Source organism: Primulina tabacum, chromosome 11 (assembly GCF_025594145.1).
Source record: "Primulina tabacum isolate GXHZ01 chromosome 11, ASM2559414v2, whole genome shotgun sequence".
NCBI classification, from domain to species: Eukaryota; Viridiplantae; Streptophyta; class Magnoliopsida; order Lamiales; family Gesneriaceae; genus Primulina; species Primulina tabacum.
In genome coordinates this window covers 6,255,031-6,388,058 of record NC_134560.1, presented here as the reverse complement: position 1 = coordinate 6,388,058, position 133,028 = coordinate 6,255,031, and the positions used below count along the sequence as shown (strand labels likewise).

The following is a 133,028-nucleotide window of genomic DNA, read 5'->3' as shown; positions in this document are numbered from 1 at the left end:
CACATATAAGCCCATATAAATAAATTGATCCAACAATCTCCCACTTGGGCTATATGTGCAACTTTATAATTATGTTTGTGAAAATAACCTTATGAGCTCAAAATTGTTGTCATTTCGAAATGTATCTATAACCAATTCGGTCCATCAATCACATCAACATATGATCAAAGCAGTCTTCGCTACACTCAAGGTAACTAGACCCATCAATGGTCACATATGCCAACACAACTGAATGACATGGATCATGAAGTGGATGTGTAGCATGGAAATTTCATGCAATGTGACCGTAACATGCTTATTTCCAACTGGTCCTCCCTTTAACCTTATTGAGATCAAACTTTAAATCATAATCAGAGTGTGACTTAACTTGAAATTTATCTCTGCAGAAAATAAATTTACATAAATGTAACTGCAATGTCTACAACTGAAAAGCATTTAAATTAACAAACTCCCACTAAAACTGAATTTCCTCAATTGACATAACACTCATACTAGCAGTGTGCTCATGAAACTGTTTGGGTAGAAGTCCCTTAGTAAGCGGATCCGCAACCATGGAGTTTGTACCGATATGCTCAATAGACAACTTTCCACTCTGAATTCTTTCTTTAACAACCAGAAACTTGATGTCAATGTGTTTTGACTTCGTCGAGCTCCTGTTGTTATTGGAATACATAACTGCTGATTTATTGTCACAATGTAATCTTAGTGGCCTTTCAATGCCATCAACAATACGCAGTCCTGTGACAAAATTTTGCAGCCATATTCCATGATTGGATGCCTCATAACACGCTACAAATTCAGCTGCCATGGTGGAAGAAGCTATAAGAGACTGTTTAGCACTCTTCCAGGAAATGGCACCTCCAGCAAGAAGATAGATGTAGCCCGACGTAGATTGCATACTATCTTGGCATCCAGTAAAATCGGAGTCAGTATACCCAATGATCTCTAGCTGATCCATCCTCCGATATATGAGCATGTAATCTTTTGTTCTCTGTAGGTACCGTAAAACTCTTTTGACTGCTTTCCAATGTTCCACTCCTGGATTACTTAAATATCGTCCCAACATTCCTGTCACGTACGCAATATCTGGACGTGTACAAACCTGAGCATACATCAGACTCCCCACTGCAGATGCATAGGGAACCTTCTGCATTTCTTTTTCCTCAAAATCATTCTTTGGGCATTGTTTGAGACTAAATTTGTCTCCCTTAGCTACAGGGGTATCTGTTGGTTTACAATCTTGCATCCCGTATCGCTTGAGAACTTTCTCGATATAGTCTTTCTGAGATAATCCAAGAATACCCCGATAACGATCCCGATGTATCTGAATACCCAGTACAAAAATGCATCACCAAGATCCTTCATCTCAAAATTCTTAGCTAGAAATCTCTTGGTTTCATGCAACAACTCTATATCGTTGCTAGCGAGCAGAATTTCATCAACATATAAAACCAGAAAAATATGCTTACTCCCACTGAACTTATGGTACACACAATCATCGACCAAATTCATCTCAAAACCAAACGAGATGATCACTTGATGAAATTTGAAATACCATTGTCGAGATGCTTGCTTGAGCCCATAGATGGATTTCTTTAATTTGCAAACCATATTATTTGTGTCTTTGGACACAAAATTTTCTGGCAGCACCATATAAATTGTTTCATCAATGTCACCATTTAGAAACGCAGTCTTTACATCCATCTGATGAAGCTCAAGATCGAAATGCGCCACCAAAGCCATTATAATCCTTAAAGAGTCTTTCGAAGAAACCGGAGAGAAAGTCTCTTTATAATCAATGTCTTCTTTCTGTGTAAAGCCTTTAGCGACAAGACGAGCCTTATATCTTTCCACATTGTCTTTCGAATCCCTCTTGGTTTTAAATATCCATTTGCAACCAATGGGCTTCGTACCTTTAGGCAATGGGACAAGATCTCATACGTCATTGTCCTTCATGGACTTTATCTCCTCATTCATGGCATCATTCTACTTTTGAGAGTTAGAACTTTCCATGGCTTGACGGAAGTTAATAGGATCATCCTCCATCAATCCAATGTCTGCCTCATGTTCTTGAAGAAATACAATGTAATCATCTGGCACTGCATTTCTCCGCTCTCTAGTGGATCTCCTTAATGGCATAGGTTCTGGAGTTGCTTGAGTTTGTTCATCTGGAATGAGAGGATCTCTAATATTGTCTTCCTGTATTGTGTCTTGGTCAAAGTGAGGAATATGATCCTGACCAATGTCCAAGGCACCTGTGGGAATATTTACATATTCCTCTTCAAAGACAATATCCCTTACTTTATCTCCCCCCGCAAACTCAACATCCTCAAAGAACCTGGCATTTCCTGACTCAAAAATCGACTTACTCGTGGGATCATAAAACTTGTATCCCCTGGATCTTTCAGAGTATCCAATAAAATAACAACTAACCGTCCTTGAGTCCAGTTTCTTTTCATTAGGCTTGTAAGGCCTTGCCTCAGCTGGACATCCCCAAACGTGCAGATGCTTAAGACTGGGCTTTTTACCCGTCCAAAGTTCATAAGGGGTTTTGGTCGCTGCCTTAGTTGGAACCCTGTTAAGGATATATGCTGCGGTCTTTAGTGCTTCTCCCCAGAGTGATTCTGGTAAGGTAGAATGACTGATCATACTCCTCACCATGTCTTTAAGCGTTCTGTTTCGTCTTTCAGCAACACCATTCATAGTGGGCGAACCCGGCATAGTGTACTGTGGGACGATACCGCATTCCTCCAGGAATCTAGCAAAAGGTCCTGGACGTTGTTCACCTGAACCGTCATATCTACCATAGTATTCACCACCACGGTCAGATCTAACGCTTTTAATCTTTAAGCCAATTTGATTTTCAACTTCAGCTTTATAGTTTTTGAACACATCCAATGACTGTGCCTTTTCATGAATGAGATAAATGAAGTCATATCTTGAAAAATCGTCTGTAAACGTTATAAAATACTGTTGACCATTCCAAGAAGCCGAAGGGAATGATCCACAAATATCAATATGTATAAGTTCTAAGACGCCTGAACACCTGTTGGCTTCAAATCTCCTTTTGTTGGTTTGTTTTCCCTTTATACAATGAACACAATTATTAAAATCTGTGTAATCTAAAGGTTCGAGAATTTCGTCTTACACGAGTCTCCTTATTCTCTTTTCAGAGATATGACCCAATCTTTTGTGCCATAACGCAGCAGAATTCTCACTGATTAATTTTCTTTTAGTGTCTCTACTTGTTTGCAGGGATTCATTAAATGAAGCAATAACATCCAAAGAATAGAGATTATCGTATCCTGATAAAAACCAGAACCAACCAATTTTGAATCGAGAAACAAACTGAATATTCCATTTCCAAAAGAACAAGAATAACCAAATTTGTCCAATGCAGAAATGGAAATCAAATTCCGTCTAAAAGACGGCACAACAAATGTTTCATAAAGATCCAAATATATTCCAGTCTTTAACAATAATCTAAATTTTTCTATTGCCTCAACTTCAACTTTGTTGCTGTCACCAACATAGATGAATCTTTCAGCATCACTTGGTTTTCGGCAATCCAGGCAACCCTGCATAGACACACTGATGTGAGTTGTTGCACCAGAATCTATCCACCACGTGTGTCTAGGCACTGAAGTTAAATTAACCTCAGAACAAACCATATTCAGAAGCATACCTTTCTTAGCACGCCAAGCGTGATAATTACTGCACTGCTTCTTCATATGCCCATCACTGCCACAGAAAAAACAACCAGAACTTTGAGAATCACTAGGATTCTTCTGTTGTTTCTTCGGAGGCTGTGTATCCGCAGCTTCCTTATACTTTCGTTTCTTTCCTTTATCCTTCGAGGTAGAGGCATAATGAGCACTTTCTGTCTTGTCTTCTTTCCTCTTCCTGGACACAGTGCGAGATGAGCTCATTCAGAGACCAAGTCTCTTTCTAACAGTTATAGCTCACCTTGAACTGGTTAAACTGACGAGGAAGAGATATCAAAACCAGATGCACCAGCAAGTCCTCAGAGAGGTCAAGCTTTAGTGCTTTCAACCTTGAAGCAAGATGAGACATTTCCATAATGTACTCCCTGATGTTGCCCTTACCCCTGTACCTCATTGAAACGAGGCTTGCCAAAAGTGTACCAATTTCAGACTTTTCACTTTTAGCAAACCTCTTTTCGAGGTCTTGAAGGAAAGCCTTAGCCGTAGCAATGTCGCTAGACATTGTGCCCCTGAATGTTTCTGGAATGATCCTCTTCATGATCATCATACACATGCGATTTGATCTCTCCCACCTTTCAAACTTCCTATTTTCATCAGAGGTACTCTTATCCGTAATGACGGGATGAGAGTCAATCCTTATCGCAAGGTCTAAATCCATGACTCCGAGAACTATCAACAAATTCTCTTGCCACGATTTAAAATTCGAGCCATTTAACTTAGGAATAGAATTTATGTTGGAGTGAATATTTGCAGGAGTCAAATCTGAATAGAGAACAAAAAACCAAATATACATGCTCAACCAAATATCCAAATAAAATAATCAATAAATTCAAATAATGTAAACCCCCATAAAAAGAATATCGAGCACTCCATTAATGTTTCATCTTTGGACAAAGATTAACTTGTAAGTGATTTCGTGGCGCAGCAGTCAAACACTGATAGTAACTATCATGTCAAATAACAACCTTCCTTTGGGCCGATTTATTATTCACATGAAAAAACCGAAAAACTATCACATGTTTACCACCACAATTGCATATGTGATTATATTAAATATTAACCTTCCTTTGGGCCGATCAATATTCATATAAATCACATATACCCAAAATCCTTTTGTATTAAAATAAAATTAATTTCAATAAAAGAGGTCACTTTGACGACATTTTATTTCAATTAATCAATTTTAAAAATACATATAACCTTGTCATTATTTGAATTAATGAATATTTAACCTCAACCGAATAAACCTGAACTGAATTTTTTTTTTTTTAAAAAAAATTTCGGAAATTCCGTACGGGTCGGGTCGACCCGGTTCCGTACGACCCGACCCGGATCCGTACGATTCGGGTCGACCCGGGTCCGTACGACCCGACCCGAACCCGTACCTTTTTTTTTTTAAAAAAAAATTTAATCCGAATTTTCGATTTTCCTCTAAAATATTTTGTTGAACAAAAACCGGAAGGAAAATCGAAATCTTATACCAAATCTTTAAAATTTTACAACCAAATCTTTTTACCAAAACTGAAACTTTAAAAGATTTGGTTTTCAACCAAAATATTTTCCAGATCTGAAACCTTATCAAAAATAATTTTCAGATCTAAACCAAAATAATTTTCAGATCTGAAACCGTATCAAAATATTTTCAGATCTGAAAACATATCAATATATTTTTCAGATCTGAAGCCATATCAAAAAAATTTTAAACAAAATTTAATTTTTTCAGATCTGGATCCAAAAAGTATCCAAAAACTTTAAACAAATCTCAATTATTCAAACATGAATGTCTCTGATACCACTTGTTGGGAAAAACCCATAAACCGCAGAATCCATCATGATAAATCATCAAGAATTTGACTGAAAACTTAAGCGGAAGCGTACCTGAAGCCATAATCCTGAATTCTTTAGAACGTGTCTTGATCTTCCAGATCTACGCGCTCTTTTCTTGAGAGAATCCTTTAGTTTCTCTCAGAACTATTTTCTTAATGGGGGAGAGAATAGTGAAAGTGATAACGCGAGATCTGGTGACCATGACCCATATTTATAGATAATATTTATCAATATCTTCTGATATTTCTGTTTTAGCCCATCATAAAAACAGAAATTACACTTATGTCTCTACACATTAAAGGCCCACAACCCATTAGATACATTAAAGCCCAATAACCCGAAACATTAATTGATCACTTTATTTTGGGCTTAACTTAATAGACAACCTGCAATACATAATTATTCACATATAAGCCCATATAAATAAATTGATCCAACATCCAAGTCTTGTGACTCCCCCCGGCCAGCCCCTATCACAGTCCGTGTTTCATGAGCTTTGTCGCGACGGGCCATTTGATTATGAAATCTATGGTGTCAAATTAGGTGCAATGAACCAAAATCTTTTCGCGTGAGTGGTGGTCGGTGTGTATGGAATATGTAAACTTTTTGTTTGTGCAGCGAAAATGAATTCGACGCGCTTTTTCAGTAATTGGTTAAAAAAAAGAAAGAAAAAAATGGTGTTGGTGCTCGCCTGAAGCTAGCTTCCCTAAAGTGCATACTTGTTGATATGTTTTTCTCAAAATATGAAGGGCCATCACGTGTTTTCGGATATGCTTCCTTGCGTATTCTGCCTATACGAATGAGATTTGAACTCAAAACTTTGTAAGTCTTGATGTCTCACTTTTATCGTTAAACCAAGAGATCTTTGACATTTAAAATGCGCGATATTTGTCCTTGAAAGTATTTTGTTTAACATGAACTGTAATAATTGTGTGTATAATATATAAATGTTATATCAGATGTTGTAACATATTATGACATAATGCAGCGTAATAATTAATCACACAAATAATTTAACTTGATTAAAATAACTCAAAAATAATTATGCATAAGTATAAATATTTGCGCAATTGCTCAGAGTAAAATAATCACTAGAAAATGTAAGTCAGTTTACAAAATCAACACTACCTATTCAATGAAAAACTAATTTTCTCAATAAGTTGAGAAAATAAATTGCATCGTAAAACAAATAACCATACTTAAAATGAAACCATGGAATGCAAATCTAATCAAATGAAAACTTAAGCAACAAAATGAAATCTTCAATCAAAAATTTCACAAATGTTAACAATACAGTATAATTACGATGCTTCGTCTTTGCGAGTTCTTTTGAAAATTCTCGTGTATATTGCTTTTCTCGCTTTTCTGACACCTTCGACCGACCATCTATGTGTATAAATTATTCTTTAATAGATATAGACTTATGTTGATCTTGATAAGCTTAGATAGATTCCTACAAAGTAAGGAAAATAGTATTTCATTATGAAACAAATTTTTCTAAATAATAAAAATTTAATCTAGAGTTTATGAAACTCAATATTATAAAAAGATAAAATTATTACGCAAAATCTTATTAAAAAAAATTGGAGAAAATTTATGTCTGGTAAGACAAGACATGTTTCTTTTCGGTTCTTGTTACTAAGGTTGAGATAATGGGTAGTTAAAGGGTGTTGAAAGGACATATGTGAAGAATAAAGAAGAATGTGGGTGTGCTATTCTTTAAGGAAACATACCCGTATAGATCCCTTGACTTCTATCCTCAATTGTAATTTATACATATAGCTTGAATATTAAAACCTCCATTTTTCATGGATGCAATTGGTTCTCATTACAAACTTTAAAGTGACTCGATGCAAAAGAATACTCGGAGTAAATCGTATGTGATGATGATCGAGTGAATTGGGTGTGAGCTTAGTAGACAACTACACTGGGTCGGGTTGATGAATTTGAGGTGATTGCTTGGTAACCTGGACCTGCACTTTTGAAGAAGAAAGACGTTAATGGACACCAGAAGATTCTCCTGCGTGACCACTCCGACGCTCAAGTCAGTTGATGCGATCCTGGTGAAATGAGTGAGCCGGATCGGGTGCTCCATCGGATCTGCTATCAAGATAATAAAGAAACTGAGCAAGTACTATATCTGTGATGAAGATATATCTCTGCAGTATGGCTTCAGCTGTAACCTGTAAACATGGAAAGAACTCGTGAATGGGCGTCGGAGGTGTGTCCGGCGTAGCCACTCCGATGCTTAAGTCAGCAGGTGAAGATGATAACCAGTGTAGCTTAGATAAAAGTAAAGGCTACTGGTGTAAATATGTGTGTTAACATGTGTTGGTGAATGAATCATTCTCCAGAACTAGAGAAGAAGAGGAAGCCAAAGTCCCTGATATGAATTACATACCTGTTATTTATAGGAGAAAAGATAGTATGTACCTTGTTTTCAGTGCCTACTTGCCACTTCCTGTCACGCCACCCTACTTTTCCATCAAGTCACATCAATATGATTCTGTCAGATGCGCTTCTCGAGACAAGATCTTATCTTCTGAACCACTCGAATGCGGCACTGTTATCGAGGTGCCCGGGTAGAATGCCTCCCGGGAGATTTATACAAGAGCCCGGGCCTATGACTGCCCGGGGAGTAGAGCAATAGCTTGCTCCTGCCCGGCTCCAGAAGAATCCAACTGCAGACTCACTCGGATTTGGGAATCCATTTGATATTCCGGGTCATCCATGACCCGGGCTCATATGGGGTATCATCACCCATCCCTAAAATAGTCGGGCTAGTAGTCATACTCGATGTCCCGATCAGTCATACTTATTATTTTGTTGAAACATAATTCAGAGTGAATAAGAGCATCGGGGGCTTCAAATATCTCATAGATGGGATGAGGTGCCGAGAACTTCAATCTCCTGGTCTTTAAATAAGATGTCGGGGCCTCGTGTCTCCCGGACTTAAGAAAAAGTTCCAGGGCCTCATACCTCCCGGACTTTGAATAATGTGCCGGTGCCTCGTGTCTCCCGGACTTTGAATAATGTGCCAGGACCTCCTATCTCCCGGACTTAGAAATGGTCGAGGTGCGGAGCCCCGAGCCAGGTTTGAGAACCCTGGGCTTATAAATAACCAAGGTGCGGAGCCTTGGGCCGGGGATCATGTCCCGGGACTTGGAAATGGTCGAGGTGCGGAGCCCCGAGCCAGGTTTGAGAACCCTGGGCTTATAAATAACAAAGGTACGGAGCCTTGGGCCGGGGAGCATGTCCCGGGACTTGGGAATGGTCGAGGTGCGGAGCCCCGAGCCAGGTTTGAGAACCATGTGCTTATAAATAACCAAGGTGCGGAGCCTTGGGTCGGAGAGCATGTCCCAGGACTTGAGAATGGTCGAGATGCGGAGGCCCGAGCCAGGTTTGAGAACCCTGGGCTTATAAATAACCAAGATGCGGAGCCTTGGGCCGGGGAGCATGTCCCGGGACTTGGGAATAGTCGAGGTGCGGAGCCCCGAACCAGGTTTGAGAACCCTGGGCTTATAAATAACTAAGGTGCGGAGCCTTGGGCCGGGAAGCATGTCCCGGGACTTGGGAATGGTCGAGGTGCGGAGCCCCGAGCCAGGTTTGAGAACCATGGGCATAAAAATAACCAAGGTGCGGAACCTTGGGCCGGGGAGCATGTCCCGGGACTTGGGAATGGTCAAGGTGTGGAGCCCGGAGCCAGGTTTTAAACCCTGGGCTTATAAATAACCAAGGTGCGGAGCCTTGGGCCGGAGAGCATGTCCCGGGACTTGGGAATGGTCGAGGTGCGGAGCCCCGAGCCAGGTTTGAGGACCCTGGGCTTATAAATAACCAAGTTGCGGAGCCTTGGGCCGGGGAACATGTCCCGGGACTTGCGAATGGTCGAGGTGCGGAGCCCCGAGCCAGGTTTGAGGACCCTGGGCTTATAAATAACCAAGGTGCGGAGCCTTGGGCCGGGGAGCATATTCCGGGACTTTGGAATGGTCGAGGGGCGGAGCCCCGAGCCAGGTTTGAGAATCCTGGGCTTATAAATAACCAAGGTGTGGAGCCTTGGGCCGGGGAGCATGTCCCGGGACTTGGGAATGGTCGAGGTGCGGAGCCGGAGCCAGGTTTGAGAACCCTGGGCTTATAAATAACCAAGGTGCGGAGCTTTGGGCCGGGGAGCATGTCTTGGGACTTGGGAATGGTCGAGGTGCGGAGTCCCGAGCCAGATTTTAAAACCTTGGGCTTATAAATAACCAAGGTGCGGAGCCTTAGGTCGGGGAGCATTCGAGGTGCGGAGCCTCGAGTCAGGTTTGAGAACCCTGGGCTTATAAATAACCAAGGTGCGGAGCCTTGGACTTAGATAATGTGCCGGGGCCTCGTGTCTCCCGGACTTAAGATAATGTGCCGGGGCCTCGTACCTCCCGGGCTTTAGATAATGTGTCGGGGCCTCATACCTCCCGGACTTTCAAGAATGTAACTGGGCCTCGTACCTCTCGGACTTTAGATAATGTGCCGGGGCCTCATATCTCTCCGGACTAAAGATAATGTGACGGAGCCTCATACATCCCGGACTTTCAAGAATGTGTCGGGGCCTCGTACCTCCCGGACTTTAGATAATGTGTCGGGGCCTCATACCTCCCGAACTTTAAAGAATGTGCCAGGGCCTCGTACCTGCCGGACTTTAAATAATGTGCCGAGGCCTCATACCTCCGAGGCTTAAGAGAATGTGCCAGGACCTCATACCTCACGAACTTTAAATAAGAATGTCGGGGCCTCATGTCTCCCGGACTTTCAAGAAGGTGCCAGGGTGGTCTAGCCTGTCTGCCCGGGTTCTGGCATGTCTTGCCCGGGCTCAAGCATGGTATGCCGGGGATCTTGCATGTCTGCCCGGGTTTTGGCATGGTATGCCCGGGCTCTCTGGATGTCTGCCCGAGTTCTGGCATGTCTGCCCGGGCTCTGGCATGGTATGTCCGGGTTCTGGCATGTCTCTCTGAATGTCTGCCCGGGTTCTGGTATGGTATGCCAGAGCTCTGGCATGTCTGCCCAGGCTTTCAAGAATGTGCCGGGACCTCATGTCTCCCGGACTTTTAACTTTTCTGCTTCTCCTGCTATATTAGTTTTATTAAAAACCAAATCACTAACCTGGAAATACTGAATTATAATTCATTTTCGGTAGAGTGAAACTTCTCTGGTTGAGATAAATTATGTGACTAATATAGCTGTATGCTACTGAGTGCATAGCTGCTGAGCTTTGAGCCCATATAAAATCCACATAAGATCTGAGTGCCGAGCTGGTCGGACTTGTATGTTTGCCAAGCAGAGTTGGGCATACTGAGGTGCCGAGCAAGGTCGGATTTACTTTTGAATGGAAACCATATCTACGTCTTGAGCTCAAGTTTCCCACAGACGGCGCCAATGATGCGATCCTGGTGAAATGAGTGAGCTGGGTCGGGTGCTCCACTGGATCTGCTATCAAGATAATAAAGGAAACTGAGCAAGGACTATATCTGTGATGAAGATATATCTCTGCAGTATGGCTTCAGCTGTAACCTGTAAACAAGGAAAGAACTCGTGAATGGGCGCCGGAGGGGTGTCCGGCGTGGCCACTCCGATGCTTAAGTCAGCAGGTGAAGATGATAACCAGTGTAGCTTAGATAAAAGTAAATGCTACTGGTGTAAATATGTGTGTTAACATGTGTTGGTGAATGAATCATTCTCCAGAACTAGAGAAGAAGAGGAAGCCAAAGTCCTCTCAAATGAATTACATACCTGCTATTTATAGGAGAAAAGATAGTAGGTACCTTGTTTTCAGTGCTTACTTGCCACTTCCTGTCACGCCACCCTACTTTTCCATCAAGTCACATCAATAAGATTCTGTCAGGTGCGTTTCTCGAGACAAGATCTTATCTTCTGAATCACTCGAATGCGACACTGTTATCGAGGTACCCGTGCAGAATGCCTCCCGGGAGATTTATACAAGAGCTCGGACCTATGACTGCCCGGGGAGTAGAGCATGGGCTTGCACCTGCCCGGCTCCAGAAGAATCCATCTGCAGACTCACTCGAATTTGGGAATCCATTTGATATTTCGGGTCATCCATGACCCGGGCTCTTATGGGGGTATCATCATCAGTGAAGTTTTTTTTTAGAGAATCTGGTAATAAATATTGTAGGCAATATATGAGAGTGAATCCCTTTAATACAAAGCAAATCTGCTATTTATAGGAAGAAAATATCATGATTAACTTGTTTTCAGTGCCCACTTACTAATTAGGGTAAGATGACAGCTCATACCCTACTTTCTGAGAATTTTTCTGACATGTCAAACTCTTGTAATTCTGAAAGTAATGATTGCCAAACATAAGGTATCTCATACTGGTACACTCGAGTGGGGTGCTATTTTTGAGGTAACCCGAGTAGAAAACCACTGCCCGAGAACTTATATGAAAGCCTGGGATTCTGGTAGCTCGGGGTACTGATATCTCGAGCATTCACCTACCCAGTTGCTTACAAGCTCTTGCAACCAATTTATCATGATTCGGGTTATCCATTTAATGTCATGGGTCATCCGTGACCCGGGCTCTTCCGAGGATATCACCACCCCGAAGCCCGGGGTACTGATGTCTCGGACATTCATCTACCCGGCTGCTTACAAGCTATTGCTACCAACTTACCATAATTTGGGTTATCCATTTAATGTCCAGAGTCATCCAAGGATCGGGCTCTTCCGAAGGTATCAATATGAACAATTGATCAGTATCGGCATTCATGAGTGGTACGTAGTCGTAACTATATTATAAAAATGTTAAAACATACGAGGGGTGAAATTGCTACACTAGTAAAAGAGATTTCAGAATTTTAAATATTTTTACACTCGAGAATTTTAATGATGGCATAGAAATTAATTGTGATGATTTTCTCTCTGTATATTCAATGTCATTACGGATAATGTCTTTAGGATTTTCGGAAAACAACATTTTGGTCTGTTGTGATCCCCCTAATGTACACATTTTCATTTCAATTCATGATTTTAATTCAGTAACTTACATTATTTTTTTTTCAATTTTAATATTTTTCACTGGAATCATGTCCAATGTCATGTCAACATTCCGATGTCAAATGATTAAAAAATAAAAATAAAAAGCAAGATAGTGGACTAAGACCGTAAATTAACCGATAACACGATCACAAATAAATAATGTTCAAATTACATTTCTAATAATGTTGTTATCCCTTAGGATTTCAGTATTTCGATTATTATATATATGAAAAATTATAATTCGAAAATGGATGCATGTCAAAACGATTTCCACAGTAACGTAACTTAAAATATTTATAATCTAATTCACATGTAACACATTTCAAATAAACAAACATTTAGGAAACAGTCACTTTCTCTCGTTTCTAATGTTCTATGTATTGGAAATAAGTGGAGAGAACATCGATTTGGATTCTAAATTATGATCAGATCTCTTGTGAGACGATCTCACGAATCTTTATCTGTGAGACAGATCAACCCTATCGATATTCACAATAAAAAGTAATACTCTCAACATAAAAAGTAATATTTTTTCACTGGATGACCCAAATAAGATATATGTCTCATAAAATACGATCCGTGAGATCGTCTCACATAAGTTTTTGGTCTAAAGTATTTGTGGGTTTGAACAAATAAGTTAATTGACAACATAAGGAAAACAATTCTCAAAAATAAGTTAATTGACAACAGAAGGAAAACAATTCTCAAAGTCATTGCATTCAAATTTAATATAATAACATAAGATTATTTACATTAATATAACAAATTTAAGACACGATATCGTGTTCGAAACTTCAACATAACAAAAACTCCTGCTCGACATTCTTTTAATAAAAAATAAAAAAGAACATCGATAAATTCATTTTTATGAAATAAATTTATTTTTATTAATAAATAAATGGATGGCCCCATTGATGAAAATAAAAAACTAAAGTCATTGGGTCCCATTTTGTGCTTATCGCTTCTGCGTAATCTTAATATGTTGTATTACAGTGAAGATTTGATCATGTACAACTGGATTCAAACTAAGCCACTTTTTTTTTTTTTTTTTTAATCAACAAACAAATAAATAAAAGCAAATTGCAAAAGGTCAACATCGAAAAATCCCATGAATGGAATCATTTAGCATTTTGTTTAATCAAAACAACATTCCATATATGTTAATTAATCTCCTCGTCTTAATGTCAGCTTTTTTATCTTTAATTTTAAATAATTCCTAATAATCTAGTCTCTCCGAGAAACCTTTGGCTTTTACGACAATAAAATATATCGGAGTTTGAACTAACTAATCTCATGTTTGGGAAAATTTCAAGCTACCACGACAGCAATGTCCAGTGACGGAGTCAGAAATTCAATACTAAAATCTCAATTTTAATGAACTTTAATTTTTTTTTTCTACTTGAATTACCTGGAATAAGTACAAAAAGTTTTTAACTTTTTTCTCTTCTGTCTTTCTTTTTAAATACAAAGTTGACCGTGATTTTTCTCAACTTTAAAATAATTCCTTTCTATATTTTAAATTAATGGCACATGTCTGTCATTTTTTTTTTTTTTTGAAAAAAAATGGAATGCACTCTCTATGATATGCACTTAATTAAGTGGTGTTATTCGATTTACATCTTTGAAAAAACAATATTATTGGTCTTGTAAATTACATATTTATTTTTTAGTATTTCCCACACACAATGATAAAATGACAATGGAAAAATAGTGACGTATTCGTTGTTACGTCAGCATTCTGATAAAAAATGATCAATGTTACAAGTTAATAGATTAAAACTGAAAATTGACCGATAACAGAACCAAAAATGAAAAATATGTAATTTACATAATCAAAGATGTTGTTTTCCATGATTTCTTCTAACAGTTATGTTTTTAAATTTATAACTTAGCATGTTTTCTATTTTTAGTCATATTGATGGATAATCGACGTCAAATTTTTTTGGTGAAACGTAATTATTTACTAGTGTCATTTTATCACTGAAATGAAATATATATATATATATATATATTTAAAATTATTATTATTTTTAAAACCTGAATTAAATGAGTATCCAGTACATGTGCTCTGGTCAGGAATAAATAATTGAATGCCATCTTTTTGACAATGAAAGAAACAACTTGTGCCTCACGCGACAAACTTTCTGTCTCACAAAAAGGAAAAAAATTAAATTAAAGGAAGGCATGGAGGAAATGGGAATGAAGCAAACCGGGGGACAAATTTGTCCTTTCCTTTTGTCTCCAACTGGTCTATCCCCATCGAAAACACCTACGTAAACATTCTGTGTAATTCAACAGATGCCGCGTCTGATTAATCTTCTTTCTAAACTTATTTATCAAATATATATTAACTAACAACTCATGAAAAATGACCATCTTATCCAATTCATGAAAAATGATTTTTTTATATTAATAATTATAGATCAGATCGACCTTGTCTGTCTTCATCATTTGTCACTGGAAAAAACTTTTGTGAGACGATCTCACAGGTCGTATTTTGTGAGACAGATCTCTTATTTGAGCCATCAATGAAAAAAATATTACCTTTTATGCTAAGAGTATTACTTTTATTGTGAATATCGGTAGAATTGACTCATCTCATAGATAAAGATTCGTGAGAGCATCTCACGATATATTTACTATTATCATTTCTGGCAGAAGGAAATAGATTCTCTTTCTTTTATCTTTACATGTACTTTTTCGAAAAGAAATATTTATACCGAAATATTAATCGACAGTATGAAAGAATTTTCTTATTTAGGTCGGTACGATATATAATATTTCCACATAAAGAGCCAACTCCGTATTTTATGTGGGAATTTAGTGTGACTATTAATATCAGCGAGACTCACCCCGACTAAAAGACCACGTATATTACAAATAATTAATTTCTTCTTCCTCCTCCTCTCTCTCTCTCTCTCTCTCTCTCTCTATCTCTATATATATATATATATATTATAATCACACTACGTGTGACATGAACTAATTTCTTCGACGATATATCGCTGACAAGAAGGAAAAAAAGAAAAAGAAAAATGGTGGATCTCCAGACTGTGTGCTGTATGTGTGGCGACGTCGGATTCCAGGACAAGCTCTTCCGCTGCTCAGGCTGTCGCAACCGCTTCCAACACTCGTACGCCTCCTCCTTCTCCTCCATCTCTCTCTCACTCTATATATATATAAACACACATCATACGTGTTTCTCTCTGTGTGTGTTTGTATGTGTGTGCCATTCTATGATTTTGCATTCTTATATTTTTTTTTTATGATGGTCGATCATGCTCTGATTGGATTTTAGAGACTGCCCAAATTGCGCGATCGATCCCAGAATTATGCACTGTGATTTAAAATTTACAGTCTTTAAATTATTCAGTCTTGCTGTTTTTTTTTTCTTCTTCTTCATTTTTTTTAATGTTGTCTGGAGCAATCCTTTCACTTTTGGTAAACTTGAACGATTCATCAAAATATGATGATACTCGCTAATGATGTTTGAGGTCCTTTTTTTTTTTGGAATAATTTTATATTTATTTTGATTGTTTTTTCCCCATTTGCCTGCCATATTTTCTTATAATCCATTTAGAAACATTTACTTACACCATGGTTTTCTGATAGGAAAAGGGACTATTTTGTATATCATTGCTGGCTTATCAACATCATCATTCTTGATCACACACACACAAAATTAATTAATTAATTAAAGGAAACCCGCGTGGTTGTGTCGCCTAATGCATATTCTAATCGAGTTCTTACAACTCTTGACTGCTTGAAAATATATTTTTTTATATGTTTGGTGGATATTGGATCGATATGTGATAGGTACTGCAGCAACTTCTACGGTGAATTTACGGGCCCTGTCGAAGTATGCGATTGGTGCCAATATGAGCAAAAGAATTCATCACCAAGGAATGCAAACTCTTCGTCTTCAAGAAATAGATCTGGCCATGTCAATGAAGTGCGGTCACCGTACTCGGGCGAAAAAATCAAGCAACAAGTGCGCCACGACGGCGGCAGCGCCCCAACTTATAAGGCCGCCGGAAAAATCCCGTCGCCTCGTCCCGCCACCCGTAGGTACAAGCTTCTCAAGGATGTCATGTGCTGATTAATAAATCAAGGAAAGCACACCAGTTTAATTAATTAAGAAATGCCGCTTATGTATGTATCATGTAAATACATAATTAAGATATTAATTAGCAGGAAAGCTTGAATTTTTTTATTTGAGAGTTAAATAAGTTTTACTTGCCCGTGTAATACACGAGAATAGAAGTTCATGTATGCCAGTAGGGTGTTGGATATAATAATGATCTTTGTTGGAAGAGTATTTGAAACATAATATCTGTGCTTCCCTGCTATTTTAAATTATCTGAGTTGTATCATTACATTAGCTATAACTTTTGGTAAATGTCAAGCGCTCGGTTTTACAAAGTCAAGGTCGCAGATTAAATTCTCATTGATTGCAAGGAGCGTAATTAGTACTTGTGTTGCTGTACACTTTAAAAAGATATATATATATTAGGAGAACTTTACGCAGCATTGAGTGTTTGTCGTTTTAACAAAATCTATAGTTCATGATAATAAGACAACTCAAATGTTGGGAGTTTTATAAATATTGTGTATTAATTTAGATTTTGAAAATTTTAATTTCGGGAAGTGTCGTAGATGATATATTTCCCATATATACACTAGAGAATAATATAATTTAATGCATGCATGTTAAAATAATTTATCACTAAAAACAATTAAAATATAACTATGGTGCATTTTTTCACATTTACATTTAAAATATAAATTTATCCGGATAAATTAAATTTCAATTGTTCATCCAATGATAATGTTATTGTTTATACATTATACTTTGTTTAATTAATGTGTTAATTTAAGATTTGATCAATTGTTTGATTGTAAACTATAAAACTATAGTCGAAATCTATGGATTTCAAATCCATCTTCTCAAGTTGGTAGATTATCTTAAAGATCGAATTCGTTCTTAATCCAAATATTAATGTCTTCTAATTAATTACAACCTTTGATACTTATAGTTACACAAGATTAGAAAAAAATTAGTAATTAGTAATCGATGTTTTATAAATCGTTTAATTTTAGAAGGGGTTTTTTTTTGTCTTTGTCCCATTACAGTGGCTTTGGCTTGTTTGGTCGAATCTATTAACTAAGGAGAAGTTAATGCTCTTGACTTTTTTCTTCAAAAGAATGTGAAATATTCATAATACCTAATGCTGATAACTTTACCAGATTCATTGAAAGTATTTATGAATCAATCCCAGTTATAGTTTTTTTCGCTTTCGAAAAAGATTATATGTAGATTTCTCGCATGTATATATCATCGTTCTAACATCATATTATTCCAAAATTATACAAAATTTAAATATAAATTTAAAAAAACAAAATCGGTCCATCCGGTCTTGCAGGTGGCTCCGCCACTGGTTCCACTTTTGTAAGCACTTCCTATAATATAATTATACACATCAGAAATACAAAAACTCATGTTAAATCATCTCATATAACAATTTTTAAAGTAGATTTTTGACTCGACTCAACTCAACTCGTAAAAAAAATATTGATTACCCCTGCTTCCTTTAAGAGGCTAGTACACAAGCTAGTAAGCTAGTATACACGCATTTGCCCGATTGCTATGTCACTATAAATATAAACGGTCTCATTCCAAAAACATCAATTTATGTCTTTATCAATAAAAAACGAATACTTCTAGGTAAAGAATGAAGATAAGAGAACGAGAATATATTGGTACAATGACCATTTAATAAATTATATTTCATAAGATGTAACTTCCAAGATATTTGTCTCTTACCTTTATGGCAACTTACACAACATGGTAAAATTAATATACTTTTTCGCCACGTACAATTATATTGCTTTCCTTCTTTTTCTTTTTTTTTTTTTAAAAAAAAAGATTAGTCAAGGTCTTGTCCATATATTTATTTTGTCTATTTATTTATGATTCAACCTATATTAGAATTTGAACCGTCAATCAAGCAATGAATTATATAACATCCATAATTTCGTTTCTATTTCCTTCTCGTTGAGGTTAAATCTTGGCTTGATTTGGATTTGCTCTTGCTATCCTTAGGGTAGTACGCAATCACGTTTAGAGATGATAATTTTTCTCACTGGTTTAAGTCTCAGTGGAAAAAACTCGAGAAAGAGACGGGGATCCTCAATTTTTTCGAGTTTGGATTCGGATTCGAGGATTTTTTAAAATCTCCGAAATATAATTCATGGGAGATATGAGATTAATATCTTCGTCTTCGAATCCGCCTAGAAAATAATATTAACAATAAAATAATAATATTATTAGTGTTTATAATATAATAATAATATTATTAATTGTTAAAATATTAATAGTTTATTATTATTAGTATTTATAATATAATAATAATAATAATAATATTAATTTTTAAAATATTAATAATTTATTAATTGATTTGAATATTAATATTATCACTAATAATAATAGATAATAATAAGTTTGGTTTGAGAAAACTTCCGAACCCGTCTTCGTCTTGTTTCATTAATATTTTTTTGAAACGAGGATGATGGTGGGTGATGCAAATTTAATCCCCGCAATCCCAAACCCGAAAAAACAAGGATGAAATTCAGGGACGCGGATATTGGGGTGAGGATGAAAGGACAATGATGGGGATTTCAAACCCGCCCCATCTAGCTCCATTGCTATCTCTAATCACACTTGTTTTTCATCGCATGAAAAAATACATCGGACTCTCTTACAATTATTATATAAAGTGTTCGCATACGTACTATCCAAATGCTAGGATCGAACTGACTTTATCGAGTAAAGGGTAACCACTATTAAAATTAAAATTCATGAAATTATTATATCTAATCTAATTTATAAAAATATATAAAAAGATTCATCTCCTCCCTCGTTTAAATTTGTTGGTTGAGGTATTTAATTCACACAATTAAGGTTTTGTGGTGGAAAATGGTGGATGTTGACCCACGGCCTACGCATACGTGGCACGGATAATGGAATGACACGTGGTTTGTAGACATAGCCCTAATTGTCAATTTAGACTAGAAGAGCATTATTAGGTTTTTTATGTAGTGGTGTTCTCTGCGGTGATTGCGATGTTTGGGGTGCAAAAACATCATGGCCAGTAATTAAGATTTCACAAAGATTTGAAGTCTTTTTCTTTCTTAAAATTAATAAAATATGAATAAAAAAATATAAAAATTGAGTATGTTCCAATATAATTTAAATCAAATAAAATCCTATATATATATATATGTATGTATATTTATATTTAAGTGCAAAAATTAAATATAATTTGGGAATGTACAGTGAGATTTTTAAGATAAAAGAATAAATTTGAATCTTACCATGATATATTTTGTACATGATTTTGTGTTGATTAGATAAAAGGATATTTTGTAGAGTAGGTCTATTATGAGACGGTCTCACGAATCTTTATCTGTGAGACATGTCAATCCTACCGATATTCACAATAAAAAGTAATACTCTTAGCATAAAAAATAATATTTTTTATTGACGACTCAAATAAGAGATATACGACCCGTGAGATCGTCTCACACAAATTTTTATCCACACGAATAGCATGATGACGCCAGTTTTATTTTATTCCATTTATATGTGTATCATGTATATCCGCTTATAACATATTAAAAGAGTATTATGATGTGCATGAAAATTATATAAAATTAATAAAAAATAAATGTAAATTTTTTTATAAATTCCCAAAACATGTTTAAATTTTTTTATGGAAATGAAAATTATATAAAAATGCATTATATATTTTTATAAAATTAATGTTTGTAATAAAATATGATTTAAATTTTTTGAATTTCATTCGAAACTCTTGAGAACTCATATATAAGTAAATTTTAACATTTTGAAAATCTCCAAAAATATTTATAAAAATTGAGAGTAATCGTAAAATATGATAAATTTTTTATGAATACAAATATCAAATTATAATTTTAAACTATTAACAAAAAATAGAAGGAAAAAAAAAACATCTCAATTTTGTTTGTAGCTTTTGGTTAAATATCATAAAAGTTGAAGCAAAAGTTTTTATTCACAAATACCTCAAAGCAGTTTCAGCTAACTATAGAAGTCAAGAAATGCTTCTTGAAAACTCTTCCAAACACTCCCTAATTATTATTGTTGAACCAAAATCCTTGGAGTAATTTAGAACGTAATTTAAACATATATCAGATATTTAGTAGTAAGATATTGGCAGGTATCCGATAAACATTTTTAAAAAAAAAAAACTTACGCCGTTTGAAAACAAAGTATTATTATTGGCTATTTTGGATAAGTATTTATAATAAGATCTAATAGATTATAAGTTATTTAACACATCTTAGTTATAAGCTTTGAAAACATATAAAATATTTCATATAAAATGGGCCAAACTTCTTTTAACTTTTATATTACAAAATAGGTAAAAACTTGTGTGAGACGGTCTCAGAGGTCGTATTTTGTGAGACAGATATCTTATTTGGGTCATCCATGAAAAATATTACTTTTTATGCTAAGAATATTTTTTTTTTATTGTGAATATCGGTAGGGTTGACCCGTCTCACAGATAAAAATTCGTGAGACCGTCTCATAATAGACCTACTCTACAAAATATCCTTTTATCTAATCAACACAAAATCATGTACAAAATATATCATGGTAAGATTCAAATTTATTCTTTTATCTTAAAAATCTCACTGTACATTCCCAAATTATATTTAATTTTTGCACTTAAATATAAATATTTATAATCTTATTCAAATTTCATTTCATATCATGTCTAACATAAATTTTCAAATTGACAATTTTACTTTTAATAATATAATAAAAAGATTTTCGAGTTTTCACCTCCATATTAAGCCGTTCCACGGTTTATCCCAATTCCACGTCAATTACGCCACAAAGGCTCGCCAAAAATTACGGAAAATGCAAATACTACTATCAACTATGTCTATGAGCTATTTTTTGTTATTTTATCTGATAATCGTCATACAACATAAGTTTCTATTTTAGTTATCATCGTCAACAAAAAGAAAAAAAAAAGAGAAGAAGTCTGCACAGAGCATATTATTAAAGAGAATAAAAATAAATAAATGGAGGGAGGGCATCATATCTAAGGGTAGAAAAAAATATCGAATTTTCGATATATCGAGATTACAGTATCGAAAAATACCGAATTTACCGAAAATTTTGGTATACTGAAATTTTCGGTACGATATGATACCGATACCGAAATATACGATATGAAATTTGAAATTTTCGGTATATATCGAAATATTGAATAATATTTATATATATATATAAATATAAATTAAAAAATATATAGTATTTTTAAATAATTAATTATTTTTAAAAAAATATAAATGTATTTTTTTGGTTTAAAACGATATATATCGATACCGTATCAAAATAAAGAATTTAACTTATGTTTGAATTCATCATGTTGGAATAGTCCAAATCAAAGTTCAGTGAAGCAACTCGACCATAGTTGAGAATTTAAACTTTATCTCTGTCGCCTAAATTTACCGCTAGCTAAATGATTGGATGTTAGGCCTCGACTTGTTAGAAAGCTGACAAAAGCTAGTACGATGATTTACATGCCATATTTGTTGAGGAGTAGGAGGACTACGACACCTAAGCCAGACAAGAACAAGAAAGTTGCGGAGAAACAAACTTCCTTCGACCCTAGTTGGAGAATTGAGGTGTATGAGTGGAATGTGGGAAAGTTGGCCACAACACATAATATTCATGTAGAAAGAAGTCCACTGGTTTGATTAAGAAACACAACACCAGACAACTCAGAAGTAACATAGATCTTGCCACACACGATGAGCATGCAATAACATATTGCTGAGTAATAAGAAAAAGAAACTGGATCCTAATACGATTAGATATAGACGATTAGGAATCAGAGGTCAAATATGAGTGTGTACTGTGTAATGGTCTATATATGAGATGAGATAACACTGGAAACATTCAAATGTTAAAATATATTCTCTAAAATGTCCCTAGGGGTCAGATTTGAGCTTACTCGATTTCCTTGGTTCAGTAATAAACAACAGAAGAAGAAGGGGCAGATCAACGTTTAGATTTGATCGACATACCCTGTCATGAAAATTCAAGTCCCCAGAACAACTTCAGTGGATCAATCTTTCTCTACGATCCTGGATCAAAACCAAAAGAGCAACTATGATTTGTTCAATACATAATGATGAAGACCGGACGAATTGGGCTTGAGAAAGGTGGACAATTACATCGGATCTCACTGCTTCCTATCTTGATATGTCAGATCCTGGATGGGTGATATCCGGGTTCTAGTATATATGCACACCGAAGATAACATAGATCGTTAGTGGGTCGCCGGAAAATTTTCCGACGTAACCACTCCGACGCTCAAGTCAACCAAGTGATTTATGGTAAGAGAATGTATGTTTGTTGCACAAGAATATATCTCTGAATGAATTAATATTCAGCAAACCTGATATCTATAGGAAAGAGGTCAATGATAACTTTATTTTCAATGTCCAGCTGATACTGATGGCGAGAGGGTTGCCATGCTCTATTCAATGACACTGTCAAGTCAGATAACTCATACTTACTTCGATCTAGTCACATGACCCTTACATGCGCCGAAAGACCTCCTAATAATGATCAAGTCATACGCCCCATATCTGTGAACTCGGAGATGACACTTGTATTAGAGTGTTTGGATGAATATCCTTGATTAAGAGCACTGTTTCTTTGTTGTACTACTCGAATTCCCACTACCCGCGCTCTTTCCAAGCACTAGGTGGGCTGCTCCACTTTCTTGGCTACCTGAAACTCGAACTAGAGATGACACAAGTACCGGATATATCCCGAGGTATCACATAAAAAAAACATTTTATATATTGAACAAATGAAATGTTAGTTAAAATAAAAAAAATAAAAAAAAAGAATGTTTTGAACACCACCCCTGTTTAATTTTCAGGAGAGTGTTTTGAACACCGCCCCCGTTTAATTTTCAGGGGGCCGCGGTCTTGGAGCTCGCACTATTATTTAAATCATTTATTTATTTTCTGATATTTCCATAATTTTTTAATAAAAAAACCCCAAATAGACAATTCATTTTTTATAATCTTTCTAATGTAAATTGATTCAGCCATTTAGAACGGAAGAATGCCTTATTTTGGTAAAGCCCAACAAATACATTATTTTGTAAACATAAATTGCTTCTAAAACTTTATAATCTTTGATTAGAAAAACCCAAAACTTACACCATAAGTCAGTACTTGAAAACATAATTCCAATAATGAAAAACAAGGAAAGCAGGGGAGGGGGTTAAAGATTTTTATTAAATAACTTTAAGACAATATTCTTTAACCCCCTCCCTCCACTAAATGCAGGTTGAATCAGAAACTCGGCATGACAAAGGAATAGAGGAGGAAGGATGGTTACGCTTTAGCGCATCCGTTTTTCTTGCTAGGTATCTTAACTTAAAATTGTTATATATAGAATACAATCCTCTCCCAAAGTGACATGCGCATCAAAACCCATTAGCATGCAACTCATAAGCCGAAAACTTCTCAACTCGAGGAAGCAAATAAAGAAAATCAATCAGCCTCCATTGGGTTGCCGTCTTTTTGGATGATCTGCCATGAAAATGCCATTGTTTTTTCAGAACATAAACATGAAAAGTGAGATAGAGAAAAAATTCAAATGCCAAGAAAGAATCAATGTAACAGCAGGCAACAAAGATTCAGAGAGGAAACAGATTAGTTGGTTTTCTTCTCTTGGTCCGGTGAAAGGTTAGGATCGCATAAACAAACACCGGAGCATAATAGTAATGAATGGTCGGTAAGCAAAAGTTACATGCTTTGGTTCAAAACTATGTTATATAACAAATATGCATTGTAGATTTTAGGGAACGGGGGGGGGGGGGGGGGGGGGGGGTGGTGTGGAGACCTAGAGGAGCAAGAGGAGGAGGAGGAGATAACGACATGAGAACAATGTAGACAAAAAAGAATAACATCAAACAGAACCCGAGGTAAGTATTCTTTCATTTTGTCATTAATTGATGCGTCGAAATTAGGAGGAAATAATGATATGATAGCACCATGTAGACAAAAAAGAATAACATCAAACACAACCTGAGATATGTATTCTTTGATTTTGTCATTAGTTGATGCGTCAAGAGCTCTCTCTGCAAGCTCATAGTAAACAGTATTGCCTTCAGGGCCATTCACTTTTTCTTTCTGCAAATATCTGATAGATAAGGCACACTAAGATCAGATATTATAACATTAGGCCAATCAAAGCCCCAAATAAATACAGTAAGAAACACCTTTGTTGGACGAGCGCTTCTAGTGCCTGTTTGGTATTTCCAAAGTTTGGATGATTCTCCTGATTTTCTTGCAACCCCATTCGTCTCAGATGATGCCAGAGATTTTCTTGGAGAATTAGAGACAACACAATAGTTTTATACATTAAAGCAATCTTAGATTGAAAAAAATCTATAATATCTAAACTTGCACGATACAAAATCATAACCCCATCGGTCATTCACAAAATCATAATCCCATCGGTCATTCATTCTCAATTTCACCATTTTAATAATGTGACTTCACAAAAATTTATTGATATGCACAAGCGAGAATTAACTTGAGTTTGATGTGCACTTTTTTCTTGAAATTGAAGACAAGGCAATATATTAACAAATAAAGCATACAGCAATTTATTGTGGAATCTAAAGCTGATAATCAAGAAAACAAGCATACCTTCTTCCACTCGGCCACCTGCTAAATGAATGATACCAACGACGACAAAAGTGAAACCTGCCAAGTGTGTTGAGTTTGTATCCTCTACAAATTTTCTGTAGACATCAGGGGGTATTTGACTTACGATTATGTATGATTTTGCATCAGATATCGCTGCATTGAAGAAACTATTAGAACATAGCATTTGGAAGAGCACTAAGAATTGAAAAGAGGAGGGTGCAATTGGTTGATTCAGCTATCCCAGACATATTTTCAATCCAGACAAACAAAACCAAACATTACCCTCTCATTCTTATCGTCTTTTCAAAAATTTATTTTCACCAATTTTTAAACCTATAACATATCATAACTTTAATTCATCTTTCATCATTTCCCAAAAATACTACGTTATTATATTATATTTTAACACAATTCAATGTATTTTAAATCTACAGTACCCCACTCCTAAACATTGTTCACACAAATATGAATACAAAAATATATTATAATACTTATAGAAAGCATTTTACATGATTTGACCCTTATCGTAAAAGCTTTTCACTAAAAAACAATTTAAAACACAAAAGTTTATTCCTCGTGTCATTTCTTCAAAACTTTTCAAGTACAATGGCTAACTGTATAGCTTTGTTGGTAGAGGTTGTTTTCTAAATGGATTTTGCACGTGTACAACATGGTCAGTTAATAGTTCTAGTGTATTGTAGTGCCAATAAATACTGAAATAAATTCAGAAAATGGCAGTGGAATTTGACAAAAAAATGAGTCTGATATAACTCCAGTCGATGATTGTGGACCATCTATGTCGACCTTTGGAAGTTCATCTTTGCTATATTTAGAATGGCAGTGCATTAAGCCAAGTGCAAGATGCTAAGAAGCTCAGCTGAGAACCATTTGTTATCCAATTGAATAGCTAAGTCCATGATATTGTCCACGAAAGCAATGTGGGCCAATTTAAGGGGGAAGAGTTGGAATGCATTGATTTGATTGAAGCCCAAGAGCACAAAAAAAACTTAAAATAGGTGTGATTCACTTAAAAATTTATTGATGAAAGCCTAATTAGTGATAGTTCACCTTAGGTTTAGGTTTATTTATAATTTTTAGATTATTAATCTGATAATTTTTATCTAGCCTACACATTATTCTAGGCACATACATGTTTCATTTTAATTTATGTGTGCACATGTAGGGGAATGGGTTTTTGACATAATTATTGAATATTATCCAGGGCAAATTCTTGAGTATTGTGAATTAAATGAACTTATCAAGATCTAGATACAGTAGTGTCCAACCAGATTCAGCATCTTTGATTTGTTGGAAAGGTTGAGTCCGAAATCATTTCAAATCTTGGTGAAATTTGGTTTATGCTTGGTAAATAATTGTTCTGCCTATTTCCAAGTCAAATTGAGATAATGCTTTTGCATTCTTAGTTTGGTACCGTGTTGTTTATGACTGAAGACATTGAAGACACCTTTGGAAAGAAACTATACAAGTATTGATTAGGGACATTATCGTTGGGGTTCTGATTACTCATTCTCTCTTTCTGTAAAGGCACTGGTCATCCTCAAAAGTGCCTTAATTCTTCACAATTCAGTTTAAGTCCAACACATAAAAAAAATGCTGATCCAACCAACAAAAATGTTAACACGACTATTAAGTTCCTTGAATGTAAGCCCAAAATTGACAAAATCTTATTCATACAAAATTCAGGTTTACATAAAACACAATAACATTAATTAATACAGACAACTGCATTCACCAAAACCAACACAGAAACATATGTCATAAAAAACTTACCCTGTTGCAATTGTGAAGCACGACCTGGATTAGCTGCAACTGAAGGCCGTGACCGCTGAAGCTCTCGCATTTCATAGCCGAAAATCGAGAAGAGTTTAGCTTTTGCCTCATTTATCACGAAAGCAGGCAAATTTCTCTGCCTATAGTTTTTACCAGTAATCAATTGGGTCAATTCATCCCTTTTTATAGGACAACCTGAATTTTGCTCAGATTTGAATAGGATATAACGGATGACTTCCCCAACCAATTTATCCTTTTCCTATAGCATAGATGCAAACAAAAACATGAATACATACATATTGAAAAAGAATTATTCACATGGATACATACTATTTGAATGAGAAAAAACTCACATGCTCTGAAATGTCAAAATCGGAGAAGATTTCAGAAGACATTGTATAATGTTTTGGAAACTGAGGAGACCTTGCTTTACCCGCTTCTAGCAAACTGCCAGTGTCCAAAATTACCTTGCAAACTATCAAACAATACCAGATAAATACTATTAGTTCACAAGCAATCGTAAGGGACGAGCTCTTGCATTTCACTTCAAATTAAACTGCAATTCCTGCATTTAAGGCACTGTCAGACCTGCATTTCACTAAAAAGCAATGCCTTGTTGAATGCCTTCCTTCTAACAGCTATAACAAAAAACAAACATAAAATCTTTCATCTGTAACCGCAAGTACACTTTTTTATTAGAAAAAAAAGAAAAATATCAAATGAGTCATTGACACCGCGGAGAGTTCTTTAAAAAATGAATCGGCGGAGGGGAAATTCAAGCTTTCAGGGAGGAATCAAACTTGACTGGACAGACACTCAAGATTTGGAAGGAACAATTGTTAAAACAAAAAGGGATTTTACTCTTACTTTTCTCTTCAATAGTTTCAGTGACTTGATAACCTATAGGGTTTTTGAAACAGGATTATAGTAAAAATTTAGATTTATAAGGAAAAAAAACATGGGAGCAAAATAAATAAATTTGAAGCCAGCTGGTGAAATAGAAATGGTGAACGAAAGAGGGATTTGATAGGGAACAATAACAAATATGAGGGAGAGGGTGGAAATGAAAAAATTATGTGGACAAATTTGGTCCCTATATTTTAGGGGTTCATCAATCAAAATAGTCCTAAATATTTCTAATAGGACACCATTTTAATCCGCCGTCAACAGCCGAGCAATCGATCAAATGTATAAATCGACAGATTAGAAACCCATCTTTTCCTACACGACCTGGACGAAATCCATCGAACCACACAGTCTTGATAAACCAAAACACATTCTTTGAACTTAAAACAAAACCCATTATAAAATGCAAAACCTATGGAGTTAGCTTTGAACGAAGCAAAGGGCAATCCTTTATCATCAAAAGATATAAACTTATCGCCGTTTCACGAATTATTGCTTCCATTCTCACCAAAATCAGATCATAATTTCCACTCTCAAAATCAAAAGCCCATAATAAAATGAGAAACCCACGAATTAAAAATTAACCCTAAACTTATCCGACCCCCAAAAGGCAGAAACAATTAATTAAACGTAGTTAAGTGCCGTATGCGAAAATCAATCAGCAAGCAAAGTTTAATCATCAGTAGAAGCAGGTAACTTAGGTCGAAGGTTGGTTGGCAAAGCTTACCAGAAAAGAGGAACACACCAGAAGCAGAAGGAAGGAAGTTGGGAGACCGATCAGACTAACTTTCGGAAGAAGGGAAATTGAAGAGACACATCAAACTTATATCAAAAGTAAATTTTTTTCTAATTATTAATTCAAAAATGGCGGAATACTGTACGAATGAGGATTGCGCTCAGTTTGCTGCGCTAATTAGATGCTTGGCGCGAAAATAGGAAATTTTTTTATTTATAGCATACATATATATATTTATTTGATAATCTTTATTCTCTTCCAATTTTTTTATTTTTATGATATTTATATGAGTAGGTCTCTTGTAAGACGGTATCACGAATCTTTATCTATGAGACATGTCAATCCTACCGATATTCACAATAAAAAGTAATACTCTTGACATAAAAAATAATATTTTTTCGTGGATGACCCAAATAAGACATATGTATCACAAAATACGACCCGTGAGACCATTTCACCTAAATTTTTGCTTATTTATATTATGCAAATATTTTAAAACATTTTTTTAATACATAAGAGCTCACAAGCTCATGTTAATTATCTACGAATTATTCGAAATTGTTTTGGATCCATGAATTTCAAATATATTCAAATGTATTTTGTAATTTAGAAAAACAAGACCATAAACTTCAAATTCACTCCATCCATGTATATATAGTGTTTCATTTAGTTACGATGAATTTCAAGTTCACCCAATAACAAATGCATTTGAAATTCATTCTACTTTGCGTATAAATTATGTGAATAAATAAATAAATATGTATTCAAGATTTTATCTATTGTTTTGTTGTTTTATCCAAATACAACCTATACAAGTATAACGATTCATTGACAATTAAATACTCCATTTTTCTTATATATTTCAAATGATTTAATTTCGATCCTCCATTCCATGTATATATTAGGTGATTGTATATGTAGATAGCTGCATCATATTATTATTATTAATATATATTAATATAAAATCTTAGAATATATAAAACAAGAACTTTGAATATTATAATTTGGAACACGAAATTTGAACCGCGAGTAATTATCACATAGAGAACACAAAGCACAAAGAAGAATTCCAAATAATTTAACATTCACACTCCCAACCCAATCCCACGACTTGGTGAAAAAGCATTCTTATTAGAGAAAGAACATTCTTAATTACTCATGCCAGTGTTCCTTTGTCACCAACTTCTCTCCAATACCACACTAAAATCCCATTTAAATTCTCCCAAATCCCATGCAACTTTACACAAATTCACACCAAAACTTTGGAATATCTTAGCCATGTCGCAGATCAACGGCAATGGTGAATCCAAGAAATGTGCTAATTCGCTGCCTGAACGCACACGGACACCAGGGAAGGCAACCGTTCTTGCTATCGGGAAAGCGTTCCCGAGTCAAGTTGTTCCTCAAGATTGCTTGGTTGAGGGATACATTCGTGACACTAAGTGCGATGATTTAGCCATCAAGGAGAAACTAGAGCGTTTGTGTAAGTGATTATTTTACTTAGCTCTTCAATAGCAACAAGTCATAATGTTCATATTTTCCCCTTGAATTTGCTTTGATCACAAATGACTATCTGCTCGAAAGATATGTTTAAAATTGAATGGCTTTTCATTTGTTGAAAAAACGACAACAATATGTGATGTACTGTATAAGTTACTGTTAAAAAAATTATATAAGAACAACTAAAACAAAAAAATTACGTTAAGATTAATGTCAAATTAGAAATCTAGAGGCAAAATAATAACAACAAATTAAATAAAATATTCATGAAAAGCATATATTATATCTATGATTTATGCTGTGTTATTCCCTCATATATATTTCAGGCAAAACGACTACTGTGAAGACCAGATACACAGTCATGTCGAAAGAAATCCTCGACAAATACCCCGAACTCACCACCGAAGGCTCTCCGACGATTAAGCAACGCCTTGACATAGCGAACCCAGCCGTCGTCCAAATGGCTGCACAAGCAAGCCTAGCATGCATAAAACAATGGAACCGACCCGTATCGCACATCACGCACCTTGTTTATGTTTCATCCAGCGAGATACGCCTCCCAGGCGGCGACCTCTACCTCGCTGCTGAATTAGGCCTGAAAAATGACGTTAACCGAGTCATGCTTTACTTTCTAGGCTGCTACGGTGGGGTGACAGGCCTGAGGGTGGCCAAAGACATAGCGGAGAATAATCCCGGCAGCCGAGTTTTACTCACCACCTCCGAAACAACCATTCTTGGCTTCCGGCCGCCGAATAAAACCCGCCCTTACGACCTTGTTGGGGCAGCACTATTTGGAGATGGCGCAGCTGCGGCGATCATAGGGACAGACCCGTTACTTGGGACTGAATCGCCATTCTTCGAACTGAACCACGCGGTGCAGCAGTTCTTGCCGGGGACACAGAATGTGATCGATGGGTACCTTTCGGAAGAAGGGATAAACTTCAAACTTGGACGGGATCTTCCTCAGAAAATCGACGAAAACATCGAAGAGTTCTGCCAGAAACTCGTCGCGAAAACGGGTTTGAAGGATTATAACGAGTTGTTCTGGGCGGTTCATCCTGGTGGGCCGGCGATCCTCAACCGATTGGAGAGTACGCTCGGGTTGAAAAGAGAGAAGTTGGAGTGTAGCAGAAGGGCTTTAATGGATTTCGGAAATGTTAGCAGCAACACTGTGTTTTATGTGATGGAATACATGAGGGAGGAATTAAAGAAGGGGATTGATGGAGAAGAATGGGGGCTGGCACTGGCTTTTGGACCTGGAATCACGTTTGAAGGAGTTCTTCTGCGAAGCTTGTGATGGAATATATATTCAGAGTGTTGGAAGGTTGAGCAAAAAGTAACTTGCATGAGAAATTAATTAATATAATGCTGCAATAAATACTAAATTAGGCATGTGAGTTATCAATGCTTTATTTTTATATATATTTCATTCTAGATTTCATTTTTATATAATGAAATAGTTGAATTTAAATTTAAGTCATATTATTACCGCAAAAAAATATCACGTACCGAATTATATTAACCATCGATTGTCACACATGTAATTTTTTTTACGGGTGTTACAAGTACTTTTTGAAATACGACAAAGTTAAAAAATAGTTGCAATTTGATATACGTGATAACTAATTATAATTATTAATGTAAGAAACGTTAATGATGTGATTTTTCTTATTTATTACACTCGAGCTCAACCTTGGTTTCGCATGATGTATTTGAAGAATTAAGTAAGAGCATGCCCATAAATGATTAGCTTGGACTAAGTGAAATAACTGAAAGAACCTGTATTTGTTGTAACATATTAGAACAAGACACCTATTAATGTACTAATATAAATGAATTGAGAGCAAAATAAATCATGGTAATGCATGTACAAATTAAATAATTTAATTTATTTATTCATTCGCGGTACTTGATTATATATCAAATTAATTAATAAAACAAATATACGCAAATCACATATCAATTTTTTTTCCAAAAATATTAGTGATGAATTTTGGTGGAATAATATGAAATAGTATATGACTGATCGGTCTCACGAGTCTATTATATGAGACAAATATCTTATTTAGATCACTCATGAGAAAATATTATTTTTTATATCAAACGCATTGCTTATTATGACAAAAACTTGTGTGAGACGGTCACAGAGGTCGTATTTTGTGAGACAGATCTCTTATTTGGGTCATCTATGAAAAAGTATTAATTTTATGCTAAGAATATTAATTTTTATTGTGAATATCGATAGGGTTTACCCATCTCACAGATAAAGATTCTGTGAGATCGTCTCACAAGAGACATACTTGCTTATTATTATAAACATGAGCAAAGTTGACCTGTGAGACCATCTCATTATAAACCTACTAGCATCCTTATTACCATAACTAAACTCGCAACCATTGTTATTTGATATATATTAGATAAACCCACAAATTAGTACAATAATTTACAAATCACGTTGCTCAGATAAATCTCACTTAACAAATCTCATAAAAAAAATTTAGTAAAAAAAAATGGAAACCTCGATCATTGATGTAATGTTAATCTTCTCCAACATTTCGTGGAAATAAACCTTGGAGTTTTTAAAAGAAGTAAAAATCATTTTTACCGAAGCTAAAGCATCTATATGATTTGACCCCTTTCTAAGAAACACATCGATTATTATCTGAACACAGTCGTTCGCACGTAATTTAAAATCGAATGACTCAACTGCCCTCGACAATTTTTGAATTTCCCGAATGCTCCTCCGTCGTATTCAGGGAAAACGGGGAAAGAAAACCACCCCCCCCTCTCTCTCTCTCTTCTCCCACAGTTGTTTTGTTTTCAGAGCTTTCAGTGCGAGTGGTGATTTTTCAAACATTCTTCTTCCCCTTTTATTTTATTTTATTTTACACCTTCTGTAATTCTGTTTGACCCAAACCAGTCTCTTTTATCGCTCGATTTTGTCTTTAAATCGAAGTGAAGTGATTGTTTTTTCCTTTCTGTTGGTGTCTTCGGAATTCAATCCATGGAGGGTGAAAAGGATCAGTCTTTACGTTTTGGCACTTCTTTTTAGCGCGCGTTCTGTTAGATTTCCGTGCTTTGTGTACGAATTGAGTTTTTCGTTCATGTGGGGGAATGTGAAATTGATGATTCTAGGGTTTTGAGGGGGCGGGTTTCGAATGGGGAGCACGGGTGAAGCTGACAGGAAACGACGTCACTTTAGCTCCATATCACCCACTGCGGCTTCCGCTAAGAAGCACACATTTGTGCCCTTATCCGAGGAAAAAAAGGTGCAAAATTGTCTTTATCTTTTCTTCATTGTTCAAAACCACGATCTTTTGAATTGGGTTTTGCAGACTGTTGTTTGATCTTGAGTGGTAAGTTACTGACCTGAATGCTATATGGTGGTTGGCCAGGTTTTTTTTGTATGCATATACTTTCTTTTGGGATAGGTATGGGTTCATGTTTGTCAATAATTTGCAAATTTCAGAAATGGTGAAATTTTGATCAGTTTTATGAGCTTCTGTATATGAATTCTGATTTCATGAGTGTGATTTATGGTTTTGACATGTTGTGGACTTGTTTGTTGCAGTGGACCAACTTAGTTCTAACTTATTTTGTTATTCGTTGCCTCTGAATTTTTACCCATTCTTGATGGATACATGATTATTAAGTCATTGTAGCTAGATTTCTTGACTTCCATTGTAACTGGATTTTCTTGATTTATGGGGCATGATTAACTTTCTCAGCTAACAATTCTGCTTAATGGAAGGAGAAACTTAGCAGGAACATATCTACAACATGGTGGTCATTTATGACTTGATTATGATCTTTCTGTTGGCTGTATTTTATTGTATAGCCATGTCCCAATTGTACTTTTATTTTGATATTTTATTTCTTTATTGGTGAAGGAACTTTCAATTTTTATTTTCCAATGCTGTAGCTCGATGTGGCAGTTCTTAAATTTCAAAACCAGAAACTCATGCAGAAGTTGGAAACTCAAAAGGCCGAGATTACTGGTCTGGCAGACAGATTGAGCCTGCTAAAAGACAAGCAAAAGTCTTATACGAAGACATTAGATGTGGTAAATAATTCATGGGAAGAGGTATATCTTTTTTATGCTGGTTTTCAATATAAAATTACCTTCTTCTTACATATATTGACTACTAAAGATTTTGAATTGGCATTTGTATTTACATAACTTTTATTTTATTTGTTAGACTTTACTGTTTTATTTGTTACACATGCTCAAACTGTTTAATGCACCGTCGAACCAAAAATCAGGAAGTGGGATTGGGAAAGGAAATCTAATATGGGTTCTCTTCTTTTCGTAATTCTTTTCACTATCTTTGATTGGTGTTCATTCCAACATCAAGAGTATTTGTTAAGCATCCTGTCATATTATAGCCAGAAACAGGTTGTATTTCAAACATTGGCTTAACCACCAATTTTGGATTGAGAAATAATAAAGGAAGAAAAATAAAATAAAATAAAGGCATTCAAGTCCAGAGTCATAATTGCTTTACTCGCTTCCTTGCTGCTGATGACCTCAAATCAATCATAAAATGTAAGTTGAGGCAGGGGGTGGGTGGGTTGGGGTTGGGGGTTGAATGGAACTTTGTCAACCTAAACTCCCCTTATCTCTTACTACCAATGGGAAACTTGTGCTATGTTTCAGTCGGGTAGATTTCCTGTCATTTAGCGTAATTCAAAATTTAAAGTTAGGCATCGGTTTTTGTTGGCATATGATTTTTCTTTTCTTTTCTTTTCTTTGAAATCATAGATATACTTTTCATGGATTCTTAGGCTTCTTTTGTGTAATGAGCATGAAATTTATTTGCGGTTGGCAACAGTGGTGGGAAGAACGAAACCCATGACACCTTTCTCACTGGGTGTATGGTTGGTCAGTAAGTAAAATTGAAGATGAATATAGGGTATTTAGGGTTGACAGTGATAGTGAAGCAGATAATACTTGTAGAAGAGGTATTTTATTCATTTGTTTACCAAGGAACGAAGTCACAAACTATCTTGAAGTCTGATGTCTATTAAACAGACACAATCTTTGAAAAATCGTCATTCATAAAATTACCACCGAGTAAGTGGTTAATGTAACCAATACATATGAAGCAGAAATGTTTGTATATCATTAGGCATATACCCAAAATTTTCTATGTATTGATTTTAAAATTGTTTCACTTCTTTGTCAGCTGCTTGGTGATATGGAATCACGCTCTAAAGGTACAAAGGTCTTAATGAAACACAGACAAGGTTTTGAAGTCAAAAATACTATTGAGGGTGAGTGAAGCCTCATGTTGACATGAAACTCTTTCTTTGTTCTTCCTTTCATCACACCCTGTAACCCCATTTTTGGACGTTCTTTTGTAAAGAAATTTAATAACTAAAAACTAGTGAATAGTTTTATATTATGGTTCTATAATGGAAGAGCAAATGGGGAAGTCTGCAGCGGCAATTTGCATTCGAATATATGTTGTTTGTTCTGTATTTTGTACAGGTTATGCTTGTAACCTTCTTCTTCATAACTTTTAGATCTCTGTTACTATCTTCTGATATATTCTTTTCAGAGCTTAGTTGATTGTGAAAATGCCAGCCAATGGTTGTTTTATTTACTGTTTAGCTTTCTTTATTGCTTTATTGACTTCATAGCAAGTTGTGTATTATAGTTTTTTTAATATTTGACAGCCTGAATTATGCTTTGTTGATCATGAACTGTGGTTGCTTGAATATTCATTTCAACCGTTGTTACATGAAATTTCATTTACCAATAAAATTATATTAATTGCTTGTTTTGTTAGATGGTGATTCACCACCAGAAGATGCATTCCTAAGCCGGCTACTGGAAACTGGTGCAACTGAGAGTTGCTCAACCACGACGGATACAAAACCAATGGAAGTAGATAGACAAACAGATGGTGAAAAGGCTAAGAGCATACTTCGCAATTTAGTAGCTACATTGGATGACCTAAGTGGTTTGAAGGTTTGGTTGTATGCTGCATCTTTGGAGGCAATTTCATCTTGTGGTGAGATTGATTATATGGGAAAAATGTGTACAGACGTTCAGTTGTTTAAAGTTGATGACCAAGTTTCTTATCAGCTTTAAATCTGTTTTCCTTATAAATTATGATTTCCTGTCCCTTTGTTGGTATTTCTTGCCTTCATCTCTCTTCTTACATCTTTTTCTTTCCGCACGCATTTTAGGACTTGGCCAAAGGGTGGTGCCTAGTAATTGTCATGCAGAAGTTAGGAATTTGAGAATTGAAGTTCTCAATCTTCATGTGAAACACAAATCGCTAGCTGGTGAATTGCAGAGGCACCGAGACAATGAGGCAATGAATAAATTCGATCTTAAGCGTTTGAGAGGTATTTTTTTATGTTTTCTTCTTTTTAAAAATTTATTATTTCTGTTTGACTGTTATCAATGAAATGTTTATGCTTTATATTGATGTCTGCTCACTTCTTGGCTCTTGCATAAGCTGTAGATGCCTTTTATAGTCCAGATCTATGTCATGGGACATGGATAGTATGAATCCTTTCTTTTGTAGCTAATGATGTTGACCCATGAATATGCCTTAAGAGCAGGAAATTTTGCTTTAGTTTGTGATGATATAATCAATAATATTCATTACTATTTAGAAACAGTAGATTTTCAAGTTATTCAATGCTAATTCTCTTTTGCTTTGAAATATTTAACCAGTGACTGAAACACTGCCCCCTACGAAAAACAAGAGGTTGATCAGATGAATATGTTAGGGGTGGTATACCGTACCGTACCGAAAATCTTATACCGTATACTATATCGAAAATTACGGTACAAGAAAATTCATACCGATACCGTACCGAAAATTGTTTACCGAAATTTTCGGTACGTATAACTAGCAAACCGAATACCGATTATACCGAAATTGTACGGTATACCGAAATTTCGGTACGGAATCGGTATATACCGTTTCATACCGAAAAAAACCTTACATTTTAAATTTTTTATAAATTTATTGTTTTAGAATATTATATATTTTAAAAATTTTGTATATTTTTTCCGGTATTTCAGTATTCCGGTATATACCGAAATTTTCAATTTGCACACCGTTATCATACCGAAAATTCGGTATTGTTACCGTACCGTACCGAAATCTTCGATATACCGAAAATTCAGTAAATTCGGCATTTTTTCGGTACGTTAATCTTCGTATACCGAAAATTCGGTATTTTATCTTACCCCTAAATTTCCTTATGCTTTCCTTTCTCATTTCGCCACTCCCTTTCTTTCAATTTTCAATACCGGTTCGTTATTTTCCGTTGTTTTAGAGGCTTTAATCTACCTGCCCTATTATGTACCCGTTCATCTCATTTTCAACTTAAAGAGTTATCTTTATTCCAATTCCAACTCCCAAGTCCCAAGTACCCAACAAGTGCCAGGTAGGGATGGCAATGGGCTGGGGCGGGGGCGGGTTTCCCATCTCCATCCCCGAATTCCATCCCCACCCCCATCCCCGCCCCCATCCCCGCTTTTTCGGGTTCGGGGAATCCCTAAACCCGAAACTTCGGGGATCAACTTCCCATCCCCGTTTCAAAAATATTAATATGGCAATACGATGACGGATTCGGAGATTTTCTCAATTCAAAATTTATTATTATCTATTATTATTATAGATAATATTAATATTAATATCAATATCAATATTAATAATAATAATATTATTAATATTTTAAAAAATAATAATATTATTATATTATTAATACTAATAATACTATTATTTTATTATTGATATTATTTTCCGGGCGGGTTCGGGGATTTCGGGGATGAAGATAATAATCCCATACACACCCCGAACTACATCGGGGATTTAAAAAAATCCCCGAACCCGAACTCAAACCCGAAAAAAATCAGGGATCCCCATCCCCGTTTCGAGTTTTCCCCTGCGGGGCTCCAAACCCGTGGGGAAAGTTGCCATCCCTAGTGCCAAGTTTTGATTTTAAAAAATTCTTCTTCAATTTTGATGGATTGCTCATCACATCAAATTTATTCCAAATCTTTTGCTTAATCACGCATTATTACCATTTCAAACACATTATTTACCATTTAAATTTTATAGCTTATAGACACCAAATTATCTTTGTTTACTCCCTGCTTGGTTAGGCTTTATTTGTCTGTTGATAAATGTATTAAGAAAAGTTACAAACAAAGGGGAAAAGATAATCTATTTGCCATGAATATTTGATGCCAATTCCCAGGATGCCTATATCTCCTGGGGTTTATTGTGAACCTGAGCATCCATTTAAAACTTCAAACCACATCAACAAGAGACTTGGTACCAGTTTCTGATTCTACTAGGTGGTCTTCTAGTGGTTTAAGCTTGAACCTTACCATCTTACTAACACTTTGATATGTTAGTATGCGTATGCAAAGAAAGATACATCTAAAAGTGACATGGGAGCTGCTCAGGCCGTGCCACGATACTGAAAATTGCAGCACTAGTACCAGGAGAGACTCTTGCGTACACGAGGGTCTTGAACTCTTGGGCCCTTCTCATTTTCTGCCCTTATGAGTGACTTATGTGGCAGGCTCGTCTTTCCCAAATTTATTTTTCCCTAAATGTGCTTTTTGTTTTTCCTCTAGTGGCTAATGGAATGTGGTGGTCTATTAAGTCTCCTGTTTTTTTTTTAAATTCAGTCTCCTGTTTATAATAATATTATATGGTCCTTGTGTAGTAACATCTGTTTTGTGGCATTCTAAATTATTATTTAAATTATTATTTTGACATCTGAAGTATACTCAATTATTTATTATGGTAGTTTATAAATGTGCAAGTCATTGAGATTTTTTATCTTATTTTTCTGTCTCAAGGAGAACTAGAAAGTACAATTGCTGACTTGGAAGAAAATAACCGTAAATTGGCAATCCTAAAAGCAGAAAGAGATGTGGCGAAAGAAACATTTTTCCCTGTCCTGAATCGAGGAAATAAGCAGCCCACTAGCGAGAAAGTGAGGGACAAACAAAAAGATTTGCATGACATGGAATCCACATTGAAGGAACTGTTGGTAGTTACTTGCATTTTGATATCTGTTATTTATGATAATTACATTTCTGGGGGTACATTAACTGATTAATTTTTTGACCAGGATCAATCCTCGTCTCGACTGGACGATCTCAAGCATCTCCATGAAGATCGGCTGGATATATTGAGGCAGTTGTCAATTTTGCAGGTCATTATTATAGTTTCTCCTTATTTTTTGTTTTCTGATTTTTCTTCTCACTTATATAAATATTCATCATAAATGAAACATTTGACAGAGCAATCTGAAAAATTTGAAGTTTATTTGCTCATCCCAAGCATATCTCTTGCTGAAAGATCAACTGGCGAAGACCAAGGCTGATGTAGTGCATTATCAGGCTCTCTATGAGCAACTTCAGGTTGTAACTGGTTGATGGTTTCATTTGGGATTCCTTTATACTCAGTCAAGAGTTTTGGTAGATGTACTGATTTTTCCTTTCAAACCAAGGTTGAGAAAGATACTCTTTTCTGGCGTGAAAGGAAAAATCACATGAAAAGTGAATTAATTGATGTTCTTCAGCAATCGTCAGCCTTTGCTGATTCCAGAATAAGTGACTTGGAAACAGAGATACAGAGATTCATCAAAGAGAAAACTGATATTGAGACCAAGCTGGAAGATGCACTAAAAGAACCTGGTATATGAAGTTGACTCTTATCCTCACTCAGTGCGTCCTTTCACTTCTTCACTGTAAGTTATGTGCCAATTTATTATCATTCTTATTATATTTCAATTTTAGGTCGGAAAGAAGTCATTGCAGCATTTAAAGCATTGGTTTCTTCGTTTCCTGAGAAAATGGGGAACATGCAGAATCAGTTAATTAAACATAAGGAGGCTGCTTCAGATGTACATTGTTTGCGAGCTGATGTTCAATCCCTTACAAATATTCTTGATCGCAAGGTTAAATTTTATACGCTTGAAGTCACCTTTTGGGCTGGCCTTTTCCCCCCAATTATTTCCAGTATTACTTTCCATGAATATATGCAGGTTAAGGATTTGGAAAGTTATACTGCTAGATCAGCTCAACAAAATGCTGAAATACAGAAGTTGAAAGCTGTGGTATGAGTTGTGACTTTTTGTTGAATAAGCACAAGGAGATATAACTATTTTTGCATTAGATCAATTTGACTAATGATACTTACACTTGAAATAAAGTTCAAAGTGAATTTATGTATCATCCTGGGCTTGTGCTTTGTTTTCTGGTGAATAATTTCTATTTACCATACTTGAGATAAGAATGGATTTAGAGCTCAAATAACCTTTTACGCCTTGATCTTGTATACAATATGGCATATATCTTGAAATAGTGCAAGCTCGGTATGACTCCGTCTGACCTCTTCTATGAGAACTTATAATATCCTTGGATTTTTTTTTGATAATATCCTTGGATTAATTTGGTAAAAATTGAAGAGATGGATCAAGGGCTTTTAAATTTATCCGTTCTTGGTCTTTTAAGTTTATTCTTTCTTGGTTCAGGTCCGTGATTTAGAGTTAAGTGAGTTGGACTTGAAGCTTTTTGTGGAAATGTATGGAAAAGAGTCAACTGATTCAAGGTTAGCATTCCTCAGTGTTGTTTGTAAGCGACTCTTATTGGACTATGATCAGCTCATCTTAATTTACAGCTGGGAGGACTGTTATTATTCTAAATACTTGGGCAATGTCTGCTGACTTACTTATAAAATAGATCTTTGTCACTGTTTAATTAGTTTTAAATGTCAAACTGCAGCATGCCGCCCAATTATACACCTATTTCATGCAACGGTCTGTGAATTCATGTTAACTGTGAAATACCTTTGTCCTTTTTTTCTTTTTTTGGATATGTAAACAGTGTTGCTATCTAAACTCTAAAGAATGATTGTGTCAAAGATAAAGAAGTTTGTTCATTTGAATTTTGTTAATCATGCAAACCTTGTGAAAAATCTGGGAGGAAGTTCAGTGCCTGACGACATGATCTGTTACGTTTCGGGTTTGGCTAATCCCACGTGACTAACATACAACGATGCACTTCGTGGCGATAGAGTTGACAGAGAAATCAGGATTTTACTGGTGTATGAATAGTCCCCCCTTCTTAAGTGTTTCCAATTTTTTAGTCTGGTGGCTGTGGTTTTTTGCCTGAAACATGCAGTGTAAGTGGTTGTAAAGGATCTTGAGATAAGTTGTTTATGAATTTTTATTGTTTACCGCCCTTGGTATCTACTATTATTCATTCTTCTTGCTTTCACAGTTTCTTTTCTAAGAGGTTAGTTGGAGGCTTCAGAAACTTGGATTTGATGTTTCATGAATTTATGATCTAAATAATTTTGTATATCTTGTTTACTCCTAGAGATTTATTAAGTTCTTTGAGAATGTTTAAAACGATGTTGTCGAAGGCACCACTTTATTGAAACGTTTATTTGACCGGCAAGTAATCAACCATAGAGAAGAGTGTTTAAGATCATGTTTCTAGAGTTGTTTGAGTTGGTTTGAATTGAATATCTCCTTGAATTACAAATCATATTCAATGTTTGTGCTTTTAACCATGGCATGTATTCAGGGAAGTTACTGAAGCTAAAAACTCTGAGATCAAGGCGTGGGCTCGAGTTCAGAGTTTGAAATCTTCTCTTGATGAACACAATTTAGAGTTGCGAGTTAAAGTTGCAATTGAAGCTGAGGCCAAAGCACAGCAAAGATTAGCTGCCTCAGAAACTGAGATTGCGGACCTAAGACAGAAGTTAGATGCCTCTAAAAGGTTTGCTCCTTGTCTTTGTTATGTCTGCTTCTGAATCTACTCAGATTCCCCATCTCCCAGTGCTTGCTTCTTTTAATCTTCTATAACTTGGTGTGGTTTCATAAGAAGTTTATAAGTTTCATTAATTTTTTATAATTACATTTTTCATGTTAGGAAGTAACACTGTTTGCTGTGTTTTTACCTTTGACCCCAGGACGGAATCCGACCCTTTCTTATTGATCTAGTATTTGGAATTGACAAATATAGGTTCAAGACATGATAATTTTCTTGTCATATTGCACCTTGTTGGTATAATTTTGTTTTATTTCTACCACTGCAGATTGACTTATTTGTTTGATTGATGCTTTCTGGTTTAGATACAACTTGAATGTCAGGGTTGGAAACGTCCAAAAGTAAATGGACTTGCTGTATTCAAATTGACCATAGGCCCTAGATATTTGTCTTTTCTCTTCGGACAATTTCCTGAGTCCTTACATTGGTCAACCGTCTAACTTTTGAATTACTAAAGTCCAACCATATGACTCAGGGATAACAAGTCAAATGTAGGTTGGAAACCAAAAGTCGACAAACATGGAAATTAGAGAATTTGTGGCAATAGAAAACACAAGTTCTAATAAATTGGGGCCCGTGATTTTGGTTGCAAGCTATAGTGGCAGGCAGCAACAGAGAATTCTATTTTGATAGGGCCAAAGGCCTATCTATCGCTAACAGGACACTTGCAAAGCACACAGCATTTTGTTTTTCAGTGTATGATTACTGAATGGAGTTGGTGGAATAAACATATCTTTTGACTCTTAAGAATTGGTCTATATTTTTTATTGAAAAGTTTTGTTTACCAACTAATCTTATAGTTTTTCTCCTCTGAGGTTTCAGGGAAAAATCAAGACTTTCTGATGTCGTAAAATCCAAACACGAAGAAACTGAGACCTATCTTTCTGAGATAGAGGTTTCTGTTCTGGAAGTTTCTGTAAATATTTATGCACTAGAACGCTCACAATGCAAAATGATCTCTAGTTGTATTGAATTTTATTTGTCACAGACAATTGGGCAAGCATATGATGACATGCAGACTCAAAACCAACAGCTTTTGCACCAAATCACCGAGAGAGATGACTATAATGTGAAGGTAATCACATACCCGGTCTTCCTAATATAGCACGATTTCTAGAGACAAGTTTTTACATGTTTGCCTGTAGTTTTTAATTCAATAACACGAGATAAAAATTGTTGGAAAACAGATTATTCCATTACAGTTATTAAGTAGATCCTGCTAATGAGAGTTGCTTTGTCTTTGCTGCTGCTTTTGCGACGCTCAGACTCATTCAAATGTTTGACTTTTGAGTGTTATCCAACATCTGAGATTCTTGTAGCATATGCAATCTGTTATGCATGGTTGTCAAAGGTGTGAAGTTGAGAGACGCCACCAGGCGGCCACCTGGCCGCATTGGGTTACTCATGCGTGCCTGGGCGTGCCTGGGAAGCTTTCCTCAGGCACGCTTAAGCTCCCCTGAGCGAAGGCAGCTCTTTTTTTTTTGGCCCTAGTTTGAGTGAAGGCTACTCGGCATCTCTGTTCTTTTTTCGAACAAAAATGGGTTGCAAAGCCCAGAGTTCAGAGCTGATTAAAAAAACAAAGCCCAAAACGTAAACCCTAAGATATAAGAGGCAGGGCAGCAACGACGAAAGTCAGCAGCAAGCATTCCCTAAGAAGTAAGAATCAGCGCAGAGTGTCTTCAAATCATCATACAAACAAAGAATCATTTTATTGATGAATTTTTGCTTTCTACAACTTAATTATTTTAATAATTTCATTTTTGTCATATAATGATATAGTAGATTAATATTTGTTTAAAAAAATTAATAGTGCACCTTGCTTCGATAAGACGTGCACCTCACCTTGCAACTGTGAACTGTTACAACTATGATGTTATGCCATTCCAGAGGGACATTTTTGCAATCAATTTTTTCCTGTGGTTTGATGGTATTGCTGCTTGGGGTGTTTACCTTGTATTGATAGGTGCAAGTGCGCGACACATTTATGAGTAGTTTCTAGATCGTAATACTTATTGGAAGTTTCACCTGACCATTTTTGCTTCTGTATCACAGCTTTTTTTGGAGGGTGTTCAGGCAAGACATACGGAGTCTGCTCTGCTCATGGAGAAGCAAACATTGGAGCAAGCTGCACAGCAGACAAAGAGAACTATAGATTTATATGACTTAAAAGCTGGTAGAATTGAAGATCAGGTAATATAAGTTGCTTATATGGTACTGGTACTGAACGCTATTTACTTTGTTCAGACAACAAAACTCGAGATTTTTCATTGCAGTTGAAAGCTCAATCAGATCAAATCCAGAGACTAACTGAAGATAGAGTCCGAAATGCTACCAACTTGGAAAATATCCAAAAAAAACTGTCAGACACGAGAAAATCATCTCAGCAGCTGATGGACATTCTTGAAGGAACACAAGCTAGGGTTGATGATAGTCGAAAATGTCTAACTGGGCTGCAGATAGAACTAGAGAAAGAAAGGTTTCAGTGTTCTTTAATTATCATATCCATTTTATACCAATTCTTTCCAGCTTCATGAACTGAGTTTTTGATTAGGTTTGAGAGGAAAAGAGTTGAAGAAGACATAGAAACTCTGAGGACTAAGGTTAAACATCTAAAGTTGCAACCAGGCTCTTCTATATCCGAAAAGCTTCAGCAGGAACTGAAGGAATACGTGGATATACTGAAGTGCGGCATTTGCCTTGATCGGAGAAAAGAGGTATGGCTTTTTATATCTTCCAACATGTTTTTATGTTGTGGATGATGTAAACATCCAAGCTACTGAATTTTGCAGTGTTTTCCAAGGTTTTATGCACAGTTTTATTTTCTTTTTTTTGGGTCTGCAAACTAGTCGAGCTTTCCATATTTCCGGCTGTGTTTGAGATCCATCTAATCTCGGGAATGCTATTTAAATATTATTTTAAAAGAATTCATTATCATGCTTTATCTATTACTCGAAGTTTTAACAAAATTAGTTCCTAAATTTACTTGTTACGGATATATAATAAAAGTATGAAAATAATCGAAATCTTTTAAACAAAAAACTCAAGCTCAAGAAGCTCGACTCAACTCACCTGGCACCCTCACTTTTCTTCTCCTTCTATTTAGCCTTTCTTACGTCAGTGTAACCAGCTGCCGCTATATTTCACATGCAAAGCTCAGAAGTGAGATTTACATGAGTGTTAAATTTTAACATCTACAGAATATTACGTGGTTTTTTTGGCAAAAAAAAAAAAGAATATTATGTGGTTTTCGGGGACCTGGCAATTTATCAAGAATGAGAAAATGGTCGTGGTCAATATGGTTGAATTTAATTCTTTATGTAGAACTACACCATCATCCCTTTTGCTTTGATGATTTTTTGGTCCTCGAATATTGACACAGTTTGCTCAATTTCTTCCATATGAGCAGGTTGTTATAACAAAATGCTATCATCTGTTCTGTAATCCTTGTGTGCAAAGAGTTGTTGAAACTCGTCACCGCAAGTGTCCAGTTTGTGCTGCAAGTTTTGGGGCGAACGACGTGAAACCTGTGTACATCTGATCACTAGTGGTAAGGTCGTCACCACAAGTGTCCAGTGTGTTCTTGAGTCATTATCATTGATTCCAAGTACCATGTTCACATAACGGAATAGCCGTCCCATTTGCTTCAATCCAAGAACACAGAATCCTATCTCAAAAAGTTGCAATCAACCTGGATTTGCCGATCATTTTTATATACATTACCTTGGTAATGAATAATATCATCGATGCAGTACGTCGTAGATTTTGGGTCGTCATATAAGTCGGAAAGTTCGTGTTTGAGATATTCATAGGCAGCTTGCCGAAGGTGCCAGTAGTTTTAGCAAGGATTAGACAGCTTTGTTCGAGTTTGTTTTACATTTCTTGATGCATTCATTGTACAGATTGTGTTACGCTCTTCATATTTGTAGTTTCTGTAAAAGAAAGTAATGTGAAAAATTTATTTGTCTCCCTTGCTCTTCATTACAGCTTCCTCCCTGCTTTTGCCTTCATGATAATTAATTTTTTAATCATACAAAGTAAGAAAAACTTCAAATTGGGAAAAAAAAAGTTGCACTTTAATATAAGTTCTTGTAATTAAATCTTATCCGGTTTTCACAAAGAAAAGAGAGATGTAAATCCATTTTAGGTAGAAAAAGTTCATTTTTAAGAAAAATAATAATAGTGAATACAAAAGTCATGCTAAATTTTGTTTGGATAATTTATTTAATTCAAAGGCTTGAATTAACCTTCATATTTATGTCTGTATTGTGTTAATGGAATTTTGAGGACCACGTGACTCGACTTAATCACTCATTAATTAACTTAGATCAATTTATTCTTCCAAACTTTTATTAATTTATTTTTCCAAAAAAAAAATTGCGGACTCGATTGACTCACTGGTAAGGTCGTCGGCTTTGGGTTTTCGCTATAGTCAGCTATATTTTTCCGCCTTAATTCTTCTTCTATTTTACATTTTAAATTACACAAAAAAATTGTACACGGATTTAAAAAATTATACTCTTTCCATTTCTAATATAAATATTATATTTATTTTTTCATCTGTATAAATTATATAGTCTAATTTCTATATTTATTAATATTTTTTATTCTTTTATCAATCTACCCTCATAATAAAATATATTAACTATTTTAAAAAATTTTCTTTATTTTATTAAAATATTCATTAAATAAGAATAAAAAGATAAATTTTAATGTAAAATTTGTTTTTTCTGTAACTTTCTTGATTTATGTGAAAATATATGTAAACCTAAATATAATAAGATGAATGAAGTATAACACATAAAGTCAATTAACAGAGAATAAATACGTCCTTAATTTTATCAGCTCTCGCATGATGACATTAGTCATTACAATATACTCCCACGATTAATGCATCACTTAATTCTAATAATTAAAAAATTGCATTAATTTTTTTAAAAAATATCAAGTTTTACAGAAAGTATCTTGAAAACACACAAAATTTTCTCTAGAACTGCTATATATCAAAACATCTGAGAGTTTAAAAAATGAGTAGGTATCTTGTGAGACGGTATCACGAATCTTTATCTGTGAGACGGGTCAATCCTACCGATATTCACAATAAAAAGTTATACTCTTAGCATAGAAAGTAATATTTTTTCGTGGATGACCCAAATAAAAGATTCGTCTCACAAAATACGACCCGTGAAACCGTCTCACACAAGTTTTTGCTTTAAAAAAATTTATTCAAATTTTAATTTCGCAAGGAAGATATTTGACATTTTAAATTTGATTGTGGTTCATCATATGCATAAAAACAAACAATTCCGATATTCACCACAAGTTGAATTTGACCTTGTATAACAAAGACCAAAACAATATTTAATGGACCCTATTAATATTTTATTACAAAGAACTTTTGTAATAGAAATATGTTTTTAAATCTCTTCCACACACACACACACACATATATGTATCTTTTTAAATGATAGATATTGTCAGTAATCTTTAGACTTTACTAGATTCTGAGCACGAATATCAAAATGATCGGCATCGTATTTAGTGCATTCAAAGAGAGTGGTGCGACGTAACTATTCCAATAAATATTTCATGCATATTGTATAAACAAAATTAAAAAATATGCATATAAATTTACTTTTGAACTAGTTTTGCATTTATTTTATCATGGTGTGAAATTTTGAATGTGAAATAGAACAATGAAATTTTGAAATTTATGATGAAAGTCATCAAAGTACAAAGGTGTTAGATCAATTAAATTTTAGTCATTTAATAAAAGATCAACTCAAGTCTTTAACGAAAAGAGAATTTTATAGTCCCTTAATGTTTAACGAACTAAATTGAGAGACCAACTGAAATTAAGAGGATGACTGATTTGAGAAGCCTACCGAATCATAATTCAAACAATCAGGCTTATCAGACCAACATTCTCTGAAATTCTTCAGTTTACATAGAGCTCGACCGAATTATCGGATAATTTATTGTATTTTTGATAGAATAACATAATGTCGCGAGCACTTTCTAAATGTACTATTGTCAAAAAAGACAGTAGCGTGGAAAAGACGTGACCAAGTAGTAAGTCTATAAATAGAGGAAGACATGAGTCAATCTCGCTCTCGCATCTTTGAAGAAGATTAAACATTCTCAAGCATTCAAGAATCAAACTAATCAATATTTCTCAGCACACACAAGTGATTTAATCAGATCATTAAAGATCTTTTGTGCTTAGTATTCAATTTCTAAAATACTTGTAATATGATAATACGTGTATTGATCAGTTTTTTTTAGTGAGTTACAAAGAGTTTCAGTTACCTTGCGTGGTTAGTTCTACTGAAGTGAGCAGTTGTAAGTACTGCAATTGTCAAAGTCTTTTAGTGAAATTTTTAAGCAAAGAAGAGTGGGTGACATATGAGTAATTGAATTCTCCGAACATCCAGAAACAAACTCATGTTATTTACAATTCAGTTAAGTTTTTCTTGTTCAATATTTGATAGCCAACTGTTCTTACCTTAAGCCATTTTTGTGTTCAAACCTTATCAGTGAGCCTATTTCCGTGCAATGACAACCTGATGGATTATTGATATACAACTGACAAAAATTTTATTTCAATGTTTCTATCTCAATCGAAATATTTTCAAAATTTTCTAAGATTATTTATTCACTCTCTCTAACTTAATCACCAATCTTAACAATATGTTTTGTATAGGATAAACATCAATATTTTAATTTCATGGTATCACAAGACTCGATAAAATTATATTATATCTTACGATATAGTAAAATCTAACAAAAAAAAAAAACAATAAAACACTACAATTTTAAATTTGAACTAATATTTAAAATACAAAATTCAATTATAACAAACATCTTCTCGCTAAAAAAACACAAACAAAGAACATAAGTTCCATGTTTTTTCCCCTTAAAAAAGGAAAAGAGATTCTTGCGTGGAAAAATTGTAATCGTGAAAGGAATTGTTGACGAGGGAGATGAATTGGTATTTATTTAATAATAATTTTGTATCCATAAAAATTGTAAATTTTTTAGTTATATTTAATAATTGTACCAACTCATTCTTTACCTAGGGAAATTATTATTATTATTATTATTATTATTATTATTACATGATAACTTACCGCAGCTACCTTTCGATGTATACTAAATCAAATTTCTAACTAACATAATAGTTCACAAACCACATTAATCAAATAAATCGTATTAGACAAAATTCGATGCGAAAAGCCTAAAACCACCCTTTAAACCTAGTGAAATGATTATTAGTAAACAATATTTATTTTACATATATAAAAATTTTATTTTATACTGATTTTTTTTAAATGATTATTAGTAAACAATATTTATTTTACATATATAAAAATTTTATTTTATACTGATTTTTTTTTAAAAAATAAGTATTCAATTTTAATTTTTAGCCATCTAATTATATCAAAAAATAAATGCCACAAGGCCAGAGATTCTCGTTGATTTTTTTATTTTATTTTTGCAAATCAATAAAATATAAACGATAAATAAAAATAAAATATGTTTTCCGTAAACACTGTGTGACAGCAATTAATTAAGACCTCTTAGCTTTTTCAACCACAAAAAAAAGGCCACCAAGCTAACAAAAACATGTTAGACTTCCCATCGTCCAATCATGTCACCAAGACATTCCTCGGGCAAATAATTCCATACGTCGATCATGTTAATTAATTAGTCAAACAAATGACAATTAATGCATAATTATTTCCCTATTTTGGTGTTGCTAATTAACTTAACATTGCTGTAAGAAGTAATTTATCCAAGGTCAACTCTATTCTATGTGAACCATTCTCTCAAATCTCGAAGAATCAGACCATTTTAAGTTCCAAGTCTTTTTTCCCCCTTTACTTTCTAAATTTCCAAATACAAGGAACTTTGCCGTATCTCTCTCCGTCGTCATGTTTACATAAGTATAGGCATACAACAAACGACGTCGGATCTCTCTCCGTCGCCGTGTTTGCCCCTACTCCTCGACCTCATTGGTTATCAACTTTTATATATATATCTATATATCTATATATATATATATATATGAGTAGGTCTCTTGTGAGACGGTCTCACGAATCTTTATCTGTGAGACGAGTCAACTCTATCGATATTCACAATAAAAATTAATACTCTTAACATAAAAAGTAATATTTTTCATGGATGACCCAAATAAGAGATCTGTATCACAAAATACGACCCGTGAGACCGTCTCACACAAGTTTTTGCTTATATAGTCTATATATATATTCTAGCTATTAGTCAATATATATAATTAAACCTTTTAACATTTTCATATGTATGCAAAGATCTTTGGGGCCAAATAGATAAAAATTTTCTCTCAATTTATACGTAAATAATACCCAACTATATATTAAAAATTTTGTGAATAAATCATTAAGAAATAGACCATGAATTAAAGAGGAGATGGTGATGACAAGGTCACCAACCACTTATTATATTTTATCACACACAAAAAATTGAATAATAATAATAATATATCTCTAACGATTTTGCATTTGTCAACTTATACACATCTTTCTTGCATCATGATTCCTGCTTCATGTGTAATAATTGGACCGTCTAATAAATAGTTAAATTTACATATTTTTGAGGTTAAAATATGACTACTCGCTACTTTAGGTGGGTTGAGTTAATTGTAAATAATTAATTAAATTATAATGTGGAATATTGATAATAAATACCATTAATATATATAAGTCTTGCACATGGTAGAATAGCAGGTTAATTTATCAATTAATGTGCATAAAAAATTAAAATAAAAACAGTAAGCATTTGAAAATCTCGTGGTCTCAAACTTTAATTTCAACATCCTTACCCGAGCTAGCTATTTCATAATTGAATGAAAAGGGGGAAATATTATCTGTATGAAACTGTTCAAAATAATTTTTACTTTTACGATATTGTTATAAAATAGTAAATATTTCATTTTTGATATTATATATTTTCCTTTCTGCAATTTTTTTATTTTATATTGTCAAATTTCCGTTTCAGTCTGCTGTTTTTAAATTTTTTTTTTACTCATTTTCTCGAAGTGACGCTGATGTATATAGTGTTAAAGCAGTATTCTTGATTAGATACAACTAAAATTGGGAAAAAAAAAGGGAAATACATGATTGCGATTGAATTAAATTTCAAAACAAGAGGACCAAAATCGAAAGTTATCAAACATATGAGATCAAAAATACATTTTTCCCTGGTTTTTTACAATGTTCACCACTCGCGTCATATGATGTTCTTGTTCTAAAAGATCGAATCTTGTAATCGGAAAAAAAAAATATAAAGTTATACTGTGTGGTGCAAACTTGGAAACTTGGAAGTAATGACTAAAATTTTTTCTAATACTCCCATGGAAATGGATCTTCAACCTGGAATCCTATGTCGGATCCAGCCATCTTCCATGAAGAAGCATAATAACAGTATTTATCAGTATGATCTATATAACTATCCGGGGATAAATCTGGCAAGTCGAAGAAAGTATCATCATCATGAGCCGTTGAATCCGAGTTTCTTGATTCTTGCCTGTGATTCAATGCTAAATGCGTGGAGGAGTGAGAGCTAGCCAGCATGGCTCGTTCGACTTCATCAGGGAACGTTGTGGCGGCGGCTTTCGCTGCGGCGGCTTGTATGTCCTTAGGCAAGGTTGAGGTCGGGCGGGGAAACTCATGAGCCAAATGTGGGAAATTGAGACAAGCCGACTTGCCCTTTATGGCTAAGGCCGCCACGTCGTGTGCTCGAGCAGCCATCTCGGCGGTTTGGTAAGTCCCGAGCCATATTCTTGATTTCTTCCTGGGCTCCCTGATCTCACACACCCATTTGCCCCAATTCCGCTTCCGGACACCGCGATACGTCGGATGTTTGATGCTTCCACTACTCGTCTTCCGCTTGGCATCTTGATGATTCCCTTTCTTTGTGAGGTTTTGAGATTTTGAACGCTTTTTCGAGCTCGTTAATGTGCTTTGTGGTCCAGTAGTTAACGAAGAGGTAGAAGAGGTGGAAGGTGAAATCGAAGATGGCGAAGCGGAGGAGGAGGAGGAGGAGGAGGTGGTGGAGGCCGCGGTGGGGGAAGTAGAAACTTTGTCTTGAGCTACTTTCACCAACAATGTTTCTTCCATGTTAAAAGCAATTAGTAGCTTACACAGAATGTGAATAAGGAGACTGAAATAGGATCCTTCCACAAGGTCCATTACATTTATATAAATGTACCTTTATTATCACACACACACACACATATATATATATATATATATATATAAATAATACGATACAAAAACTCCAATAAAGGTCTATCTCTGACTCGACTCTACCTATGAAAAAATATTACTTTTCGACTTGTCTCACGGAACCTACTCACGCTAACATATGGTTTGGGATTTAATATTGTTTAATTCTAGTTGTTATTTTTGGTTGAATTGCACAAATGATATGCTTGACATGTACCTAGATACCATTGACATCATTATTTGATGAGTAACAATATATGCAACATGTCAAAGATTCCATTCAAAATTTATAATGTCGAATATACTATTAAAATTTATTTATTTTATAATTTGTATCATATTATTATCTATAATTAGTGTGTAATATTAAATTACAAATGTATGGACTATGGACTAACAAACTTACAAACGTTGTTGGGGGTAAAAGGGGCATCTTTTTTTGTTCCCATTCAATATTTCACAAATTTTCACATGCAAAATGGGTAGGGGCCCGGCCGTTGTAGTAATTGCAGGGATATAAACATGTGGAATCATCAAATATATTAGCCATCATCGACACGCTTTGTTTTTTTTTTTTTTTTAATTTTTTTATAACTAATTTAATTTATATTCAAACATGAGTAATATTATCATAATTGTCAAAAGTTTTGAAAAATCCATACTGTGATTTGAAATAATTACGTATTGCTAACTAAATTAGTTATATTTAAAGGAGGTCATACCATAATTATAAAAGTTGGTAAGAGACTAATATACAATTTTCAAACGTTGAACTAGAAAAACAAAAGGCAAAAACTTGTATGAGACGGTATCTCGGAACGTATTTTGTGAGACAGATATCTTATTTGGATCATCCATGGAAAAAATATTATTTTTTATATTAAGAATATTACTTTTTATAGTGAATATCGGTAGGGTTGACCCGTCTCACATATAAAAATTCGTGAAATCATCTCATAAGAGACCTATTCAAAACAAAATAGAGAATGATACTAAACTTTTTGTTACTATTATGCTCATATTTAAAATATTTAATAAAATAGTATAAAATATACAAATATGTGCATACATCATATATATATATTGTGTGTATAAACATGAAATTATGAATATTGATAATTAATAACAGTGATTCTATGACTTCTGCTTTGTTTGACATCAAATGGTTACTCTTACAGCACGTAACTGAGCACCCTAGGAGAAAAGGCAAATGTGAAACGGATCGACCTAATCCATAATTTCAATAAAAAATAATATATTTGACATAAAATTTAATAATTTTTTATGAATTAGATTTGAGATCTGTCTCACAAATTAACTCATGAATCATTTCATAAGAATTTTTGTGCTCAAATAAAATAATATGTGAATGTGTACACCTCGTAACTTTTTAATGTTTTTTTTTTGTCGAATGCAAAGTCGAAGAAGTTCGTTCCCAAGATTTCAGTTAGTGAACATGTGGAGACTAGAAAACAAAAAAAATAATAGATCCATCTTTACACATACACAGAGATAGATATATATATATATATACATACATATATATAAATATATGTTTGTATCGACCAATTTAATTAAAATAAGGACCATACAAGAAAATTTCTTGCTAAATTTGAGTAGGCACGCTAATTGAGGAACAAATTTTTTCATGTTTCCCGGCCATGGCCGTAGATAGAGGCTGCAAAATCTAGGGAATTCTTGAGTTAATTTCTTAAAATTTGATACATCAATTATTAATTTAAAACATTTTACTTAACTTGGTTTGATTTCGTTTACTCTAGAAATTGTTACACTCACAAAATGAATCAAATGAATATTGGAATTTTGGGAAAATATTTAAATCGTAGGGTTAATTGAATACACTACTTTCGTGAAATCTCGATATTACTGAAAACATCTCATGAAAAAAAATGATCTACTAACTCCTAATGATTCCAAATCTTGAACACATATATCCCTAAAAACACCTACGGACAAAAGTACGTGTGCTCAAAAATTGAAAACATAGTAAGTTGAAAAATCGTTTTCTAAAAAGTTTTTAACAATCTCGAAATTTCACTCAGATATCGTATATAATTATCTCTAAATTTTACCAATATTTTTTGGGGTAAAAATGTTTTTATCGTCATCTTAAAATACACCTATTTTCTCAATTATCATTAGCTCTTTTTTTTTTTTTTGACAGAATCATTAGTTCTTTTGGTGTTACCAAATACTTGGTACCTGGATTTTGTTCCGAGGGATGAAGACAATGCGTCCAACACCCGCCACACATGGGAATTGATCCTGGGGGGTATTTAGTGTTTACACCCTTCATATAGCTCAATTTTTCGTATTAGACCCTGATTTTTTCTTCACAGTTTTCAAACGGGAAGGATTATGGAAACACAAAAAAAGGAAAAAAAAAACATTTTATGAATATTTTAAGATTGTAATCTACCAAAAATAAAATTTTAGGGTTAGCATTCATAATCGAACTTATCTGACCGCGTCGAGAAGAATGGATTCGATTTGAAAAAAGAAAAGAAAAGAAAAGAGATTTGAAGCCTGAATTTTTATATAAAATGGATATTTGATGAAATTCTTCTTGCTCAAAAGAATCCAAACAAGAAATGCTATTTCATTTATAAAATCCTAACCTTTTGGTGCATCTTCTTTTATTTTATCTTAATCATATATGTTAAAAAATATACAAAAAGAAGAATATTAAATTGGGATATCAAGGATCTGATCAAAATAAACTATGATTATTATTAATTAATGGTAATAAAAATAAAATAATAATATCCCATCAATCATATTATTATATTTCAGAAAATTTTGGAGCCATTGAATCTGAAAATTAAACAACCTTAATACACTTTGAACTATATAAATATATGAGAAACATGGCTCACGTGCAAGTGGGGTCCAAATTTGTTGGTCAGTCCTCCCTTATTTTTTTTTTAAATTTATTTATGACGTATTGAGTAATTTATTAACATATTTTTCATTGAAAAAAATTCATTACAGATTTATATTTTGTAGAATTTAAATTTATGTTTTACAAAATAAATAAAAATGGAAATATTACATAAAATTAATGACATTTTAAAATCTTATCTTATATGAATCAGACATAAAACCCTCCTGCAAACGAGGCGATACAAAAAAATTTCCTATGCCAAGGATTTTACAACTTTTGCATAAGGTCGAGATCGAACCCGTGGGCGAAAATTTATTTCCTTTTGAATTCAAAACAAAATGATCGAAAGAGAGTCCTTACCGATGGTTCGTTGAACTTTTTCGAAGTATGGTTATTTTTAAGGAAGTAGTACCTTCATTACATAATCCTAATTCAGTCCTTACCGATGGTTCGTTGAACTTTTTATTTAGCTGTCGCTAATCAACGATGTTTTATAAAATGTCGCTAACATTTGCTATGATTTTGATAAAACCGTCGCAAATTTTTTATTTGCGACGGTTTTTGTTTAAACTGTCGCAAAAGTTTGCGACGATTTTTCCTAAACTGTCGCTAACACTTGATTTTTTTGTAGTGACCATTGTGGGTACAATGTCACAATCTTATCAGTAGAACATTCTAATTTTATATATTGTATATTATGCATCTGAGTTTTATTTCGATGTTTTGGATTATATTGAGCTTGATGAATATTTTTGAGAATTTAACATTGGATTTTGTATGATGGCAATTGGAAGAAATAAGGAAAAGAAATGACACAAGCAGAGACGGTTGTATTCTAGGGCTGTATTGGGCTGTAGCCCAGTCCACTTTTTTAATAATTTAGCGACTGTTTGAATAAACCGTCACTAGTAGCGATGGTGTAATTAAAACCGTCGCCGATCCACATCGGCGGCGGTTTACTAAAACCGTCGCAAATATTAGCGACGGTTTTTGAAAAACCGTCGCTAAATTATTAAAAAAGTGGACCTGGGCTACAGCCCAATACAGTCCTAGAATACAACCGTCTCTGCTTGTGTCATTTCTTTTCCTTATTTCTTCAGTTTTTGAAACTAATAGCAGTCGCTATTAGCGACTGTTTTTTGAAAAACCGTTGCTAATAGCGACGGTTGTTTCAAAAACCGTCGCTAATCAATGTCTTAGTCCAATCAAGTCCCGTCCATTTACAAGGATGAGACCAAATTCATCACATATCCTCTGATCCGCCCCACCTCAATTCTACAAAATTTCTCTCCCAAGTCCCAAGCCCTTTAGCGACAGAATAGAATTGCGGACTCCCGAAGAAATCAAATTGCTCATCGGCAAGGCAACAATCCAGGTAAGAATCAGCTATACATTTTTTATTTTGTTTTTTATAGCTTCTCTGTGTGTGATTTGTGGTTTCTTGATTGTTTGTTGTTGAGTTGTTGATTGACTATTACTTGTTTATTTGTTTAATAATTATTTTATTCTTGTTTAGGATTATAAATTGAACTATTTCAAAATGGAATATCAATCTGCTGCAAAGAAAGGAAAAACATTGATATCCTCTTTCTTTAAGAAGAGAGATCGTCAAGCTAGTGAAGATACTTCAATTCCTACGGTCCTTACAATGCAACATCAATCCAGTGAAAGTCTTCTATTTCCCAATATCCAAATTCCTTCATGTTCCTCTCCTAGAGACGATCATCAGTCTTCGTCTACTTTTATTGAACGAGATCCGGGAAAAAGAAAACAGATATGTGAATATCATGTTAATGTACGAGATGAGATAAGACGTTCATATCTAAATATGGGGCCTTATCAACCAGATATGTTGGAGTATCCAGGTACAAAATTTGGAAGCCAGAATCGTCGTTTTCAGAAAAAATGGTTTCAGAAATTTTATTGGTTGGAGTATTCGCCTTCAACAAATAAGACATATTGTTTCTATTGTTTTCTTTTCCTGAATGATGTTAATTCATCTAATATCTTGGCATTGGATCCTAAAAATTCATTTGACTCATTTAACAGTGATGATATTTGCAAGCTTGCGAAGAAGTTTTATCCTGGAGATTTCACAGATCAAGAAATTGTTGCTTTGGAGTATGAATTGATACATTATAAACTTGATGTGATGCAGAATTTAAAGGTTTCTACACTTGTTGAGTTGTGTCAGCAATTGACCGAGAGTGGACGGTCAAGTGTTTATGTTATGTTGACTAGATTGATTCATCTTGTTTTGACATTACCTGTGTCTACTGCCACTACTGAGCGGGCTTTTTCAGCAATGAAGCATGTGAAGACGGCACTTCGCAATAAAATGGAGGATGACTTTCTTGCCGATTGTTTGACACTCTATATTGAACGAGATTTAGCTAAACATATTGATGTAAATTCTATTATTGATGAATTTTATGTTTTAAAATCTCGTAGGGCACAACTTCGTTGAACGATATAATGTAATTTTTTTTAATAATATATAACTTATCATATTGACTTCAAGCCCCCCCAACTTTTATTCCTGGATCCGTCTCTGGACACAAGTTTAGGGGGCACAAAACGTCGGAGGAAAGGATGAAGGCTGGTTGAAATTAAATGACAATGTAGGGATTTCAAAACATGCATCAAGCAAAATTTTTTGGGAATCAAGTAAGCGAGCGCGCCGAAGGATGGTTGAAGCACATATAGTATCTGTTTAACATGGTACCTTATAATTCCGAGAGAAGAGTGACTATGATATAGTTCTCCAGCTACGAGATCGTGCACAATGTTGATGACCAGATACGTGATACAATCTATGATGAGTATTCTTATAAATTTTTTTTTTGAAAAAAATATCTTACAATTATAGCATCGGAGATCTGTAGCTATGTCATAGACTTAACCATGCAGGGGCATTGTGAAATTTATAAGGTTTTAAAAGCCATTAGAAATTACTATATAAAATCAAATTCTAGAATTAGGCCTAATACTTCTTGAGTTTATAACATAACATTGGTACTCTCGTTGAGAATCGATGTAGCGGAAGGACCTAGTAAAATGTTATTATTGAATCAGCGTTGACAATTGTGTAAAAAAAAAAAGAAGAAAAAAAACATAACTATAGGATGGAGTAAGGTGCATGATGCATGCACTGAATACTGAAAGACGTGTGAAACTCATCTAGAGTGATCGTCTCAAACGTCGGCTTCTCAAAAGGTCGACAATTACAAATGTCAAACATAGAATATTAAAACTTATAATCAAGAGTAAGCTTAATGGAGTTTATAACCCAATAAGCAAGTCTTTAGAGATGAGACACCAAGATTATAACCTAACATGAACTCGGATATAATTTATGTAAATCCAATTTATTTTCATAATCCAGTTGTAAACAAGTCGCTGGTAGCTCATGTTACATATAAAATGATCACATATTACGCAGTTTGTTCACTTGACAAGCTACCCTTGTACTTTCCACTTTTGTCAGAGTCATCATGTTTCAAAAAATCGATGATTTTCAAATGAACACCTGGATCATTTGTTGAGTAACTTCCATCCAACATGATTGAGTTGTTGATGGCCTGAAAGTTACCATTTACAAATGCAGTGAGCTCTTCTCCTTCTCCATCTTGAGGCACAGGGTTTTCCTCTGCCCCAGTACCGTTACTACGACGCATGGTGGCTCCGACATTGCTTCCGGTCAATGTGATGATCCCAACTCCATTTTCGATTTCTTCTTTCTTCTCAATACTTGAATCTCCTCCTTTTTTATTTGTGTGTTGTATATTGGATAGATGACTCGTAAGAGACGAGATCAACTCACGGATCCCTTGTTCAAAACTCGGTGATTCTTGAGCCATGTTGGGACTTGGAGGAATTATCTATGTATGAGATTATTTTGTGGAGGTTTTCGGGATTGTTATATATAGAGGAGCAAAGGTGGAGTATAACTCAAGGGAATTTAGTAAAGATGATACTGATTTTCTTGATATGAAAGATAAGTATTTCTCGGTATGTGATGCAGTGAAGAAAGGTATAACTTGTCCAACTGTTAGTCGACAAAAATCTTGAATCTTTTATTACATGGTTTTTTTGTGACAGCCAATCTTTACTTTTGCTAGTCTTCTGTGTCAAATCCAAGCCACATTTCGATGCTTGTCAAATGTTCTAGAATAAGATACACATATTAAATTTGTGGTAAGTTCACGATGCATTTCCAATCACAATAGTATCATATGTATAACAGAAGATTAGAAGCGTACCATTACACTTGTTGCCACATTTTCTACTTCTCTTGTATACTGAGTAGATTTGCCACGCTCATGTGATATAGCAAAGGATGCAGCATCAAACGTAGCAAAAAAAAAAAATGGACAGGGGCAGTAGAAAAAGACACTGGCACTCACAATTAGAGGTGTTCAAACATCGAATAAAACCGAAAAATCCAAATCGAAAAAATTAGAAACTGAAAGACGAATTTTGTAATTTGGATATAAATGTTAAAAGCGAATTTTATTTGGTTCAGGTTTCGGATTATATATGTCTAACGGTTTCAGATTATATATGCCCAAATTCAGTACACGTATAACCCATGCATTTATTTAATTGCTAAATTTTTTATTTAAGTTTAAAATGATTTTTAGTGATACATGATTTAGTAAATTGCATATTTTTTTAAGGTTTATGTGATGCACGTTAATTGTTTTATCGAGTTTCATATTTCAGGCGATTATTCGATGCGGGATCGAGGAAAGGGAGACCGGTGACGATTGTGGACAATTTTTAAATGCGGTATTTTATTTTAAGTTAAGGATGAGGCATTTTAATTAATTTATGAAGTATTAGTATTTTAAAGCCTAACTTATTTATTGGGTGATTTTAAGATTTTAAAACCTTTTAGAGATTTAGTTCTTGTGCTCTTTATTTTAATTAAGGGATTTCATTTAAAGGTTAGTATGGATAGTATTTTAATTAATTTGTTAATTGAGTTAACATTTTAATTAGTATTTTGATTAGCATGGTTAATGGTATAATTAAGCGAAATCATTCCCTAATTATTTCTAACACACGCACACACACTTTACACACACACATACACACGTATATCACACAACACACACATACACATCCATTCATTCATATTTTTGAAAAGAGAAAACCTAGGGTTCTCCTTCCCAAGAGCATCCACCCACTCCTCTGCACTTTTCCAGCGCATTTCTTTGAGTTTTCTTCGAGGAATTTAGTGCCACGTTCGTCCCGGATCGTCTCTCGCATCCTTCCCGCGTCGGTATCGTCATATCGGTATTTCTAATCAACATAAGGCACGTATATTCTGTTATTTCTGCATAGATCTCGTCATATTATGCGTTGTGTCGTTATTTATGCGTAAAAATACATGTGTGATGTGTAGAAGTTTGAGCAATGATGTTTGGATCAATTTTGAAACAGATTTTGGATCACAAATCACGTTTTTGCTGTCTTTTCAAAAACTGCGATTTTTCGGTCGTGATTTTGAGAAAACTTTCAACATAAAAATTGTAGAACTTTTTGATACCTTCGATTTGATATAAAATTTGAAATATTTGGATAAAAATTGAGTGAGTTATGGCGTTTTTCGTGGGACTGCTCAAACTGCATTTTTCAGAAAATTATGTATTGAAGCGTTCTTGAAGTTTTATTGTTGCAGGCTTCATTGGAGATCGACGGGTGATCGTTGCTGCGTATAGGTATGCTTAGTATGATGTTGGGTTGGTATTTGGTATGCCGGATAGTATCGATAGGCACTTGAATTCAGTAGAAGCCGTAGGAAACCATTTGGGATTAATTTCCGTGTTTTTGAGTTGTATTGTGTCGTAGGGTGGATGTCGTTGTTTTGGGGTGGTTGTACGGGTTTGGATTCGAGGTTATAGGGTCCTAGGAGGGATCTTGAGGTGTCGATTTATGGTCGAGATGATAGAGTTAAGAGAAATAAGCTTTGAATACACGATTTTTTCGTTGGTTTACTTTTACCAAGCCTACACAGACCCCTCGACGGACCATGGCACGGGGTCAGTGCCCTTGTTTCCTCCTTAGTGTCAGTAAAACGAGCCTAGACGGACCCTTCCCTGGACCCTGACACGGGGTCCGTGCCTTTGTTTCTTTGGAAATGTCAAATTTGCGAGCCTACACGGACCCCTAGACGGACCCTAGCACGGGGTCCGTGTCCTCACTTCTTTTCGAGCATTTCTTTTGCGAACCTACACGGTTCATATTTTGGAAAAAAATTTAGACTTCACCGCAGGTTTTGTTTTGGGATTTAAGATAATGATTAGTACGATGATTAAAAGAGGTCAAGTCCCGAGGGAACTAAAATGTCATAATCTACTTATTCACTTCGGTGGTGAGCTCGAGTACCTAAGTCTAAGTTATGCAAGTTAAGTATTTCAAACTCATGTTAGTATGTGCAGCAGCGGCCCCAAGCGAGATCCAACGAATCCCTCAACGCCAAGTAAGTATGTTCGACGTGCAAAGGAAAATATTTTCATGTTTTTGAGGTATGCTAAATGTCTTGTGACCAAATTATGAATGTGTTTGGAAGTCGGTGAACGTGACCGAGGACCTCTCCACCCCGTTAAAGCATGAACGGGTTTAGATCAGGATTGGAAAGCGTTAAAGCATGAACGGGGACCAATCCACCCGTTAAAGCATGAACGGTGATCTTATGTATGTGGCAGTGGATTCGTCCCTGTCAGCCCAATACTGTGGTTTAGTCTGATCAGGCGTATTATGTATGGGTCACTTGCTTTGAAACATGCCTCTACGCAAAATGATGAAGTTATGTATGTTCAAGTATGTTCAAGTATGCAAACATGTTTAAGAAAGTTTTATGTTCATGGCACGTCTATGTATGTACGTATGCAAGTTCAAGTTTAAGCGCAAGTTCAAGTTCATGTATGTACGCCCTATTTTAAAGTTGCGTGTGGTTTTATTATGTATTACTCGTTACTTCCAGTTTATACGTGTTGAGTCTTTAGACTCACTAGACTTAATCGATGCAGGTGAGGATGCATTTGAGGAGACGAGAGATGGGGACCAAGGTGCTGGCTTGGACTAAGCATGAGGCTAGACCCGAGGACCGCCCAATTTTTAAGAGTTTATGAAATGTTTAAAAGTACTCTGATTTATGTTACTGAGATTTTAAGCAAATATTTTTGGCAAACTTTACTTTGAGATCTTTTGTTACAACAGTTGTTGAGATGAACAATTTCTTTTATCGAATTTTGAAGGTTCATTTCTTATTTAAGAAATTTTTAATTTTTTCGCAAATTTTAAGTAGTAAAAGTTCGGTACGTTACAATATATACCAGATTATATTTAGCGAATGAAGAATATTTTGAATAATTTTTAGTTGATTGTTGTTTATAAAATTCATTTAGACTTTATATTTAAATATTTTACTAAAAATTAGGGTAAAAAATAACATATTATATTTTATAATAAATGTATATTATTATTTTAAATAATTGTACTAAAATTGAATTAACAAATCGAAATAACCAAACTATTTTGGTAAAAACCACACCGATTCCAAGAAAAACGGTTCGAATATCGGATTATATAATTCTAAAATAAAAAACTGAAAACCGGACTGACTGATGAACACCCCTCCACAATACAAAATTTTTCATATCGATTTCTCATTTATTCTACCATGGGTGTATTCAACCTAGAGATTTAACGACTTTTAATGACTTTTTTTAATAAGAGACTTTTGTGGATTTGACAGACATTTGTAGAATCTCACAGATTTCTAAACAGAATTCCATAGACTCCTGTAGACTTTTTGCAAGACTTTTGTAGACTTCTGTTAACTTTTTCATATGAAAATCCATGACTCTTGTAATATTTTTATGGGGGTATATTCAATCTAGACTCTTCATTTGAAATATTATTATTATTATTATTAATGTAAATAAAATTTATTTAAAATGTAAATAGATTTTATTTGTGAAAACAAATAATGAATCACTAGTCAATTTAGAACTCAAAATTGAACTTCTCGATCCTAACCAATTCAACATAAATTATTAATTAATCAAAAAATTTAGAATATATAACAATTTCTTTTTGTGAATATTAGATTAAAAAATCAAAATAGTATGACAATTTGATAAAATTTCAACAGTAGTTTATGAAATAAAATCTAACTTATATTGACAATATGATCAACATCGCTCCACATTTGATTTGCTATAGCATCTCTCCATGCATTAGCATTTTTCCGTTGTTGTGCTTGTGTATCGAATAATTCACCAAAGTTGTCATCTTCGTAAACTTGTTCTGATGAAGATGGTGGAACTTCAATCTCGGTTTCAACTGAAAATTCATCAGAACGACACTCCTTGCGAAGAAAATTGTGTAATCTAGCACAAGCCAATACAATCTCTGTCTGTGTTGTATATTTAAACGGAGGAGCAGTTTTGAATAATTTGAACCGCGATTTAAATATGCCAAATAACCTTTCAATTACGTTCCTCAAAGAAGCATGACGAAGATTGAACAACTCTTTTGCATCTTTAGGGTGGCTACCTTGGCCAGTGAAATCTTGGAGATGATAACGCGCACCACGAAAAAGAGCCAAGAATTGACGTCGATTTGGATATCCACCGTCCACTAAAAAGAATTTACCTATCAAACCATATTTTGTAGGATCAAGTAACTAATGTATAGAATATATAATCCTAAAAAATAAAAAAATTAAATAAGCTAGTAGCATTAAAAAAATAACCTTGTGTCACTTTAAGCCCGTTATTTCTTGATAAAGCATCTGTCAATACGTTTGAATCATGTGCAGATCCCTCCCATCCACTGAGCACATATATGAATTCTAAATCAAAGTTACATGCTGCTAAAACATTTTGAGAAATCGTCCCATGACGATTACGATAACTATTAGTATCATGCCCAAACATCGTGGCAGGAATATGAGTGCCATCAATAGCTCCAATGCAATCCTATAACAACAATATAATAATAATAATTACAACAACATCAATAACAAAAACAACAAAAAGAATTTCATTACTTACTTTGAAATAAGGATAAAATCTTGTACTCTCTCTTATTTTTTCGGGCACTGCAGATCCAGGTTTGACCATCATATCTGCTGCAATGCTATTTAATGCTTTCAACACCTTGTTGAAATTTTGGCTTGTATTGTAGTGTGATCGTTCAAAGGTTTTACGAATTAAGCAATATCGGGTATTATGACCAACAACGAGTAAAAATACGGCAAGCATTTCTTCAATACAAATGTATCTTGTATCTTGTAAATGTGTTTTCTCTCTAAAGATGTTGCACAATTTTAAAAATACATCGGGGTACATTCTATAAATCTCTCGAAAATTTGTTGGATCTTCTTTTAATATTTCATGAATATAATCGTATCCCCTTGAAGTTATTGGTCGTCTATTTAAAGGACGATGGACACGTTCACAATTCATGTTAGCTATATGCTTAGTAAAAGTATAGAGGCTCCCACGAACTTCAACTAACAAAAACCTAATAGTTTCGTGTAATTCTTCTTCAAATTCATCTTCTTCCATTTGTTCTTCTACTTCATCGACGTTGATATTTGACATTTAAATAAACTACCTGATATCAAACAGATAATTAAAATAAAAGAAAATCTATAAATTTATTAAAAACCATTCCATGTATCAAACAAGATATGTTCAAGAAACAACAAAAAACTTATATAAATCATCCAAAATTCAAGAGTTTTCTACTAGATCAATAATAGAAAAACAATTCGAAACAATGCGAATAGAATTTTTAACATAAGGTAACTATTTAAGAATTGTGTTTCAAAACATACCCATTCATTCAATTTATAATATATCCATCCCGAACGCTCTTCAATGGTCATTTTCAAGAAATCCATCTTTTTTGATCTGGTATTGAGTAAATCAAGCACCTTATATCGAGTACGATTATCCAAATTTGGGACCTCCTTGATAGCATCCCAACAAGTGTCACCTGCATTCCCTATTGATTCTATCTTAGAAACCACCTTCTCAAGACTATGGGAGAACTCATGCATAGCATTTGGGTCAATACTTTTGAATGTGTTTGATTTTGCTTCAAACTCGGTCTTATCCCGTTTCCTAGTTGTTGCTGGAACCTCTGAACTTATGGGCTGAGAGGGTAATGGTGAAATAGAGTCCTCGAAAAATGGAGGTTGAGGATTATGAAGACCTGAGAATTGTGGTTGGGACTGGAACTGCTACAGGAAAACACTCAATTGGAGTAGGAGATGACACTGATGCAAGAAAATTTGAGATAGAAGAAAATAGGGGAACTAGTTTAATAGACGATTATGTGTTTGATCACAACATTGGTGATACGAAGATTCTTGTCCGTCGCTTTGCACGAAATATTCACCAATGTTGTGATCAAACACATAATCGTCTATTAAACTAGTTCCCCTATTTTCTTCTATCTCAAATTTTCTTGCATCAGTGTCATCTCCTACTCCAATTGAGTGTTTTCCTGTAGCAGTTCCAGTCCCAACCACAATTCTCAGGTCTTCATAATCCTCAAAAGTGTATGTCCGATAGTGTTCATGTTTAGGGTGAGACTGGTAAAGAGCAAAAAATAACATCAAGTGTTAAGCTAGTTATAAATCTAATTGTAAATATAAATTTTATTTTTTTAAACTCGAAGACTCTCACCTTAAAATAATCTTCTCATACTTCGTCATTAGCTGTGAATTTCTTTGTCTCAGGATCCCATCCAAAACCAGAGTTATGACGCATAAGCTTACAATAACTGTTGTATCTTCCTTTGAACCACTTTAGACGACTTTGATATTGTGTAATAGTTTTTGCACACCCAATCTTGTCGTTCAGAGCGGGAAGTATTTTCTTTTCTACAGTTTTTTTGCTAAATACTCCATTCTTATCACGCCATCATCTCATGGCAGCATCAACCATAATTTTTAGCAATTCATTGCTCTCTTCAATCGTCCACACATTATATTTTTCTCGTGAATCTCTCATTGATAGTATTACTTGAATATGCATAAGATAAAATCTCAAGAACAACTCACAACAAATTTTATTAACATTCTATAATCCATAACAAACCTAAAACTATGCAATATACGCATATTGAAAACATAATATTTAAATAATAAAAAAAACTTACAGACTATTAATTATATTCATTCAAACCTAAAACTGTGCAATATACATATACTAAAAATATGATATTTAAATAATAATAAAATACTTACAAATTAATAAAATACTTGCAAATTATTGATTATACTCATAACAAACCTAAAACGATGCAATATACATATATTAAAAACATGATATTAAATAACAATATTATTAATGTAGTGAGACATTTGATACAATTGTGAAATTAGGTTTGTGTGCATCGAATTATTCTCAATAGGATTTGTGTGAATGTGTAGACAAAATCGTGAAATTATATAGATTTATGATAAATAATCATGATCAAGTTGACAAGGAAAAAAGAAAAATGAAACACCATAATAATTGAGAAGTCAACTTGAATTTGTACAACAACAAAAAAAAAATCGTGACTGAAGAAGGTACCTTTGAAGGAAATTGTGCAGGAGGAAGAAGAGCGACCGCCGATATGGGGTGCAAAAATTTGTTGATAAAAGTCTACCAAAATCTCTATGGTGAGTAGAAGATAATTTTTTATTTCTAATTGTTGTACCTAGTGTTTTAAATTTTGTACATAAAGAAATCTATAAGAATCATGGAAAATCTATGGAAATTTTGGATACTTATAGATTTTCATAGAGTCTTCAAAAATCAAATTTGAATACCACTTTACTTTTAACAACTCTACAAATCCTAATTTGGATACCCTACAAAAATCCATGTTGAATACCTCAAGATTTCTAAAATCCATGAAAGTCATCAAAAGTAATTAAATTTCCTAGATTGAATATACCCCCATACATCGTTGCAATTGTCAGTTCTTACAAACGGTGTAACATATGATTTGAAGATAGAGCTGCAGAACTCATAATCTATTACTGAAACTTGAAATAAATAAAGAAATGGGCAGACACCACATCTGCCGAGTGAAAATCCTCATTATAGCCGAAGTGTGTCGATATTTCGCTTTCCTTCCGGCCCTTTAGTGTACCATGTTGAATAGTAGTCTCCATAAACCACTTGATGGTACTTAGGCGGCTCAAAAGCGGGCCATATAATCTTGGTTTTCACAGGGTCGTGAAACGAGGAAACAGATAGACGTGCTTTTCTGGAATTTGTTGTTATAGCCCGGTGGACAGCGCTTTTATATTCTCCATTCGTTATAATCTGAAAGCAGAAGACATGGTTCTAATTCAAAGAAAATGAATTAAAATTTTAAACTTTTTTGAATATAATTGTTTACGCGCTCACACATTCTTTATATGTTAATGCAGCAGATATGATAGGTAAAGAAACAAGAAAGTAGATATCAAATACAAGGTACTAATGATTGCATTGAGAATGTTTATGTACTATATATACTATACCATTTTAACTTGAAAAAACTTTCAAAATCGCACCAAAACTTGCATGGTAGAAGATAAGCAAAACCCAAAGGTCAATTGAATCTAACTCCTAAATCTACTTTGTATAAAATGCTTCCACAATGAGCACAATCAGTGAATATGGATATGCAAATGTACATGCATGCCCAGAGTATACTGTATATATATATATATATATATATATATATATATATTCATGTTCGCCAGTTCTATGCTTGATGAATGGAAAAGTGATGTAAGGTGGTCATGGGAAACGAATAAAGTACAAATGTAATGGGTGTCACAGCGGTCCGTCCGCCCATTCAAACATCCATGTTGTGACAAATCCAAAACTACATGCTCGATTATATCACTTGGTAACATGATACCCTTCTAATTTATTTGAGCAATTGAACTTCCCTCACGCACCACATATGTACAATCAGATTAATTGTATGTTCAACATTTGAGATTTAAAAGAACTGCAGGTGACAACAAAAATATATGAATTTACTTATAGCAGATGCTCAAAGACTCTTGAAAAAAAGAAAAAAGACTCTTGAGATAAAACCAATGACAATGAAGAGTACCTCAGTTTGGTCAGCCAAAATAACTAATATGGCATGAGGTACTGGATTCATGGGTATCCATTCTCCATTTTTCAAGATCTCAAGGCCACCAACATCATCTTGGATGATAAGTGTGATCGCACCGATATCAGAATGTGACTGTAATCCAAGAGTAAGTTCGGGTTGAGGGCAAGGAGGGTAGTAGCTAACAGTGATGTTTTGGTAGAATTCACCAATAGCATCTTTAATTGATGAAAATGACAAGCCTAGGCTTTCACCAATCAAACCGAGTAGTTTTTGAGCGAGAATGTGTATCTGCTCACTGTAATAGGATGCTCTTTTTCTGTACATGAGTTCTTATACTCGGTCATTTCGTATAACCAATAAAAATGACCGGGTTATGAACTCAGGGGTAACCTTAATGCGATAGAGAGAGAAAAGTTCACCTGTAATCAGATGAAAAATGTGGCCACTTGGATGCATTGCGGCGGGATAGAGGTAAAGTATGGTGATCAAAATAATCCCTCCAATCCAAAACTGTATCATTAGCTGAAACTAGTAATCGGCTGCCGTAGCCCTCAGAAGCAGGGGAATTGGTGTCTCATGCGTAACCGAGCTTTTGATCCACAGTACAATCCTCAAAAAAGAACGGTCCACCCTCATCCACTCCATCCAGCATTTCAAGTGGAACCCCGTGATTGATCACTTGAAAGGCACCCATTCCCTGCAGGCTTTTCCCAGTTCTTCATGGATAGAATTAACATCGCGAAGATCTATCATGGGCGCAGTTGGAAGATGCTGATCAATTCTTTTATCGTGATTTCCCAGTTCTTCACAGATATAACCAATTGAGAGAGTTGTGAAATATCAGAGAGTTCTTGGGTTGGCAGATTGAAGGTGGAATCAAACAGTGCTTCGTCGAGAGTGATCTCTTACACCGCTTTTCCTCAGTCTCTCTCTCGAGTTCTAGCCCATATACCTTAGGTTTATTGCTCGTGTATGAGAAGAAATGTGCCTATGTTGTGGTATTATAATTAATCATCACTCCTCCAGAGTTGAAACAATGAGGCATTCAGTGTTTCTCTAGTTGAATTTGCCTTTTGGAATGGTCGCATTACTAGTAAACCAATTGGAGTAGGAATAGATTGCATGGGAATGGATGAAACGGAATGAGAATGGCTAGTTCGGTTCAATAGTTCCATCTTGTCAAGGTTGAAATGTGAATAGATTGTATCAGTCAAAAATTCAGCAGAGGCAAAGAAAGGTATAGAACCAGAAAAACTGTGGAACAGCCAAATTGTTGGATATGGAATTGACGATACAAATTCTATCTTAGCTGTTTAACTGAGAAACAATTCTCTATATCCTTAGTTAAAAATATATAATTAACTGCTTTGCAAGTGCTGAATAGGGAGGGCATAAACGCAATTTTACCGCGAGTCTGTTTTAGACGTTCAATGTTCCTTTCCACTGCTGAGAATGATATGTTGGGTACGGTGCTTCAACTCAAGTTGCTGTTAACTAGGGAATCAGTGCTAGTACACTATCTTCAGTATTATTTCTTCTGTCCCTGGCACAAGGTTTTAGTAGCTATGCGGGAATAGAAAGGCTGCCACTGGATGGTTCTTGTTGATTCAATAACTAACATTTACCCTTGTGTGATAAAAGTAGATGCTTGCCTCGATTCTTTTTTCTTCCAAAAAGAGAGAACGTTTAATCCTCACGACATTTTCATGTATCGATGATCTAGCAACCGTATGGATGGTTAGTAAAAGGTAGTCTTCACAGCTGAAGGCAACAAATTAATGTACCGTTATTTCTAGAAGGACTTCTTTGTTTTGCTGCATATAAAGTGTATGGCCACACAGAGTCTTATATTTATGTTTCGGTCCTAATGAATTCTTTTGACGAGTTAATTATTCACTCATTAACTATAACTGATACAATTAATTAGTCCTTTTCTTTTTTTATTTTGCAGGTTACCCATCGAATTGGTGGTCAGTATGTATTATTGTAGCAAAATTTATTCTGTTTTATACCTGCTATGTGCCAGGGATGATCTATAATGGCTGAAAGTTTAACCTACAGTAGATTTTGTACTTCGTTTTTCCGTTTAACTTACTTTTTGAGAGTTGGGAGATTATTTACAAATCTATAACTTAAATAGACTTTCTATTAACTATGAATTATTGATATTCATTGACAGATCAATGTATCCAACGCAGAGATCACGGGGCCAGGCGACATGCTATGATCTATCAGTCCCCGTTTCAACTTGCCATGAGCGGTAGAGAAAATATGAGAACTTCTTGTCTTGTAGATGCCTTTCATCCGAAACCACCGAGTCTACTAGGAAAAAAGAATCTGAGGTTCTTCTCCCTCCAGTTAAGAATTTCTACATGGTGTTCTGCTCTTTGTTATTGGTTTCAACTTTCAAGATACCAGAGTCTTATCATTCTTGCAAGGAACTGATGTTCGAACCAAAAGAGTGAGCCACGTTTTTATTCGTTTCTATTTAACTATTTATCTGCCTGAACATGGAAATTTTTAAGTCTTGCCACTTGTTTTTGGCGATTCCCATTATTTGAAGGCTCTTGACCGGATTCAGAATGACAGCCAAGTAAGTAGTATCCACCAAGATTATATCATTCTTTCTGTCGTTGACCGTCTGTGGATGAATGAGATATATTTGCTTCTTCAAATTTAGAAACTAATAGCCGTATGCAAAATAGTAGTCAATGCACACAGCTATGTGTACGACATTTTGAGTGTCTAGAATTCGAATTTGAGGAGGAAAAATTGTTAAAATGAGAAGTCTTGATTATAAACAAATTAAATAAAGACGAAATGACAGCATCATAGCAACATAAACTTTAATGAAAAGATGGGTTGTGTTAAATACTAGTTACGTTTGTGCCATAAATTTTTGGGGCTGAACTGTTGTTTATGCGATTAATCCAACAAGATGCATTAAATTTTGGGAAAAAAAAGTTTCAGTGTGTGTGTGTGTGTCTTGGCTGCTGGAAATGATTCCAGTTCCCTCCAATTCAACAGGTCAGGGTGGGTTAGGATTGGAACCCACCAGTTACAGGTTAGGTTCGGAAAGGAGGAATCGTGCTGCCCGACCACGTATACCCAATGATAAATGGACTGACGAAGACGGTGTTGAACATGTTGTGGTAAGTGGTAACTAAATTTTTCTAAAAAATCCCCATCTCCATATTTGTCTGTGAGAAGAATTTGATGACATTTCTTAGGCTACAGAACAGATTCCCCTGACCCAGTGAAGAGTTATTTTGCATGCAGGGGGAAAGGAGAGGGGACAATCAATCGGGGAAGAACAGATAAATTTTATATTTATTTATTTTTCCAAAATCAAAGTTTTGTCCCCTGATGTAGTACATTGCCCCATGCTCTCTGTATAAAATCTGGGATCCATCCATGATCATGAGCTCAGGGTGACGATTTTAGCAGATTCAAAATCTGCTATTTGTATTTTATGTGCAGATTCACTAAATTGCTGAAACTAGATTCAAAACATTTCAAGGCTGACTGACAAACATACGTTGTTGAAGGTTAATTTCCAAATTCGTGGTCCAAATGGAGCTGGCAAAGTTTACGCAGAGATGTTTAAAGACAAGGTGGACAAGCAGTGGAAGTTCATGTGCCTAATTGTTGAAGTCACATCGCCTTCACCATCTCAACTAATGCTCTGAGTCTTCCGTTCCAGCGTGAGACAACGTAGAAACCTAAAGTTGAAAACTTTCCATGGATTTTGATTTCATTTACTAGCAAAAACCCATCACATAATGAAATTGTGGGTTTTTTGTTTAAAATTTCGGTGTCAAAGCAATGCGAGTCAAGTTCGATTTCGGCAACCATAGCAGGGGTTGTTCACAAATGTTATTTTGAAGTCATGTTCAATGTAGTCGCATTCATTTGATTTTTCTTCTTTGTTTTTTTTTTCTTGCCCTTTTTATGGGGTCGGAAATCATTCATTCCAATAGTAACAAAACTAACAGAAGTCGGTAGTCATTATATAGAGAACTTAAAAAAGAAAAAATTGTATTTGTATCTTCGCCATCTACTCATTTGCCTTCTCTAGGACGTACTCCTAATCCGGTCCTTATATTTGCACCCACCACCTTCATGTCTCCTACCTACGACGTAACATTCAACCAAACTGAAAATTACAGTGACAAGTTTAAGGCTTGATTTGGGATTTGGAAAGAAAAGAAATTTATAAACTTCGATTGTTTGGGAAGTTGGGAGATTTTAATGGAAGGAAAAGAAAGGAAAATATGTTATAAATTTAGAGTAAAATTTTACTTCAAATGCTGGTGGAAATGGATGGAAAAATTTAATCTTTTCTGCTCTCTTCTTTTCATTACTCTTAATCTCAGCTTACTACAATATTCAATTCCATCCAAACAGAAAAGAAAGATGGATATTAAAGAAGACATACAGAATGGATGCCAGAAGCTCGGAGAGAAGCAGTGGCGGCACAGGCGGAGGCACCGACGAATAGGAAGGCGACTGAGAACGCCTTAAAGGGCATCAGACGCGAGTCTCCGGCGTGCCCTTTTCTGAATGCGGAGATCCCCCACCCTAATTGAGCTGCGCTGGCGGCGGCCCACCACCAGTACTGTTCCACCCCAGTCACGACGTCTCCACCTTTCCCTTCCTCTTCCATCTCAGTTCCATTCAGCGTTTACCATCAAAATATGATAGTCTACGAAACGGGCCCTGGCCCAAATTGTGGTCTCATTCTTGGGTCTAGCTGTATTTCCCGTCCAGTTAGAATTCCGTATTATAATTTTTTTGTATTTATTAAAAGCAAAAACTTGTGTCAGACGATCTCACGAATTGTCTTTTGTAAAACATATTTTTTATTTGAGTCATCTATGAAAAAATATTATTTTTTATGCTAAGAATATTACTTTTTATTGTGAATATCGATAAGATTGACCCGTTTCACATATAAAAATTCGTGACACCATCTCACAAGATACGTACTCTTTATTTAATTCGAAGGAGAAATTTATTTTATGATGACAATAGAGTAATCCTCAATAAGAGATATCGACAAATCTTGGTAAAAAATGAGAATCATTTAATAAATACAAGAAATCATATTCAAGGGTGGCATTTGAAAAATACTAAAATCATAATTCATATCGTAAAAATTCTAATAAAAAAACAATTCGTAAAACAACTTGGAACCCAAAGAGAGGAAGTCTTTGAACTATTTTCTTGTACAAAGAAACAACGCACCGCAAACCTATCATGTTGACTTTGGATATGTTAATGATCGGCATGTTATTCCTTAATTTGTTCCAAGACTGGGTAATATCTCCGTCAGTGTATCATTATGCACACATCGCATATTGTATGCAATAGCTGCATCAATTTATAGCGTATTTTCCCTTCTCTAATAATTATCATATTAAACAGAAAGAGACATCCGAATATCATAATCAACGGGAAAACTCAATTGAATTTACAAAGGAAATGGGGCCATCAACCAATAATCTCTAGGAGCCGATCTTGAAAAGACAGCATACAAATTTCAGTACCATCTAATGAAAATTTTGGACAAAAAACTTAGAAAAAGGTTCAACTTATCCTTTCAAGTTCAAGAAGTTTAACTTCACATCCTATGTCGAAACGCGTGGAACAGTTAGATCAGATTCAACAAAATCAGATACAACAGTTGGGTTTCTTACTTTCTTATACTAACAAAAGATCTGGTTCTACATTCACTAAGGCGTTCAAATCTGCTGGTGCAAGGCTTCCATCTATGAAGACAACTTTTAAATATCACCTTCATCCACTAATTCTCTTCCGCTCTTCTACTTCGTCTATTAGGCACAAATGCAAACTCAAACAAAGATACATTTGTGCATAAGTTCATTTATTTTTCGCGTGGCACACAAGAAGGATGCAAAAGATAATATTCCAGGAGATGTTTAATATTCACTCGTCATCTCAAAAGCAGTTCAAACCAATATTAATATGTTCATAGCAGATACATGAAATCTCAAACGTATAATAGAAATTATTACATATTAAACAAACAACCGAAAAATATGTATCAGGTGTTTTATCTCTGTCACTCTTTTTCTATACATGCGGCTGCAGGTTATCAGAGAAAACATCTTCAAACACATGTCTGATAGTAGTTTTTTGTTCATGTTGTTTTCCCTGAAATTACCTATCTTCAAATTTGGATTAAGAAACAGCAGCAGAGCAAGAACGGCGAAGAGGGAAAAACTAAAACTAAAAAAATTCAAAATTCAACACAGAAATTTAGTAGGAATAAGAGCCGACGGACTCTTACTCCGCCACTGTTACAGCATCGTTCTCACACTTCTCAGTGTTAAGCCAAATCCGATTACACAACATTGACAATCAGTGCGTTGGAAAATAGAATACAGATATATCACATATAGAGTAAAAGTCAGATGATAAATCATCAACCCCTTCTGCTTGGCCAAAAAAAATCCAAAGAAGAATAATTAGTAAAAGCATTAAAACTAACTCAAGTTGAACAGGAGTCGCTAGCACCATCTATGTATTGTTCTGAACCCATAATTCAAGAGAAATTACTTAGAATCCATATTTACATTCAAAGACAGTAGCAAAAAATGGGACTGCCAAGCACCTATACTTCCAGGATAGCATATGAGTGCATGATCATACATCCATTGATGGTATCTAAACCTGTAATAAAAACACAGCCATTTCTGTAAGAAAACAGTGAGAAACTAACACAAGGATCCAATCACGAAACCAAACTGAATAGATTGAAACTATACCTTGAGATAATTCTCCGACACCTTGTATGAATCTGGAGTTATAGATACCAACCACATTCCAGGAAATACAAACTGCAATCACACACATTATATCAAAAATATTGTGCTTCAAATAGAAAACTGGCATAAAAACACCATGCGAAAAACAAAAAAATCGATCCAAAACAATCTAATCAAATTAAAGTACAACTGTACAAAGGTTTTCTTACATCCACTTGTTTCTGTATGTTCTTGGCCCTCTTCTTAGGCCTCCTCGCTGGCTTTGATCCAGTCATAGAGAAAATATCCTCCTCGATCTCCTCCTTCGTTAAGGAAATCAAAACACTGAGTTTTTTCTTCACTTTCTTCTCGCCCCCTCCACCTCCACCGATATTCCCTTCAATTTCCCCTGATCTATTGGTCAGATTCTTCGATGGTAAATCAGCTTTATTCTTATCAGACAGGACCGATGCAATAACTCTTGTTCTATCTCCATTCATATTGGCGCACTTGTTGATAGGCTTTCGCGGCCTCAAATTCCAAATCTTTGTTTCTTCATCGTTATTATTACCCGTCTTTCCCTCCTCTTCCACCAAGCGAGTCTCATCCTTGTCATCATTAATGTCGAGCTCCCTCAATTCTTCTAGTATACCGTCGTCTTCAGATTTGATCTTGGGAGGAATTTTTATCAATATTTTTGATTTATTAACAGTGGTTGATCCGCCATTTATCACTTTCTGCTTCTTTCCCGGTTTCTCCTCGGCTCGTTCAGAATTTGATGCATAAGCTCCATTTTTTAGACTTACACGCGAAGGAATCCTCGAATGGTCCCTCCTGTACTCAATCAAACAATCTTTACTCCCCCCCAAAGCCTCCGATTCAGAAGAAAACTCACGCTTTGAAGATTGCCTCAAAGAGTCACCACGGATCGGTAACTTCTTGACCGAGTCACTACCCATCAGCGAGTGTTTCATCCATTCGCCTTGAGAAGACTGGTTAGACGATTCTCCGCCGCCAATCTTAGACTGTTTCACCAACTTATCCGTAGGCTCAAACGCTAACGGCGACGCAGAATCGCGTAAGGGAGACTGCCGGTGAGAGGAAGGCGCCGAAACGGAATCTCGCAACGGAGATTGACGGAGTGGAGACACGGGAGACGGATTAGGTCTTCTTAACGGTGATTTTACGGAGCGGCGGCGCTGGTGGTGGCCATTGGAGTGCCCGTCCTTGTTCCACTTAAGATGAGGCAGATTGAAATTATGCAGCGGCTGGGACTTCTCTGGAACTGTAGAGGCCATATCGACGATCAAAAATCAAGAAAAAGCAACTATTTACACCCAAACACGAAGAAAGCACCTATCTGAAGGGTGATCGGCGGCGTAATATCATTACAAGACAGAATGACGCAACCCAAAATGCCTATACGCGTACATACGTATCGTACTGTGAAAGTATGTGCGCTGGGATTAGGGTTTTGTTAAATAAAAGCTCGAGGAAGAAAGGATTTGCGGCCGTGGAGAGAATGAAGAGTTTAGAGAGAGAATTGGACTACAAAGAATGGCGTGGAGAAGAAGGCCTATAAATTTATGTTCTTGATATTGCATGCATTTTTTTCATTTATTAGTATTTTATTTTATGACAAATGGGGAGGTCAGGGTCTGGGTCGGACCCGCTGGATTAGGTAAGGGAAAATCTCGACTCTTAATCGTGACTTTCCTAGATGATATTGTTCGAGCTGCGATCGTCATAATTTTTATTATTCTTTGCAGTCATATGATGTTATAATAATTAAAAATTTTAAAATATGATATTATCATCGTAAATCTCGAACTGCAATCGTTATAATTTTCGTTACTCTCTCCAGTCATATGATGTGCTTTACGCTGGAACTACTTGTATTTTGTTCCTTATTTCAAGGGTGTTATTATAATAATAATAAAAATAGTCGGTCTCGAATGGTCGACGGTTTTTAAAGACAGAAACTGTAAGCGGCCGGCCCGCCTATGGCCATTTACGATCATAGTTATGCGTCAAAACCGTTGACCCGATTAACCATCTCATTGACCATGAGCCGGTTCAATGCGAGCCCAACCTGGCCCGTGACCAAATCTAGAGGAGGTGGAACATAGGATGATATATTTTTAATTATTGTATGCATTTTTTAAACTAATATGCAACTCACAGCCATATCTTTTGATGTACATTTGGTAACTGTTATGTTATCTCGATGTGCAGTTAGTAAACTCTGATACGACACAGTAACCTACATTTATTGTATGTATGTATTGTTGGCACTTACGTAATATTCTCAACTCATTATATCTTTGACATGTTGCAATTTAATTTTAAGAGAATCATGATAATTTTTTATTTATATACAACGCTGGAGTTGTAATTTGATCCATTGTTCCTAATATTGTCGTTTGCATGAAAATATAATGAAGGTCTTAATTCTAGAGTAACATAATAGACTAGCATGTTTATGAAATTTAAAGTTCCTGTTAAGATGGTGTGTAGGGATGTAAACGAACCAAACCGTTTGTGAGCTATTCGAAGCTCGATTCGATAAAAGCTCGTTTGAGCTCGTTTAATGAAGCTCGTTAAGATAAACAAACCAAACTCAAGCTTTACAGTATTCGGCTCATTAGCTCGTGAACATGTTCGTTGGTAAAGTCATAAGTAATCTTTTAGATGAAAAAATAATAGTTTTGATATTTGATTTATTGATTTTGCATATTATTTATGAAATATATAGAAAAATCTATTAAATTTATTTATTATAATAAATTTACAAATTTTAATAAGAATAATATATTTTTCTTTAAATATATAATTTAATTTTTAATTAATTTAATGAAAATTTAAATGTATAATTCATATTTATTAAGCTTGTTTAGGCTCGATAAATGCTTGAATAAGCTCGTGAGCCATGCATATATTCGTTAAATAAAGCTCGAGCTCGGCTCGATTATAAACGAACCAAGCTCAAACATTTAAGAGTTCGGCTCGATGACATCCCTAATGATGTGCGTGCATGGTAGCTACATGAACATCATTTTCTTGGGAAATACCGGGATTCAAACCTTAACCTACCAAAAAACAAAAAAGTATACCCCGATCATATATGTTGATCGTCCCAATGTCAAATTTACCTAGCATTGTCCAGGATCCTATAGTTTATTTTCGATACGATATATATCTTATCTAGGGAAATACACCATTTTCGATACGATATATATCGGTTCGGCTCGATGACATCCCTAATGATGTGCGTGCATGGTAGCTACATGAACATCATTTTCTTGGGAAATACCAGGATTCAAACCTTAACCTACCAAAAAACAAAAAGGTATACCCCGATCATATATATTGATCGTCCCAATGTCAAATTTACCTAGCATTGTCCAGGATCCTATAGTTTATTTTCGATACGATATATATCTGATCTAGGGAAAAACCCCATTTTCGAGGTTCTCTGTTCTGCATTTTCATCCTTGCTGAACGATATATACTTCCATGCATCACAGCAGACACCCTGTACGCAGATCAAACACCGTAAATATTGATAAATGATGATGCATGACACTGGAAAATGAAGAACTGGAACCAGAAATAATTTAGAAAGTATAACAGGTTGGGGTTTATACATGTATTTGGGTAGGAAACATGTGTTGTAATTTGGCACAATCAGAAATCCATCAATTTAAAATTGCACACGGTAAGAGCTATTATCAAATCTTTTCAAATTGTATACAGAAATTTATTGGACCAAAAAGTAGAATTTGTAAATAACATACTAAGACTTTTCATTTACAAAGTTAAGCAAATTTGTAAAAGAAGCAAAACTCTGTAATGGAAAATTTCAATAACATTTTTTGAAGTATTTGCAAATACTACCTAAATTTTTGTCCAAGCGTAACCAATGAAACCAATGTATCTATCCAAATATAGCCTCCGAAAACTGGAGTTGTGTGTATAAGAAGTGCACCGTCGGTGAAAATTATTACCACTATTATGTTTGCAAAAGATCTGTTCAAGTAATGTGACCTAGCAAAGTGCATTCACTGTACTAAATCATCATCCCCAATCCAGACCCTAAGTCAAAATTCACTTCTTTGATTCTCCACACAAGAGCATCTCCCAAGCATTAACAAGAATCTCAACAATTGATACCACTTCTGGCATGATGTGCAAAAAGTAGACCACGATTTATTTATACACAAAAGTAATAAGTTAAGCAACAATTATCTGCATAAGAGTATAGTCTTTCAAAAATATAACGCAGAACATCAATCCGTATAAACAGACAGAATGAACTGTCAACCTATAAGAGCCAAAATATCATACTGTCATGTAACTATGGGAGAGTGACATTTTTAGTGTTTTATTTATGTGATACCAATATTAACTTCATAACTATTTTGGCAAAGGCGAACTAAACTAGATTATCGATAAACTGTTTTTATACTAAAGATGATAATCACACACATTTCATACTAAAATTTATGGTGCAATTAAACTGTATTTCAATTAGTCTCATTTTCATAATTATTTTTTGATAATCAATTTAGCCATTCATGGCCCATTTAGGAAGAAGGACCGATATGAATTGTCCTGCATGTAGTATTTACATAATGTAATTGATGATAACATACAGAGAGGATTCAAGATGTAAACCCGCAATTATAGGACTACAAACGAAATTTTTCTTCCACTACTAAGATGTCTAAAAAATGTTCACTTTAATGTCACATCACAACAAATTCGAAGTGATAAAGTGCAGGAAGATGGACAGATTTTACAATTAAACACGAGTGTTTTAATTACATAAAGAGTAAAGTGTATCATAGATTGTGTGTGTCACAGATATTACAATTAACACAATTTTATTTTTTAAAATAAAATGAGAGTAAAGTGTATCATAGATTCTGTGTTTTACACAAGTCCCACTTTCAATAGCAAAACTCTTGCACTGATTTATGCTAACGTCTATTTCCATTTGTAATCCACACATATAGATGATTATATAGATTGATGAGAAGAATAATGATTTCCATTTTGCTTCAGTTTCTTTGAAATGACTTGCCTCCACATGCACAATGGTTAAAACCTACAGTACCACTTAAAAAGGGAGAAAAAATTCAAATTGTCACAAGACAATTGACAAATAAACTGCATCGAGTCAAGTTTCGAGCTCGAGTAGTGCCAAGTATCACACTAATCGAGCTCGACTTGGAAAAAAATTGAAATACTCGAGCTCGACTCAATTTGAATATTAATTTTCAAGCTCGAACTTGACTCGATAACGTTTCGAGTTACTCGTGCTCAAATAACTTTTTTTTTATTTTTTTAAAAAATATATATATATATATACATAAACAAATATATAAATATATATATAAATAGATAAATAAATTTAAATATATATATAATTAAATATATATGTAGTCGAGTAGCTCTCGACCAGACCATCAAATACTCGAGCTCGACTCGATTACTCGAGCTCGGTCAAACCACGGAGATCGAGCTTGAGTAGAGTTACTCGTGTCGTTTGCAGCCCTAATATGAAGGATCACAGTTGCAAAACTAAATATCATATTCAGATCAATCTTCATGTTTCCAAGGCTCATAGTTAAGCTTATAAAAAAATAACCACCCTCAAATATAGCTTGTTAAGGAAGGTAAGAAAGGAATATTTGATGTGCACATCAATTTACTAAGACATCTAATTCATGTGTGCTATCCAGAAAAAGAACTTCCAATGCTTAATATGTACAAGTACTTCGTTAAGCTACATTTGTTGAATTGATCTCCGCTTTTATGTTTCGTACATTTTTAATCACAAGTTTTAGTGTTCAATGAAATCTTTACTTTTTCGATAGAAAAAAGAAAGAAAGAAAGAAAGAAAGAAAGGGAATTAGAGTATCTGGATAATAATTTCTATTTTGATTCAATCTATGTACATGAGTTGCATGGACATATACAACTAGTTTTTGGATAAAACAAATACTTCTCAGGATACAAATTTGAACGCATTTAAAAAAAAACTAACATATATGGTGTGATATTGATTCACTCTTTCTTTGTTGGCGGCATACCTTCAAAAGACGCACAAAAGACCACTCTGGCACATCAGAATTGCGGATATCTATAAAAGGCTTGAAGGAAACTATGAGCAAAAAAATTATATTCCCCATAAGAAGCAAAGTTACTTGAAATTCATAACCGGAAACATCTACTAAGATATTTCTTTTTTCTTCTCATGATGTGTGCGATTAAATGTTTCATTAAACATTAAAAAAAAGAGTGTGAAAATGATACCTTCCTAGACTTTATATTTGCCAACTGTTATTCCTTTTAAACTTTCACCGGGAAAAATTAACTACAAAAACAAAAAATATAGACATAAAAGGAAAAAAATTTAATCACGAAAAAAATCAAAATGATCAGATCAATAAACTGTTTGCTACCTCAATCTGTTTCTGGACATTCTTTTCCCTCTTTCTTAGTGTCCTCGAAGGTGTTTTACCAGTCATTCCGTAGATGTCTTCAGAGATTTCTTCTTGCCTTAACTCAAGAGAGAAGTTAGGGAGCTCGGGAAACTCCCCTTCTTTCCTTTTCTTTTCCTTACCTATTTTCCCATGCAACTTTTGTTGCTCGCCTTTTTCCGCAACATCTTTCTGTCTCTGAAATCCCATAGCTTCTTTTACAAGAAACAAATATATCGATAGATATTAACCATATAATCATAAATCAATGTATATATGACAACCTTTTGGCAAATATTTTTAAAAACAGTTGGACAACCCAAATTCAGTACCTACTTTGAAATTGGTTCCTTTTCCCTCTTACCTTCAGGTACTTCCACAATGTCAACATGATTATCATCTTTCTTGGGTGATTGAATCTCTTCATTGTCATTTATCAAGAGTGGGCTTGATATAGAGGATCCTCGTAATGACATTTTGCTCTTCTTGTTAATTGAATCAAAAGCTTTGGAAAGAGAAATAAAATAAAATGATAGCCATCAGAGCAATAAAATATAACCAAAATTTATGCAGAACCATAGCAACTCATGCGAGAAAAATCAAGATCCACCCGTTAAATGTGCACTATTCATGCAAGAGCTTGCCTTGCCCATGTGTAGATGTAGATGAAATTGCACATACAGCATATAGTTAGAAATATAAACTGCACAGATACAAATATACAGTTGCATGCACCGGAAACTTCTTGAATGAGATTCTGATATACTAATATGAATGGGAGGATTAAATTCTCTTCCACTTCAGAAAGCCTGGATTAAAAAAGCACTGAAACAATCGGATAGAATAATTAAGTTACAAAAAAGAAAAGCATCTACACAATTTCATTCAAAGATCTACAATAGGAAAATGCATATATATTCATATAAGTATTTTTGCACTTGCAATTACAAAAACAAATTAGGTATCTTTTAAGCAGAAATTTAAAATAGGAAAACAAGGTTTCAACTTTTTTATATATTTCTTAGAAGTGTTTATCAGAAATTTCTCCCATCTCAAAAGGCAAAAAACAAAGTACTGAGTTTTTTTTTCCTATTTCTCTAGGTTTTGGTTCAGAAATTTCTCAGATATTTCAAATGTTATGTATTAGAAATTTATTGAACCGAAAAAAATGGAAACCCTTTGGGAAGGAAGAAGACATTGGCATAGTAACAAGAGACATCAGAGATAAGAGACAGCTAAACTTACTTTATCACAAACAACTATAAATAAAATCCCAGGAAACTTTTGAAACCGCAGAGTGAGATCCTCATAGAGAGTTGAATAAATTGTAAGAGAATGCAATGGTGTAAAGATAAGAAGAGTGGAACAGAAAATGCAGTTTATAGAGATTCTGAGAGAGAGAAAGGTGGACTGATGTCATGGAATAATAAATGAAATTTGTGCTCTTATGGAAAAAAATTAAGATGCTGGATTTACTTAATTTGTCAGCAATATGTGTCAAAAGATTACCAGAATGTTTATGATAATTTGACAGCTTTTTCACCAACACACTGTATCGTTAATAATCGTCCAAAATACAACAATCATTTTAACCTAAAACATTTAAAGTAGATGTATGCGCTCATATTCTTGCAACATTGGTGTTCCGTAAAATTCCACTACTTATTTCATAGATTCTGAGCGATATGATACGGTTCAGCATAATCCAATGTATAACAATACCAAATCCTATCAACTGCCACTAAACAACGGGCATATATTGTTACATCATCAGTACTCAGTTGCTTACCATCCATGAAGAAAATGAAAAGGAGCTAAATCAGGTCTGCCTTAAGCAAAAGGTAAATAATTTCCTCCTCCCATAACAGTATGAGCTACAAACTGGGGGGGGGGGGGGGGGGGGGGGGGTGGTGGTAGGTTGGGGGATAGGGAGTTTTTTTAAATGTATTATAAAATAGTTGTTAAGTACGAGATTTGTGTAATTCATTATTGATTGTCTCTTACATTGACTAAAGGTTTACCATCTAATGCTATCACCCACGGTGATTCTACTCATAATCGACTGCATGAAAGTAAAAAAAACATTATCGGTACCATAATTTGCCGAGATTGCTTCAAAATTAGAGTCTCTAAGATATGCATGATAAGTTCGCCTCTAGATGAGTGACACTCATTCTGCCATCAGATAGCTACAATATAAGCACGCAAAAACAAACACTTCCAGATGCAGCAAGGCTTTGGAAGAAGTTATAGTAACGCCTAAATGGCTAAAGTAGAAAATAAGATGTTGCAGAAATCTGAACAAAATTAATTTACAGGATATGCAGTGAAAGAATAAAAATTGAAACAAGAAGTAAACTCCAACATACAGTAGTATTCTACTCCGTAAAAAAATTAGCATCAAACATATCGAACACATTTGCATCAAACATATCCATGGTAAAGACTCCATTCTATCAAATAAATGGCTAGAAAAGGTTTGGAAAAAATATGAGGAGAAACTCAACAGAGAAATTCAAAGTTACAAAATTGTATTGGAATAAATTTGGTAGAGGTGGAGTTGGACTGACTCATGGGAACCTTGAAAAATTACCTTTGGATCAACATTCCAAAAGTGTAGTTTCTAAAGGATAACCCAAAATCCAGATACAACAAACAGATTTCTTCCTAGAGAGGTGAAGATAATTGAGTTTTTCCTGATTAAAGAGTATGGTTTAAACCGCCATTGAGCCTTAAACTAGATGAGTCATACCCCACCATTTTTAGTAGGTTTAGTTATAGATAGAAAATCATCTTCAAACTTCAGCTAAACAAGAAAAAGTGTGATGACTGTAAATAAATGGGTTCGTGGCAACTCCATGTGTTGTCTTATATGGTGATAGGAAACCCCAAGATAGAGGAAGACAAAGGAGAATCAGTTGTGGGTGTGTGAAAATTATCGTAGAGAGCACTATATCCTGATACAAAGGCATATGAAAATCAGAAATCCTAAAGATCAGATCAATGGACAAGGGACACATGGCAAAAAGAGAGAAGTTATGCAATAGAGAATGAATACAAGTGATTATTATGATCATCCACAAACTACCTGAGCAAGTGTCACCGAGATATGGAGAAGGAAGAAAATGATTTGATGCAATTGCAACTAATTAAACATATATCAATCTAAATCAATTCCAATTTGAGTTGTTAACTTGTCTTTTCATAAGATTGATAGAAAGGAAGTCTTATACTTCCATTTTACATTTTTATCAAGAATTTTATTTCTTTTCGTCTTAATACGAGAACAAGCAGTTTAACCCAAGAATTGTGTGATTTCTTTCCAGCAATGTTGAAATACAAATCAGAAGAGGTCAAGCAAGTTTCATGTGCTCTGCCAAAAAGTTAATCTAAACATGGAAAAAAAGTGATGGAAAGATAGCAAGGATAGCTACATCTATGATTGGTTGGAAATTAGACTTATAATCCATTTGTTTTGAGTATGTAAATAACATTTTCCTTGCTATAATACTGATGACAGTTGTCTAGGACTATATCAAGATCTACTGAAGTAGGTTATAATTTTAGATCATTTGATTTGATTATATATTCGGATAACAAATTAAAGATACACTTCAGTGAGTAAGAGATTCATATCAATAAACTGCCTACCTTTTCAAACTCTAAATACACCAACACAATGCCTTAAATCAAGAACCAAAGGTAATAATATCCAACGATGGACATTATAACAAACCAATGATCAACATTAATTGTCTATATCGAAAACGTTAAAATCATTAATGTGCAGTTCAGTTTTTTCCGTAACATACAGATAAATCAAGATAAACCAAGAAAATGTTATATACCGCATACATCAAAGTTGGGACTTCAACCATAATCTAGATCGATATCCCTCAACTTCCATAGACTCCCATTCTGCAACCGCAATAAATGCAGTTCCTGAAAAAAGGAAAAATATTGTTAGATACAGAAATATGAATACAATTTAATTTTCTATTCTTCTTGGAATCCTATAACATAAACATTACAAAAATAAATGAATCCCGCAAGTTTGAAGGGTTACAACTCGGCCTCATCATTTCCACAGATTAGTTCTTTTGTTGCATTTAACACAAATGCGTGCAACAAATGTATGATATCAACTTCATGTTTCTTCTTGTTTCACCAAGTCTTTTGGCTGGTGCAAATGAAGAAAAATATCGAGAAGACACCGAGTTCAAAAGTGATATTACAGAACAATGAGACAAAGCAATTGAATAGCAGCATATCACAAACAACTCAAAGCTAAATGGGCTAAAGAAAACAGCATTAATTTTATAAAAATACCTGAGAAATTACAAATGCATGAAATATTGCAGTTGTTGACAGCTATATTGAAGGACAGATGCAGTTGCACAGACTTCCTTTCCTATTCATATAATAATCACAAAATATCATAAACCATGAGAAAACAAAAGGTTACTTTAAACAACTGAAATTTTAATAAACAGATACCAGATGCAGAATTTGATAGTTGTCAATTATTTTTACAACATAATTAAAAGCTACATGTTATTTGTTATTCCCTATTTATAATGAGTTTCACTCAAGGAAGATATCATCACGCATTCCTCTTCGATGTGTCTTTCTAGAGCCACCATAATGAATCCAACACTAGTAGAAGTGAAGGGTTTATCAAAACTACAATTGTTAAAAGATGAAGTAAAGATTCCACTACATATATAAAGAACCACTCCAACACAAATTAGTCCCGAGAGTACAAGAACCAGATATAAACAAATAATACATAAGCGTGTGCAATAACAATGTCATTCGAAACACCAAAAAATAATGCATATACTTGTGCATATATCTTCGTAAAGGTAAAAATTCTACCCTAAAAAATGATTATAATGAAATTCATCATAGATTTTATTAGGACAAGACCAAGTGTTTAATATAATGTAAGGCATTTGTTACTTTTTATACATGAATCTTATTGTTATAATTTACAAGAAAACACCAAATAAACTATTAAAAAAATATAATTTCACAAACACTGTGCAACTAAAACAAAATGTTACTCTAACACATAGAGCATGGGGGATCCATCGAGGAACTGCAGAAACGAACCCATATCGCCATTTAAAGGATTCAAGTTCTTTCAAGAAGCCTTCAGGCATTCAATCCCAAGATGAAGAGAAGAATGGAATGGCCCAATTACATGGATGTGTGTTCTTTCTGGTTGCGCTTTCAAGAATCCATCTATAGACCATAGAGTGGATGCCACAAGTTCCCAACAAAGATCAATGCTTGATTTTCTGAATCTGAAGTGCCCCAAAAATCAAGAAAGTAATACATACCAACTTCATGACCAAAATTAGAAAACTTTTGGTTTGAGAGAAGAGGCAATGTAACTCGATCCTTTATACCAAAACCCCAGCATACATCATTCGCAACAGGCGGGCCCAGTAAAAATCGAAAACAATTAAAATCTCACCTGTAATTTTTCCAATATTTCGGGCTTCAACGCTATGCAGAGAAACCCCGTCGCCCAACGACCAAGTGACATGTACAGTGGCGATATATTTTTATCAATTAGATTAAATTTTCTGGGGAAAAAAAAATAGAAATAATAAAATTATTATTTTATAACTATAAAAAACTGTCATCTAATTCTAAATTTATATTGGAGCATTCTTTCACATAGTGTTTACAATAACATTTCATTAAGACTTTGTTTTAACTTTGGAGTATCTAATACCTATTTAGTTGAAAATAAATTTTCTTTTCTAGATGTAATTTAATGGAATGATTTATCGAATTGATGATGTTACCCTAATAATATTTATTTCGCTCAACATAAGAGCTAAATTAGAAGTGTGTTTTTACAAATATGCAAACACAGACAATATCATTCATAATTGCCACATTTTTATGTAAAATTCGTGGTAATAATGTTATATCTCAATACAGCTTAATTATATTTTCGTCATGTCCAGACACGAGCCTCAAAGGAGAGTGTTTCGATGATTTGTGTCGCGTAGTCGAATTCTCCAACAAGTATGGAAGTATGTGTTCTTCCATTTCATCATAAGAGATTTCAAGGTGGCTTCCACATGCTTTTACAAACTTCACTTTCCCAGCTTCATCCAGTGTTTTCAGGCCAATCCAGTCTTCGGTGTAGAGGGTTGTCTGTAAAGATTCAACAATGCAGCTTGCTTTAGCATGCATGATCACAAGATTGAACTGATGGCATTCTTTGGATTTGTTGTGAGTGACACTAGCACGGTATCTATATTCAGTTCACACATCTTAATGCGATTGGACCTTATTCTTGATTCAAGTTCGACGGTGAGTGAGCCTTACCCCGTCGCCCCTCTCCATTGTATTGGCTCTTATTGAGAGCCTGAAGGTCAAGATATAAGCTCAAGAGTACAGCCAGAAGGAAAAACTCGATTGATTCAATGTCTTAACACGGAACAACATTAATAAAAACCATGCAGACACAAACTTTCCAATAACTTGTGGGTTCAAGGGAGAGCAGATTCGTAACGAATCATTGGCGTATGATAAGAAAAAGATACCTGCTGTGCGGACAAAATGGTGTCCCACGAATTGTCTGGATAGTACCCAAACCAAGAGGTCTCTTTCGGCACTAGAACATTATCTTTCTCGAACTGGGTAAGAAACAATAGCTTGAGCCATATGTATACATGAAACTGGAGGAAAATGGTAAGATTTCTTGTATCTAACAGGTATCAGAACCTTTATATCAAACTTACCATTATAAGTACCAAATTCTGCAAGCTAGAAAACCGCTCTTTGTACGTGGAATTCTGGTGAAATTCATTATTTAGCTTAGGGAGGAACTTGCATCCATCCTTGTAGTCACTTAAATCCTGATAAAGTGGTCGACAGAATTTTATGTTTCAAATGGAGGCGTCAAGCCTTAAACACGTGGGGATATGTTAAAGAGTATAAATTGTATCAAGCTACGCCAAAATGACTTGGAATTCAATCATATGTTTGCTTCAAGAAAACAAACTTGGTATAAACTCCAGTTCATGCGTGTCCACTATTTTATCTTTTTGAAGCTCATTATTAAACATGAAATGAGCAATTAAAGGATCAGACATTTTTTTCATCGCTATTTCGAAAAAATCGATTGACAAAAACTTGATGTTATATTGTTATAGAGAAGAAGACATTTAAAAGGGAAACGTCTCCAACATGCATAGATTAGAAACATAAAAAGTTATATGCATGGGCAAAAAAAACAAGAAGATCGCTAATGTTTCATACTTATAAGCATAAATTCAATTCTTGCAAAAGAATTTTACTCACAGTTGGAATTTTAATGTAGTTAGACGGTGCCAAATGTTCCTGCAATGACACAAAGCTGAGATGATTCAAAACGATGTAGATTCCCATTATGTAAAAAGTGAAATCAAGAAAAGAAATGTTGCAAGTTCAGGAACTGAAAATCTGGGGTTTGAAATTTAAAATTCAACGCCATGTTGAATGATTTCAAAACCTGAACAAAGTCGCTATAAACTGCCAACTCGATCAAAAAGTCCACGAGAATGCAAACCAAAGCAGACTGCAAGACCAAGAATAATTAAACCAGATAGCCAATGCAAACAATTTCCACAGGCTATATATTCAATTACAAAGGGTGACTACACAATGAAGAAAGAATGAGACACGATATGGGATTAAACCATGAAGAACTAATACTATCATTATCATTTATATAAATGAAAATATTTGGTGATAAATACGGTAGCAAATCTTTTCTTTAACTTGATCATAAAGTAATATCACAACTATATCATAATATAGTGATATATTACATGATTATTAACACTGTACACGGTAATGTTTTTCCAAGATAATTGAAGAGCAATGTACGGGCACATCGCTCCTTTACCATCAATTACTGTAATGAGATTTTTTCTTAAGACTTTTTTTACCATCTGACAGTATTAGTTTCATCAAAGGTGATTATGTGCACTGTTCCAAGTTTTTCAGATGGTTTCTTCTAGAAGAAGGAAATTTCAGTTATGGTAGAGCACCTTTTGAAGTATCTCCACTAAACAAATGAAAAGATAAGAAGAAACAGGTCAAATCTTATCTCAACTATGCTGGCTTTAGTGTCTTTCAATAAAACATTGCAGCGATGGATTAAGCAAACAGATATAGAAGTACTCATCTTTATGAAACAAATCTACAATGTTTCCCTACTTGCATCAGCCAATTAATCATCAAAGAATTGAACTTTGGATATTTTATGGATCCATAATTCAGAAGACTTAAATGCAGCTAGAAGAAATCTTACTCCGCAAAGGGGAACAGAGGCAATCCCAGCGTGTGGACCTGCCAGAGAAATAAGATTTCTCACCTGTGTCAATTTAAGAAAGATAAGGCATAATAATCGGTATCTTGATCACAGATTGTGATATTGGTAAATAGAGGCTCCAAATTTTGAAAGAGTAAGAACTGGAAGTAATAAGTGGTAGTTCGAAAGGACAATATACAACTTGGACAAACAGTTCATCACATCTAAAAACCATTCGAAGGGACAATAGTGAATCATGATAGGGGATTCGTGCTTCTCGAAATTGAGTTGGATTAGGCACTTTGAGGGCAGCTAGTTGCATGTATGGCAATAGAGTAACGACTAAGCTATTCTTAGGTAGCATTACAGAACCAATTGCCCCAACTGTCCTGTGTGACTCCCTATGTGGAGCAACAACCAACATGAGACGTTTAAGATGTCGTACAGTTCAAAAAATTTCATTTGCACTATTTTCGTACCTCTAGCTTTGGAATATCCATAAATATTCCATCCTACAATATGCTAAGTAGAGCATCGAGTTGAAAAGAGTAGAGTTGTACAGTCTGGGGTTTGAAAAGTATTGACGACTCGACGAATTTATAGAATGAATTTTTTTACCCACATTTCTTTATCAAAGTGCTCGATCAGTAGTACTTACTGGAGGTCCGTCACAGAACTCAATGACTCCTCTACCGATCATATTACCCTGGAAAGTATGAGATTAGAGACAGATTTCATCAACAAATGAAAACCATAAAAAGTGAATATGATAACACCATTTTTTCATATGTCAAACATAAAAACGTCAGAAACAATTATAGAATGTTTCACACTTCACATATTTCTTCCATGATAGAAATACGTTAGCCACAGAACAAAACTCAATTTCAATAAAATTTCCTCCCGTCACCGAGGAAAATAATATCCATCAGTGAGTTTTTTATGGGAAAAAAATCATATATAATTAGCCCATAAAATGTATTTAAAATATGGTTCAATTTTGAGAGATGATGGGGATAGAAAAAGATTCCCACCTGCGAAAGCCCGATTATGTTGTAGCCATCACTTAGCTCACTCATTTTCTTCACCTATTTGTTAAAAAGGCATTCAATCTAAGCAAGACATTCTGGGTCAATTAAGATAACTCTTCGGACAGAACAGCATACCTTTTTGCAAGCAGTGGCAGTCTGCACCATTCAACCAAAAAAAAAATCCATTAAATTGTAATAATCATGTTCTTCTGTATAATACGAATTGAATAATTCAGAAACAACGGACCTGCTTTAGAAAGGGCATTGTCCAAGAATCCCATTCACCATTTCCAATTTCTCTACGATACAAAACCATGACAAAATGAACCATTGGCATACAGAAGGTGTGCCATTCACATTTTATATCCATTTTTCAATATTGAAAAAGCGAAATATGAAGTAAATGTACTCTATGTAGATCAAGTTTATATCCATGATCATACGAATTGAATTAAAAACATACATGCAATAACCAGGTGAACCAGACCAGTTACTCAAAACCTTGGTGAAATGTGAGACTCCTTTATTATCGCAACTGTCAGAGACTCCTGAAATATTACAGGCCAAAATGAGAGCCATATTTAATATCTAATCCTTGGATTTTTACTGTAAGGTCTAATTTGTAGAATCTTGAAACTGGGAATTCAATGTATCCTCTGAATTCATCATTTCATCATATTAACATGGTTCCCATCAGCTAAAAAAATAAAATAAAACAGGATAATAAGGATGGAAAAAGAGACCAAAGAATTGATATTTCCAAGAAAAGTGAATCCCCATAAAGTAAAAGTAAGCGTGAAAAGAACCAAATCCGCCTCCAAAAAAACATAGATCCTTAAATTTTTGCCATCTACGAAAACATCAAACTCTGAGACTAAAGTATCACAGAACCCAAATTTAAAAAATGGATGCAACCGCTTATTAGTAACTGTCGAAACAGCAGAAATTTCACAAGACAGCCTATTCCAAAAAGTCAACGGAAGAATAACATATAGGCAGCATGAATCATATTATTCCAATATAACATATAAAATCCACAGCAGAACTTCAAGAGTTACCATGAAATACAACAAAGGGGATGGAATGAACAATTCTTGAGGTCAAAATAACTGAAACTATACATAGAAATAAGAATATTTTTAAGAAGATTTTGAGGGCCATTTGTTCTTGCAAATGGTAGTTCGAATCCGCCAACTATTAATCTCTGAGTTCTTTTGAGTTTTCATGGAAAATTATGGTTGGAGAGTTGAACGAATGGATACAGTAATAATAATTTAATAATCAAAACCAAATTGATGAAGGACACTTGGATAGGTGGGAAACTAAGAAACGAGGATTAGAATTTAATTTTTATCAACGGCTCATCTAACAGTCAACGTTACAGATATCCAGTTATCCATGTGGTTCCTTGGGTTTAAATGCAGTTTACACCCATAATGTTTTAAATTTTATCAATTTTACCCAGGATTTTAGGTTTTCCCCCCTCTATTTTATACATGTAAAAAGGGACTGACGGGGTGGGCCAGCCCGCCACCCGCCACAACCCGCCATTAGGCGGGGCGGGGCGGGGCGGGCCTCTAAATGGCCAACCCAGCCCAACCCACCTTGGGCCGCGAGTTAGGCAAGCCAACTTGTTTATTATTTTTTTAAAAAAAAATACTAAACAGTATTAAAATAAACATAGAAGAAAAATATATTTCAGTCAAATAGTTTCATAAAAAACTTAAAAATATTGAAACAAGACATTGAAAACATACAACAATCAACATAATCCATAAAAAAATAAAGTGCTTATTCTAATTCACACAAGATTTCATCGTACACATGTACTAAAAATTAACTCATGTAATATCATCAACCGTAAATACAATGAAACCTTTAAATGTGAATTCCAAATCTTTTTTAGTATACACTTTCTCCAGTTTTTTAAGAGTTTGTCCTCACAAGAAAACAAAAATTAACGATCTTAAGTGTTTGTCCGCACAAGGCACCTAACTCTTACCTTCCACATTTTCTTAAAAAGTGAGAAACATTAGAAGATAACAGAAAGTCGAGGAAACAGACGGTTGTAAATTTCAGAAAATATTATGTGTTCAACAATACACATAATTACTTTATTTACTATATTATTTCGATAATTTTGAATTAGTTCGAGTTAAACATTAAAAAAAGGAGGAGACTTGAGAGTATAACATCTTAAAAAAAAAATAGAAGCATAGAAATTTACCAGAGTGATTGAAGTTAGGCACATGAAAAAAATAAGGAAGAAATAGGAATTTTTATATAAAACTTAAAAATATAAAATTCTACCCTAATTTGGCGGGCCAACCCGCAACCCAAACGGGCTCAACCCGTTTGACCCACCTCCAAACGGACTGCTATTTTATCAACCCAACCCGCTCAATTTTTATGGCGGGATGTCGGCCCGACGGGCCTGACCCAATTTGACAAGCCTACTCTATTTCCACAACAATATAGCGACCAATTCCCGTAGAATAATGGGGAATATTATTATTATTTTTTAAAATAAAAAAAGACTAACATTTTTCGGGTTCGGGTATTGAATAGTAAATTTCTACACGATATGGGGATAGTTCACGTGCATGATTAATTTTAAATTTTTATTTTTATTTGTAGATAAGATTATAAATTTAATTTAAATAAAATGATGTATTTTTAGTTATATTTTAGTTGATTACGTTAATATATTAATATTTTTTTATTTTTAAGTTTAAATATATTTTGATTAATTAAATTTATAGTTTAATATATATTTTAAAATAATCGAATAATATAACCCGAAATAATCAAATTCAGGTATAAAAATTTATAACACAACTCATGTTAACCCTCAAACGATAAACATTTGGACCTTAATTTTTTATGATAAAAATATATTCACAATCCGATTTAAGAATATGATGGGAATCGATAGTTTCCTTCACTCATAAAAAATCAGGGAATGACCAAATTTAGGCTATTACATTATCCATATGTACTTGGGCCAATTCTCATGAGGATACCACTTCCAAACTCGCATCAAGCTCATGAAACTGCAACCAATCTTATAATATCAAGAAAAATATAATTTTGGTTCTATAAATTTATCTCTTTTTTTGTTTAGTATTCTATATGTTACTAACATTGTGTCGATGTGATGTGACAATTGACATTTTATAAAAATGTAGTAAGAAATCTTAATTTTTATTGAGAAAATTATAAATTTCAATTTATCTAAGAAACTTAATTGTGGTGTGAAATAAACAATAATTTGTAAAACACATGCATTTTATGTGCTAAGCAAAAAGAACCATATAACAACAATATTCCATAACATTAACGTGGGAATATTATTTCTAATAATAATAAAAAAAATGCATTTAAAAACAGTTGAAATTCATGGAATTTGAATCATCAATTTAAACACATGCAATTTAAACAAACCAATGAATTTGCTATTATGGATTTGAAATCTTTAGCTTCAAATTCATTCATCCAAACACAATCTCATATCCTGATCAAAGTCCACGAATTACTCAATTAAAATGCGTGTGTCCAGTTCCAAAATCCTGTCAACATTCTTATTAGAGATCTTGTAACGTTACAGTACCGCTTGACTCGTAAGATAAGATCATATACTGAAATAGAAGAATAACATAGCTATTTTTTTTTAACTCAAATTATTAAATGGGAGATGATGTAAGAACGTTGAATCTCATCATTCGCATCAAATTGTTTACGTAACGTAATTAAACAGTATATATATTAGATTATTTATATAAGCTTAATGGTTTTAGAACATAGTTCGAAGCAATCGAATTATAGCTAAAGAAAATGCATCAAATAGTATACTGAAGTACGAAAATATTGACAAAACTTTAACATAATCTCTCAATTAATATTAATTAACTTCCTCGGACAATCAGCCTCCAACGTTGTGACAAATATAATTCCAACATTTTCTACTGCCTGCTCATTATTTTAATATCAAATAGATGATTTAAAATTCTTTATTTGGACAAAAAAAATATTGACGAATGTGAACGAACTTAATTAAAGAATTTTAAATATGTAATAGACACGTGCTATTATATTTTTAATTGATATATTAGAAAATATAAATTACTATATATATCAGATAATGGAACAAGATTGAATAAAATAATGTATTTGGTGGCACGCTGCATTGATTTTACATCATTATTAATTGACTATATTTAAACAGACAAAAATTTTTGTGAGACGGTTTCATGAGTCGTATTTTGTGATACAGATATCTTATTTGGGTTATCCATGAAAAAATATTACTTTTTATGCTAATGGTATTACTTTTAATTGTGAATGTCGGTAGGATTGACCCGTCTCACAGCAAGAGACCTACTCATTTAAATATATAAAAAAAAAAATTACTGGACGATCGACTTCTGTTTTTTTTGAAAGTTATGCATGGTCGGTATAAAAGTAGTAGAACCCAAATTTGAACACGTGCAAACAATTTATTATCACATGCCCAATCATGTAAATATATGGATATTTAATTTCAAAAATATATCTCGGAGAATTTTTTATTTTTATTTTTCACTGACTAGTTGTTCAATTTTAGTTTAGTAAATTAACTTACAAAATTTAATTTTGGTACACAACTTTTTATTTTTTTTTACTGTTTTGATATCGGAATTACAAATTCATGCCAACATTTTCGATACTAAATCAACACAAAGACGAAATTGTACTGGAAAAAAAAGTCAATGTTATTGCATCAAAATCCAATCTAAATACTCAATGGATATATATATATATAGTAATTAATCTCTCACTATTTCTTATAATTATATTTTGACACTCATTTAAATATAAAACAATGAATTATAAAAAATATTGTTGCATGCATCTATACATTAGTATCTATATTAGAATTAATGCATGATCAATATCCAAATGGTATACCAAACTATTTGAATTTGTCTTAATTTTCACTTTGAACTTTTCGCGGTGGTCTCTGCATGCAGACACTATAAATAGGTGAAAGCCCGTCGAATGTTTATGTAGGATTGGGACGCAAAGGAAATCACATTTCTTTGACTTGTCGTTTTCAAGAAAGAAACTAAATAAATAAACATATAAAACCCATAGCTATTCTCTCCCTCTCGATCAAAAATGTTTGCAGAAACCATTTCAAAAAATGATGCCATGATTCTTGATTCAATCCAACAGTATCTCCTCGATGATTCCGATTTTCCAGATGATTTTTTCACCAAATTTTCAAAATCTAAACCAAGCTTAGAAGACTCTTTTTGGGCACGACATTTCAGCGATTTGAAGTCAAATTTGGATCACAGCTCAAATAATCCATATTATGGGTTTAGATGTGAAGGCCTGATGGCAGAAAACGGAGCCGCGGGTGAACATCGAACGCCGCATGAATGGAAGAGGTACCGAGGGGTGAGGCGTCGGCCGTGGGGAACGTTTGCGGCGGAGATAAGAGACCCACACAAGAAAGGGCGGAGGATTTGGCTGGGGACTTACAAGACACCGGTGGATGCAGCATTGGCTTATGATCAAGCGGCCTACAAGTTGCGTGGCTCACGAGCCAGGCTCAATTTTCCGCATCTTATTGACTCTGACGGTGCAATGAAAGAGCCGATCAAGGCGACTAAACGGCGGCGCAGTTGCCGGAGCTGAAAGTGTGTGTTTGTTCACCCTCGAGTCTAAGGAATAGTACTATTACACTATTACTAAGGGGAAATTTGTAAAATAAGTGTTAGGGATGCAACCAAAGTCCCACATTGAAAGATCTAGAGAAAGATCATGGGTTAATAAAGATGGAATGATATCTCCATGGTATGAGGTCTTTTGGGTGGTTCCAAAAGCAAAACCATGAGGGTTAAAACCCAAAGTGGACAATATCTCATACAAGTGTGGAGATATCTGGATTCCATTGTTCCTAACAATAAGTTTTTCATAACGTATAAAATATAAAATGGCCAATAAGTCTAGCTGGTGAACGAATTGGAGGAGCTAGGATAATAACCCTAGCTTAAATGAGTTGGATATGTATTTTTTCCAGACTTGTGCCAAAAGTTTAGCTTGGATGAAATGATTTGATGGACTTGAATTTCAAATTATTTGGCTAATTTTCAATTTTTAAGGCGTTTTGTGATCAACCGATCAAATTCTCGTTTGTTTGAGTCGTTCAGACCCAAACTTTCAAACCTATGGATGAAATATATGAAATCATCTTATGTAAATGTAACATAAGTTGATTCAATCTTGTGTTGAAATTTGAAAAAAGAAATATTTACGTCTGTCACATACGTCTCGAATCACATTAACTAACATTAACTCTGACCGGATATAATATGACCAGGTTAAGTTAGAATTGAATTGAAATTGTGATTTGATTCGTTTGTGTTAAACTGGTTTAAACAATCTGATATAATAGCTTGCAAACAACGCTGGTTTTACAGTTGTCACACGATATCACACAACAACCAAAACCTAGATTTGATTCATTTGAACTGCATTAATAAATTAGAAAAAATCTTCAATGAGTTTGTTACTTTTATTGTATAATATGAACACATGATAATCAGCTCAAAAGGTCTGAGCAAAACTGTCGAAGTGATAAGAACAGTTTCAAGAGTCTATCATCTTTGCTATTTAAAGCAAATCCAAAACAGCGTAACAGCTGCTTATTTCAGAATACAGCGCCTCCAGCCCTATAAATACCCCATCCAAGAACACCTCCAACCAAGCCAAAACTCAAATTAACTACAAGAGTAAAATCACCAGAAAAAGAAAGAGCTCCCATTAATCCAAACATCAAGAAAATGAACTCCCGTGTGGTGGTACCCGTGATCGCTATTCTTGCCATTGTCCAATTCTTTGCGCAGCCTGGATACGCTGTCACATGCGGTGAAGTAGATGTGGCTTTACTATCATGCATCGATTACCTCAGAGGACGTGAAGCTGAACCAACTCCGGCATGCTGTAATGGCGTGAAAGCCGTCAAAGGGATGGCCGGAACGCCGGCAGACAAAAGGACTTGCTGCAACTGTGTTAAGGCTGCTGCTAACAGATACACGGACTTGAAGGATACGGCGGCTCAGAGTCTTCCGGCTAAGTGTGGGGTTCAGTTGGACATCCCTATTTCTCGCAGCGTCGACTGTGACAGGTCAGTGTAACTCTTCTTGTTTTGATACATACATGTTATTGCTTATATTTTTTTAATCGAATAATAATGTTTTCTTTCTTTCTTTCTTCTCTCTTGGCATGCAGGATATAAAATGAAGTTTGAAGTTCACGCAGGAGATTTGATTCAGAAATAAATTAAACTACTCATAGTTTTCAATGATATTATGGTTTGTAAACCTACTTGTATCAATGGAGTTTGATGAATCACATGAAGAAATATCATTCTTCTTGTGATCAACAACTCCATAATATTTCGAGCAATTAATTAAATAAATCATTTACAGCTATTGCATCATCATATATATATTTACTTCTATATACATATACTATCTGTACGTACGTACATATAGATCTCTTACTATATACGACGACGACGCCACGACGATCAATGTTCATTGAATGCACTGAATGCCCTCAATCGATGACCGATATCAAAGAGAACCAAATTTAAACAGAAGCGCATAAGAAGTAACAAGCAGTACTAAGTAACATGCAGATCAGTAGAGAAACATACCATGCATGCAAACTACAAAAAAAGATGCGTGAAATTTGCTATTTAGGCAGCAAAAAGGACGAGAATTATAAATGAAAATATGCGATATATATAGACTTGTAGAACGTTACCCTTAAATCTGTCAATGGACCAAAAAATCGATATAAATGGATAAAACCAAAAACTAGAAAGATGATGCATGCTCGTTGAAAGCAATCATAAAGTATGAATTTTCCGATCACATCGATCATTCATTACACACATTGAAAAAAACATCCTTAAATTGATTAAATATATGTGTGACAGATATCAAATTTATACAACCAAAAATCTGGGATTGGATTGAAATGAAATAAGTCTTGAAGAAAACTTGTCCTACACTAAATCATGCGTAGGCCCAGAAGCGTGAGCAATGAGCATGAATGAATCTCGTGCCAGATGCCTCCAAAAAGATTAAGCCAACATTTACTTCTCAAGTTTTAGAATAAAGACAAACCGATAAAAGCAGTTACAAACTACGTACTCATGGGAATTATTTCATCCTACGTACTCTTTATTTACTCGATGATTGTAAAGAGCTAGGCGCGCGTGTTTGGATTTCAGATTATTTCGAGACATCCAGAGTATAGTTGATTATTCAGTATTAATTGATATATAAAAGGATGATTTAATATATTTGTAAAGGGTGAAAACTTGTATTTATTTCATTTTTTTAAAAAAAATTTATTTATGAAAAACAACTATATCTAAAGATTCAAATATTTTTTTAATTATATAATATATATATATTCTTGAGTCGGGTCAACTCTACTCATATTTAAAATAAAAAAAGAATAATTTTGGCATAAAAAGTAATAATTTTCATGGATGACCGAACTAGAAGATCAGTCTCACAAAATTGACATTTGATGTCATCTCGCAATATAAATATATTTGTTATGATATTCACCCACTGTTATCACATTTGTGTTCATTAATAAGATGACACTCATCTATTGAATTTGATGAGTTTATCAAAATTGTATATCCAAAAGGTGAGTATCACATAATTGATGGAAATAAAGGTAGACACGGTTGGTGGTCAACTTAACAAAACTATATATATATATATACACACACATTGCTCTCACCATACGAATATCCACAATTTAGTTAAATAACAATCACTTTTGAAACCTATAAATGCCCCATCTTCATAGCCCCGAAACCCATACGATCCACAACCATAAAAACAGTAATTAATCGATTCCCTTAAAAGATCATGCGAACACGAGAAGAATATTTCCATAAGAATATGAAGTGTGGTTCTCTAATATCAGTGCTCGCAATTCTTGCCTTGGTTCTGTTCATGGCTCAGCCTGGATACACCATCAGTTGCGGTCAAGTGGACGCTGCTCTAATGCCATGCATCAGCTACCTCACCGGGCGTGGCGGAAACAAACCATCTTCGGCATGCTGCAACGGTGTAAAATCCGTGAAAGGGATGGGCCGGACGACTGCAGACAAGAGGGCCGCCTGCAGCTGTGTTAAGGCCGCCGCAAATCGGTACCCCGGGATGAAGGACGCGCTGGCGCAGAGCCTTCCGGTTCAGTGCGGCGTTCATCTGGATATCCCTGTCTCCCGCACTGTTGACTGTAACAAGTATGTTTATCTTCCTTTTATTATGATTAATTTCTTTGTCAATTTCTAGGATGAACTCTCTGAGATTTTGTGTGTTCATTCTTCAATTATTCATTGCCTGCAGGATCAAATGAGGCCCGCAATATACACCCGGCAAGGCCCGATAAATAACGAAAGGAATCCCCGAAACTGAAGCTCAGATTATTAGAGTTTTATTTTGTGTTCCTGTGTTGTTTGTATAGTTGTAATAAATGTTGCTTCATCAGGCTTCTTGAAGCGTCCAAGTAATATGAAAATAATTCTCGATTCCAAGTAAAAATGTGCATTCACAGCTACCAAATGTAAAGATATGTTATGTTATACATCCATACTGATTATACATTATAGTATAAAAATATGATCTAACAGAGAAATCGTTTTCTTAGTAAAAAAAATCAAACGTAGATCATGTTCTTCAAATCTAATTTCAACAGCATATTTAGAAAATATATCTGCCAAAATGCTCAAAATGAAATCAAATATGAACACAATTTCCCGAGGCTTCATAATTTTCCAACATACTTGCAACATGATTTCATACTTTGGTTTAATCAAGAAGGCACCCTCCTGTAGGCTGCACCAAAAACCACCTTTTTAGCCCTTTAGAAAAAAATAATAATAAAATACAACCTTTTAGCATCTGTGGGAAGGGAAAGATGAGCTGTTTGGCTAATAGAATTTCGTCCTTGGTATTTTCGTTCAAGCATTACACTAAAACAAAGTCGAAATAAGGAATTCCTGCGTGAATTCATGATCATTACATCATCTGTTTGCAAATGAACGGAAGGACCAAGTACCATATCCCGTTCCCTCGTCATTCAAAATTAAAAGCATTTAAGGTAATTCAAGCAAATGCTGTCAGTTTCGAGGTGGGCTGACAGGTCTGATGCTGAAAGATCGTCTCCTCTCGACGAGCACATCGTCATCCCAATACCATGGAGTCCAAAAAATGGCCAGGTGTCTGACAGATTCATCCAAGGTTCTCCTCTCTATCTCTATCTCTATCTCTATCTTATCTCCTCGACCTATAGGGTGTCGTCTCCTGCACGTTTTACAAGTCATACAACAAATATTTGCATGGATCTATTAGGAACAAGAACTCCCTAAACAATGAAGCGATCCTCCGTTTAAAACTATAAGAGAAGTCAGCATTACGAGCTAAGCCACATTTAAGAAATTAAGGTTGTACGTCCAGCTCGATTAGCTCAATATTCTTTGAACTTAATCTCATGTTCAATAACATGTACATGAAAAAAATGTTTTGGTGGTTCAAGTTGAACTCGAGAGCCCGAGTTCAAGTTCAGACTTTTGAGTTCGATTTTATTGTAAAATTAGCTACAGCAATGGGTTGGAAATATTGACTTCAATCTCCTGAAAGCATGAACGTAATTTTAACTTTAACGCATAGAGGCCATAAAAGAGAAGGTTAAAAATAGAGGAAACACGCCAATGTTGAAGTTGAATATGTAGAACGTTCATAGCATTATCCCAAAGTGATGGAAGTATGGGCATCAAATGCTACCTCTTAGATCGGCTGCGATCTTCCTCATAGTCCATCACTCCACCCAGTTCAGAAGTGATCTCTTCATGCCCTCGGTGATCAAGGTCGGCCTGCTCACAGTTTGTAACTTCTGCCACAACGTAAGTAAGATACACCGAAAAACACACATAGAGTTTGCATGCGTATGTGCCATGGTTTGTAAAAGAAAAGAAAACATATATCACAAGCATCAAGTTGTGAAACTAAGAAAGGCCATGTGCCAGCCAAATAAACTTTGCAAATGCATTCAGAAGGAAAGTGGCAAAAACTAAAACTTTTAACGTATTATTTATTACATCAAACAAGTAAACAATTGAATTTTAATATAAATCAGTTTTAGTATAAATGCCCGCAATTGACCAAGCAGAATTGCTCAGTTTCATGAAATTAAAATTTCAAAAATATCCATGAACTGAGCATCAAATTTTCATCAACATAAGGAGAAAGTTAAGGTACCTAAGTGCTCAAGTCAATTCTAGAGAGCCTAGCATCCTCTCCTGACACAGTTTGATCGAAATTCACGACGCCATCAAGCAGCTTTCATATTTAGCAGCAAAACTCACACATGCAGTAAACTGAATGACACTACATTGAAACAGAGAATATTGTCTATTTCACTGACAAAAGTAACTGACCTTCACAGATAGTGTCTTCTTCAAGTCGTCAATTTTTTCTTCTACTTCCTTTTTGTGCTTCTTGTCCATTTCACTCATAGAATCTGCCCATTTAATCTTATCTTGAATTGAGACAAGAAGATTTTCTGAAGTGGACAACCTAAGAGAATAAAAAAAAGATTTACATAAATAATTTAGATACTAGATGGAAAACATGCAGCTATAGAAAGGAAAGCGTTGCAAAAAATCAGAGTTGAAAATCGTATTACATTCATTTTCTCGCACCAAATTTATAACAAGATATGATAACACAAGAACTGAAGCAGGCTTCTGCTATGTCAGCTGTTTATTAACATGAATTTAATGCCAGACAGCCACAGGCAATCATACTATCATCATATACCATGCAAAGAACTCCAACATGAGGATCCCCGAGAAAGATTTTAATCAAAAGGCAAGCAAGTGTGTGGAATGATAGAGGCAACTTCCAAACGAGAGATGGAATAAGTGCCAATTTGAATCATCCTCCAATCTTCGAAGCAGCTACTGAACATAAAATAGCAAATATTTACTCTAGAATTTAATATTTGTATTGTTTTCCCCAACACGGTAAATACTTTCCGAGACTGGAATATGCCACACAAATCAATCTATATTAAGAAACTCAAGCAGTAAAGATGCATAGGTACAAACATAATATACAAAAATTTAACCCTCAGGAAAGAAATATTACCAATTTGACAGCGTTCTGATCATACCACCCAATTGTCCAGGTCTGAGATCCCTCCCTGCGGCAAATTGCACCTACAAGCTCATACAAACAGTAGATTAGCAATTAATTATCGCCAAATAAGTGATCTGCTACTGGAGGTTAAAAAACTATAATATTGACCTCAAAGCATCGTCGCAATTGGTCCAGCTTTCCTCTGACTATCCCCTGTTCATATAAGCAACCAAAATAACATTTATCATATAAAATTTTTCAAAGAATCAAAATAAATGTCTGTCTATTTTACTGTCAAGATCACGGGTCCTTTATCTAAAATATGAAATATGAAGCATATAAATTTAAAAGGTAAAATAATGAACAAGATGGATAACTTGTTCAAAGGAAACAAAAACATTGCAGACAAACAATACAAAAATACATTGTTGTTTAAAGCAAACACCGTATCTGAAAGAACCAAAAGTTAGAGTCAATTTAATGGTTGGTCAGGAATGAGTAGCGAAATGAAACCTACCACGTACATACAGTCATTAATGAGAAAATCCTCCAATTCACGAACATTTGTAACATCCATCTCATGCATCAATGTATCATATGGCAATACCTGTCCAAGGGCCAAAAAGTTCATATGCTCGCAAACAATTACGAAAGACAGGAAAGTCGAAGACCAGTATAACTAATACAGTAATACCAAATAAAAAGGAAACCAAAAACATAGCTAACAATCAAATCTCTCACATTTTCAACTAACACACAACTGCACAACCATAGGCGAGCCCACTAGAAAAAAGAAGTCATTGAACCTTATTTGCCTCCGCCAAAGTGAGCACTGTCAGCTGCTTTAGCTTAAGGACTTGCTCCGGAACCAATTGTGGAAGCCTGCTGACATCACCTGCAGCACAATTAATCTGTAAAACTAATGCATGGAGAAACCACCAAATTGAAAGAAACATATCATGGCGGCAGCATTGAACACTATATAATACATTAACAGTTATAGGCACAGTAAAGACATTTTGAGACTTGAGAGACCGTGCAAGTCCAAACAATATTATAACCATTAATAATTTTACTAATTAATTCAGGCAAATTTGAGACATAAAATTGAAAACCTGGGAAAATTGATAATTGAACAGATTGGCCACTTACTTTTGTATTCACTCCATGTACCATATGCAAACATCCGAAGCAAACCAAGGAAAATATCATTTTCAGTTCCTTCAAGCTGCACAATGGTCCAAACATTAAGAAAAATATTGACATAGAAACATCATTTCTTCAGAAGTTTCTTACCAAGGAAAATGTTCAAATATTGTACATATTAACATGAAAGCGAGCAAAAAAATATACTGATTGCTCTCAACTTTTGTTTGATACCATTGATAATTACTTCATTTTTAAGACAGCGTTAAGTAAAACTGCACTTGATCATTTCAGACAGAAATTCGTGTTTGCACTACCTAGCTTAACAAACTATTATCTTTCAGCATATTTTGGAATTTGGAGCCTATCATAAATATTAAAAATGATATAAGATACAAGTCCATAACAGAAAATTCAGAAACATAGAGCTGGCAATTTCACAACCAACCTCAGATTGAATGACGACTCATATCATAGAATAAGTCAAGAAAACCATTTAAATTCCAATACAAATGTAGTGAAAGCAATGAAACACTCAAACATCGGTAAAATCAATTGCTTTGGTCACAGTATTAAAAGAAAACATCTCAAACAACAACAGATCTCTCGGCAAAAGATTCCAGACCATCCTCCCCATGAAGTAAAATTATGCAGTACTGCAAGATTTTTATGATTATATAAGAACTCAAAATAACATAAGCCCGCTGAGGATTTTACCCCGCTAAATCAATCACTTTAGTTCAAAATTTAGCACGTCAAACCTCAGCCAAATGATATGATTTTGGGAGCATATCCATGAGACTGCCCAAATTCATTTATAATTTGCAAACTTCTGGTGGTTATCCATCATTACCGTTCCATTTCAATCTCACTGAATCCAAAAGCCTCGGTGTAATAGCTGTATGTTTGTATTCATTTCAATTTTTCATCTCCTAGTAAAATATCCAGCCTATGATGTTCATGATTTTGAGATGACTAAGCTGAGACGAGTCCCAGAAAACTAAGAAACATAACGCTACTAATACCCTCCAGGCCTCCACTGAGAACCATTTGCCCGAAATAATATATGATAAAACAAGGGTAGAGAATAATCTAACCCAAACTATCCTAAATAATTAAAATAGGTATGGAAAAACATACCGGCGTTCCGACAACCTAATATTACTATGACTACGAGCGCCATCGAAATCCCAACCCAGGAGACCTCACATACCGCGAGAGCACGTCTAAATTCTATACATCACGAAACAAAATCAATCTAAAGCACGTAGCGTAATACCTCGATGACGCTAGGTACGGAAAGAATCTCAGAGAAAGCAAAGAGGGCTGGGTGAGAGGTGGCCTCAACAATCACATTAGCCAGTGCCGAGCCCTTCAGATTCGACGCCTGCTTCACAAAGTAGTCTATATGCTCCGCTTGCTTTTGTTCAATGTCCATTTTCAAATGACAGCTGCTGATCCAATAACAGAAGTTTGTGAAATTTACAAATAACTACGAAAATGATCAGAAATCAGTGATAATCTAGGGTTTTCGGGACTAGAAACTTGGAGAGCTCATTGTAGTTCCTCTTCCCTTCAGATTTGGTGCGTTGTATGCCTGGAGATGCACGATACATTTATAGCGTCAGTTTCTGTTCTGGGATGTTGCTAACATAAGCCGTATGTTTCCTCCGCCCGTATAATTGCAATTACGCCCTCACACGGCACTCTGGTAGGGATGGCAAATGGGTAGGGTATGGGTCGAATTTCATACATCCATGTCCATATCCATCTATTAAATTCATCTCTATACCCATCGGTATTCAATTTCATCTTCGTTTCCATACCCATCGGATTATCGAATACACATACCCTACTCAAATACCCTATTATCATATACAATTGAATTTTTTCAAATTTAAATTGCTTCAATCAAGTTATGAATATTTTAAAAATTATTTAAATGAAAAATAAGAAATATTATTAATGATAAAAATTTGCAAAATAAACTTTATAGAAAAAATAACAAAATATTAAAAATAGTTTATATTAGTTGAACAAAAGTACGTAATTCAACAAAAATAAAGTATTTTCAATTTTTAAAGTTAAACATAGAATAAACTTACCAACGAAGAAGACGAGAAATTGAATGAAAAAATTAAATAGCAGTAAAACCTTGAAACGTAAAAGCGAAAGTGAAAGAGAAGAGAAAAGAAAAAGTATCGATTTACTTGGATTTGAGAAGATGAATCTTTAATATAAATAAATATAATTACTATATATATACATATATACATACATAAATATATATATATATATATATATTAATTTAAACGGGTGTTCAGGTCGGGTATGGGTCGGATTATATCAAACCTGCCTCCATACCCGAACCCGAAAATCCACATACCCAATTACCCAATTATTTAATCGAGTATAAAAATTCATCCATACCCTCTTCTATTCGGGTCGGGTATCGGATCCTCCAACGGGTTCGGAGAAAATTGTCATCCCTACACTCTGGGCATATTGGACTATAGATGTCAAAATGCTTTAGCCCGAACCGATCGTATCGCACATATAAAATAAATTTTGAAGTTTCTCAATCCGCCCCCAATCTGTGCAAACAATGGCTAAGTCTATCTCAAATTATACATAAAATTAGTTCGTCTTGTTAGGGCTCATCTCATCACAATATAGGTCAAGTTGATCCGCCAAAAAGGTGAGTCGGCTCACCCCACTAGCTCTCCAGATGCAACGTCTTGTTTGGAGTGGGCTTCCCATAATTTGAGGGTTATCTTGCACCTGAAGTTTTATTCGGGTGCAACATAGTGTAAGCCTCTTATTAGTACTCGGAGTTTTTATACATGAACTATTTATATATAAACAAATAGATACTTGAACGTTTGTAAATGATTTAATTAGTATATGATCCAACTAGATAATAAATTTTTACCTTAACCTGAATTTCTTTTAAGTCCAATTATTTTTATTACTTTAATTAGATACACATTTTTATTTTTACAATTGTTTAATTTCTTTTTGATTAATTTAAAATAATATATTTTATTGATTAAAAAATATATCATCGTATTTTTATTAAAATATTTAAAATTATTAAATAATAGTATAATACAAATATATCTCAACAAATAAATTATATACTCGAATATAATATTTAAAGATGGTAATTTAATATAGGACTATGTGTCATGATAGTTCGTGAATATTGATATTGCTGAAATCCGCGATGGTAGTTGGGAGGTCGGATCTTCGCTTGGGGAGCTCGGATCGGTCCTTCAAAATCTAGAAGTACAAACAGGAGTGTTAGAAGGGGGCCGGAAGATTGTTCCGGCGTAGCCCCTTCGACGCTCAAGTCAGATAACAGAGAACTGAGAGAGAGTAATGTGTGTGCTGAGAGAATGTGAATATATGAATGCATAAACAGTGAACGAAATCTGGTATTTATAGGGAAACGATAGAGTATTGATTTGGTAGGTTTAGATCCTCAGAATCTTGAAAGATTTGAGTATATCTTGTGCCAGATTTGGTTAGATATTGTGCCATATTTGTTTAGATTTTTAATAGGCTTTGATTTCTGTGGGCTACGCGTTAATGCTTGAGTAAGAGCTCTCGTAGGTACGAGCCTACCTGAAGTCTGAACCTTACGGGAGCTCGGCGTGGGAGCTCGGCCGAGATGCTTCCAATCACACTGATATCATAATTTGGGAGGTCGGCTCGGCATCATCTTGGGAGGTCGGCTCGGCATCATCTTGGGAGGTCGGCATGGGAGCTCGGTGTGGGAGGTCGGCTGACCTCCCCGATCGACGGAACTACCGAGAGCGGGCCAAGCCCATCCTCAATCCGGGGATATCAAATATAAACAAATTCATCCAAAATAAAGATAATCATAATCATAACTACATTAATACTGATAAAAATAACAATAGTAACACTAAATAAATAGCCATAATAAAAATAATCGTAATATTATATTAGTATATAACAGACACTGGAAAACCCAAAAACATGCAATTATGCCTATTTAGTAACTTCGAGTTATCAAAAAATCATCATATTTTAGTTCTGAAAAGTCACTTAGAACATAGAGATAGAAAATAGAGTGAAAATAAGAAAAAATTCACCCAAAAAATCACAATCCTTTCATAAAAAATCTGGAAAAATAGTGTATCATCTCACTCTTACCCCAAAAACAATCGGTGATGGAGGTGTCTTAAAATCATAAACTAAGATTTTCCGAAAAACAGAAAAAATCAACTCCTCGAAGATCATTTGTTGGAAATTTTTCGTAAAAGCAATGGCAAAGTAGCATATTCGAGCCTTTAGTTTTTTATGTCCCGATGGATTTTGTACTTACAAAATGAGTAAATGTTGTTTGTTGTGTTGACAAGTTTACAAAAAGAAAAGTTCGATCCATCATCCAAAGGTGGCCGGAACGCCTTTTCTTGCTATCAAAACATTTTTGAAAAACATTTTGAAATGCCAAAGTGCCGGAGATCATACACACGCCGGCGAGATGGCACGTGTACCAACGTGCCACTACGTTTTTAGGATTTAGCGTCATACGAACTATTAAGAACATATTTTTTGCTTATTGTTCAAGTTTTGGAATTTGACCATTATACTATTTGTTATGAATTTTTAATGAAGAATTAAAGATATCTATGCATGTTTCTTTGGTTGAATTGGAGTCACTTTGATCTTTGTTTTTCAATCACACACACTGTTTTTGTACCAGAGTTTCAGCCAAAGTCCCAAAAGGTAATCGGAATTAGGCATTTTCTGGCAACCAAAACTCCTTGAAAATCATTATGAAAATATGAATTCTGAGCAAAATCGATTGATTTCCCGTAAACTATGTATACAAAAATTATAGAGCTCAACAAGACCTACGTGCTGAAAAATTAGGTTGTGGTTGGTGGTCAGAGCTGAGGGTGAGCATTCAGTCGGTAACTGAATTAGTCATAACCAAACCGAACCGAAATATTTATCCATAACCGAACCGACCAAATTAATTTTCATAACCGATTAAAACCAAAATGAATATATATCCATAAACGAGATTGACTTGAATTTCATGCCAAGATGATCTCTCCATAAATGAATATTTTGTTGACAAGTTCAGAGAAAAATTCGTTGGATCGATTCCTAACATCTTATGCACAACTTTAACCAACTCCAACAAATTAATAGATCGTAATACTCGTATCGTTTTAACAAATAGAATGTTATATTCAACTGATCCATTATCGATAACTACATTACCACCAAAATATAAGAGTACATCGATGTTAGGCATTTAGCCAATGAAATTTGAGAGAAAATTTATGTAGATTCAAAGAGGAAATTGATAACTCATTCGTTGAAGTTCACAACAATTATATAGACGAAAAATGCTGAAGAATATTTAGATTTCAATTATTGAACTTCACGTGAACATTCAGAAATCAGAAATTCAGAATTCACGTGAAAGGTAAAAGAAAAAAGACAAAATAAAGTACGTGAAAAAAATAATATAATATACAGAGTCCGTGCATTGTAAGAACGAACTATCGCACGTGGAGCGTCCATGTTGGAGCGTCCGTGTTTCGTAAGCACGGACACGCTCCACGTGTGCGAGCGTCCGTGTTTACGAAGCGCGGACCATGCTCCGCATGGATCATAGTTTAGTGCTTTGTAAACACGAATTGCAGTAATTTCGAAATTTTTTTTTAAATTATTTTGGAAATATGTTTTAAAAATTAAATTATTTATTAAAAAACCCCGAAAAAATATCTCAAAAGACTAATTCATGAAAAAATTACATCCAAACGAAACCTAAAATTTTTGCTCGTTGTTAAGTTCGATGGCGAATCCGGCGGCCGATGGGCGGAGCAACAGAGCGGCAGTTCAAGCCACCAACGACGACGCATCCGCCAGCAAGCTGTAGGCTTTATTTATTTATCTCAATTCCTTGGTATCGTTTTTTCTCATATTTCCGTGAAACACCGTATAGAATATATCGGGTGGGAATTTTCTTTTTTTTTTTTTAGCGTAAGCGGCAGTATTTTGATTGTGAGGGTATTAAAAATCTTCGATTTCGCTGTATTCAGGTCTTGCGTTAAAAAGGGATACATGACGGATGACTATGTCCATTTGTTTGTTAAAAGGCCAGTAAGACGATCCCCAATAATCAACCGTGGTATGATTTTTTGGCTGTTTTCAAATCCCGTTTTGACATAGGATTTTTCTGTAGTATATAACCTTTCATTAACTGAACTATTGTTTGGCCTTTGCGTATTATGTGTAAAGGGTATTTTGCACGATACGCTGCACTAAGGAAGCTTCTCTACCAGTTTCTTCATTGCGAAATAGACACTGACGAGAAAGGCAATTCCAAGAAGCAAATATTGTCACTGGGAGCTGGCTTTGATACTACCTTTTTTCAGCTGCAGGTGCTTGGGTTTTCACGTGAGAATATCCGGTTTATAGACTAGTTATTGTCTTGAACAGTTCATGTACCCATCTTTTCAACTCAAACACGTGTTAACTTACATTTCTTGCAGTCTATGAGTGCTTTTGATACATCACACCAGCTGCTTGTTTCTAAATATGCAAGCCATTCACATCCCATTTCATGCAATGCTATTGCTTTTTCACAAGTATTACTTTTTCACACTTATGAGCACATTTGGTTTTCTGTTGTCTTGCTATCTGCCGATGGTTCTTTATTCTCTTCTAGGTCCAACCACTTGTTGGTTGAAGGCAGCTACTTACACACACAGAGACTGTATAATTTTGTTGAGCACAGAAAACACCTCATATGCTAGAGATTATTTTACTATTAAATCAAGACGAAAGCGTCTGAGATCATTCAGTTTTTGGAGCTGTCAACTTATGTTTTTTAGAAGTCCACAGAATGCACTTTGAATTTGTGAGAGAACAACTCCTATGTAATATTAAGCTCCTCTGAAAGCTATTGTGAATGCTTCCACATGTCTTCATATACATCTAAAGTTTGCTTGGTAAATAGTAGGAATCAATTCTAAAAAAATTTGACCAGTCTTATTTGAAAATTTTTATCGGTTTATAAAATGTACTGTTTACTTTAACAGGATGAAGGAAAAGCACCTTACCTATTCGTGGAACTTGATTTCAAAGAGGTAGAATTCCATTATTAATTGTTAAATTCCAGTATTAACTGTCTCCTTACCCCCTTTGCCCCGAACCCCCACCCTTTTCCTCTCTATCCACACACACACACAAAAAAGTTCCTCTCACATAAATAGTGTGTGTATTTAAACTTTTGTGAGAATAGATTCTGTTTATCCACGGAAAAATTCATCTAGTCGACATTTTTAATTTATTTATACTTACTAGTTGCTACCATCTTTCGTGTTTAATTAACTAATTATAATCTCATAATGGTAAAAAAAAGGGGTAAACTTACTATTTTAATATTTTTTAAAAAGTTTTTGTTCTGTCTTGTGATGCTCTCCTTTCATATTTATGTGCACCCACTTGCTAGGTGACTGGTAAGAAAGCTGCCCTCATCGAAAATTCTATTCAGTTGAGGAACTTGGTTGGTGAAGATGTGACAATCTCTCAGGGTATGTAATGATTTACTGATGCCAAGACTTGAGTTTTCAAAAATTAATGTTCTCCTGTCAGGCATAGCTGATCAATCTACGACATATCTTTTTTGGCGCTAAAAAACTATCTTGAATGAAATAATGATTATAAAACTTGCCAAAAAAATTTCAAAGAAACGAAGACGAGGAAAATCGCTTCCTTCATGTTTCAGATGTGAGGCATGCAGTTCAAAATGCTTTCCTTTTCCCCTTTCTTTTTTCTTCCATTCTGTGATGTGGAACACCTTCTATTTTTCATAAAATGGAAATACTTGTTATCAAAATGATTCAGAATCTATGATTTATTGTGGTGTTGATACACTTTAATGCAATGAGCTAGTTATGTAATTGTGTGCAACCTTGGCCAACATGCATCTGATAGTATTTGATATTCTTTGCTCTTTGGGTTGCCATGTGCAGCGCCTGTCACGAGGCTTCTCTGCATTAACAAGAATACTTGGAAGATTTAACGCAGCTTGTCACACTTAGATGGGTCATACTTTGTCTTAGATTGTGGTATTTTTTGAGTAGCTTTCCCATTTAAAATTGAGTTTTCTGTAGTTGATCTGTAGCCAATTATTTTGAAGAATGTTGTTTAACTTCTAAGTTTTACTCATCATCCACAGAAAGTGATTCTTTCAAGCTTTGGCAAATGTTGCCAGGCTTGGCATGTTAGAGAGCTCAATCATGATATGTTGGCTACAGGAACTTGTTAGAATGAAATGTCTCACACCAAAGTTTGGGGGATAGAACTTACTACCCTAGTTATAATTTGTCTAGTTCAAAATTCCCTTACTGAGATTTGACTATAATGTCACAATCACGTGGCTTTCGTTTTGAGATTGTTTTTCCAGCAAAATGCTTCTGTAGTCCTGATTTTAAAATTTTTGCATTTTTATCACAACTAATCTCATGCGCTTGTCATTCGAAAGTCTTTGAGATGTTCTTTGGCAGTCTTTGATGACAGTTTGGCTCGTTGATACGATTATGCATTTAGATTTTTTTTATCCTAATGTGATTTCTACTTGATGGATTCATCATATTGGAAGACTTGGTTGCTTTTCAGTTGCTATGATTGTAAATACCCTCTGTTTATCTCCTTCCTGATTTTCTTCAGAGAAAGGTGAAGTGCTTGCCAATCACTACAAACTACTTCCTGTTGACTTGCGTGAAATACAAAAATTGGATGATATCATTTCTCTAGCTAATATCGATCCAAGGTACGTGTATTTACTTCAATTAATTTTTTTAGTTAACCACCCACAGCTCTTTGTTTTCTCTAACCAGTCAAGCATTACATGTTCCACATTCATTTTATTTTCCCGATTTCCTGACAGTAGTTTCTGTTTATATTTTTTATATTACAATACCATACCTAGAGTTATTGTGCCTAATTCTTGTGATCCCAAATAGTTTCGGATTAATGCTTGTGACGACGAACAACATTTTGACCTAGCTAACGCTCCTCTGAATTAGTCAAAGGTGTAATTGGACTGTTAAGTGGGTTCTCAAGTGGTCTCCGTTGCTGCATGTTCATGCTGTAGTGATCTTGTCAGCTCTGTCTGTTTGGTATTGCAACCGGTGTTGTTAAAGGTGCACCTCTGGATCAAGGATCATCATGCTCAAGACAGATGCGCTCGAAGACACCAGGCTCACTGATACTGAAGGGGTGCACACCTTGTCAAGTTAAACGCAGGCTTTGAACAATTAACTGCTTCCATATCAGCCCACACTTGACTTCCACCCTCCAACCAACCCATCCTCTGAATCTGATGATTGTGATGGCCAATGCCCAGCAATTTTGGTTTTTTTTTAGTGATTTTTGCATCATTAATATTAGTTGATGATTTACCACTGGAAGATATTAATTATAGACATGCACACACCCCTTGTGACTTGAAAATCCCCAATGCATATGAAAGTTCTGAAATATGGATTTGTCCAGTGCAGTTCCTAATTCATCTTGGGAGTTTTTTTTCTGGTTTTGGTTTATTTTCCCCATCTTTTTGTATGATTTTATCCCAGTGCTCATTTTTATCACTTCATCAATTTTCCATTTTAAGATTTAGTGGATGATTAAGTTCTGTCCTGATGCTGTTATCAGTTTGCCGACATTTATAATTGCAGAATGCGTTCTGATATACATAGATCCAGAGTCGAGCCGTGCTATAATCAGTTGGGCTTCTAGAACATTTTCTACAGCTGTATTTTTCTTGTACGAGCAGGTATTGGTTTTCTTCTATTAACTTAGTTTTCTTAGATTCTCTTCAGACTCCAATGAACTGACATTACATTTGTGCTAACAATAGATTCATCCTGATGATGCTTTTGGGCAACAGATGATCAGAAATCTGGAGGTATTGCAACATTACCTTGTTTTATAGATTTCCTTTGCTCGGAATCAGTATTAGTCATGGCTCCATTCTCCATTACATGGCTGGTTCTATTTTTTCTTTGCAATTACGTTTTCTCCTTAATTTGTTTTGGAGATGTTGGAGCTTAGTTAAATGCTGAGAAAGAGGAAGAGAACATTGAAGATGCGTGCTTTTATTAGCAGCATCAGTTGTCACTGCAAAGATTTGCATCCTGAACCTGCCCACTTGTCCAACCAAATCTTTTTTGCTACCCCATCAACCTCATATACAGCCCATTATTTTGCTAACGATGGCATAAGTTGAAATTCCTTTTTAATGCTCATTTGGTTGAAATATATTTATTGCTTCTGGAAAAGAAATTCAGGATGCCATGTTCTGGAGACAGTTTGGGGCTATCACTATGAGATACTCTAGATACACAAATATTTTGAAAGATTATAACGCTAGCAAAAAGAACTGCACATTGCATTTTAGTTGGCTGTCTGTAACTCTTTGTTTGGTACCAGCATTTTTTATTCGTCAGAACTGCAAGGAGCGTCCAACTATTTATTCTGTTGAGTAAATTTTAAAATGAGTATTCTCATTCCAAAATGATAAAAGACAGGAGTAAGAAACAGTTTTACCTTCTGATGGATGGCCCTTTACATTTATCAGATGAAAGCTGTAATTTCGAGTGTTCTATCTCATTCTGGCTTTGTTTTCAATGTGGAACCTTTTTTCAATCATTTTCTTTGGGCATCTATTTTCGAAAGTCGTGTATTCGTCTTCATTCTTAACAAAGGACCATAGCCTTTCGTTTATGTCATGTCAATTGAAAACGTGTTGCTTTGGAGTTGCTGATGCTGTTTTTTATTCAGAGTCGAGGATGTGCACTGTTGGGCATTTACGATACTCCAACTTTGCATGCAAAGGAAAGACTTTTTCTCGATCATGGATGGCAGGTATTCTCACTGTGTCACGTGAGCAGTGATTAGGACCCTGTTTGAATTCATTTTATAAAAAACATTTTCATTATCCCCAAATAAAACCAACTTTACAACACCATTTCCTTTTCAATCTCTCGAAATTATATGGTCAGTCACATTTTCATTTCTTCCGACATATAAACTATTTTTAACTGGATTCCGCAAAAAACTCTGTTACTGTCATGTTTTATTTAAAATCTTAAAATACTAGACTCGCCATTAAAATTACTAATATATGATGTGACATCATGAATCCAATAAATTCTTGTATAACAGGATATATACAGGAAAAATACCACCTTCAGAAGATAACTGAACATACATTATATTTCCCAGTATAATCCCCCTAAACACGGTTTTTCAGATAGCGCAAAAAATATAACAAATATTACCTTTGTTTTGACTTGAGTGTTGAAAAATATGTTGTCCCTCAATATTACATGGAAAGACATTAAATTTTTTTGTCTCATTGTACAGTAGTTGGTTATATTTGAACTACATTGGATTTTGTTTGAATTGTTACATAGCTTTAAGTACTCATATAGTAATATCTGACACTGATAATTATTTGTAGAGTGCCGTGGCCTGGGACATGTTGAGAGTTTACAGTTCTTTTATTGAAGTCCAAGAAAGGCGCAGGTACATCATTTTTTAGCTTGCATGAATTACGAATGTTGTAACCTGTGTTGCTGTATTGTTACTTTGGTATTTGTGCTATGTAAAAAGCAGATGTATTATCTAAGTCCTAAGATGAATTTTGTGCTATATTTGAATTGTTAACTGTCTTCCTTTCATTTGATTTAATTTATGGTGCTGTTATGTATTCTTTATGGTTTACATCATTTAGATTGAAGTAATTCGTTGATGGTGTAGGCTGAACTTAAATTGTAGGTGTCGATCTGTTGTACTAAGCTCTGGTCTTTGAAGAAATTATGGGCAAGTTAATTCCTTGAGGTTGCACATTTTCCGGAGTTGTTATTTTACACCATGTTTGCCTTGTTATAATGTGAAAATGATGTTTCCTTGGATGGATGCATGCACTTGTAATCAACTTATTGTTCACCAGTATATAGTCGGTTTAAGAATTTGGAAAGAATGAGATTGATTGATGTGGATGAGACATATTAGAAGTCATGATTTGGGAAGTATGTTTCTTTGAGTTTGCACATTTTCCAGAGTTGGTATACACCATGTTTGCCTTGTTATCGATTTTCATTTGAATGCTGAGATGTAATCTTTTAGTTTGAGTTGATGTCACGGCCTCTAGGATGGTGCTTTATTCTTGAGGCTGCAAAGGTTTAGCCCGTTTAGGCATGTTTGCTGTGTTGTTGAACGTAATTATTTCTGTTGGTGGTGGATGACTCTATGATCTTGATATTATTGACCTCGCCAAAAGGCCCAAAACAACTACAAGAGTTTTATAAAATAAGTGTAAAAAATTCAAATTAATGAGGTACAGTTGTAAGGACCCAACTTTATTTCAGAATTTCGCTGGGACTCATTTATGTATATTAGTATCTCTTTGTGATCTGTTCAACGAAGAAGTATTCTAATCCGAAACCAAAAAGTTTCGAAGGGTTCCATGACTTCGTTAGAAACCCTCTTTTGTTTTTGAGTTTGTAAAGTGTCTTTATCTAAGTTCTAAAGGTTTATTCTTTCTGTGTGCATTTTCTCTTCTTTTTATCTTTATTTTGGGAGGTTGAACGCACATGCATATACTTTTTAATTATTCTCATTTTTCTTTTAATTAGGATTGAACGACTAGAATTGTTCGATGAATTTGAAGAGTGGTACATGATGCAGGCAAGTGTTTTATTGCTTTTCTGTTGTGACAAAAATAAAGTAGTTTTATCATCCTTTTTCTATTCGAGAAAAATACGTCTTTTGAAGAGGATGCTATGAGATTAATTTATCCCAGTGGTAGAGATGAAGTCTTCTCCCATAATTTCAAGATTAGATGCGCTTTACTATTCTACTGTTACCAAAATTAACGTTTTAAATGGTGTTCGAGTGACCTGAAAATAAAATCACTTTAGATATCTGAGCTTGCACGTCCACTTAGCACTTCTAGTCGCTGCATGTTTCATGAATTAAACTGCATCTGAAATTTGAGTTGGGTCTTTGTATTCAATTTTATCAAAGTGTTATTGCTGTTATCAAAACTCCTAATCCTCGTCTGTCGAACTCCTGAGAACGACACCCGCCCGTGTCTAGACCATGCTCTAAGCAACCTGACACCAATGATGACACCTTTTTTTTTCGGTATCATACATGGCTTCTTTCAAATCTTTACATCCAAATGCACTCTAAAATCTAAGTAGTTGACCACTCGTGAGAACCAGTTTCTTGCATTTTATTGATGTAAATGGATGATATATGACCCTTTATGGTCACTTAAACGTTTCTTAAACATTTATCTAAACCCGATATTGCTTATTTGCAGGAGCACTACTGTGTGGCTTACGCAATTAATGATGCATTGGTAAGCTTGTGCTAATATATCCTAATCCTTCACTCATGACATCATTCAAAAGTTCACTAACCACACGCCGACGTTGTAACGCTACAGGGTCTATTTGAGAATTTCGGTTTCCCTGTTAACAAAGATGAGAGCAAATCAGATGCCACTGAAACAACGACCCTGCGAGAGGAGGTTGCTATAGATTCTCCCGAACCGTTTTAATTTACTCCCGAGTAGTTTCTGTGGGGATGATCATGTGTGTATCTATCTACCTGTTTGTTTGTAAATGGGAAGATCCCTTCCTTTTTGCTAGCTGTTGGACATAGAAAACGTGGTAGGGACCCCCCCCCTCACCCAACTCTTTATTATGGAAGGAAAAAACCATATGCATATAATGTTGCATTAAATGGAACTTGACCTGCAAAACATATGTGACTTCTTTCAAACAAAAATGTTTTAATTGTGACATACAACCGATTGTCTTGATATAACAGACTAGATATGAGCGCACTTGAACCCAAGTTATGGAACTAATGGTAGAACATGTTTACCCGATTTCCTGCATAAATTCTCCGATCCAAATGATAAGAGGGAAAGTAGAACCCGTGTTGCCAGACGCTCGTTGATTCCAGGCGATGAAATGTATTCATAAAATGACGTCCATTATCCTTCACTCTTATTCCTTTGAAAAGAGATGACTATTCTGTTTTCAGACGAGTTGGAAGATACTCAGGTAAGGGCAGAGATTGTAGCTAAGACTGTCCCGACTCCTTGCCTTGCTCAATGCTAGCTCGAATTGACAGCCTCGATCCAATTACGAAACATAGGTTGGATCGCTCCGATGAGTACATTGAACACCATACCAGCCGCAAGGATATTTTACTTGAAACTAAAGAATTTGCAATAGGGTTGATGCAGGGGTTCAGTCTCTCTATTTTTATGTGAACTGCAATGTGAATTGTGCAAAGCTCCTTGTGTGTACGAAATTTTGTTCGTATTTTTGACCGTAGCCTTCAATGAGGTGTGCCTAACTTTTTTACATTGAAAGGCACGAAGGGGCCACGCCAGTGCATTCATTCTCGTTGGATAGCATTGTTAAAGGAATCTTATAAAATGCCTCTCTTAGACGTGGGCCTTGTCACTTAACCTCGCCGAGAGGTCGATTGTCAAATTTCTTGTGCTTTAGGGATACCAGATTCATGGACTAGTCAGTCTGGCTGATTCAAATCTCGTAATCATTGAATAAGTCTATCACGGTGATATTTCTCTTAGGATATGTCCAAAATTATGAAATGATCAAGAGAGAAATGATAAAAAGAACTATTGAAGTAGAAATATATTATATAATGATAAAATAATATTATGTTAGATATGATCGTTAAGAATGAGATAATTAAGAATCTTTCGATGAATTGACAAAATTGTCCACCCATTTCGGCGGCGGCCGGCGGCCCGCAGTTGGCGGTTGTCAGCCGGCGGCGGGAAATGGTGGTGAATTTGGATATAGGAGAAGGGTAAAATTGAAAAAATATGACGAATGGTTAAATAAAAATCCTACCAAACATGAGATTAGTTGGGTTAAAAAACTATAAATCTACCTAATCTTTCGTACCAAACGTAGCCTTAGAGTTCTTTAATTACTCCCTTACTTTTAATTATACACAGTTCATTTCTTTTTTTCGGTTGATTTATATATATAGTTCAGTAGAATTTTTTTATCAATATAAATTTATTTACTACGTCTTCGAAAACATGTGATTACTTTTATTAAATAAAGATATAATATAAAGTTTATTTGTAAATTTTGTTTTTCAATTTTTTTAAAAAATTTGAAGGGAATAATTGGCAATTTCTTCGGGAAAACTATGTGTTGTGACAATGGGAGAAATTGGTCCCCATTGGAGGGAGGAAAAAAGAAGGTAGGTGTACCAATTTTTGTTGGAATAAATCAATGGTGACAAAAGAATTAATTTGAGGTGGGGGCAACAATAAGTTTCCCTTTAATGTTTTCCTTTCTATTTTATGAGTTGAAACAAAATATTACAACCGGAAAAAATAAAGGAAAAAAATTTGTGTGAGACGGTCTCACGGATCATATTTTGTGAGTCGGATCTCTTATTTGAGTCATTCATGAAAAATATTACTTTTTATGCTAAGAGTATTATTTTTTATTATGAATATCGGTAGAGTTGACTCATCTCACAGATAAAGATTCGTAAAACCGTCTCACAAGAGACCTACTAAAAAATAAATGGTTCAATCATTTTCTATGGAATGAAGCCTCTTCAACGCATCTCCTCGTATTAATACACACTAGACTTTGAGGGGATTAAGGCCATCTCCAATCCATATCCTCTATTTTTCATCATCTATCCTCCAAAATAGAGATCCATGATCTCTATTTTCAAACACCTTCTCCAACCCATATCCTCTAAATATTACCAAATACTCTATTTCTTTAATTTATTTCATTTTCAACTCATATCCTCTAAATATTACCAAATATTTTTTTTAATTTATTTCATTTTCGAACACATACACACATATAATTAATTAATTTCATAATATATTATTTAACTAAACTTAATTAATTCGCTAAACATGGCACAACTACATGTAATTCGCTTATTAATTTTCAAAAGGACTATATGACAATTTTTAAAATATCTATTTTGTAATTATTTTTCATCCCTTTTCAATCCTCTATATGAACAGTGATACTCCATAAATAGAGGATCACTGTTGCATACTCTAAAATGGAGGAAACAAATAAAGTACGGTTGGAGAAGATTTCATCCTCCATTTAAAAAATAAGGTTTTATTAAAAAAAATTATCATTTACCTTTATTTAATGAGTGCTTTGATATGATATAAAAATTTGTTTACAATAACATATGTGTTTAATGAATAATGATATATTAGTAAAAGAATTAGAAAAAAATAATATTAAATGTAAATAGTTGATTATATATTTTAAAGATAGATAGAATATGTTTTAAAAACCTATGATTTATTATTATTATTTTATTTGTGTCAAAAAAAGGTGAGTAAATTTTATGGAGATTTTCAAGTAGCCGATTTCGTGCATGAAAAGATGAGACATATTTATCTACTCGCAATTCAAGGTTCCATTTGTTGATCGATGCACTTGGTCTAACCTAAAGCCTTTTTATAGTAATAAATACTAATGATTTTAAATAAAGAAATCATCATAAATATAACAGCAAAACGGAATGAAATTGTGATTTTCGGAATCACAGAAAACAATGGTTTCATACGTCGATTTTGTAAAATGAATATTTTATTTAGGTCACACGTAAAAATATTATTTTTTATTGTAAATATGAACACGCGCGATTGACCCACATGAGACATGTTATTTGAAAATCGGGTCTTTATCTCCGTCATTGAGAAGCAAAAACGCTTCTTCCAATCCAGAATGGCGAGGTACGTACCATGGGGAAGCTCTCGGCCCCCTCGTCCACAAGTTTGCTCAAATTATAGAGAAAAGTGGATCACACGTAATATATTGAAATTGGACTATTTATCCCACTGCTACCATCTCGCGTCAAAAACTTGTGTGAAACGGTCTCACGGATCGTATTTTGTAAGACGAGTCTTTTATTTGGGTCACCCAGAAAAAATATTACTTTTTATGCTAAAAATATTACTTTTTATTGTGAATATCGGTATGATTCATCAGTTTCACACATAAAAATTCGTGAGACTATCTCACAAGAGAACTACTCTCGTCTCGTCAACCAAAATTACATAATCAAGAAACGAAATCAAAATTTTGTAGGTCAACGTTGAACAGATTGTCTCGATTCGAGTTATTTTTCATCACTGGTTTCATTTTAAAAATGCATAAAATATTTTTATAGTAGAATCGAAGCCTATTTAATTAAACAAAAAGGGCGTATAGCCATATAGGGATGTTATTGCAAGGAACCTTTTTGGGCTTTATGGGCACGTATTACTGCAATTTTGAAATATCGTAGAAATTAAAGAAAAAGATATCATATTAATATGTTAAGTTGTCGATGTTAAATTTTTTTTAAATATTAAAGTCGTGTGAAATGATTTTGACTCCTTGTAACATTTGAAAACAGGTGAAAATCTTTAAAATTAGCCTAAAATTCCTTGTGATTTATATATTGATAACCAAGTATATCTCTTATATTAACCTGATCCGTAATCATCATGAAAACTAATTTTTTTTTAACATAAAAATAATATTTTTTCATGAATTGGGTCAGATCGGATATTTGTTTCACAAAATTAATCTGTCCAAATAATACTAAGAGTTTTTATGTTGGTAATAAATACTAACATTTTTTTTTTGTGCAAAACTTTCACTTTATCTATCGATCTAGGAATTTATTCTCCCACAAACTGAGAACATCTTTTTTGACGAAAGGTGCTTTGGATATGCCCACCTTTTATTAAAAATTGAGTATATATATAAAATATAGTAATAAAAGGTCAAAAAAGGAATTGAGAAAAATTATAATTTTCAAAAAAAGGCCCCCACCATTTTAAATGTATCTTTAATGTTCTGCTTTGTCCTCACCAACTTGACCTTTTTCACTTATTGTCTTTAGGCTTAATATCTTCTTTAAATTCAACCTCATAGTTCTATAATTTCTAACTTCAATTCCAAACTTAGCGTAAGACTCTTTACTTGGATCGTACGTTTTTATGAGCTCCCGAACACTATATTAAATTAAATATTTAAATTATAAAACGTGAGACAATAAATATATGTTACCATAAAAGATGAAACTTCATATAAGAATAAGATTCAAAGCGCATTTTTTGAGTATGTCTCTTGTGAGACGATATCACGAATATATATTTGTGAGACGGGTCAACCCTAATGACATTTACAATAAAAAATAATACTCTTAACATAAAAAACAATTTTTTTTTCATGGATGGCCCAAATAAGATATCCGTCTCACAAAATACGACACATGAGACTGCTTCACACAAGTTTTTGCCTAATTTTTTTTACCACTCTTATCGCATTAATTGAAAATTTTCGCATAGTTGTATAAATATATAAATAAATCAAATTTTTGAGATGAATATTTTATTTGAATTAGTCGTAAAACATTACGCCCCATAAAAGCAATACTTGAGATTTCTTGTTTTCTATACCAATTGAATTAAATAATGTTTAAATAATATTGTAGAAATTGTTGAAAAGAATATATTTGAATATTGAAAAAGTAATAGTTGAATATTTGAATGTTGAAAATAAGAGTTGTAAAAATTAGAAATTTGTGTGTGATGATGTAGATAATGAAGTATTTTATTTTTGGATTATTTGTAAAGATTTTCTATAAATAGATATCTCATTTGTGAAGAAAATCACGATTGAGTTGAGAGAAAAATATTACAAAGTGTGTAGTTTGATAATTTTGAGAGTTTGAGATTTTTACTTTTTACCATAAATTTTTACTTTTTCACAACACGTTATAAGCACGAAGCTCTAAAAGTCCTACATACTTTTCCAAGCTCCAAACAGAAGAAAAAGGTAACAAAAGTAATAATATTTATTTTACTGTTATTTATTTATTGTGTATATATTTAATATATAATATAATGTTATTCAGAAATAATAAAAATAATTTTTTCAAAAACTTGTTATAAATCCTGGGAGGATGTTAAGACGACATCCACACTCCCGGTAAGAGATACGACAAGTATAAAAGCATATAAAGTTTTTAAACTAAAATAACTTGTGACACCGCATTATAATAATGTGATATGATATACATAATTATTTAAACATGACTAATATTATATACATCATATTATTACCATAAAATTGTACAAATGCATATATTTATTTTTTGTATACCAACGGTCATAAACGGTAACAAAACGGCTAGTTTTTGCCCTATAAATATGATCTCACAAACACATTCAATCACTCCAACTTTCACTTCTTCTCTAAAAATTATTCTTCATCAAATTTTCGAAGAAAAAAGAAGATGGCTTTCTCAAGGATATTTTTAATTATTTTGGTTATCATACTCACGAGTCTTGTATTTATTGGAGAATATCATCCTCGTGTGTTTTTTTTTATTTTTACAAATGCTTGTACTTGTTGTTTATCCATTACTTTGTATTGCAATATTCATTAACTAATAAAATGCATCGTAATTTTTTAGTACCACCATGTCAAACTTGACAAAGCTCGAATTCATTGCTCTTGATATTACGGGGAAAAATTATATGACATGGACTCTCGATGTAGAAATGCATCTTGAGTCATTGGGTCTAAGTGAGACCATAAAAGAAAATGGCATATCGACATCACAAGAAAAGGCAAAAGCCATGATATTTTTGCGTCGACATCTCGACGATGGATTGAAATGTGAATATCTAATTGAAAAAGATCTCATGGCTTTGTGGAAGAGATTAAAAGAAAGATTCGAACATATAAGGGAAGTTATACTTCCGACCGCCAGGGATGAATGGAATACGTTGAGATTCCAAGATTTTAAAAGAGTCAGTGATTACAACTCGGCGATGTATAGAATAATCTCGCAATTGAAATTTTGTGGGCATGAGATTACTGAAATGGAAATGCTTGAAAAAATATTTTCCACTTTTCACGCATCGAATATAACTCTACAACAACAATATAGAGTGCGTGGATTTTCGAGATATTCTGAACTTATTTCCTGTCTCCTGGTGGCGGAAAAGAATAATGAGCTGTTAATGAGAAATCATCAGGCACGACCCACTGGTTCAACGTCATTTTCTGAAGTAAATGTCGTAAGCAAAAATGAATTTAAATTTGGAAACCAAAATCAAAGTTATAGACAAGATTTTGGTCGAGGACGAAATCGAGGTCGTGGTCGTGGACGTGGACGTGGACGTGGAAGTGGTCGTGGACGCGGCCGTGGTTTTGAAAATAATCGAGATAGTTACTTTCATAACTCATCTCAAAAGAGTGTCCCAAACCATCAACAGAAAAGACATCATGAAAATATGAGTGTTAATGAGAATCACTCAAAAAGATTTAAAAGTTCTTGTTTCAGATGTGGTACTCCAGGACATTGGTCCTGTATTTGTCGAGCCTCTGAGCACCTTTGTAAACTTTATAAAGAATCAATAAAGGGGAAAGAAAAGGAGACCAACTTCACTGAACAAAGTGAACTTTTCAGTGATCAACTCATTTTGATGCTGAAGATTTTCTGATTGATTTCTCAGACAATGATCAATTTGCTGGTGGAATAAATATGAAAAATATTTAATGTACCTGTATGATAATGTTTTATCGCGTGCTATATTTTTTACATATGTATTGTATTGTATTTTATTTTTATAAATATATTGTCAGTAATTTTATTTCATTGCATATTTTTTTGAAGTTCAAACATGGAAAATGCTATGAACAAAGCTGAAGTTTGCATACCCGATAGTGGTACAACGCACACTATCCTCCGAGATAAAAGATATTTCTTGAAACTAAAACTAACAAAAACAATACAATATCAGGTCCTGTAAACTTGATTAAAGGATGTGGTAAAGCATAATTTTTGTTACCTAATGGTACAAAATTTTTGATCAATGATGCTTTGTATTCACCACAATCAAAAAGAAATTTGTTGAGTTTTAATGATATATATTCCCATGGGTATGATACTCAAATAATGAATGAAGAGAATGAGAAATATATGTGTCTTACCACATACAAATCAGGAAAGAAATATGTAGTTGAAAAACTATCAATGCTCCCTACCGGATTGCATTATACACATATATGTCTCATTGAATCAAACATGGTAATTGATAATTCTTCAATATTAACCAATTGGCATGATCGATTAGGACATCCTGGTTCAACAATGATGCGAAGAATTATAGAAAATACACATGGTCATCCGCTGAAAGACCATAAGATCTTTCAGAATAATAAGTTTCAATGTAAAACATGTTCTCTTAGAAAACTTATTATAAGATCATCACCAGCCAAAATCCAAACTGAATCACCAATGTTTCTTGAATGTATTCAGGGTGATATTTGTAGACCAATTCATCCACCATGTGGACCATTTAGATACTTTATGGTATTGATTGATGCCTCCAGCAGATGGTCACATGTATGTTTATTGTCAACTCGAAATGTTGTATTTGCAAGATTACTTGCTCAAATAATAAAATTGAGGAATCAATTTCCCGATTATACAATCAAGAAAATTAGACTTGATAATGCTGGTGAATTTACTTCTCAGACTTTCAATGATTATTGTATGTCTATGGGAATCATTGTTGAGCATCATGTTGCTCATGTACATACACAGAATGGATTGGCTGAATCATTGATTAAACGTCTGCAAATGATTGCTAGACCAATGATTATGAAAACAAAGCTCCCTATTTCTATATGGGGATATGCAATTTTACATGCTGCTTCATTAATTCGCATCAGACCAAGTGTATATCACAAATACTCCCCATTGCAGCTTGCATTTGGTAAAGAACCAGACATTTCTCATCTGAGAATTTTTGGATGTATGGTGTATGTGCCTATTGCACCACCGCAATGAAAGAAAATGGGACCTCAAAGAAAGTTTGGAATTTATATCGGTTATGATAGTCCATCAATAATTCGATATCTTGAACCTCAGACATGCGACGTGTTCACAGCACGTTTTGCTGATTGTCATTTTAATGAGGAAATCTTCCCAATGTTAGGGGGAGAACAGAAACATACCGAAAAAGATTTTACATGGTATGTATCATCATTCTTACATCTGGATCCAAGAACAAAACAATGTGAAAAAGATGTACAACAAATTGTGCAATTGCAAAGAATAGCAAATCAAATACCAGATGCATTTGCAGACACAAAAGGGGTAACTAAATCATATATACATGCTGCAAATGCCCCTGCTCGAATTGAAATTCTGAAGAAACAAATTGAAGATACTCATGATGTCATTAAACGCCTGAAGCGTGGAAGGCCAGTCGGTTCCAAGGATAAAAATCCTCGAAAAAGAAAATTCATAGAGAAACACGATGATGACAAAAAAGAAAATGATGTTCCTGAAGAAACACATGATAATAAAAAAATAGAGAATGATGTTCCTGAAGAAACACATGATGATGAAAATGTTCTGTCAGAACACAAACTGACGAAAATCATGAAATATCTATCAATTACATTAATACTGAAAAAATATGGAACCGAAAAGATATAGAAAAAATTGATGATATATTTTCTTATAATGTGGCAATCGACATCATAAATGATAATGAAGATCATGAACCAAAATCTTTTGGTGAATGTAAAAATCGGCAGGATTGGATAAAATGGAAAGAAGCCATCCATGTTGAATTGGATTCGCTAAATAAACGTAATGTTTTTGGACCTATAGTCCTTACACCTGAAGGTGTAAAACCTGTTGGATACAAATATGTTTTTATTCGAAAGCGAAATGAGAAAAATGAAATAGTAAGATATAAAGCTCGACTTGTTGCACAAGGTTTTTCTCAAAGGCCTAGAATTGATTATGAAGAAACGTATTCTTCCGTGATGGATGCAATTACGTTTCGATATTTGATTAGCTTGGCGGTATCTGAAAATTTAGAAATGCGTCTTATGGATGTTGTTACAGCTTACTTATATGGATCACTTGATAGTAATATATATATGAAAATCCCTGAAGGATTTAAGATGCCTGAAGCACAAAGTTCAAAACCCAGAGAATGTTATTATGTGAACTTACAAAGATCATTATATGGGTTAAAGCAATCCGACCGAATGTGGTATAATCGGCTAATTGACCACTTGATTAAAAAGGGATATGTAAATAATTCAATATGCCATTGTGTTTTCATTAAGAAAACAACATCCGGATGCGTAATTATTGCTGTATATGTTGATGATTTAAACATCATTGGAACGAATAAGGAAATTCAAGATGTTGTGTCATACTTGAAAGAAAAGAATTTGAAATGAAGGATCTTGGAAAAACCAAGTATTGTTTGGGTTTACAAATTGAACAAAAAGAATGTGGAATATTTGTTCACCAGACAAATTATACAGAAAAGATCCTTAAACGTTTTAATATGGATAAATCAAATCCTTTAAGTACTCCAATGGTTGTTAGATCATTAAACATAGAAAAGGATCCATTCCGTCCATGTGAAGATGATGAAGATATTCTTGGTCCAGAAGTACCATATCTAAGTGCTATCGGTGCCCTTATGTATCTTACAAATTGTACAAGGCCTGATATATCTTTTGCCGTAAATTTGTTGGCAAGATTTAGCACATATCCTACAAAGATGCACTAGAACGGAATTAAACATATATTCCATTATCTACGAGGAACTGACAGATTTGAGACTTTTGTATTCAAAAGATGCTAATTCAAGTATATTAGTTATGCCGATACTAGATACTTATCTGATCCACACAAGGCACGTCCCAATCTGGATATGTATTTACTCGTGGAGGCACTGCAATTTCTTGGCTTTCACAGAAACAAACGCTTGTAACAACTTCATCAAATCACGCTGAGATTATTGCACTACATGAAGCAAGTCGTGAATGTGTGTGGTTAAAATCAATGACCCAACATATCCAAATCTCATGCGGATTATCATTTGACGAGAAGCCTGTGATACTATATGAAGATAATGCTGCATGTGTTGCTCAAATGAAAAAAGAATACATAAAAAGCGACGGAACTAAACATATTCCTCATAAGTACTTCGTATTCACCAAGGAGCTTGAGAAGAATAAATATATTGATGTTCGTCACATTCAATCAAGTGAAAACTCATCAGATCTCTTCACAAAGACACTTCATACGACAATATTCAGAAAGTCACATATATAATATTGGGATGCGCAATCTACGAAATTTGTGAAGAATTGTTCGTGTCAACATGAGGGAGAGTTTACGTGACTGCACTCTTTTTCCCTTACTATGATTTTTATCCCAATGAGTTTTTTCTAGTAAGGTTTTTAACGAGGCAGTACAAAAACACGTAATGATGACATCATCGTATCATGATCATCATCACAAGGGGGAGTGTTGAAATAATATATTTGAATATTGAAAAAGTAATAGTTGAATATTTGAATGTTGAAAATAAGAGTTGTAAAAATTAAAAATTTGTGTGTGATGATGTAGGTAATGATGTATTTTATTTTTGGATTATTTGTAAAGATTTTTTATAAATAGTTCTCTCATTTGTGAAGAAAATCACAATTGAGTTGAGAGAAAAATATTATAAAGTGTGTAGTTTGAAAATTTTGAGAGTTTGAGATTTTTACTTTTTATCTTAAATTTTTACCTTTTTCAGAAAAAATTTTTTAGTGTAACAATGTATTTTTTTGAAAAATAAATAATAATTATATGCTATGCTTGGTATTATAGTGGTGGATAGAGGAGAGTGGAGTAGAGAGAAGTTTGTCAAACGATTGCAGAGATGAGGAATTAGCTCCCCGCTGTTCAAATCCTGCCATCTCCGCCACCATGGTGCCGGTAATATAAGGCGGCGCTAGCTCTCTCCGGCAGGGGCCATTTCCAATTTGTTTGAGTACTCTGTTTTTTTCTGACGAAATAAAAAATATAGAAAATTGAGATTGGTGTGACGATATCAATATGGGCTGCACGGCGTCGAAGCTGGACAATGAGGATAATGTGCGACGGTGCAAGGAGCGCCGCCGCCTCATGAAGGAGTCTGTTTATGCTCGCCACCACCTGGCAGCAGCTCACTCTGATTACTGTCGGTCCCTACGCATGACAGGCTCCGCCCTCGTAGCGTTTGCCTCCGGCGAATCCCTCTCCGTCTCACACCACACACCCGCTGTCTTCCTCCGCACCCCATCGGCCTCTACCGTTAAGCCTCCCACCTCCATCCCCTCTCATCCGAACCCTTCCCCATCGCCTTCACCTTCCTTCCACCCTCCTCCACCACCCCCCATGTCCACCGCCTCTTCCCACCATCAGCACCAAAAAAAACAGCAGCCACCACCACCCCCTCCACCTCGTCGGAAAAAGCCCGTTAAACTACCCCACATCCTCTCTGACTCAAGTTTCTCATCCTCTCCACCACCCCACCACAATAATTTCACTTACAATGCGAGAGCAAATTCAACTTATTCAACCACCCCCTCACAGGCCTCGTCTGTATGGAATTGGGATGATTTCTACCCTCCCCCTTCTCCTCCGGACTCCGAACACTTCCACCAACTCCAAAACGCGAAAAACCAAATCGAACACCACCATTCCTCGGACGAAGACGATGATAAAGCTTCAAGCTTTTCAAGTGATCACTGTCAGAAACCTTTCGGCGTGAATGAAAATCAGAAATTCGACGACAGGGCATCAAATTACTCATCCTACTCGACCAATAGTACTGCGAAGAACTCCATGAGGCGGGGTCGGGGTCCCATGCCAGACTCCAAGAAAGGGCAGTGGCAGAACAAAGAAGAGGAAGAGACTGAGAGAGAAGAAGTACAATGCAGCGAATGGGACGATCACGATCATTATAGCACCACGAGCAGTTCATCAGATGATAATGTCGAAGAGGATTCCGAATCAAGATCCGATTACGGGACACAATCAAATTTGGGATCGTCGAAAAAAGGGTATGCTGCTGCTGCTGCTGATAATAATAATAATAATATGAGAAATGCCAATGTGAATTTAAACCCCAAGTTCTCGAGTAAAATGGATAAGCTTTCGTCTGGTGATGATAGCAAGTCTTCGGTTAGCTGGGGAAATGGGAATGGTGAAGGGATAAATTCTGATAGGAGTCTTGTGGTGAGGCACAAAGATTTAGCAGAAATTGTGTCGGCTATCAGGGAGTATTTTGACAAGGCTGCATCTGCGGGAGAGCAAGTTTCGGAGATGCTCGAAATTGGAAGGGCTCAATTTGATCGGAGCTTCAAGCAATTGAGAAGTAAGTTTGTTATCAGATTCTCGAATCAAGAATTCTTTCTTGAGCGACTGTTCAGTTTCTGAGATTCCAATATCTGTTTCTTGAGAGTTTGATTAGCAATTAGCATTATTTTCTCTTTCTTTCTTTCTTTTTTTCTGTTGCAAAATATCTAGTCTTCAGATCAAATTAGCTGGTGGACTTGCAAATATTGAGAGACGATTGCCCCTTTTTTTCCGTCTGTGTTCTGAATTGTTGGTGGGATACATTAGAACTTGGGCATTAATTGATTTTGATTTGGTGTTACAGAGACTGTGTATCATTCTAGTGGAATGTTGAGTAACTTGAGCTCGAGCTGGACTTCGAAGCCTCCTCTGGCAGTGAAGTACCGATTTGAGCCCGATTCAATCGAGCAATCTGCTGGTCCAAAGAGCCTTTGTTCCTCTCTGGAAAGGCTCTTGGCTTGGGAAAAGAAATTGTATCAAGAAGTGAAGGTACCGATTTAAACTCAAATTTCCTCATTTCAGTTCATTTTTATCATAATCTAACTTTTGTATTTCTTGTCTCAATTTAAGTTAAATTCTTCTTTAAAGCTTGCATAGACGCCATAGTGGACAATGGCATAAAGTTATTCCTTTTCTTGATTGCCTCTTGGTAATCAAATGACAAATCTGTCCCTGGTAAAAGCTTGGGCAGATTACTTAGATTTGCAACATGGTGTCTCTTTTTTGGGTGGTGGTGAATAATGGTGATTATTTATTCAAGGGGTTCAGCGTATCTATAAGTGCAATGCAAGCGCGGATCAAGTAGAGGTGAGGGGTGGCTATGGTCCAAATTTAAAAATTTATGCGGAATTTTAAATTTGGAATTTTATCTGTAATTTTTTTGAAAACTCAAGCCTGGCCACTCGATTCATTGAGCCACCCCCTCACCCGAATTTCGTGTTCGCCAGATCATAAATGCATATCGTAGTATCTTTCTTCTGTAATCATGATTTTTAGATTCCCTTTTAGTGGAAGTGACTAAATTGCACCGAATGACTGTGTTGTGTGATACCAACAACCTGGAATTAATGATCTTAAGATGTCAACTTGGAACATGCTTGTGGGTCCTCTCTTCTAATTGCCTTTGTCTTTAGTTCAAGCTGGTGTGTGCCTGTCATCACACAAAAAAGTTGAATATTTTAGCACTTCGATCAGTTCTTGCTGAGAAAATAACTATTCAGGCAGTCTAACTAATTATTTCTCGGCTTAGACACTCAGAGCTATATTTACTTGGTGTGTTGATTATCATTAATTTACGTGGTTCATGTGTAGATTCACATGACATAATGGTAATCAATGCTCCAGGAGTATGTAACAAGATATTGCATAGCAAGTCCCACAGGAATTGGAGCTGTATCTTTCCTTCACTTAAAGAACAGGATCTTTGTTTCTATTCTACGGTTTTTGACGCAGTAAAATTTAGCAAGATAATAATAGATACTAGTTAAACTGTAAAAGTTTGTACCAAAGAATTTATCATAATTATTGATAGATGTCAGTGTGTCCCTGATCATCTATGTAGGCTAGAGAAGGAGTAAAGATTGAGCATGAGAGGAAGTTGTCAACACTCCAAAGTCAGGAGTACCGGGGTGAAGAGGAAGCCAAGTTGGACAAGACAAAAGCCTCAATAAAGAGGCTTCAATCTCTGATATCCGTGACATCTCAGGCCGTGTCAACTACCTTATCTGCTATTGTCACTCTGCGAGACACTGACTTTGTCCCACAGCTAGTTGAACTCTGTCACGGGTAAGTACAAGTTTGTTCCCATTTGTTCGAAAGTCGAGAATAGGGATCTGTTTGATTTGTAGTAAAAAGATTTTGATTATGTTTGATGTGAATAATCGCACGGTGCGGACCTAAACCACATCGAATGTCCGCTCAAGACCTTGAACATCGTTAATGATTATATGCACTTGACATAAGTCGAAGTATTTTGGTTGGTGGTTCAATGTGAGTCAAATTGGTTAATGAGTCTATCTAGCTGAATCACCTCTAACTTAATCGAGCTAAAGCGTTTTTGAACTCGAGCTTCTGACAAGCATGAGCTCAATATTAGTTGTTGTTGAGCTCATAAGTCATATTGTGATCTTAAACATTAGCTTGGGAGCTAGCTCTAGAGCCTGAGCTTGAGCTTCTTTGTTTTGAATGGAGTAAATCCTAATTATGGTATTGAGAATCCAATTAAGTTTGTGCATGCAATCTATGTGACTCGAATTGAGGACTAAGCCTCTTTGAT

The 133,028-nt window shown here is 34.7% G+C and overlaps 15 protein-coding genes and 1 pseudogene across 80 annotated transcripts in view; 7 read left to right on the top strand and 9 right to left on the bottom strand.

Annotated features, from left to right (window-relative positions):
* Positions 1–23,091: 23,091 nt before the first annotated feature.
* Positions 23,092–28,986, bottom strand: LOC142519108 (uncharacterized). 8 transcript variants are annotated; one of them, XM_075622032.1, is made up of 8 exons: positions 28,795–28,986; positions 27,700–27,799; positions 27,515–27,608; positions 27,162–27,420; positions 25,371–25,523; positions 24,938–25,043; positions 24,744–24,858; positions 23,092–24,245 (listed from the first exon to the last, which is right to left on the bottom strand). In XM_075622032.1, the coding sequence occupies exons 3-8, from the start codon at positions 27,554–27,556 to the stop codon at positions 24,207–24,209; spliced, it is 714 nt and encodes a 237-aa protein (XP_075478147.1). In that variant the 5' UTR covers positions 27,557–27,608; positions 27,700–27,799; positions 28,795–28,986; the 3' UTR covers positions 23,092–24,206. The 8 variants fall into 8 exon arrangements, with proteins under 8 accessions (XP_075478147.1, XP_075478144.1, XP_075478146.1 ...); XM_075622029.1 differs by lacking the exon at positions 28,795–28,986 and adding an exon at positions 27,896–28,759; XM_075622031.1 differs by lacking the exon at positions 28,795–28,986 and adding an exon at positions 28,029–28,759.
* Positions 28,987–30,081: 1,095 nt separating this feature from the next.
* On the top strand, positions 30,082–31,600 carry LOC142519290 (type III polyketide synthase A-like). Its single transcript, XM_075622262.1, has 2 exons — positions 30,082–30,286; positions 30,630–31,600. Exons 1-2 carry the CDS (start codon positions 30,082–30,084, stop codon positions 31,598–31,600), a joined length of 1,176 nt encoding a protein of 391 aa, XP_075478377.1.
* Positions 31,601–33,084: 1,484 nt separating this feature from the next.
* Positions 33,085–45,842, top strand: LOC142519508 (E3 ubiquitin-protein ligase BRE1-like 1). 2 transcript variants are annotated; one of them, XM_075622544.1, is made up of 19 exons: positions 33,085–33,572; positions 34,226–34,387; positions 35,490–35,577; positions 36,096–36,320; positions 36,499–36,660; positions 39,146–39,339; positions 39,421–39,504; positions 39,593–39,712; positions 39,802–39,988; positions 40,091–40,251; positions 40,339–40,410; positions 40,828–40,904; positions 41,885–42,079; positions 42,953–43,025; positions 43,119–43,205; positions 44,183–44,320; positions 44,404–44,606; positions 44,682–44,844; positions 45,537–45,842. In XM_075622544.1, the coding sequence occupies exons 1-19, from the start codon at positions 33,462–33,464 to the stop codon at positions 45,666–45,668; spliced, it is 2,634 nt and encodes an 877-aa protein (XP_075478659.1). In that variant the 5' UTR covers positions 33,085–33,461; the 3' UTR covers positions 45,669–45,842. The 2 variants fall into 2 exon arrangements, with proteins under 2 accessions (XP_075478659.1, XP_075478660.1); XM_075622545.1 differs by having other exon boundaries at positions 34,194–34,387.
* A 5,513-nt stretch (positions 45,843–51,355) lies between these two features.
* Positions 51,356–52,345, bottom strand: LOC142519509 (ethylene-responsive transcription factor ERF039-like). The gene has a single exon (XM_075622546.1). The coding sequence runs from the start codon at positions 52,282–52,284 to the stop codon at positions 51,508–51,510; it is 777 nt and encodes a 258-aa protein (XP_075478661.1). The 5' UTR covers positions 52,285–52,345; the 3' UTR covers positions 51,356–51,507.
* A 6,386-nt stretch (positions 52,346–58,731) lies between these two features.
* LOC142519575 (uncharacterized) lies at positions 58,732–59,157 on the bottom strand. The gene has a single exon (XM_075622618.1). It carries the CDS (start codon positions 59,155–59,157, stop codon positions 58,732–58,734), a length of 426 nt encoding a protein of 141 aa, XP_075478733.1.
* A 5,892-nt stretch (positions 59,158–65,049) lies between these two features.
* LOC142519574 (uncharacterized protein At2g29880-like) lies at positions 65,050–66,093 on the bottom strand. Its single transcript, XM_075622617.1, has 4 exons — positions 66,031–66,093; positions 65,720–65,915; positions 65,253–65,533; positions 65,050–65,124 (listed from the first exon to the last, which is right to left on the bottom strand). Exons 1-4 carry the CDS (start codon positions 66,091–66,093, stop codon positions 65,050–65,052), a joined length of 615 nt encoding a protein of 204 aa, XP_075478732.1.
* A 1,131-nt stretch (positions 66,094–67,224) lies between these two features.
* On the bottom strand, positions 67,225–69,190 carry LOC142519179 (jasmonate-induced oxygenase 1-like; annotated as a pseudogene).
* Positions 69,191–74,361: 5,171 nt separating this feature from the next.
* Positions 74,362–76,796, bottom strand: LOC142518688 (uncharacterized). The gene is made up of 3 exons (XM_075621487.1): positions 75,438–76,796; positions 75,229–75,300; positions 74,362–75,133 (listed from the first exon to the last, which is right to left on the bottom strand). Exons 1-3 carry the CDS (start codon positions 76,503–76,505, stop codon positions 75,128–75,130), a joined length of 1,146 nt encoding a protein of 381 aa, XP_075477602.1. The 5' UTR covers positions 76,506–76,796; the 3' UTR covers positions 74,362–75,127.
* Positions 76,797–78,274: 1,478 nt separating this feature from the next.
* LOC142517753 (uncharacterized) lies at positions 78,275–87,330 on the bottom strand. Of its 49 annotated transcripts, none has more exons than XR_012813374.1 (8): positions 86,811–87,272; positions 86,025–86,106; positions 83,700–85,637; positions 82,060–82,520; positions 81,678–81,910; positions 81,529–81,589; positions 79,215–81,305; positions 78,290–78,742 (listed from the first exon to the last, which is right to left on the bottom strand). XR_012813374.1 is itself a non-coding variant. In XM_075620167.1 (7 exons), the coding sequence occupies exons 5-7, from the start codon at positions 82,169–82,171 to the stop codon at positions 78,620–78,622; spliced, it is 468 nt and encodes a 155-aa protein (XP_075476282.1). In that variant the 5' UTR covers positions 82,172–82,200; positions 82,431–82,520; positions 83,700–85,637; positions 86,025–86,106; positions 86,811–87,280; the 3' UTR covers positions 78,439–78,619. The 49 variants fall into 49 exon arrangements, 28 of the variants coding, with proteins under 28 accessions (XP_075476282.1, XP_075476285.1, XP_075476287.1 ...); XR_012813373.1 differs by having other exon boundaries at positions 78,291–78,742; positions 79,215–81,355; XR_012813371.1 differs by having other exon boundaries at positions 78,292–78,742; positions 79,215–81,376.
* Positions 87,331–87,507: 177 nt separating this feature from the next.
* Positions 87,508–92,351, bottom strand: LOC142519236 (uncharacterized). Its single transcript, XM_075622184.1, has 12 exons — positions 92,108–92,351; positions 91,513–91,597; positions 91,297–91,348; positions 91,185–91,205; positions 91,053–91,106; positions 90,677–90,724; positions 90,019–90,081; positions 89,215–89,280; positions 89,025–89,063; positions 88,463–88,579; positions 88,265–88,357; positions 87,508–87,872 (listed from the first exon to the last, which is right to left on the bottom strand). Exons 1-12 carry the CDS (start codon positions 92,208–92,210, stop codon positions 87,645–87,647), a joined length of 969 nt encoding a protein of 322 aa, XP_075478299.1. The 5' UTR covers positions 92,211–92,351; the 3' UTR covers positions 87,508–87,644.
* A 3,855-nt stretch (positions 92,352–96,206) lies between these two features.
* LOC142519571 (ethylene-responsive transcription factor 13-like) lies at positions 96,207–96,731 on the top strand. Its single transcript, XM_075622616.1, has one exon. It carries the CDS (start codon positions 96,207–96,209, stop codon positions 96,729–96,731), a length of 525 nt encoding a protein of 174 aa, XP_075478731.1.
* Positions 96,732–97,657: 926 nt separating this feature from the next.
* On the top strand, positions 97,658–98,541 carry LOC142519000 (non-specific lipid-transfer protein 1-like). Its single transcript, XM_075621875.1, has 2 exons — positions 97,658–98,223; positions 98,328–98,541. Exons 1-2 carry the CDS (start codon positions 97,880–97,882, stop codon positions 98,332–98,334), a joined length of 351 nt encoding a protein of 116 aa, XP_075477990.1. The 5' UTR covers positions 97,658–97,879; the 3' UTR covers positions 98,335–98,541.
* Positions 98,542–100,030: 1,489 nt separating this feature from the next.
* LOC142519570 (non-specific lipid-transfer protein 1-like) lies at positions 100,031–100,490 on the top strand. The gene is made up of 2 exons (XM_075622615.1): positions 100,031–100,377; positions 100,481–100,490. The coding sequence occupies exons 1-2, from the start codon at positions 100,031–100,033 to the stop codon at positions 100,488–100,490; spliced, it is 357 nt and encodes a 118-aa protein (XP_075478730.1).
* Positions 100,491–101,038: 548 nt separating this feature from the next.
* On the bottom strand, positions 101,039–106,107 carry LOC142518131 (COP9 signalosome complex subunit 7-like). 7 transcript variants are annotated; one of them, XR_012813477.1, is made up of 10 exons: positions 105,699–106,107; positions 104,426–104,501; positions 104,080–104,168; positions 103,791–103,880; positions 103,442–103,486; positions 103,283–103,353; positions 102,571–102,709; positions 102,392–102,432; positions 101,918–102,026; positions 101,414–101,437 (listed from the first exon to the last, which is right to left on the bottom strand). XR_012813477.1 is itself a non-coding variant. In XM_075620823.1 (9 exons), exons 1-8 carry the CDS (start codon positions 105,855–105,857, stop codon positions 101,952–101,954), a joined length of 741 nt encoding a protein of 246 aa, XP_075476938.1. In that variant the 5' UTR covers positions 105,858–106,107; the 3' UTR covers positions 101,039–101,437; positions 101,918–101,951. The 7 variants fall into 7 exon arrangements, 5 of the variants coding, with proteins under 5 accessions (XP_075476938.1, XP_075476936.1, XP_075476934.1 ...); XM_075620823.1 differs by lacking the exon at positions 102,392–102,432 and having other exon boundaries at positions 101,039–101,437; positions 101,918–102,023; XM_075620821.1 differs by lacking the exon at positions 102,392–102,432 and having other exon boundaries at positions 101,039–101,437; positions 105,699–106,105.
* Positions 106,108–110,187: 4,080 nt separating this feature from the next.
* On the top strand, positions 110,188–118,234 carry LOC142517874 (leucine carboxyl methyltransferase 1 homolog). Of its 4 annotated transcripts, none has more exons than XR_012813415.1 (13): positions 110,188–110,341; positions 110,509–110,597; positions 110,708–110,850; positions 111,511–111,558; positions 111,924–112,005; positions 113,144–113,246; positions 114,131–114,251; positions 114,336–114,383; positions 115,259–115,342; positions 115,941–116,005; positions 116,258–116,320; positions 117,118–117,169; positions 117,810–117,854. XR_012813415.1 is itself a non-coding variant. In XM_075620364.1 (13 exons), exons 1-13 carry the CDS (start codon positions 110,262–110,264, stop codon positions 118,047–118,049), a joined length of 1,068 nt encoding a protein of 355 aa, XP_075476479.1. In that variant the 5' UTR covers positions 110,188–110,261; the 3' UTR covers positions 118,050–118,234. The 4 variants fall into 4 exon arrangements, 2 of the variants coding, with proteins under 2 accessions (XP_075476479.1, XP_075476481.1); XR_012813414.1 differs by having other exon boundaries at positions 116,240–116,320; XM_075620364.1 differs by lacking the exon at positions 116,258–116,320 and adding an exon at positions 117,936–118,234 and having other exon boundaries at positions 117,810–117,848.
* A 10,994-nt stretch (positions 118,235–129,228) lies between these two features.
* Positions 129,229–133,028, top strand: part of LOC142517662 (nitrate regulatory gene2 protein) — a 4,944-nt gene continuing 1,144 nt past the window's right edge. The window contains exons 1-3 of the mRNA XM_075620024.1: positions 129,229–130,772; positions 131,058–131,242; positions 132,315–132,538. Of these exons, the coding sequence (XP_075476139.1) occupies positions 129,470–130,772; positions 131,058–131,242; positions 132,315–132,538 (1,712 nt within the window). The 5' untranslated portion in view covers positions 129,229–129,469. The remainder of the gene's footprint in view (positions 130,773–131,057; positions 131,243–132,314; positions 132,539–133,028) is intronic.

Coding starts and splice junctions, on each gene's coding strand:
- LOC142519508 (XM_075622544.1), top strand. CDS start 33,462: ATGGGGAGCACGGGTGAAGCTGACAGGAAACGACGTCACTTTAGCTCC. Junction 40,905..41,884: donor AAAGAGTCAACTGATTCAAG/GTTAGCATTCCT, acceptor GCATGTATTCAG/GGAAGTTACTGAAGCTAAAA. Junction 43,026..43,118: donor CCTATCTTTCTGAGATAGAG/GTTTCTGTTCTG, acceptor TATTTGTCACAG/ACAATTGGGCAAGCATATGA.
- LOC142519575 (XM_075622618.1), bottom strand. CDS start 59,157: ATGGCTCAAGAATCACCGAGTTTTGAACAAGGGATCCGTGAGTTGATC.
- LOC142519571 (XM_075622616.1), top strand. CDS start 96,207: ATGTTTGCAGAAACCATTTCAAAAAATGATGCCATGATTCTTGATTCA.
- LOC142519000 (XM_075621875.1), top strand. CDS start 97,880: ATGAACTCCCGTGTGGTGGTACCCGTGATCGCTATTCTTGCCATTGTC.
- LOC142517874 (XM_075620364.1), top strand. CDS start 110,262: ATGGCGAATCCGGCGGCCGATGGGCGGAGCAACAGAGCGGCAGTTCAA. Junction 110,342..110,508: donor GACGCATCCGCCAGCAAGCT/GTAGGCTTTATT, acceptor CGCTGTATTCAG/GTCTTGCGTTAAAAAGGGAT. Junction 111,559..111,923: donor TGGAACTTGATTTCAAAGAG/GTAGAATTCCAT, acceptor CCCACTTGCTAG/GTGACTGGTAAGAAAGCTGC.
- LOC142519570 (XM_075622615.1), top strand. CDS start 100,031: ATGAAGTGTGGTTCTCTAATATCAGTGCTCGCAATTCTTGCCTTGGTT.
- LOC142519290 (XM_075622262.1), top strand. CDS start 30,082: ATGTCGCAGATCAACGGCAATGGTGAATCCAAGAAATGTGCTAATTCG. Junction 30,287..30,629: donor GGAGAAACTAGAGCGTTTGT/GTAAGTGATTAT, acceptor TATATATTTCAG/GCAAAACGACTACTGTGAAG.
- LOC142519108 (XM_075622032.1), bottom strand. CDS start 27,556: ATGTCTTCTGAAATCTTCTCCGATTTTGACATTTCAGAGCAT. Junction 24,859..24,937: donor GAAGCGCTCGTCCAACAAAG/GTGTTTCTTACT, acceptor CTTATCTATCAG/ATATTTGCAGAAAGAAAAAG. Junction 24,246..24,743: donor TCAAAGAATACATATCTCAG/GTTGTGTTTGAT, acceptor TTTTCATGGCAG/ATCATCCAAAAAGACGGCAA.
- LOC142518131 (XM_075620819.1), bottom strand. CDS start 105,857: ATGGACATTGAACAAAAGCAAGCGGAGCATATAGACTACTTTGTGAAG. Junction 104,502..105,698: donor CCGTACCTAGCGTCATCGAG/GTATTACGCTAC, acceptor ACCATTGTGCAG/CTTGAAGGAACTGAAAATGA. Junction 103,354..103,441: donor AATTGCGACGATGCTTTGAG/GTCAATATTATA, acceptor ATGAGCTTGTAG/GTGCAATTTGCCGCAGGGAG.
- LOC142519574 (XM_075622617.1), bottom strand. CDS start 66,093: ATGCGTCATAACTCTGGTTTTGGATGGGATCCTGAGACAAAGAAATTC. Junction 65,916..66,030: donor AATTCACAGCTAATGACGAA/GTATGAGAAGAT, acceptor GCTCTTTACCAG/TCTCACCCTAAACATGAACA. Junction 65,534..65,719: donor TGTGTTTGATCACAACATTG/GTGAATATTTCG, acceptor CACAATTCTCAG/GTCTTCATAATCCTCAACCT.
- LOC142519236 (XM_075622184.1), bottom strand. CDS start 92,210: ATGGCCCTCAAAATCTTCTTAAAAATATTCTTATTTCTATGTATAGTT. Junction 88,580..89,024: donor ACTACATTAAAATTCCAACT/GTGAGTAAAATT, acceptor CCACTTTATCAG/GATTTAAGTGACTACAAGGA. Junction 87,873..88,264: donor CCATTTTGTCCGCACAGCAG/GTATCTTTTTCT, acceptor GAATCTTTACAG/ACAACCCTCTACACCGAAGA.
- LOC142518688 (XM_075621487.1), bottom strand. CDS start 76,505: ATGGCCTCTACAGTTCCAGAGAAGTCCCAGCCGCTGCATAATTTCAAT. Junction 75,301..75,437: donor ACATACAGAAACAAGTGGAT/GTAAGAAAACCT, acceptor GTGTGATTGCAG/TTTGTATTTCCTGGAATGTG.
- LOC142517753 (XM_075620162.1), bottom strand. CDS start 82,171: ATGTCATTACGAGGATCCTCTATATCAAGCCCACTCTTGATAAATGAC. Junction 81,911..82,059: donor CATTGTGGAAGTACCTGAAG/GTAAGAGGGAAA, acceptor TTCTTGTAAAAG/AAGCTATGGGATTTCAGAGA. Junction 78,743..81,677: donor ATGTCCAGAAACAGATTGAG/GTAGCAAACAGT, acceptor ATCTGCGTACAG/GGTGTCTGCTGTGATGCATG.
- LOC142519509 (XM_075622546.1), bottom strand. CDS start 52,284: ATGGAAGAAACATTGTTGGTGAAAGTAGCTCAAGACAAAGTTTCTACT.